General features: G+C 40.8%; 1 protein-coding gene and 1 long non-coding RNA gene across 7 annotated transcripts; both read right to left on the bottom strand.

Annotated features, from left to right (window-relative positions):
• Positions 1-43,372: 43,372 nt before the first annotated feature.
• TSC22D1 (TSC22 domain family member 1) lies at positions 43,373-137,265 on the bottom strand. Of its 6 annotated transcripts, XM_027888920.1 has the most exons (4): positions 136,751-137,265; positions 133,224-136,093; positions 45,891-45,942; positions 43,373-44,789 (listed from the first exon to the last, which is right to left on the bottom strand). In XM_027888920.1, the coding sequence occupies exons 2-4, from the start codon at positions 136,058-136,060 to the stop codon at positions 44,532-44,534; spliced, it is 3,147 nt and encodes a 1,048-aa protein (XP_027744721.1). In that variant the 5' UTR covers positions 136,061-136,093; positions 136,751-137,265; the 3' UTR covers positions 43,373-44,531. The 6 variants fall into 6 exon arrangements, with proteins under 6 accessions (XP_027744721.1, XP_027744720.1, XP_027744723.1 ...); XM_027888919.1 differs by lacking the exon at positions 136,751-137,265 and having other exon boundaries at positions 133,224-136,102; XM_027888922.1 differs by lacking the exons at positions 133,224-136,093; positions 136,751-137,265 and adding an exon at positions 58,185-58,699.
• LOC114059911 lies at positions 94,791-105,392 on the bottom strand. Its single transcript, XR_003571765.1, has 5 exons — positions 104,523-105,392; positions 103,263-103,333; positions 101,774-101,835; positions 97,779-97,970; positions 94,791-96,808 (listed from the first exon to the last, which is right to left on the bottom strand). It is a non-coding gene; the product is annotated as an uncharacterized LOC114059911 (long non-coding RNA).
• Positions 137,266-144,179: the final 6,914 nt, after the last annotated feature.

Raw genomic sequence — 144,179 nt, 5'->3', positions numbered from 1 at the left:
ATCCCTTCCCCTCTCATTTAAGAGATCTTTCACTATGTAAAACACTCCTTTGCAGCTCTGCCCCATAGGTAGAGGAGGTGATCCCAAATGCACAGCAACAGGCCTTACAGCCGACCTGCCAAGCTCCCTGGTTAAGGTCTGACACTAACCACCCCTGCAGCAGCCACTCCAGTGTCCTGTATATCAGGGAAGAAACAGCAAAACTGTGTTTGATTTGTAACTTTACAAGGACTTTCACGTTGAGGTTTATATGTCTTTTATTAGTAGACCTAAGAGAAGGGCCCCATTAGCGCATAACAAAGGAGGCAGCACTAAGCTACTACTACAAAAGCAGTGTTTTAAAAACCCCACTACTTAGAGGTTTACAAGGTTCCTTGGAAAGATTATTGCAGAAGCCACAAAATGGAAACAGAGGAGAGAGTTACTCGGCTGCATTGTGCCTTCGCACATGCTTTTGGCCCCATACAGAGAGACATGCCTGGTCAAAACGCAGCTGTAGCCTCCACTAAGTAACTTGCTCATCCTGGAGACACTCAGGTCCAGGTTCTCCTGTACCAGGAGGATGCCCCATCAACATTTAAGACCCCATTGTATTTAAGATCCCATTGCCCAGGAAAGCCTTAGCAGAAAACCTGAAATAACAGTTTAGCAGCTGAGACAGCCAGTTTTTCTCTCCCAACAGCCTTGAATAAAACAAGACCCTCCATTCAACCTGGGTTGTTTTTTTGTTGTTTTTTTTTCTGTTATATTTTTCATGTTTTACTTTCTAGGTATTTTGAATGAAGGGTAACTTGGCCCTGAAAATTCTCCAAAGAACACAGCACAGTGTTTCAACACAAGATGTCTAAATGAAGTGCTGTATCATTTCTAACACTTTCATATTTACTCAATACTCTCCATCACAAAAAATATTCCCAGCTCTGTTTATCCAATTCAACTCTTAGAATCCAATTCAAGTCCACACACTCTTAGACTGCCATAAAATGAAGACATCAACAACAGCCATAAGTATGTATTATTTCAAGACATTTCCTTATAAAGCAATGACACTGTGTATTAGCAGCCTTTATTCTCTGCAGATCCCTGTCTCAGCCACAGAGGAAGGAAAGGGCTGGCTGGTCTCGGAAAAGGGACCTGGCTGAGCCTCTGCTAATTCTTGCCAAAGCTCATCCCCATGCCTGCACAGCCAGCACAGTCCCATCCTCATTGGAGCTTTCCTCCCTCTGCTCTGCTAGTAAGCCAAATCTGACACTCCCCTTGGGGCAGCGAGGGTCCCTTCCCTGACTGGCCCATCTGTGCTGGAGACTGGGAGGAACTGGAGATTGGAGAGGATGAATAACTGTCCATCAGGCAGCGGCTGCTTTTCTTCTTCCCAAGGAGAGTCATTGCTCTGAGATGGCATCCCTGCAAGCAAGCCAGCTTCTTTCCAGTCTATTAAACTGACTTCTTCCTTCATCACCTGTATTTTCCCCTTTATGTTTTTTTAGGAGTTGCCTTAGCCTTAGTGCAGAGTGACTTAAATCACCACTTTTGATGATCTAATAGATTCCACTCCTCAGACCTCTCTCCATGACCTCACTGTTCTGCTGTCTCCTCTTTGCCTGATCTCCATCGACATGGAAACCATCCTTTTCTTGGACCTTTGTCACCCTTGCATTGTCTCTTTTTCGACCCATGTTCCCAAACCGATTCACCAGAAATCCCACCGCACGCTCCTTGCATATGTAGGGCGCTACCCCCCCGCCACCAGTCTCCCAGAACAGCGAAGGACCATAACCCACATCTTCTGGCTGGAGAGAAGGCTGTCTGGAACATGAGCTCATGTTTTCCTAAAATAAGCAGGAACTGTGCACTTAAACTCAACACCTGCGGCAAAGTGGGAGTGGCTGTTAACACTGTGCAGCATCCAAAGCAATCCTCGCACGTGGCATGGCATGGCACAGTGTGAGCCAGAAGTGCGGAATAGCTAGCAGCCTTCCAAGGGTGACTAATGCCTTGCTGCTAAAAACAGCTTCCAGGGGTTTTCCATGAGCAAATCTCACTACAGCTCGAGTATTGGCTTTTCACCTGCTAAATACAAGAACTTCACTGTAATGTCCACACTGATGGATTTTTTTTTTTTAACCAGTGCATGCTACAAATGTTAAAGGAAACATAGGTCTTTCAGAAGTGATGGCAGCATCTGATCCTTGTTAACAACGCTCTTAAAAGCCAAAAATGTCACCCTTATAACAGATTATGTGGGAGGGTGGAAACAAGGATGTGCAGTAGACATACAAGACTGGAACATAAAGCATATTGCCTGCACAGATAGAAATGTATAAGGACCAAAGTAAAGGTATAGAATATAACGCACTGATGTGGCTTCTCAGAGAAGTACAGTGTTACATCAAATAGGTTGTCCTGTCAAAAGCACATAACACTCAGCTATTTGACCAAAAGACCAAGCAAAATTCTTCAGAGCCTTGTTGCAGAAAGAAACTGATAAGAACTGCCACCAGTTATTTGGACTTAACAGGTTCTGTGTCCCTTTGGACCTGCAAGGTTTTGCTGCTCCTCTCTCAGGCCACAGGATTCTTTCAAGTACTTCTGTGTGAATCAAAGCCACATCTCCAAGAAAACTTAATGAACACACGGCTCTGCTCATTGTGAGGTTAAATATATACACAGTGTGAATTTCTGAACTTATTCAATTAATATCTTGCCTCAACAGACTCCAGCACTATGTTTTCCTGCATACTTGAGGTTTGCAGTCAAGCAGCTGAACCGTGTAATCCACCGTCTCAGACATGACATATTACTCGCCAGTCCTGACTGTCCCTGACAAGTTGATTCATCTTATAAAGCATTTGGGCTTCCAAATGAAATATAGATTGATGTTATTTTGCTTATTCTATTTTAGGAGCAAGGAACCCACAGGTGCGTCTGTCCAAGTGCCTTCACAATACTGCTCCTAGGAACAATATGGTCCTTGCACAAAATGGAAAGTGAAAAGAGAGTTGTGCAATTGCAATTGAAATGAGACTACATTGAGAACTTGCCAAAATATCTATGAATAAATTCCCCCACTAACAATGTTATAACAGCTACTGAATTTTGTGTAAAACACATATATGTATCTCCTTCTAGTTCAGGCTACCCACCTTTCCACCTTATAACTTCCTATCATAACTTTTTTTCTACGTCTAAACACCAACTGGGCCAATGTGAGCACTATGACAAGGACTATGGATCTTCTCCCAGGAGGCCTAATTTATTTCATGCTGTTGTTAAGACGATGAAGAAATTGTACAAGATGTGAGATTTGACAGTGCAAGGGGAATGGATTGTCATGGAACAGTTCAGCGTAGCCCAGATCCTGTAGAAGATGACCAAACCTTGAAAATGCTACCTTCATCCTAAGGACTCCACAACAGCCCAGTTTGAAAAAGGTGGATACCATGGAATGATCCTGTCCTGATCTAAGGAGAGGGATAACATAAATCTTATGACATGGTTTTGACTCCAGAGAAGGGTAAAACAGCCCAGTGTGGCAGAGACAAGGTTTCAACACCTTGAAACAATTCTAGCATTCCCAAGAGGAAAGAGACTGCCTTCAACTTACTTCTAATTAATTTAAAACTTAGCCTGTTGGAGCATAAAGAGCATCATGCACTAAGTCAGTCCAGCTGCTTTACGGGAAGAGCTACAATGAAATCTGTAGATTTCTGATATCAAAAGGAAATTCCCTATCTGCAATTTATTCAACTAGCATTCATTGCCCCTGGAGGTTGTTAAAGCTAAGAACATATTCAGTCACAAAGAATCAAGCATTTATATTAGATCCTGAGGATATCCAAAGTTATAATCAATAGGAGAAAGAGAGAGCACCAGCAGTGCCAGTGGCTACCTAGGATTTGTATCTCATGCTGGTGGAGAGCCATGGTTGAAGCTTTTCCCACAGTTGGACCACTTACAAGATGGTCTCCCACGTGGTTTCTCTGGTTTTTAATGAGGTGTAAACTCACCTTGAGCTTGCACAATTACCTGTCTTTCCTCACTGGGGAGCAGCACAGGTTTTTCATGAAACCTGTAAGAAATTAACTATTTGTTAGATCTCCTCTCCCCTGCTCCACATGGCAGAGATGGGATGTGTTCAGAGGTTGCTGGAGACAGGGGAGTAGACAGAGAGGGAGGGAATCAGAGATTTGCACATCCAGGCAGCACACTGGTTGCATAAGCCCTGTGTCTGTGGGAAATCAGTCTAAAACCTTTTCAGAAGCAATACAAACATGTAGTCTTTTAGGACTAAAGTCATTTATGCAGAAATTTCCCCTATGGTCAGACTATTTCATAATTATCCACACTGGGATGTCTTGCATTTTGCTTTGAAGCATCTGGTTCTCAGTATGTCACCATTAGTTTGATCTAGCAGTTCCTATCCTTATATAATAATAAACCACTTCATGGCTATTTCACAGAAAATGTCTCTCTTTTTCCCCACTAAATGACCTGGAACTAGAACACAAACATTCTTTTTGCACAGTTTTACATAATATTTGCCATAGTTTTCACACAACACTATTAAAGACTAATTTGTTTCTGTTCCCAGGCTGATGGAAAGCAGTTCTTTTGGTAGCTTGATTGCGTCAGTGTTCTTTGAACATGTAAATAAAGATACTGAGATAAGACCTGTCCAACTACAGAGCCCTTTTTCTCTTTATGTTTACCAGATACTTCAAGCTAAATAAAATTATTCTTTGCTCTCAGTCTGCCTAAGAACATGCTCAACAAATTGATAATCAAATTACCTCGAATAGCACAACCCCTCCCCAACCTATTTTGGTCACAAGCAGCATCTAAGAGGATCTACAATGACATGTTTCAAAAAGACATTTTGAAAAATGACTTATGGTCCCAAATACCATTTTGAAAAGCAACTTAACTCCCGAGGAATGGGATTTTCAGGGAGATTTAGATTCTTGAGCATTTAATGGCCAGCTTAGAAAAAGGAGCTTCTACTTAGCAGAATCTGAGAAGTGTTGCCTTGCCAACTCCTATTCTTGACAGAAATGCATTACCACTTGGCATCTGACAATGTCAATGAGCACCCGCCCTCATCTTTATTGGTACAAAACACCTTTGTAATGAGATTGAAAGATGCTTTTCTATACTGTCTTCAAATCTTTTTTTTGCTAGGCAAATGGTAGAAATGTTTTCTCTGCCCGGTTCCTTCTGGGGTAGTGACTTGGAGGTCCATTTCCTTGGCAAGATTTCCTGAATTGCCAGAATTTTCAATAAAGAGATGATTTTTGGAGAACATTTTGCAAAACTGGCCATATTCTTTTTAGAAAAGATGGTGATGTGTCCCACCCAACATGTGAACCACTCTCTAGAGATGCCCAATTATGAAAGACTAGGGAAATTAGTCATCTGCATGTTTGCTTCTGATGCTCCAGATACAGGATGAATCCAGCCCTAGACCTTGGACACATAACTCAAAATATGTAAATAAGCCTAAGAGTACAGATTCATCAAATCAACTCATCAAATGTTGCAGCCATGGAGCAGTTCTGGTGGTTGAAGGTGCCAACAGTTAAAAGGAAAAAGACACTGGCTCTTTCTGCCTTGTTTGGCAGCTTCTTTCCTTCTGGACTTTAATTCACCAGATGCTACATGCGGATCTTCTGGTTTCTGAAGCAGGGAAATCACCTCCTATTAGAGTAATATGATGATGTTACATTCATTTTGCTGCAGTTAATGTTTAAACAACAGCTACAGTTGTTAAAGTCTTTTATGTAACCTCCCAAAGAAAAAGCAATGCCAAGAATCTCTAAGGGCAAAAATAAGCAAGAAGAAAAGCAAGAAGTACAGGAGGCAGAAAATTATTCAGATCACACCTTTTTTTTATATAAAAGCTGAACACAAGGCATGTAACACAAATTAGCCTTCAGCAGGCCACATGAGCTATATGCTCTTTATGGTATGATATGAAACTGCAAACCCACATCACAAAGGGAACATTACATAGAGCAGTAGAACTTTACTTGCCCAGACAATTCTTCTTCTTCTGACATTTCTTGGGATTGTTTGTGTATTCTGTCTAAAGAGATGTGGTCTATTTGCAGTTGCCACCTTACATCAAATCCCAAGAATTATTGTTTTTTAAAAAGAGTAGTCAGAAAAGAAACCTGAATATTATTAGTCACTGATATTAGTCATTGATAGAGGAACAAGGTCACTTCAGAGGTCAGAATATTTCAATAGCCACAGAAATTCCACCTAAACTACTCAGCATTCCATCCAACAGTGCACCACAAGAGGTTCTGGAGGCAGAATGGCCCAGAGAACCATTTTGCTCCCACCAGGTTTACAACACTGCTTGAAGCAAGACACAGCCTGATGCCATTCCCTGGTGTCAGGTGCTGATGGAAATGTGCTTAGATGAGTTGCGAGGCCACCAAAGCTTTCCTGGAGTACTGTCACTTCAGTGTACAAGAAATCCCAAGCACTTAAACACATTTTGATGCAAAGCTGCCTCTAAAATCAGTGACTTTTATGAAGAGCTCAGCACTGCCCAAGGCTATCTGAGAGCTACTCTGCCCTCCTCTTGCACATGGATGCTGCACAGGAGAGGGAAAACCCACATGTCCCATAGAGGCATGGATGGCTCAAGGAGGCAACAAAGGCTGTTCCCCTTCCACCTCTTTCCCTCCTGGGACAACCTAGAAATCCCACCAGGGGTCCAGCAACAGAACTTATGCCTTGCCTTAGAAATCCCCACACCTTTTCTTCTTCTTTTCCTTGGAGGCAGCAGGAGGGAACAGACTCAGGACATTCTCACCACACTCCAGGTCTTAGGCACCCCTTCCTGGTTGCCTCTGCAGACACTGTGGCTCTTGTCAGGGAAGAAAGGAGGAAAGCACTTCGGCCAAGGTCTGAATCATCTCCTGATGGCACAGTGCCCCAGGCAGACTGTGACAGTCCTCACCACTCCAACTCAGCTTTATCTCCATATTCAACAAACAACAAAACAGCTGCTTTATGATACCAGCTGAAACAAAAGCATTGGACAGTTTGAGTGCAGTTTAACAATGTCTGTGACCTAAAACAGTTTGTTGATTCTTGAGTGCGTGCAGAGCCTGACCCCACTCACATCCTCTTAATCCTTTTGCTGTCTTCTTCTTTTCCTGCTCTAAGAAAGGGCACAGGATGAAAACAAAAGAAAAACAATCCAAGGGGAATTAGTATTAAATTGTAAGTAGCAACAACCAAGCATTTCATCAGCATGAACACAGTATCAATAAATCTTTATCACCAACGGGTTTTTTTGTATCTGGAATCCACTATACTGCAAATTAGTCCCATTTGTCCATTCAGTGCTAATGCCATTAAAATCGACCTCATTTGTCAAAGCACATGAGTCCAGAAATCCCTGAACTTGTTAATTTTTCAGTTTGAAAACATAATCTTGATTCCTAAACTAAATTTTATGGAAAGAAATCTCATTGTAGTTGGAAACTAGACCCTTGTCACTCCAAGGAAAATTTAGCACAGACCACCCTTTGTTTGGGTTGGCACTGAAGGGCACTTTAACACCTGTGTTATTTTCTTATACCCCAAGAGCAGCCACTCATTCCTTTCCATTCCAACCCAGTATTTTTCACCTCTGTCTCCTCCTGTGGTTACCACAGAAATTTCAGCATGATAGAAGTGACAGAATTTATGGTTTCTCATAGTTTCCCAGAGACTGCTCTGAAAAATGGTGATCCTTTTCTTTTTCACAGAACGATAACTTAGAGTGTGGGCAAAATATCCTGAAAACTTAACAATGCTTAAAAAAAAAAAAAAAAAAAAAAAAAAGAAAGTTTTCATGAATCTCATTATTTCTTTTCCATAATTTTTTACCAATCCCACCACCTCTAAATGCTGTGCCACTAGTACTTTCCCAATTAAATCAAACTTCTAATTTCACTTTTGATTTCTGAAGTAACTTCATAAAAATTTGTCTTAGCTGAGTCTAGCTGCTAAAAAGCTCAGCTCTTCACCAAGAGGTTGCTAGAGGAAGAGATTAATACAAGTCTTTCTTTGGCATGAAGAGATAATGTGAGCAGGTACTGACTGTAAAGGCTGTTTATTGCATAAGTGCGGGTGTATATATTTGAAACAGGGAAAGCAAAAATACAGAATCATAGAATTGTTAAGGCTGGAAAAGACCTCCAAGATCATCAAGTCCAACCACTAACCCAGCACTGCCAGGCCCACCCCTAAACCATGTCCCTAAGCACCACATCTACATGGATTTTGGATATCCAGTGCACCATTTCCCATCTACTCTGCATCCTGTTTGGTGAAGGAATCTCTGCAGTGTCACACAAGAAGCTTTAAAGTGTGTACTGAACACAGATGTGGTGCAGCCAAAAGACAGAGCTTTGATAACAGAGTATTTCACAGCCTGCTGTTGCATTTAAAGAGGGCATTCAGCCGTCATAGATCACTGAGGATGGAGTCAGGAGGGTGAGATGGATACAGTGCATGAGAACAGCCAGGCAAGAAAACAACTCTTGGAAAACAAGCTGTCTTTCCTAGGGGCTTTGGCAAGAACCAGACAAAAGGGTTAAGCCATCCCACTGCCCTTGGTGAGCCGGTACCTCGTTCCCTGCTTTCGGACATTTCTGGATCAGTGATTTAGGTTTATGCGGAAACCAGCACTGTCCTGATACAGGTCCATACTGTAAGCAGCCCTGTCCTCATGCAGCTGCAAGCCAAATGGCCTCTGTATGTCTGCAAAAGTATTTGGCATCCCACTGAAAAGCAATTCACCTTGGTCAGAAATAGATTTTGGCCTGCTACTCAGCAGCTACCAGGTGCTTGGAAAAAGGTAGGAAAACCGAAAGAGTTCTAGCTATGGCTTACAACACCCACTCCAAAAAGCTGGTCTCCAACACTACATCACCCGTCCCCACCGTGGGCAGCCCCCTATCCCACTGAATGCTGAGCCTCAGCATCCTTCCCATTCTGCCTCCTACCCCTGATGACTTTGCGGGCAGACACAGCAGGGAGAGCAGCTGGCAGGCAGATGGGGGGCAGGCAGCTTCAAAGGAGTTGCCAGCCACTTCCTGGGTACAGCAGCAGAGCCACAGCCCACCGCAGGCATCAAAAACTGATGGGTTTCCCAGGCCCCGTTGACATGTTGCTCTCCAGGTCTCGGCTGTCACTTTTCCTCCTGCTCCCTGCCAGGGCTGATGAGAAGAAGAGCCCTCACCAGGGCTGGCCCCTCCGGGCAGTGTCATGCAAAATACAGGACAGCAGGAGGACCAGCTGGTCCCAGACTGGGACTGGTGGTGAGATGCAGCAAATATGTACAATTGCCTTTTGATTCATGCAGACAGGAGCATGAAATGAGGCCAGTGCTGCAGGGATGTAAGAGTAGGGGACCAGGTCCCAGGTGAAAGCAGCCTGTTGGAGCTGGAGAGGTGTCCCCACTTAATGTCCAGGGGAGATGGAGGAGAGCTGACCATTTAGGGAGTCATGGTGGGGAGCAAAACATGGTGGATGAGTGGAGGCTCAGCATGGTCCCATCCCCTGAGGCATCAGCCGGGACAGCAGCCCTCTACCTCTAGGGAAGAGGTAGGTAGAAGAAGCAGTAGGTGGGCTGGGCTTCTTAGGTGAAAAAGCAGCAATGGTGCATGGTTCAAGCACCACTGCTGCTTTTTCACCTAAGAACCCCAGCCCGCCTACTGCTCAGCCCACCTACAAGCAGCTCCCCATGCTGCTGATCCCTGCCAGCCAGGCCAGCAGGGCTGGGTGTCTCTGGGACAGCCTGACCGGGCGGCTGCACTCAGCCCCTGTGCCTGCCACTCCGGAGCCGCCTGCTTCATGTCACGTTTCCCTACTGTGCTCCAAGGGCCATGTCTCTGGGAAGTATTTTTGCAGCAATAAAGCAGCATTTTCACTGGGCAAAGCTGCATTTTAATAGTAAGCAGAGAGGACTGTTAAAAGCTGCAGCAGGCCCCGTTTGGCGCCAGTCATTGCTTTTTTTTATTTCTCCTCCATATGTACCCCATATGCAAGTACAGCTGAGAAGCCAATATAGACATTTTTTAAAGAAGAGAAATATCTGAAAATGCCCTGAGAAGGAGGTTCTGGGGTTTTTTAATGCTGCTTTTGCAAGAGCTGTGGAGATCCCAGAGATCTTTCATCTCTGCACTTTTGAATTCTCTCCTTGCAGGTAATTAATAACATAGTTGACTGTGATGGGGGTTTAGGGGCAAAAATTTTCCACTCTTTGTGCCCTATCCATGGCACAGCTACTATTCAGTGTTTTGGTCCTGTGCTGTGAGAACACATCCACAGATGACATGACATAGGCAGGGGCTGTCTCAGTAATATCAGCTCACTACTTTGTACACATTTGGGTGTCTGTGATGGGTCTAAGACAGAAGAGAGAGCTCTGCACTGCCTTTCCAATCCCAGCCTCTCCTACTGGCCCTCCAGTGTCATGAGCCCAGGGCATCCAACACCACGTAATGCATCAACTTACTCTCACCTCAAGAATTCCTCCTAGTGCAGATCAAGGGGTCACTCAGAACCAAAACCCCCTCCAGACTGGGTTTTATGGCCCAAGTTTAGTCACAGAAGAGGCATGGCAGTTCCCTGCTATGTCAGCAAGGATGTCATGCTCACAAGCTTCTTCTTCAGTCTCAGCTTGAACATTAAAGAGCTTCCCTTCTTCATATATACATGTGAAATATGCCTTGAAATAAAAAAGACATGACATAATCTTTACACAAGAACAAACATTCCTTGGATTCCTTCCTTTCAGACACTGAAGAACCTTCAATGCTCCTAGGATTCATCTTGGTTTCTAAACAAAAACATGCTCTTTAATCAGGCAGCACAAGAAATACATAAATCTGGGGAGGGGGAACCCATCACTGCATTTCTTTGATTTATTTTTTCTTATCATCCTGGAGAATTCTTTGGGATTAGATAAGAGTATCTGCAGGTATCCAAAATTGTCCTTTTCAAATCCCTGGCTTGTTCATCAAGTCTCCAGATCTGTCTGCTCTGACTCAGTTAAAGACAGCATTATACTTGCTCTAAAAGGGGTTCCTCTCTTCCCATCTCCTCTATCATCGTTTCCTAAATGGCATTCTGAGTCCTGCGGCGAGCATTGCCTTGGTGGCACAGACACATCAGTGTCATGTGGTTGCTTGCTGTGGGCTCAGGGACCTTTTGCTCCCCAAAAGGTGCCCCATGTAGAGACTTCTGATCCAATGTCCTTCCATGAGAGCAAGTGGATAGATCAGTTCTTGCATGCATCTGAAGAAATGGAGGTTTTATTCCCAAAACTAAGTATGTTGGGCTTGTCAGTAGTGTTTTGCATATGGACAGACCCTATGATGCCATCCTGTATTTTTTTTTTGTATTTGTCAAATGTATTTAAGCATAGAGAACTCTGCAGCCAATACTCAGTCACAGTCTTTCCTTGCCCCAGTTCTAAACTCATATTTCCACTCTTGTTTGCTGTATCCTTGAGCTTCTACAACTCCTCTGGCATGGTATTGCAAGCAGTTTGGTTATTTCTTGTATTTCAGTGGTGTCCAGCACTATCACTGTGCCAGATACTGCAAGAGCAGATGTATTATTTACACCCCAATTTTGCAGTTATGCCAAGAGAAATTAAGGGGAGATCTTAGCATGCCACTTAAAAGGACCCAAACTGTAGAATGAAAAGTTCTTTATAAGCTGCTCAGGCTCCTGGGTGGCCACAGTGCCTGTGTTTCCCCCAGGAAACATCTGCTTTTTTGAAGTTCTGGTCCTTGTACCCCTGTGGACCGCAGGGTTTGTGACCCTTTCAACACCAGGCATGGAGGAATGCATGAGGAAGCAGGCTTCCCCCAACCTCTGCCACCACTCTCTGCTGGTCCCTAACCACAAATGATGCCTGCTTCCGCAGCCAAAACCCCAGTCTCCCATTTCCAAATGCTCCATAGTGGCAGTGTCCAGCACCTAGCATGCCCTCGATGGGACCACTTGAGAACAAGTCACTGCAGCCCTTTTTCTCCTCACAAAAACCATGAGAAGCTAAAACTACCTGCTGGCTGTTCTCTTCTGCAGCGGATTTTAAAAGATTACCTCCCTTTTCATGGTCCATCCAGTCCCCTAAGTCTGTCCTTGCTTTTAAAAAGTTACCTGGAAGAGGGAGATAAAGATGTGTAGCTTGCCCCTCAGCAAAGAGAAACTGGGGGCTGCATCCCTTCCCATGGGAAAAGGGGAAGGGCTGGCAGGCACAGACAGGACCTCCTCTGAGACCAGCTCATTAGGGACCAACTCTCTGGCAGCATTACCCTCTCAGCAGTAAGACAAGAAAAGAGTATGCATGGCAGGGAATAGAGATGAGGAGTGACGGATTTAGGAGGTAGACTGTGACAGGGAGAGGTATTTTTTATAGGTTTCTGTATTACACCCTACTGAAAAAGATAATTTTGGTCCTATTTTAACCATTTTTTATACTTTAATAGAGCAGACAATGATGCAGTTTACGATTCTCTCACAAAGAGCGAGTTTTCTGCACTGCAATAAACACTAGGTTAGTGGTACTTAGGTCACTTTTCCATGGGGAAAATTAGGTAAAATATTCAAAAACCTATGGCAATATCTTTTCTGTAGCTTTGAGGAGTCAGTCTTGAACAGAGACACAATTCACTGAAATATCCTATCGGGTAGAGGGTAAGAATTGTTTTTTTCCATTAAAACCCTTAGGACATTTTCTGCAAGAACTCTTTAAAGCTATTAGTCTTCGGGAGTTCTGGATGTTTCTGAGTTTTGTTCTACCACTTGAAGTGTTGTTTTAGAACTACTTCAGCCCTCTAAATGTGTGTCTGCCAGACAATACAGCTGATAAGAATTTGCCATTAATTGGAGAGTGGGGCATGTACCAGACTAAGTGATTTACTTTTGAAGTGCTGTTATTATGGTTGTAGACTGCATTCGGTTGCTTAGAAACCATCCTTGTTGATGATTCAGGTTTTTTCCTGACAGCACAGTGAACAGATAGCACCTTTTTTTTGACTCAGTGGTTTTCAGGAGGAACTATTTTATAAAAAAACACTTCAAAAAGCAGTATCCCTCCATCAATGGGCAGTAGTATAGCTGGCATGTTGATTAAGGCTGAAGAGGTACATTATTCCAAAGGAGCAAATAAGGTTTTAGAAAACAGCATTTGGCAGCAGGATGCTTGGAGATATATTGTTCAGTTGGGGGAAGAGGAAGAAAAAAACTTGCTTATCAAATGGGAAGACTTATCTGACAAACAGCATATCTAACAAGCAACAAATGCTGAGAAAAAGAGCTCTGTACTGTTTCATTAAAACCACAGACACATTACCAGTGTGGACATTCGGCTGCAACTCATTAGTAAATGAATTCTATCTGTGACAGCCTTGTCAAACCCAAGCTTTACTGATTACATTTGGCTTTTAGGCACTAATCCCCAGGGAAAGTGATTTATTTCAGCACTTGATGAGTTACTCCATTGATGGCAGTGATAATGACATTATCTTCAGTTAGGTTAGCATTCATAGGCCTCTTGGAAGGACTGAGGGTTCAAGGAGGATTTAAATGAAGGCAGAAGGTGTCATGGTTTAGGAATGGTATTCCCCAATTTAGTGTTCCCACTGAAGCACCACAAATATTGCACACTCACTCTGCCCTCCCCCTCCTCCTGCTGCAGGATGGAGAGAATTGGAGGCACAAAGGGTAAAGATCACAGGTTGAAATAAGAACAATTTGCTAGAAACTGCCCAGAAATAAGAAGAGGAACCGTAACAACACCAATATCGATAACAGAGGGAACCTGCTACCTGATTGCTCACTCTGCCAAGTTTACTCACCTAAAGGCACCTCTTGCCCTGTTCCCAGAAAATGAGGTGAGGCAGTACAGGAAAGCATCTGGGTCCTAGCCATGCCCCCTCCTGGCTACTGCAAACATTAACCCTGTCCTGGCTGGAACCAGGGCAGGGTGGAAGTCAAGCACGATGGTGCATGAACAACCAGAAATATTTGGAAAGCGTAGCCCGTCTGTAATAGTGGAGGGTTTCACAAAACTGAGCTGAAGCAGAGAATGCTGAGAGGGAATGACCTAGAGGTTAGACAGCAAGGCCCCAGTGAAGAGAGACTGCAGGCTGTCTGCCACCCTTCCTCATCTCCCAATCCAGTGCCCTGTTGTCATACATGGGCTGAGCAATGATGGCTTTGAATCCCCTCATCTCGCAGCTAAACCAGGAGCTGCAGCAGGGAATGAAACACCTCTCATGTCCTGCTTCTGACAGGGAAGGTTTTCCTGGTGTAATGAGGAAATTAAATTGACTGTGTGATTACCAGCAGGTAATGATGTGCAAAATCAGAGAGAGTTACAGACACAAGCAGAGAACTGAGTTAGGATGCTGTGAAGAGGAGAAACAGGATGTTAATAGCTCAGACTAATATCTGATGCTTCCTCAGCAGTCACAGAAAAGAAAGAGAAGGGGAGAGGTGCAGATCACAGCAGCCAGCAGCTCTGAGTCCCCTTTAGACAATCCTTATTCCTTCCACTGTCCTTGGATCAACAGAGAGATACAGGGATTCTTAAGACCAAGAGAATACCTCCTTGAACTCCAGGCAAAGGAACACATCTTCACACATCTGCCATGGTAACTCATACAATACAGACCCAGTGGCTCAAAATATCCATCTTAACTGGTAAGACATGGAACAGAAACTCCAGGAGAAATCAGAGGTGCCTTTGAGATACGCCTAATACAGGTACCACTGGTAAGATTGCTCCACAAGACCCCAACCTTTGCCAGTTTGAGCTATGAAGATGTTTTCTGCAATGCAGGGGATGAAACCTGAGCCCAGCCAAGGCCGGGAAGCAAGGCTGTTCCAGAAACATCTTAACCTTATCTAACTCCTCTTAGGGAGTTAGAGGAAACTCCCTAACTTGGGAAGTCTCTTCTGGTTTAGAGGAAATCAAACAGGGATCTGCAGATTCTTGACAACTCTTTAGCATATCCAAAGTGTGACTATTAAAGTTTTTGTTGTCATCCAGCTGGCGTAGCAAGGCTCCTTCTCTAGGAGGAAAGGCACAGTCAACCACCCTGGATGTGCCACGGACATGAATTTGAAGCGGTAACGCATTTGAGGACTGATGCATTAATAATCTCTAAGGCAACATCACAACTGCCATTCTCCTGATTTGTCTCTATGAAAAATACTGCAAAAACTTACTCTGTGGCAGGAGCATCTGCAGGCCTTGTGAAAATTCAGAAGGTTTTTTTGTCTGCTGAAATTATTCTGTCAATTTTCACTGGAGAATATGTCTTTTGAAGTGCAATGAACATGTACCATGTCTCACTGATCCAGTATAACCCCAGCTGGAACAATGAAAGAAAGAACAGCTTATCTTTTCCAGTAATTAACTCTAATCTGAGAAGACATAGGTGAGTAATTGCAGGAATAAAGGCTATTACACCTCCAAGAAATAAAATTTGACCTCCTTTTTTTTTCAGCTCCAGTCTTCAGATGGGCCACAAAGTTGCTTCTGTTGCAAATCGTGTGATAGGATTAAAAAGCACATCTACTATTACTGGGTTTAAGGCAAAAAATATCCTTTTATATCTTTTTAATATCCTAAGCAAGTAAGTTAGAGATAAAACCTACAAAACTCAATTACAGTTTCTGGGACAGAGTCTAAGCCATAGGCAGCAAATGGCTTGATTTTAGAAAATCTTATTTTCTTATTTAGGGGAAAAGGGGCAGGATGTTAGGCTGGTCATAGTCCTGAGATGCTGCTTCAAAACAAAAAATCTGCATATTAAGGCTTTCACTCCGTATCATACATACTGTAAAAGGAAAGGAGTTGACTTCAATTTGCCAAATGGCCACGGCCATTGTAAATTGCAATGAAACCTTGTCTTGGAGAGTTTGTCAGTAAAGAGGAATTCTGGAGAAACTGCAGCAGGAGATGAAGGACTGAAGAGATGCTTCCTTTGGCACATCTGGTTTCAGCTGGTATCACGGGCAGTCTATGGGCAAACCTCTGAGGGGCACCAGCCCCTAAATTCATAGGAATATCATCTAGAGAACAGCTAAGGTTTTAAAGCACTTGGAAGTGCCACGTGCAAATTAAAGTAAAAACTGTAAGGCTAAATGAAGTAAACTGTTTAGCCATAAGGCTAAACTAACAAATAATGCAGAGAATAATACTTTTCACCACGTAACCATATTAATTTCTATACACAACAGTCTGTTTTGAAAGCAACATGGGTCAAATCTCTAGCAATACGTGCCTGTCTGTGCTGAGGACAATACAAAATATGATTTTATTAATCTTTCATTCTAATTTCATGGCACTCAGCAGTGTTTGTGACTGTGCACAATGGCAGGCACCAATCCAGAGCCTGTACTGGCACTGGATGGGTTTATTCCATTGACCCCAGCAGAGCCACGCTGATTTACACCAGCTGAAATCTGGCCCATAATTTCTGCTTTGGAAGGATTACACTTAATTGCTTCTTTATGTTCGACGCACAATGCAGGGATATCCGAGGATCACAGACCCAAGGGTGTCCTTCTCTCCCCTCGGCTGTAGTAAACATTCCCATTCAAGCCAGTCTCATGACAGCTGCCTGGAAAGAAGCAGAAACTGTAGCGTGGCACCAGACCCATTGACTGTTTGGTTTGGCCATGAGGGGTCACACGACAGGGTTTTCAGAGCTGTGGGAGCTTCAGGGGGATCACAATGCCTGCCCTGGTAGAGGTAGGTTTCAAGACCAGCCCTACAGGACAGCAGCCCCAAAAACCAGCTCCTGAGACCTTCTCCAAAGGGAAGAGGGGTTTGACCCTTCTAAGGGATCTCCCCTGTGCTTGGTCTGGAGATGCCCTTGGGGTGCCCTCTGTCTGACAGTGCTGGAGAAGGGTAAGTGAGGGATCCTTGCCTGCCTCTCAACCCTGCACGTGTGTTTTGCTTCTCCGTCACATTATCCTCCTGCCAGCTGTCTCTGCCTCCTTATTTTCCTACAGCTAAATTGCCCTTCTTGGAAGCTAATATGAAGTGAGCAGACTCACACAAAACTGCAAGCTTTGCACTACACTCTGAAAGCTTCCAAATCTCCAACCAACAGGGAAGCAGAGAGCACTTTTCCAGGTACAATTAAACACCCAGGTCCTGCCACCCAGACAGTGCTCCTGCTCGTGATGGCCCTTGGACCCAGACACTTGATGCAGGCCCTCTGGGGATGTTAGAAGCCAAATAATTTGGGATTTTAGAAGTTCAAACGCAAGCACCTTAGGTTGCCTCCCTGTGCCAGCAATCAGCAGCAGTCTGCCCATTTCCCAGCATAATCCATTGCCCATGGAAAGCACTGCTGAATGAGGACATTACCACACTCTCTTGCACTCGCTGCAGTTTGACAAATGCTTATAAGCAGCAACTTACATAGAACCCATTGTAGTGATTGTGCCTTGGGGCTGTGTCCTTTCTTTCTGAGCAGAAGGGATAGAAAGCATGGATGGAAACTATTTCTCACTGGGCACACTGGTGCAGAGAAATCCAACAGCCTTTTTCCCGCCATGCTTCTCAGCCTGCATGCCCTCAGTCACACCTCTCAGCCTTCTGGTTTGTAGAGGCATAGAATCATTAAGGTTAGAGAAGATGTCTAAGATCATCAAGTTCAGTCATTAATGCAGCACCTCCATGCTCACTATGCAACTATTATGCATAGGACAGTTTAGGGCACCTGCTGCTGAGCAATTTGTGGCAGAGGGATTATTTTCTGGTCCTCAGTTAAACAGGTTCCCTGGTGATGGGGTTACAGATTGGGCAGGAAGAACATGCAACACAAAAGCCATGGGTTTCCCCCTGTGCAACCCAAGACAAGGCAGCGTGCTAGGGAATTCCTAGCTTTGATAAAGTCAATAGTCACCTGCTCCAATAGTGTGAGGATTTTGCCTCAATTTTCATTTTTTTCTGTATGGAACTGAGCAATCTCTTATGTCAGGAATGGTAGCTGGGTTTGTCTTGCAGAACACAGCTGGGAATGTCATGATGCCTGCCTTCCATTTAGGCACAAAACAGTGACTTCAGTATAATCATGTGAAAATCTCCTGTTGCTAAGCTGTACCTTTATGGAGTTGATTTCACTGTGTCCCTTCACTTGAAAACTTGCTGAAATGCAGCTGCTAACCCTAAGGTATATCTCCTTACAGCTCTGAAGAGTATACACTGGTTCATTAATTTTGTCATTTCATCTGGGAAAGATCAAGTCTGGAAACTTTTTTCTTTTTTTTTATTTTTTCTCTGTTCTCTTTAACTTGGTAATTACACTGTCTGTGAGAAAACAGAGCAGAAAGGAAATTGCTTCTAAAGGACATGGTAATAAATGTGTCACGTATATCACTGAGCTGGGTTGTGTTTATTATTAACTCAGAATGGAAGAAGACTCTGGTTGCAGTGCAGGAGCATGACAGACTGGCTCTCCCAGGAGTGCAATTCCAGACCACACTGATTATCCCACATTTGCACCGAGAGGACCCAGCCCATGCAGTGCACCTCATTAACTGAGTAAGGGACCTGGGAATCCCATTGCTGCATATATTTCTCCACAGTTCAGCAGCAAGGAATTCCCTAACATTTCCCTTTTCACTAATTTCCACTAACAGAGGATACGACTAATTTTAATTAAACCAGTGTGTACTGAGAATAACTCCTCTGACTTCACACTAATGCCAGCCAATAGAGACAAAAATCTGCCTTGTAGAGACCCCCCCTTGGGAATTGTCAACTTGATGAACCCCAGCTGTGAAGTTCATCTGTCAAGATAAACCTAAAGATATTGGTTTGATGGTGAATCTCAGACAAGACTCACAGGGTAGTGAACACAAACCTACGAAAAGACTCATGAATTTCACTGTAACCAAGATTTCCACTTTATCTTAAAAATGTATGTATTCAGGATAGATATGCTATCCTACTGCTTTAGATCAATCTCAAGCTGTAAAAAGAGATCTAAATCAAAGTAGCTTCTTTACCTGGGTTTTCTGCTGAAATAATTTTTGCTGTTGGAATAATTTCCTATAGAGACCATGGATGGGCAACCAAGTAGCTGGTTACAGGTTGTCTTTGGCTAATGCTGGAGCAGGAGAAATGGTTTGGGCACTCAGTTGTACTGTGGACCTCCTACATTTTTAGCAAAACCTGGAGTAGTTCTGCTTGAAGGTGTGAAAGTCAGACAGCTGCAGCAGGGCACCCAGGACAGGGACTCATAGGCTTTGAAAATGGAGGGAGCCATCCCAAGATACTGAAATAGATTTAGGGAGGACTTTCAGATTAGCTGAGTTTGAGTCACTTCATGGAGGTGGGTGCAGGAGTAATGCTTGGTGAGGAAACAGATGCTCTGATGAGGACTGGGTCACGGTGACAACCAGGTCAAATGGGGCCAGTTTAGTCCTCCATGGCCAATCTTGGGGCAAACACTAGACACCATCAAAAAAAGCCTCACACACATATCTGTAGCTCCTTCCTCGTCACATAAAGCACATTTCTCAGGGCACATATTTTGAAATATGTACATTGTCTTTTTTTTCCTCCCCCAGAAAATTACAAAGGTGGCATCCACCCCCAAAAAACATTTCTGCCTGATTTTAGTTAATAAGCTCCATCAAGACAGCAATTATTGTCCTGTTTGTCTGCTGCCTCTATTCATTATGTGCGTGTGTGTATATTACTGTTATTTATCAGTAATCTCCTTGGAGCTATACAGTGACACAGGATTATGACATTTGCTGCTCCCAGAGCTTGCAACACCAATTAACAAACAAGTGATCAGCAACTATCAGAACTACTGATGCAAGTGAGCCAAATTTTGAGCTGTGGCTGGGGATTCAAAGAACCAAACTGTCAGATTATCAGGACCTTGAGTTTTTATATGATCAGAAAAAACAAGTACTTTGGCTAGAGTGTATTCGATGCACATTGCTTTTGACTTTTTCCTTGGTTTGGGGCTTTTTTTCCCCCACACATGGCATTGGTTTTAAATCATTTAAGTGGTGATTATCCCTTATTTCCCTACTTTATTGGTAACAGTGAATCATGGAGATACACAGTATATGCAATGGTGAAAAAAAAAAAAAAAAGCACATTTCTGAGTTAAGAAAATGGGCTGTGGAGCAAAGACCACAGCACAATTACACGAGGTTTTTTGATAGAAATAAGTGCTATGGCAGGCAATTATTTCCAGATTCTACCATGCAAGAAAGGCAAACTGTTTGCTGGAGAGCATTCATGAAGGTCAGATGATAGAGGGAAAGGCCATGAAGACAAGAAGGAAAGCTTTCACATCCCTTTTTTCAAGCTGTCACATGAAAGAAATGCCTGCGGTAAGTCTGTGAACGGGGATGTTTACAAACTCCCTCAGTGGGGCAGAGAGAGGAGAGAGAAGAAAATTGTCATGAAATAAAACACTAAGAGAATTGTTACCATTTTGTATCATTTTTGTCATCCGGGGCTGTGGGAAGAGAAACAGATTATGCCCATCCAGTGTGTGCTACCATGATGCTACTACAGCTGCTGCATAGACTTCTCAAGTGCTGCTAGTGAGGGGCAATTCAATGCAATTCCTGGTGGTAAACCTTGAGTGTTTAATGGCAACGAGGAGAAACAAAGCAGAGTTAATAAATGTCTTAAACCTGACTCACTACCACATGAGAAAAACAGTGGTGTTAAAAACATGTGCTCTGAGCCCAGTCCCAGCTGCAAAATCACCTGGGCTTGTTCAGAAACCATACTGGTCCTGGTAGCACAAGTGCATACACTGAACGAGCCACACGTGCTTACAGAGTTCTGCTGAGCAGAGACTATCGCTGTTTGCTGTTCAGCCCTGAGTCAGCAGCTCGGTGGCTGCAGGACCCCCAGGTGACAGGAATCCCCTGGAGGGTCCAGAGTTCCCCCTCTACCCTCACCTTGACTGTAGGGGGGGCCCAAAGCACATATGCCTCCACCAAAGACACCGATGGAGTGGTGGGGTTGCTGTGGACACACATAGCACATGTACCACCATCCCAAGGCTCTGGCAAGCTGGGAGCAGTGCACCCATTCCTGCAGGCACAACGGCTCCTTTAGCCCAGGAAGCTGCTCAGGATGAAATGGCGCTGCAGAGAAAACTCCTCAGGAAACAGAGCTATTTAGGCATAATAAAGTGGGTCCTGCTATCTATAGATAGTGGGCTGAAAAACAGGAAACCGAGGTCAGGAGTACACAGCCAGTTCTCATATGGCAGTGTGATAGCAGTGACCTTCCATCGGGGTCTGCACAGTGACCTCAGCTGCTCAGCACCTTTGTAAACGGCCTGGAAAAGGGGTGAGGATTAAGGTGAGAGTAAGTCTGCCACTGATAAGAAGCTATCTGAGGACAAGGACACACCGTGAGAACTGCAGACAGGGTGAGTGGTCGAAGGGCAGATGAAATTTAACACGTGCAACTGCAAAACTTGATATTTTAAAGGGGGAAAGAGAGTCCTAGATTCACGCAGACTCTGGACAAATCACTGCTGGTCAAGAGCTGGGTCCCATGTTTAGCATCCACCAGACAACGAGCTCAGCCCTCAGCAGCAGTCAATAAAGCAAGTCAAGCACAGAGAATCTGCAGGAAGTGAAAAAAAATCTTAGAGACTAGCAAGGGAAGCATCTCAAACCCTATTCTACCTCCTCCCAAAGCCTCTGGTCCCATGTGGAGATGGATACTGGGCTGGATGTGAAACCAGTCTAACCCACACAACCAAGCCTTCTCCATAAGCCACAGGGTCACCTCTGTACACATCCAGGGTGGGACGTCTCTGCACCACACAGTGTCATGGACACAGCCTTCCTCTCTTGATGCCCAGTAAAATGAGAAGGTTATACAAATAATATGAAAATTAGGCCCCTATGCCTTTGTACAAAGATAGCTCTGTCCCAAACAATTTTTCCCAGACCTTAACAATGGGGTATGAAATGTCAATACCCAAAGCAAACATCAGAATACCAACCTTGGGAAGGTCCATCACATTCCTTGTTTGTCAGCCAAAAGTTAGCTTTAAAAGCATGTAGCAATAGGTTTATTGCTTTCTGGTTGTCAGTAACAACCTACATGGGTTACAGCAGAAGTCACCTGGCCATGCAACTATGCCACGGGGCACCCTCTCTCTTCTGCCATGTTTAGCCATACTTTCACAACATAGATCTTGTTGCAGGGCTGCTGCAAGCAGCTGGACAGTTTGCCATGTGTTCTCTTGCTACAGCTTGAAATAATTCCTGGGATGTGTTATATCCTGAAAGCTGAGACAGCTCTAGACCAAAGTAGCCAGAGAGCCGCCTGCACTCTCATTTCAGGAACAGATTGGTATGTTACAAATAGGCAGTTTACCCCAAAACACTCAAGACTATACTTGTATGGGCTTGAAATAAGCAGTGCCCATCACAAGAAGAAAGGGGGTTTTGCTTTTATCTTACATGGTAACCTTGCTGCTTTCTCCCAAAATCAGAAAGTGGCACCTCAGGGTTTGACAGCACATTGTACCAAGGTGACAGCAGCCTCCACTGCTCTGGGACAGTAAGGAATGGGGCAGCAGGGAGAGCTGATGGGGCACACACAAGGAGGGTGCAAGGGACAGGGGTGAAGGCATAGTGGGACAAGCATTGGGGACCACTGGGGACATGCAGGGAGGTTGGTGGGATGTGTTAAGGGTGTGGGGAGCATGCATGGAACACAGGGACACTCAAGAAAAGGGACATGTGCAGAGGGACACGTGGGACACTAGGGAGGTGCACAGGAGACAATGAGGGTAAAGAGGAGCACATGGGGGCATGATGGGACACGTGGACACATGGTAGTGTGGCAGGACATGTAGGAAAACATCGAAGAGGAGGTGTGGGAGGACAGCAGGACACATGTGGAGAGGTGAGACATGAGAACATACTGTCATACGTGGGCATATGGGAGAGCATGTGGTAGCACGGGGGAGATGTAGAGGTTTGGGGACCAAGTATGGTGTGACACAGCTGGCAGGATACATGGGGATCACACAGTGGGGACACACTGGGGATTGAGAGGGGACACATAAGGCCTCTCTAGGCAAGTGTCCTCACCTCCCATGAGGCTCTACAGTGCCACAACCTGTGGTGTGAAAGGTAGCTCAGCAGAATGCGTACAGTTTGAGGGCCAGAGGGACAAGCACCGGCAGCTCCTTCTGCACCACCCCTCCATAAAAAAAGGTATGATAGAATTATACTCAACAAAACATATATAATAAATATATACATAATTATTTGTGTATGTGTACTTACAATTAATTAACACATATATGAAATAAGAAAAGGTTAATGGCCAAACAGAGGCTCTGGATGGCAAGTGTAAAGCCCAGTGAAACCCCCCACCCACTGGAGGCGAATGGTAGCCCAGCCCTGATAAGGTGATGTCGGGGTGGCGCAGTGGGTGGTGGGTGCACTAATGGGGCTCTCTGAGAGACACTCAAGTATGCTGCCCCGGGGCCTGGAGGAGACAGAGTTCCTTTTTCCCTGGAATTCTCTTCAAAAGGGAGGGAAACCTCCTGCTTGTTCATTGCAAAGTGTACCTCTGACCCAGTGAAACCAGCAGAGGAAGCATCAAACCACACCCCTCAAATACAAACCCGTGTGAGTGTGTACATCTGTGTACAGATGGCTCAGGGTGGCTTTGTGGCTGAAGGGAGACAAAATCTCCCCTCTGTGGCTGCAGCAGCTGTGCCTGGACTCTGGCTCTGGCACTGCTCCACGGACAGAGGGTCCACCCAGCCACAAATACCCACCCACCAGCTCACGAGCACTTGGGCTGCTGAAGCAGGCAATAGCCAAAAGCTGGCTTATGAAGGAGAGCTTTTACTTCAAGCCTAGTGTGCCTTTGCTTAAAACTCCTTTCAGTTCTTCCTTGGACTAAATCCACCAATAAAAGAAGATAGGTGGAAACCAAGGCACAGATGTACTCCTTTCCCTTCCCTCCACCCCAGCAGTGAAACTTACCCTGGGAAGAGAGGGAAGGGGTTTTTCTAGTGTCTCAAGGGGGAGGAAGGAGACCCGTAGCTGGAATTTCTGGGTGGCCAGGCAGAGTGACCCACTACACCTTAGAAGTGGGACTCCTAATCTACTTTTGGCCACAATCCAATTTTAGTGTTGAATCATCCTCACATCTCTGAGTATTAACTTTAAAAGAAGCAGGTTACAGCTCTTGGTTTTTCCAGTCCTTAGGAAAAACTTGTTGATATGCTTTTCTTCTGAAAAAATGCAACTCAAAGTCAGCTATTACAAGCTAATTTAAAACACACCGTTCCTACAGCCCAGTGCCTTTTCTGATAACAAGAAGTGAGGGTTTGGGTGGATTTGTTTTTCTGATGTTTACTTTAAATCAAGTCAGTCTGTTTTTCTCTTTCACTCCTGCCACTTGCTGATTTGTGAGCACCCGTGACTAACAGCAGGAGCTACTACTTACAGCATAAACAGCCTGGGATTCGGGGTTGCTGCTCCTGCACCTGCTCTGCCCACAGCCCCACAAAGCTCCAGGTCTCATCCCTGGGGTAAGGGGATGTTCCTGCCAAGTTGTATTGTGCCAGCTAGTGGGATTTTGCACTCTGTGCCCCAAACTTGTGTTTGAAGCTCAGCTGTAATACTTGGCAGCAGGTAGGCACATTGCCCCAGTAGGCGCTAATGTGGATTACACCTCTCAGGTCCTCCGAACCTCCTTCCCTGCTCAATGGCTGCCTTGGGGATGGGGTGCTGTCAAAGCCTCCCCTGGTGCCAGCAGAGACCTGCCCCAGGACCTGTCTCCGTGGGGTGAGTACCCAGGGCCAGGGGAGAGGAAACAGAGGCTGTTGGAAGACACTGATGATGCTGAAATTTAAAAAGGCAAGGAAAAGGAAGAAGAAAGGGAAGCCAAAGTAGAAATTCAGATACACTCCAGAGCCAGGGGAAGGAGTCAGTCTGTTACTCAGCCTTTACTCCATCGCTGTTAAGCTCTACCCCTTAAACGAGTCCAATGAATAATTATCAGTATATGCCAGCTGTTATTTCAGCAACATCTGCATTTAGAGAACATCTGTTTTTTCTGTGAAGCTGTTAAGTTCTTTAGTTACCATATTGCTATTTAATATTTTGGGAGGGTTTTAAATCTTCAACCTGTTCTGTAGTACCATGGTAGCAGTACACATGAAAATGAAACTCAGCAGTCCAAAGTCACTATAATGAACTTCTCCTTTCTATGTTTGTCCCTAGCCTCAGAGCCTTGCCTCATGCTGCTTCATCGTACTAACTTAAAATAAACTGAATAGAATTTGCAACATTTTAGCACATTTCGCATAAGGATATTCCTGGCACATGCTGAAAAGCATCTCTTTTAATGGGATTTGGGGGGTAGGGGGAACAATTTAGCTGGTTGTTGGGAGGAGGTGCCTGTATCAATAGCAACTGAGGCATCTCAACAAGAGAAAAAGCAGAAACTTCCTGAGAGAGAGATGTTATTGAGTTGTTGAGACATTCAGATCTCAGGGCATCTTCTATTTTATTTACAGCTCCTCTGTGACAAAATATTATTTTTCAATTACTATATTGTGGGGTTTTTTTCAGTTGGGTTTCTTATCCTTTCTTCGAAGCAACATGACTATATGGTAAACCGTTTTTGAGAAGCATTTGCTGTTTGAGGTTAGCAGATGAAACCACAGAGTTCCTTATCTTGTCTTTCTGCATGTGTTTTTACACAAGCTAGCAGAGCAAAAGAGCAAAGCACTAACAACCACAAACTCCTTTTTCACCATTCCCCACCCATATTTTGGAGGACACAGGAGGAGAAGTCCCCTCTATAATCCAGTTGCTGTCTCTCTTTGGTTTTGTTGTCTGCAGACCAGGTATGAACATGCTTCCAAAGGGTGGGCAGTGAGGGGAAGCAGGGGGCTGAGCTGGAAGGTAGAAAGCAGTCACCAGCCTGGCAGTGTTCCTTCTGAAACTTGTGTTTGTGGCTTAGGAAAAAGGTCTGGAAAATGCAATAAAGTTTGTTTTTGCTGCCTTTCCTCCCCAAACTTTCAGCATTCAATATTTAATGGCTGCTAAGTCTTGCTAGAAAACATGTATGGACATGAAAGCTGGTGAGACACCTGGCAGCAGGGGGATGGTTGTTGAGGGTTGTTCTCATGAGTGTTGGCATCTGATGTGGGAGGGTAGTGACTGTCACCGCTATCTGCATGAGCTTTAATCATCCTCAAGGGAAGACTTTTGGGTGAGTCCAGGTGACAAAATTCGCTGTTGTGTTTCTTATTTTAGGTTACAAGCTTATTGGAGACTTCTAACTGGGGTTAACTGGGCCACCTTCTCAAACAGGGATGGGGAACCCTGGGAGCCTGTGAGCATCTGGTCCCTGAGCTGCGCTATGCTCTGTTGTTACCTACAGGCTTTTCAAAACCTCTCAAGCTTTCCTAAGCCTTGAAGTGCTTTTGAAGGCACTTGTTTTTCACATGTTCCAGTGATCACATGGAACAGATCCCAATATGACACTTCTGTACAAGTGTGCTGGTATAAAATCATTGTATAAGGTTATCTCCTTGCACAGGTTCAGCAAAGTCTGGCCATGCTGGGATTGGTACCTAGTCCTGAGCTTTAAGAACAGTCATACTAGGCTTGCTGTAGCTTTTTGACTCTGTGACCTTTAACTAAGAGAGAAAATATAAAAAAAAAAATTAACAACTTATTAGACATATCTGATAAGTTATCATTATCTCCAAACTGTTGTTCCTTGCCAGAACAAGGTGCCCAGCAGTTTCAAGCATCCTCGAGCAGACAGCACAAATGCTGCCTCCTCCCTCCCGGCATGTTTGTCCCACTAATCCAGTCCTGTAGGCAGAAATAGCACAAACTCTGCCCCAGAGCACCTGAAGCGCCAGGATGCCAAGAAGAAGGAGGAGGAGGAAGCAGTGAGCACAGGAGCTGAAGCATGTTGTGACTGAGACCAAGTCAACAGTGCACAGCTGAGTAGGTAGCCTCACCTCCTGAAGCTCATGGATGGATTTGGGAGACAATATGATTTTTTTCCAGCTGTAAATGATCACTTCAATCAACGGATTGATTTCTGAGCAAAAACATTTGTAGTATCAAACCCTGAGGGAGATTCATTGTTTGCACACAGCCATCAGCAAATCACACTAAGATTTCTGTTTTGCCTGAGAAACAGAATTAGCTTCATTATCTGGAGACCCATTTTTAAAACTCAGCACTAATAATGACATAGGTTTAGTGCTCGCTCTCAGAAACTCTTTTTTCTTTAATAAGATGGCCAGGTGGGATGTGTTTAGAAAACATTTCCTGCCAGCAGAATTCATTTCCAAATCATTGAGCTACATGCAAATCCAGGCAGCTTCACCCCCGTAGGTGAATTCTCCCCACTGCTCAGCTCTTATCTCTACCTTGATTTCTGCTCCTACTACAGCTTCAGGCCTTTGCTCCCAGCCTGTCACCTCCACAAGCAGACCAACAGCTTTCCTACATTTCTGTTGCCACCTGTCACTAAAGCTGCTCACATCCTCTCCCTGCTCACTTCTTCCTGGTGAGAACCCTAAGTGACCCCAGTAGCTACATGCACAGGCCTGTATCTTATATGTATTAGAACAAGTTCCTCAAAGCCTTTTCTAAATATCAAAGGTGAAAACCACAAACTGCATCTCAGGCTGGCTTCTACAGCTTCACTAACCTCATAGCTTTTACCCATAATTTGACTTTCATAAAATCATAAAATGGTTTGAGTTAAAAATGTCCTTTAAAAATCATCTAGTTTCAACTCCCCCTGGCATAGGCAAGGACACTTTCCACTAAAATACGTTGCTCAAAGCCCCGTCCAGCCTGGCCTTGAACACTTCTACCGGTGGGGCATCCACAACTTCTCTGGGCAACTTATTCCAATGTGTCACCACTCTCATGATAAAGAATTTCTTCCTAACAGCCAATCTAAAACTATTCTCTTTCAGTTTGAAGCCATCACCTCTTGTCCCGTCACTAAATGCCCATGTAAAAAGCCCTTCTTCAACTTCCTTGTAGCTCTCTTTTCCTATTGCACCACCCATCATTTCAATTTCCAGTGTTTCTTTTCTGCAACACCTTGGCATTTAACCTAACATTTACCTTGCTTGGTAAGAAGATGCTTGCAGAAGGTGCAGCACGTTTGGGTGCTGCAGGAGGCAGACCAAGCAGCGAGTGCTCACTCTTGTCCCTGCTTCACCCTTAGTGGTCGAGGGCAGAGCAAATGCAATTGCTTTTGCCAATCCTCAGGGGACATTTGCCCATCTAGCCCTGTCCACATTCCCATTTGGGTGCAGCTCTGAGAGCACCCAAAATCCAGTGTTGGTCACAGGCCCACATACAGAGGTGAACTCAAGCCTTCTGGCCTTGCTGGAGGCAGAAAGCATCCTTCCATGTGCCCTCCTTTCCTTGGCCCATCTCACTCTCTTTCTTTGCTTTATTTCCTGTGACAAATTTGCTGTGCAGGGTCTATGGAAAGCAGCTGAAAGGGTTTCATGCTGGCAGTGTTTTTCTCTTTTATATCCCTCAGCAGGCTTGGATCTATTCAAATCTCCCTTTCTCTTCCCTTTTTTTTTTTTTTTTTTTTTTTTTTTTTTTTTTTTTTTTTTTTTTTTTTTTTTTTTTTGTCTTTTCAGTGAAGCTTCCTACAATTTCAGCTTTTTTGGCATTGGAGACTTGAAATCTATCTTTCCTTTTCACTGTCCTTCCTCCTGCAGTAACCCTTCTTGTGCCATGGCCTTGTTTTTTATAAGTGTGCTGAGAGGAGCACAAAGGAAAGCTGCTACCTTCTCGGCGGGAAGGCTGCCACCAGTCCCAGGTTACCCCCTTAACCTTCTGGAGGTATCAGGAGCATCAGCTGCTTCACTCTGCAGATGCATGAGGGAAGAGCATCAGGCTGCCTTGAACCCAGCATCTATACAGCTCCTCAAGCTCTTACGGGTTTTCCCATTGCAATCCCAGTGTCAAAGCTGTCAGTACATATTACCTCTCCACCTCCCAGGTCTCCTTGTGGTTTTAGGATTTGTCATGAAGTTACCAACACCTGCTCTGTGTAACGGTACACCTTTGCAGCCACCCGTGAAGAAAACAGCCTGGTGCCCCAGGTGAGTATCCCTTTTAATAACCCATTGTACCCCCTTCTCTACTTGGCTTTTTCCTAATATTACGGTCAAGACTCAACAAAGCTACATATAAGGAATCTTATGGTGAACAGTTCTCTGGACACACTGCAAGCTATGCTGGCTCCATCCTGCAGACAGAGAAGGCAGGTAGATGCCCAGCACCTTGGAACACAAGAGGACTGCAGGCTCAGGCCCTCAGGAACAGTTGGGAAGCGCAGCCACTCCGTGTCACAGCTGCCTCTCCTGACAGAACAGCTGTGCCTCGGGCTTGGACACTCCCAGTTTTAATGGTATAAATGCAAACACGTTTCTGGACACCTCATGTCTTCTGAGGACTTGCCGCAGTCTGATCCAGGAAGGCCAGCAGTCAGCTGTTCTTCCATTTAGCAGATGCCAGTGCAGCTGGAAGCCCACGCTAGGACACCAGTGTGACGTCCCACCACTAGCCAGCGCTTTGCTGGCAGCTGCCCACATATGTCCAGCACTTTTGGACAGGGGTAGCCACAAGCTCAGCTGTTGCTATATGGTTGGACTAGATGATCTTAGAGGTCCTTTTCAACCTAAGTGATTCTATGGTTAGCAGTGATGGTTTCACATTATTGGACAACAGTTAAAACAGGGCAGGATCAGTCATCAGAGGGGAATGGGAACCCTTACTGGGCTTTTATCAACTTACCTAACAGTAATAACCTTCAACAGAAAAGGATGGTTTTGCTTTATACTGATTTTAAACATACTGGTAAGCCAGCCTAGAGCTGGTCTTACTTCCTTCCACTCTCACTGGGGTGCCTTTGTGGGATGACTATGTGTGTGTTTGCTTCTGGATGCTGTTCACTGTGTGTACGTTATCATATGGATCTGTTTGATGCTGGATTACTATTATTATTATTATTATTATTTATTATATGCTTACACATATGGTGTGACATTGGCACCCACTTCCCAAATAGCTAAAGTCAGGCTTGAGTCAGACCTGGAGTTCAACACACTGATTCCTTGAACAGATCCCTATGTACCACAGATAACTGTCTCAAGTTTATGCTACAGATCAGGATGCTCTTTTGTTTTGGTTTGGTTTCTTTTTGTTTAAGGAATGCATTTGCCAAAAATAGGCTCTTGCTGATCTGGAATTTTTTTTTGGACACTAAACAAGCCAATGGCAACAACACAAGGGTCATCCTTGTCACACTGGTCAACCTCATCTCTCTTTTTAAACAAGCCAGGCATTTCCAGTCTCACAGCCCTGCCAGCTCCATGCTCCCATACTGGCAGCAGAGTGTGGGACAGGCTCAGAGCCTGGCAAACCTGGCCTGCTCAAAAGTAAATGGCAAAGGAAAAAACCTCACCAAAAAAAAAGTCACTCTTAAGAAATGCTCTGTCCTGCTTTTTATCTGTGGTTTAGGGTTTTTTTTTAATACAATTTAATGGTATTTTGTTTGTGCTGCATATTATATAAGTATATCTTCTTATTTTTTTATTCTGTTTCATTTTAAAACTATTAAAACCATCTGCCATTTTGTAAACACTAACATATTTTCTTTTCTAGATCAAAGTGTCTCCTGTCTGTGTTGTAATGCAAGTTTGACATTATTTTTTTTACAAGACAGGCAGGAGACACTTTGATCAGGTGCCAAACTGTTTCACTACAACAAACAGGCAACACTCTGAGCTAGAAATGATAAGATGTTATTATGCACTGTGATGATTTTATGACATGTCAGCCATGATGTTAAAAAAATCCCTAGAGAACATATAACTTAAAAAATATAGCTGTGAATTTCCAGACTTTTTTAAAATGAACAATTTGTTAATTGAAAGCATTGCTTTTATATATTTCCTCTACAGATTTGTGACCATTTTGTAGCATTTGGGGCTATTTTTTTTTTAAATTCTTTTCATTTCAATGAATCAGTTTCTTCTGTCAAAAACAGTCCGTTGTAAAAAAATCTGATGGATTCCACTTATAAAGCTGTTTTTGAAAGTCTTTTTTATAGACAAGTATTCACTGTCCCCATCAGAGAACAAAATAATCACCTGCTGACTCTTTTATCATTCCTAAACAAATTAATTGCTTGAAGATTATTTCATCCATGTTTCTCAAATGCGCTGCTCCCCACTGCTTCCACCAGCCCCCCCATACATGTTTGCCTTTTATTCCAGGATGTAGGATGATTCCACAGAAAGCCAATGGCTTTCCAGTAATACAAATACTGCAGCTACACACTGGGGAAAAAACCACCACCAACAACAAAAGCTATGCACATTGTAATTTGTATCTTAATTTGCATCTTGAAGAGAAAAAGAGCTCTGCTATAGTCAACTATGCTAAGCACCTGGACACCCCAGAGGGACTGGGCATGAGTGTGCAGTCCCTAAACATGGGAGCTGCAGGTGGAGCAGGTAAAAACAACCAGCCCCTCTTCTTCTCCCTAAAAGAAATTGTCAACAAAAGCTATTCTAGCTTTCCATGTGGACAGCCACAGCTGAGGAAGGGTTAATTACCTCCAATGGACACAGCAGCTGGAGGAGGTGTCCACAACCCAGGATAACTAGTAGTAGAAGGAAAGCAGCATGCAAAAGGGGAGCCTGCCTCACCAGTGGGAAAAAAAGAGCACTCTTCATCTGAAACTTGTCATTTATTTACTGCTCAAAAGAGGTGAGAAACTTCATGGGCCCAGACAAAAGTCGCATCTAAGGAAAGATTGATTGAGTATTAGGGGGAAAAAAAATATCCCTAAACACTGCAAAAACTGGAAGAGGTTGCCTAGAAAGGCTGTGGCTTTTTTGTCTTTGGGGATTTCCAAAACTCAACTGGACACAGCCCTGAGTGACCTGCTCTCATGCCAAAATTAGCCCTGCTTAAAGTAAGAAGTTAGATCACATGACGTCCGCAGGTCCCTTAAAGGTTCAGTCATCCTACGTTTATGTTGTGATGCCCCTGCAATTATGTGGGATGAACCCCAGGTCAGGAGATAACAAGTCTCAGGTTTGCCCTAGCCTGGTCTTGTATCCTCACCCACAGCAGCAATGGCATTTGCTGTGGTGCTGGTGCAGATAATCATCTCCTATGCCAGGCACATGCCATCGGAGGCACAGCACTCATCCCTTCCAGGAGAAAGTCCTCACCTTCCCAGATAACCTCATTTCAAAGCATGCACTTGAATCAGTCTGGGGGTTGAAGGACTCCTGTCACACCACTCAAGGTCAGGAGGAGACCCAAGGCAGCACCAGTCTGCAGACATTTCGGCACAGGGAGCTGTTTGTAGCAACAGAACCACGTGCTGGGGCAGAGTCAACACACGGAGTGTGCCTGAGCACAGCCCAGGCTGCCACACACGAGGGTTCTGTGTCAGTATGCACAGCACCATCAGACAGCAAGCATGGGCCACCTCACACTTAGGTCTGCTTTCCTCTCCTGATGCTTCAGGTCAGCAGGTGTCACTGCCCTGAAAACGAATTTCCAACATGAGTGGAACAAAGGCTGCTCAAGAAACAGTTAAGCCTTAGATCAATTGAGCCTAGATCCTCCTCTCTCCTTTCAGATGCAGCTTGTTTGGAAACAAAAGCTGTAGGATTGTGTACATTTGTCATTTCAACCCAGCAGTAAGTATTTTAATGTGCAATTAATCATTATTCAGAGAAAAGGTCAGAAATCCAGAGCCTGGGAGACTAGAGGTTTGAGTTGGGCATTACAAATCAACCAAAAAGCAACGCTATGATTCTATCATTCCAGTTTTCCAAACAGCTCTTCTGCCATTTGCTACGCTCCTGATGTAGTCCTCCAAAGATGATAGGTAGGGGACTAGAGATGGGATCATTGCAGCAGGTGGTTATTTTTGCTGGAAATGGCTGTTGCTATTTTTCAGCCTAGTTGACCCAGTCAGCCATTTCTGGAAAAGAAAAAAAGTCAGTGCTTTCTCTTGACCCTCCAAAACACAAGCAGAGCTTTAGGAAACCTGTTGTCAGAGAGTTCTGGATTCACAGACCTGCTCTCACTGTTGCGGCCACTGTGAGAAACCACCAACGGCTGTAGGGTGGCTGTCCCACTGGGCACGGAAGGGCATTAGCCCCGGCTGCCTGGGCACGGTCTGTGAGAGCTCCAAAGAAGCAATCTTCTAAAGAGCAGTTGGTGCCACACACTGCCCAGCTTGTAAAAGCTGTAATAAAAGGACTCCCACAATGTACTTTTGTTTTGGGGTGAACAAATGAACATCGTTGTTTCTGAACACTAATTTTAAGAGGCTCAGTGGAGCCGTAGAATTGTGTAACTGCAACTTGAATGCTGCTTCTCGCCCATCTGCACAGCTGAAAGAGAGGCTCTTTGCCTTCCCCATTTTTGTAAACCCTTATTCCTGCCTTAAGGAACAGATTGAATTGCTTTTGATGATCCAGAACAATGTCATCCTTTATGCCCTCTTCAAAAGCAATTACTAGTTCATCTTGATTATTTGCAGATAATATGAGTCATCAGATAAAACACTTCAAATACAAAAATGCTCCTTTAGAGGGAAATAGATAAAAGGTTTTTAAGGTTAAAAATCCAGCATATGCCTAAATATCATGAAACTGTCACAGATCAAGAAAAAAATTCAGTCCCACTTCGTGAAACGAGAAGATTGACCCTGTGTTTGTTTAACCCCAAAACCTTAATTAATTTTTTTGCAGGATCAGGGCACCATAACAGCAAAGGCAGCTTGTGCCACTGTCAGGGCAGAACAACAGGTTTGCACTAATATGATTTCAGAGCTGTCAAACTATCCAGAATGTCAGGCCCCAATATGCCGTTTAATCTTAAACAATTTTTGGGTTTTTTCTCCTCTCATTTCTTTTCTGATTTCTAGCTTGGTGTGTTGCAGCTTATTGATATTTTCAGCTCTTTTAGCCAGAAACGGGAGGCTAGAAGCTGACTCATTCTTAATAGAAGGTACAAGTCTCATAGGAGCAGCATTATTTCAGGAGTTCATATTTTAATGGGAACATCAAAGCTATATGGCATTATGATAAGGTCATTAGAAATTAGCAATACTGAGGGTTTGCTTCTAACATAGACGATAGCTGATATTATACTACGTCTGTATTGATGATGCCAAGTAGCGTCACTGACGTACTTTGGAGTTAAGTATAGATAGAAATGGAGTTTTGGGAAAATTTAGATCAAAAATAAAGGTTGTTTTCTTTTCTCTCTTTTTGAAAAGAAAAAGGAAATTAAATGTCTGAGAGTTGTCATATACAACATTTCAAAAGGGTGTACATGTTTTCATTTAAACCTTCCCCTAGCTTGGTTGGTCTTCTGGGAGCTGGAACAGTGATGAACTGCCAGGCTGTGCTGGAAGGACTCTTTCTTTCCCGTAGGATGGACTAGGGTAAGATTTTCACGATCAAACCCACAAAAAATTACCATGTCCAGAATTGTCATTGCTTCCTGCAAGGTGGTTTTTGTTGACATTAGTTTGGTTTAAGGTTTTTTTAGCATTCCTCTTGATTAATTTAAATGCCCATCATAAATATATATTGAGAAAAGGCAAAGGATCTAACCTTCTCCTAAAAAACAGACAGTAGATATGAGAGCTTTTTCCTCTCTAAATTACTAACAACTCATACCCATATTTTCACATTCCCAAAAGAAAGCTTTTTAAAAGAAACAGGTGCTTGCCACTGAAGCAGTGTGGGGAAATGCAAACAGCGCTGTAGTATGGGTTGACGCCTATGAGCAGCCATGCTGAGATGAAATCAGAGTGCCATAAAAAATGGAAGTGTTTTCCCCTGGATTACAAGGTGCAGAGGTGCAGCCCTCTCCTTGCCCCGTGTGCCTCAGCACTAGCTGGGTCATCAACCCTCATGAGGAGCACCACAGCTCCTCAAGGGAAGGGTAGGTGGGCAACGACCAGCTGAAAGCTCTCGTGTCACCTGGTCTTACAGGCCTTCCACCTCCTGATCCAACACATCCAGTGGATGGCCTGGGGAGTCTAGGCACATTCTGCTCTGACAAAACCCAAAGTGTCCAGAAGCAAGTTATAACACTGTAAGTGTTGAGGATGCTCCAGTAGAATAGTAGCCCCAAACCTCCTCATTGTGAACTCTTAAACAGACAGGGGCCCATACTAGACCTTCCTTCCCCTGTTAGATTTCACTTCCCTTATTTATTAAAAATATATTACGAACAACAATATTGTGAGAGGAAGAAAAAAGAAAAGGGGTGCTCTCTTCAAACATTTTCAAGTTTCCCCTCCTCTGCATATGGTTCATCACGGCCACTTGGCCCTGATATCTGCTCCTAGACCTTTCTGGCTACCAATGCCACCAAAGCAGTCCAGGCCTGGAGTAAAATCAGTGCCTAGCTCTGACATATTCAGTGCAGGTACATCCAACAGGTCACATCAGAATATGGCCTTTCCCATCAACTTTCTCTACCTTACATCTACTTGAGCACACCCAGCTCTGACTTATTTGCATCCTATTGTCATGTGGAGCTGCTTCAGTTTTCCTCACATGCCCTGACAATACAACTGCTGCTGCTCCTTAGAAAGCCCCAAGTGTACTTACAGCACTTAAGTGGTACCGAGGAGTAAATGCCTTCTCAGCAAACAGGCTGACCTGGCTCAGATCCTCTACATGAACTCATTAAATGGAGAACTGGTGATTATTAAGAGCATGACTGAACTTCATCTACTACCACTGCTCAGTGGTTTTAAAGTTAAAGCTGATGGAGATGGGGAAATGGTCTGTGAGACTTTTTTTTGTGCCACATACATGTACTTACTCTTCCATCCCCTTCTTACCTTCCCTAACAGACTTGAAACACTTTTATTGTCACCACTGGGGCAGATTCCTTGTGAAAGGCACATGGAGAATGCCCATGGCTGCAGGATGCTCATCAAGGCTTTGCTAAACCCTGTACTTGGGGGTACAGCCAATTGTAGCACCCCAATCCATCAAGGCTACACTCGGCTGTATTGCTCTGATCCTCATTTCCTTTTCTCCCATCCAAGGTAAGTATTCAGTCCTCTGTCAACTGGGGGCCACTCCTCCCTGAAGGCAAGGAAGGTTGCAGTGAGCTGTAAGCCACATCCACTCCCCCTGATCACCGTCACTTTTCACTTCTCTTCAGATTTGGGGTTTTCATCAGCTGCATCTTTTCTACAAAGAAGCCCCCACCAACCTTCCTTCTGACTGCTTTCACCTGTGCTTTTGCAAGCCTTTAAAGTCAATTCATAGATATGCTTTAAGCAAGACCACTAAAGCACTTCAGAATATCCTTCTGGAACATTTATAAACAAGACTGTGGTTTCTGTCAGGGACCAGCCTGACATCACTTAGAGGCCGCATTTACCTCTAGGGTCATAGAAATATTTCCAAAGAGCTGTTCCTTGCAGGGATTCAGTGGTCTGGCCTGCCCAGAAGGTGTTTGGCCCTCACCTCAGTCACCTCATAGGGTCACTGCAAGAAAGAATGGCAGCCCTGGAGCAGCTGGCACCAGGGAACGTGCCCTTATGGCACCAGAGGCTGAAGTCAGCAAAAAAGTCCAACTTCTTTTGGTCATTCCTATCAATTCATCACGCTTTCAGGTCTATGCAAAAGATGCAATGAGTTACCTCAGAGCACCTTTGGAGTTCCTTTACATTCTATCTCCCAAGGCAGAAAGATGTTACTCCACAGCAACCTCTTTTAGGATATTATAAAGCAGGATCCACGGCTCCTCAGTGGTGCCAAGTTTCTAGCTTCTCTCCTGCTTTGCAAGGAAGAAGAAATGAACTCCTCCTACCAGCCTGCTGTGAGGAACGGGTCCTCATTTCAAGCATCTGTAAGCGGGGCCAGCAGGGCAGGAGGGAGGAGGAGCCGGCAGCAGGAGGCAGAGGTGCAGAGCGCTGCTGGCTGCAGCACCGGTGAGCCCACGGAGAGCACTCCGGCAGCGGCCGGTTTCACAGAGATCGGAGATCGTGAGTTTAAGCACATATCTAATTGAATTGCAGATGTCTTTTCTGATGGCTATCTGGTAGCAAAGCTTCAATTAAAGCAGCAGCAAAGAGGCAGAACAGGCTGGTTCTCAGTAATAAAACTAATGGAAGGAAGAGTGGCTATTTGCTGCAGTCTCCACAGGGAGCAGAATGCAGGCAGATACTTTCAACAAGATTTTTTTTTTTTTTTTTGGGGGGGGGGAGATCTGAGAGCTCGACACAGATTCCCAGCTTCCAACTCCTAGAGATCCTGACTGTATGTTGAACTGGAAAGCAGCTGACAGTAATTTAAATAATCCACAAATAAGCTCATCTCCATCCCTTTCCATACTCCCTGGTGAACAACAGATCTACTATCCATTCTGAAGGTCAAAGAGGTTTATTCTTCTTGACTTTGTTTTTTAAAGGCTGACAAGTTTTATTCACTATCCTTTTGTTACTTTAAAGATTAAGGTGGATTTGCCCTGAGCTTGCATTTGCCAGATCTCAGCCTCTTACCATTTTACAATGCCTTTAAAGCTCCACAGAGGGAGAACTTTAACAGAACTCTCACTCTCCCCAAACTAGAAGACTGTAAATTGGAGTGTTATGACTTCCCTTTCTTCCCCCCCCCTCTCCATAACTACTTTCTCATGATGACTTGAACCCCATCCAATACATATTACCACATACACATCACTGAAAAACCACCCCCACCCACTGCAGTTTAAGAATCAAAGTTAAGCTTTGAGATGACCTAAGAATCTGGCTTAGCTCAGGAACAAGGTTTTTGAGACCTGTTTTCCCTTTTCTCAGCCGATTGTTACACTGTACCCAAATTCCTGTTGAGCAGCAGTTTAGAGGCCTCTTGGCTATGTCTTACCGAAACTCTCTCGCTTCTTGGCACAGCACAACTCTCCTGGGGGCATCTCAATAGACAATCCCCCTGGGATTCAGTTTCAAGGAAAATAATCAGAGTTCTGCTCATTTTCCCTTTTGAACTGCTGCCCTTTTCCGATGTATTTACAATGTAAGGAAGTCAGTTTATTCATGGTTTGGCTTTTAACTTCGTTGTTGAGCTTGGCTTTGCTCCTGTTGGAAATTGGACCCCAATTCAGGAGGGCAGGTGCCAGTGTCTGCTGGAAACTCCTTGCCCTGGGATTTTTCAAACAGGCGATTTGTTTGCCTAGATCAGCACATAGTAAATAAATGCAGTCAGAAGAGTCTGCTTACTCATCGCAAGAAAAGAATCAGGCCAGTGGCAGGTGTTTTTCAGAATATCCCCAAACATTTCAAATGCCCAAGTTCATTCCAGACTTCCCAAGAGCTCCCTCCAGCAACCATACTCCACCTAATTTCATACACTGAAGTAACACTGAACAGCAAGGCTTAGAATTGGGCTAATTTCCTTGAATTTCTAACTTCTTTCAGGTTTAATTCAGCAGAAAATTCTCCAGGAAGTTAAAAAGCAAAGTCTTAAAGAGAGAGAAGAAAAATAAGAAATAATGCATCACCAGTAAGATGTAAACTGTTACTAATGTACTCAAGATGCTTGACAGGTTCTGCAAATGGCACATTTAAAGCTAAACAAGTATTCTGTCAGTCAGCAAGCTGAAGTGCTGCTACTTCACCCTACAAGGAATAAATAATAATTAAAATTCTTTGTATTGAGATAAATAAATTCACTGTAGCTTCAAAAATCAAGGCAAAAAGCTCTGCACACAAGCAAAGCAAAGCAGGGAATTCATTCATCACTTCCTGTGGGCAGGCATGTGTTCAGCCATCCCCGGGAAAACTGGGCTCCACCATGTGTAACAGTGACTTGGAAAGACAAATGCCTTCATTCCAAATATCCCTCCCTTCCTTCTTCTTCCATATGGTATGGAATGTCCCTGTGATCAGTTGGGGTCAGCTGTGTCCCTTCCCAGCCTCCTCACTGGTGGCATGGAGTGAGAGGCAGAAAAGGCCTTGGCTCTGTGTCAGCACTGTTCAGCAGTAAGGAAAACATCTCTGTGTTATCAACACTGTTCTGAGCACAAATCCAAACTCTAGCCCCATGCAAGCTACTATGAAGAACATTAGCTCTACAACCTACTGTGAAGAGTATGAGCTCTACAACAGCCAAACCCAGCATATTCTCCACTCCTGATTCCATTCCATTTACATCACATTCAGGTCCCACACTATCCAATACATCCTCATTACCCAGCACCACTCACCATCCTTTGATATAATAGATAGGCATTATTCCCTTAGTCTATGGACTACCTCTGTGAAATGTCTGTCAAGCATCCACAAATGTCCAAAAAGTGTCCACTGAGTTTATTTTTGCCATGACTTTGGTCTCCATCTGTTATGGTGGTCACTCAGGATGGGAGAGGTGGCGTGTTGTGTGGAGTTACTGGGCACCAAAGCCAGCTCAGGTCAGGTCATTGCAGCACTTGCACTGCTTCTTGTAAGACTTGTCTTCCACTGGTTCAGGTGATTCTTCCTGTAGTAATTCCTATAACACACAACTCAAATTCCAAGTTACAACAGTTTCAGGGTGTTTCCATTAAATGGACCAGACCATGGGGCTTAACATTGCAATTAACTCTTCCCCTTGCCCCTGCTCCAGCTTGGACTTTTCCACAGACTACAGCCCCTTAGGACTGTCCCTTCTCCAAGTGAAGCCTTATCTATGACCACGGTCTCTTCAGGGATCTACCTTCTTTGGCATGGACCTACCCACAGCCACAGTCGCATGGTCTTATCCATGGGCCACAATGCCTTCAGATACACCTGCTCCAGCATGGGCTTACCCACAGCCGGTCCCTCATGAAGTAAACCTTTTCCTGTCGGCCTTACCTGTCACTGCAGTCCCCCCAGGGGTGCACCTGCTCTGTCCTGGGCTTGTCCACAGTCACACACTTTGAGGTTCTCCAGTGTGACTTCAAGCACAGCCACTGATGCTTTGAGGTGGTACCTTCTTCAGCATGGACTTATCCTTGGGCTACAATCCTTTCAGAGGTACATTGCTGTGGCACAGACATAACCACAGACGCAGATGCTGTCTGTGAATTGTACCTGCTCTGGCATGGGCTTATCCAGGGCCACAGATGCCTCAGGATGTCCTGCTCCCACGTGGACTCATCCACAGGTCACAGTCCTTTCGACTCAAGTTTGCACTGGAGTTCCAGCCTGTCCAGAACAGCAGCAATGCCCTGGCCATCTGCCAGCCCCAGCACATGGCCATGGCTGTTATCAAAATGTTCCCAGGCACAGCAGAGTAAGGTGATAAGCAGCACAGCAGTACAGCAAGCAGTCACTAATGACCACTAGACTCTAATATACAGTCAGGCAAGCAAGCTCCATGGCAAACATGAGCCTGTCAATTAATAGTTAAACAGCAATTGACAGGGTTTGCGGGGCCTGGCACATTCCAAACAAATCTGATGTTATTTTGAGTCCCACAGTGGATCACAAAAAATGACTGCTGTGGTTTCACCCCAGCTGGCAGCTAAGCACCACAACAGCCACTTGCTCATTCTCCCCCAGTGGGATGGGAGACGAAATCAGAAAAGTGAGAAAACTTGTGAGTTGAGATAAAAACAGTTTAACAGGTAAAGCAAAACAAGGAGTTTATTCACCACTTCCCATGGGCAGGCAGGTGTTCAACCATTTCCAGAAAAGCAGGGCTCCATCATGTGTAGCAGCGACTTGAGAAGACAAACACCATCACTCTGAACATCCCCCCTTCCTTCTTCTTCTTCCCCCAACTGTATGCTGAGCAAAAGGCCACATGTTATGGGATATCCCTTTGCCCTGGCTGTGTCTCCTCCCAGTTCCTTGTGCATCCCCAGCCCACTCACTGGTGGGGTGGGGTGAGAAGCAGAAAAGGTCTTGACCCTGTATCAGCACTGCTCAGAAACAAGGAAAACGTCTCTGTTATCAACACTGTTTTGGTCACAAATCCAAACCATAGCCTCCATACTAGGTACTGTGAAGAAAATTAGCTCTATCCCAGTCAAAGTCAACACAAACAAGTATTTGTAGAGTCATCAGAATCTGAACAACCTGGACTTGCCTTAGAATTATTTGCCAAAAAATTACTGGGTTAAAAAAAAAAAAAAAAGAAGCCACAAGAGGAAAAAAACCCAGCAACCTGGTCTGGGTGATAATTTGCTTATATCAGTTTATCATACTGCTGTTAAAAATAAAGCCAGTGTGCAGCTAATTGACAAGAAGAAGTTAAATGACAGCTTGAATACAACCTAAAGAGTTACTGAATTGGAGATATGCAGAGAATAAAAAGCCTGACATATACAAGAGAGGTTAGAGTTAATGACTCATCGTGGATGAAAACACGAGCATCTCACAGTTACAAAAATTTTGGTGGAAAAAAAAGACACTCTTGATCACTGATAATATTTGACTTAAAAGTTCTCTGGAAAAATTATTTGTTCTAGAACAAAAGCAAAAATCAAAACAATTCATTCCAGAAGTATTACAACACAACTGACAAACATCTACTCTTTGTCTGGATTTCAAGTGCAATTTTAGTCAATTTGAATCTGTTTCATGGAGAGGCTTTGACAAAGCTATTGCTAAAATCATCTCAGCAACAAAACATTGTCCAGACTCACTTTAGCAATTAATAAACAGGTCCAAGAACCAGTTCCATGGTTTTAAAACTATCCAATACCTAAATTATCAGATTTGCCAACACTGATTTGCCACTGTTTAATATAGTGTACTAAAATTATTAATGTATTACCTAACAAAAAAACTGAAGACTTCCAGATCCTTCATTAAAGAACAGTTAAAAAAAAAAAAAAATCTTGAATTTAGAATATGTTGAGGCTGCTCTTCAAGCAAAGTAGAAGAAATAAACCCAGAGGTCAATTTCATTTTTAAACAAAAATAAATTTTGGTAAGTTAGGCAGGTAAGAAAGCCAATCTGCGTGAGTATATAAAAAAGCCAATCTTCACAATGTTATGTCCAGGAAATGCTAAAGAAACAGTCAGAATATAAAGGCAACTGGAGACAATTAAGCCCTTTAAAATGCACCAAAATTAGCATTCCTTTTGTCAGATCCAAATAATTCGAGTGCTGTTCTGCCGCAAAGGCCATCATCAATTTCTAATTTTAGCTTAATCCACGAAAAAGAAAAATCTCGCATTTCTCTCTGGTGTTTCCTCATTAAGAACACCTAAATTGTACACTGAAATCTCGAGAACACAAACTACGAATTCAAGTTCACACTCCCACAGAGACACACTCACGCATTCACTTGGATATGGCAATCCCAATAAGGGCAATTCAACTACTTTTGCTGTGGTCCAGCTAAGCAGTGCCTGCCTGAACTGCTACATGATGAGGATCCACCAACCAGTGATCTGTCCTGCCTTTGAACCTTCAGCCTTCTTATTTCCTCTGCTACACTCAATTACTCTCAATAACATGAAGCTCTACAAGAACAGCATCTCCTGATTTTCATTACATGGAATGAGCAGTCATATGACCCTATAAAAAACCCTTTGTAATTAACCCTTACATTTTGAGTCAAACACATTTTTTGTATTCCCATTTTAGGCAACCATGTAAAACTGCAAATTCCTTTGGTCCCCTGGCTGCACCTTATTGATCCGATCGCATCCTATCTAGTCATTCACTAGGACATTTGTAGGCTTAGATTCTGTTTATTTTAATCATTATTACTAGTGAGGAAAGTATTTTTTTCCAAACTCAAGGAAAAGCTTTATCTACACACAGAACTGGAAATTCTTCTCAACATTTTTCAGAAGGCAGAATTAATACTGTACTACGGGCTGACCCACTGGGAAGCTGCAGTGCTCGGTGCATTCATCACCCTGAATTAACAGTGTGGGAGCTTCTGCCAGCATGGGATGACCAGTGCCCAGGCAAGGGCAGTTTGCCAGTAAGGAACGACATATATATGTTCATGGCTGATCATATACTAGGTGTCTGTGCTCCTACAGTCCTGACTACACAGGACTGAACCAAAACCAGCAGCTTTGCTCCCCCCTCCTTCATTTGACTTCACGATCTCTCTGTTTTTAAGAACTGTGGAAAGCAGGAGCTACATTTTCAGCTGAAACTAGAGCTCTGAAGCCAACAAGCAGAATCTTGCATCCAGGCTTTGGCTTCCTGACCTCACTGCTTATGTAAAACCGCATTGCAACATGTTGAAAGTGACTGCAGTTAACACTAGTACAATATACAAACAGTGATTTATCAACATTGTATGCTTTATTGAAAGTTGACAAGTGCAACAGTTAAATACATTGACGTGTTACAACTGTAGAGAACATGCACAAAAACATATGCATACTACTATACAGATCATATGCAAAAAATCCATACTGGGAAATTCAATTTTTTTTTTTTTTTTTTAGTTCATTGCTAGCAGGGCTTGATAATTTTTGGAGTGGTTTTTCCCATCTTCAACCAAACTACAATGAACAATGATTTACTTCAAGATAATCAGCAGCCAGGGAACTTCAGAAGTTACACAAACAGCATAAATCTGTCAAATTCTGAACAGTTGCGTAGGTGCATTCTTATTTATGTAGCATTAAAAAAAACTTCCCAAACTTCTTCAGATCAGCCAATGAAACAACTAAACTTCAATCTGTACAACCTAAATAGTTACAGTTTTCTATTTTACAAAGTAATTACACTAAATACACAAATATACAGTAGGCAATTAACCTTCATTGTAGTTATCCTATGACCCAACAACTGTATGTCACCTACCTGTTTTCTATATATAATACAGTTTTATGCACCTGTCCACTGCTTCAGAAAACGGTGCAAATATTTGCACTTAAGGTTTCAGGTGACAATTAAGTGTTAAACACTGAAATTACCTTTCTCCCTCTTCCTCTTAGATCCTATGCACCAGTCCACACTTTGGAACCCCAATGCACTACAGGGGATTGAGCCATCACTTTTTACTCCAGTCTATTTCTTCACATATCCAAGCTTGAAAAGCACTTTGTATCAGCTGTATCACTGGATGAGTAGAAGATTTAAAAACAAACCAAAAAAATTCAGGCATGCAGCTTCATTTCTCAGCCATTTGCAGAAGCTGCTCAAGTCCCCAGTGCACTTGTGCTAATTCTCTGGAAGAAGTTTATTTTATTCAACCAACCTAAGAACAAAGACTCCTTCAAGCCAAAGGGGTAAGGGACGGAAGAGGGAGACAGATAAGTGCATAATACAGGGGAAAGAAGTCTCTCCTGACGTGTGCAGGGCATGGAGTCCCCAGTCTGGGTTGCAATGTGCACTGAAATGGATGAAGGGTGGCTGTAGCAGATTCCCGCTAGTCCTTCTTGCTCTGGGCAGTCCAGAGGCCAGCAATCATGATGGAAATGACATCTTGAGCTACGCTGAAGGCCCTGACCCCTGTGATGCCGGCTGAGCAGGCTGTTGTGCTGTCCCTTGTGACTGGGAAGAGGAAGGCGGAGAACCAGTCTGCAGCTGTGCTTGGAACTGGGCAAGCTGCTCTGGGCTGGCAAGTGTTTTTAGCAGAGTGTTTTCTTGCTCCAGCTGCGAGTTCTTCTCGATCAGCTCTTTGATCTGCTCTTTCAGGACCTCCACTTCCTCCCTTACTGCGTACATCAAGTGGCTCTTCACCAGATCCTGAAACGCAGGAGAGAGCAGATGCATTAGGAAAGCAGTCCAGCGCCAGGCCCGAGCTCCCACCCTGCCCAGCCGGAGATGCAACAGATCCCCCTCTGCAGGGAGCCGGTGTGCCCCCAGCTCTGCATCCCAGCCAAGGCCCTGGACCGGGCCGGACGGGTCCCTGGCAGGGCCCGGGCTGTCACACACGTGGGGACCGCGCCGGGCACCAGGCCCCGCCCCCCCGCTCCAGGCCCCGCCCCCTGGGCAGGCCCCGCCCCCCGCGCGCCGGCTGCAGCCAGTTCTGGGCACAGGTTGCCGCATTTCCCTCCCTCCCGCCGTCCGCGCGAGGCCGCGGGTGACGTCAGGGCGCGGCGCGGCCAATGGGCGGCCGAGTTATTTATAGCCGGGAGTTAAAGGCTCGCAGTTTGCCTAGCAACAGCCGGAGAGGCTCCCGGGAGAGCGGCTCCAGGCACCGCTCCAGTAACAAAGGGCGGCCGGGCCCCCGGCACCGCGCCGGCCGCTGGGCGGGGGCCGGGGTAGCAGCCGCGGCGGCCCCCGAGGGAAATCCACCGGCTCCGGGCACCGCGATGCCCGTGCCGCCCGCCGGGAGAAGGGTACGGCGGCTGAGAATGCCCTGGAGACAGCCCCGGGGGGGATGCCCTCGTTTGGCTTGCGCTCTCCTGCGCTTAGGGGCAGCTGAAAAATAAAATGAAAAAGTGCCCCGAAATGCCCCCTCTTTATGGGTGTAAGACCCCGCAAACACACGCCGCTTTCTGCCCCAGCAGCGTCTCTCCGCCGCCGCATGAAGCCGCGATCAATCGCTTGGGGAGGCAGGAGCCAAGCGCAATGCCGTCATTCCCTCCGCGGCATCGATACAGGAACGTGCGCGTTCCTTCCCGCAAGAAGCATTTGATCAATTAAAAATATATTAAAAAAAAAAACAACCCACGCAGCCAAAAAAAACCCAACAAAACAACCCGAAACCCCCGTGTCTCCCCCTCCCTCCCCGGTCCCACCACCAAACCGCGTCCCCGCACGGGTTAACCATCGCCCGCCGCATCCCCATATTGTTTACTGCTTCAAACACGAACAAGGTTTTATGCCCCCATCGGTACATACCATCGCTTGCTCGATTTTGTTGTCGATAGCTACTACGCTTGCACCAGAGGAGCTGCAAGAGAGAAAGAAAGAGAGAGAGAAAAAACATACAACATTAGCAGCGTCTGAATTATTTAAGAGACAAGAGACGCGGGCATTGGTAGCCAGTTGGCTGAGAAAGTCATCCTCACGCTGGCTTGCCGCCGCCTCACCGGGATGCTCCAATGCAGCAAAGCAACCTGTGAAGCCCCCGAGCCCCCCGCCCGCAGTCAGATCAAATACCCCTACATTTTGTCCCCCAACAGACCACAAAGATGGAGCTCGACTGCAGGCTGCGGCAGAAGCGCTGGGCGCCGGGGAGGGCAGCACCTTCGGGGGGGAGAGGCGGGCGCCCGGTGCCGCCGCTGCGGCTCCCCCGGACAAAGGAGCCAAACGAGCGCTCACCTGCCCCGCCACCGCCGCTCGGACACAACACTTATTTACCTACTGTCGAGCCTCAGAGACGAGTTGTCGGTGCCCAGCAAGGACGATAAGAACGAAATCGAGAAGTGTCTTAGTTGATAAACTCCTAGATCCATTGCCACCGGTCTACAACATTGGGCATTCATGCGACCGCGGCCAAAAACGCTCCACGGGGAAAAAATTTTTTAAAAAATCAGGTCTCGCTCCTCCCGGAGGCGTCTGTGCGTGCGGGGCCGCTCCGCCGGGCGAGGCGGGGCCGGGACCCTGCGGGGCCGTGCGGGGCTGCGCTCGGCCGGCTCGGCGCGGGGTCAGCGCTCGCCGCGCAGCACAAAACCCGGGCATCCCGGCCCCCCCCATCATTTATGCGCCGGCGCCGCCTCCCATTGGCTGCATCGCCCGGGCCCCGCCCCGCGCCGCCGCATCTCATTATCGCCCCCCCCCGCCGGGCCGGCGGCGCCCCCGCGGAACGGGCCCGCACGCGTGGAGGGGCTGCGAGATGGGGAGGGGGGGAGGAGGCTCCGTCCCCCCGCACCCGGGGATCCCGGCGCCCCGCCCGCCGTGCCGACCCGCACACCCGCAGAAACGGGAGGGATTAAAAATAAATAAATAAATGGTAATAATAATAATAAAATAATACTAATAATTATTATTAGTATTATTGTTATTATCGGGCCGGTGAGCGGCGGGGAAGACCCGCACCGCCCGGCGGGAGTGCAGGACGCGCCGAGGGGCCGCCCGTGGCCGCGCCGACACCGCCACCTGTCGGCGCGCGGCAGCGCCGCACCCGGGGACAGACCCTGAGCGGGACATTCCCGGTGCCGGCTCCCACGGCTTATCCAGCCACCCGAACCGCCGCCTCGGCCCGAGGTCCGCAAACTTCAGTCTCGGAAAGCAAAGCCCACACACCCGGCAGCTCTGCCCGCTTCGTCCGTGCAAGGCAGTAAAGACAGGATATCCACACACTGCAGGTGCAACTGTTTCAGACTCCAACGATCCCCCTTCATCCCTTGCACACACCTTACGAGCCCAAAAAAGTATTTATGGAAAAAATATTCAGCCAGTGATCGTCTACAAAAAGTGGCACGAACCTGTGGATTTCTAGCAGGCCAGCTAAGACTATTCTACAATGTAACAGGGAAAATTCCTCTTCACTTATTTTTAAATTGCACCATACAGCACTTATAGTCTTAAAAGTTGCAGCACCACACGCATTAATAATTAAGTAAAATATTCTTCCCCCACCTAACTGGTGTTTTTCTTAACAAACGTTATGCTCTCGTGTCATGGAACACAGCAACTACAGCCACTGCCCACTCAAGTGATCCTCTCTACCAGTAACAGCTTATAGAGAACCAGCGCTGAACTAGACCACCGCAAAATACTGTGACAAGAAACAGCCAATCTCTAAAACCACTATTTTCTAGACCTGCACTTGACAGTCATTACATTACTTAAAGGCACCAAAAAAAAAAATAAAAGTCAGAAACCTCTTCCATTCTCTATAGCAAACTTGTAGCTCCAAGAGCTACAAGTCACATACGTCACAGGTGTTGCTCCCAGAGAAGCAGGAAAGCCAGGAGGCACGGAATAATCATCTTAAAGCTAAATTTAGCATTTGCGTATCTGCATCATCCTTCTTAGTTTATTTATGTTGTCCTAGACTACTATTCTTTCATTCAATAATGCCAGCAGAGTAGTACAAACTAATCCTATTCACAGGGAGGTCACATTTAAGAATAAGAGCTCCTCATAGCCACTTTCCCGCTGCCACATAGCATTGGCATCCCCCAAGGGCAGAGCTCTCATCTCACCCTTCGGAAGTTGCACAAGACAGCACCTAACAGGCTGAAAATTAAAGGAAGTTTTTTTAGAAAAATACCTTGCCTGTACTGACTCACAAATGTGTTACAAGGGAGTAAACTGGAAGCAACACATTAGAACATGTGCATCAGGCTCCGGCTTCCCTCCTCCTGACGGACAAACACCAGAAACCATGTGTTGGACATACACTTCACCCAACCACTTCCTCTGCAGAGCTTGCTTACTACACACGATAACACTCGTATTCAGTGATCAAGTGAGCAATTTGATAAACAGATCCAGAACCACATAATCCATACTGGCGTCTGTATCAACTTCAGTCCTAGACGTGATCTAAAATAATGTTTTATGACGGGTTGGGCTTTAAAAAAAATCAGTAATGTTTTGAATAACTCCTCCCCATGGCAGTTACTCAGGACAGTTATCCGTATTGCAGCTGCATACAGCCTCTGGGGCAATTTCTGTTCCTGGAACTTCTTAATCAGGGGCAGAGTAGGTATAAATAAGTTCTATCACTGCTAATCAGGTTCTTTCAAAGGAACTTGAAGACAACAAACTCACAGGGCCTGAAGAGACATACCCTCCAAACACCTGTTCCCTGTTGGAGGTGTTGCAGGACAGACAGCAGACATTTGTATGTCGTTTCATTTCTACATGTAAAAATAACATCACGGATGCATTCTAAGATGATTTTCGCTGCTGCCATAATGACTAAGAATTATCAAAATGCCGTTATTCCATTTAATACAGAAAAATTATACAATTCTCAGACTAAATTAACAATAAATAACACTGCCCTCTTTGATCTATATTAATCTTCACAAAGAAGAGATAACAGATGTGATCCTAAATCAAATTCCCACTAAACTCAGTAACCATCTTCCATCAACTTCAGTGGGCTTTTAGCAAAATCTGTCATTTATTTTTAGATGCCTACAAGCAGAGTTGTGATTCAACAGAAAGCCATCAGCTGCGTAAGTAGGACTGCATATTAATATGCGTGTTCTGCTTTGCCCACTCCATAAAAAAGCAAACCATAAATGTCCCTTTCGGGCTGAGAAAGGCCTGAGTGCTCGATCATCTAGGAAGTAAAAAACCCCACGACATTAATTACTTTCATCTCCTAAACTGGGGTGACATTTTTGGGAGGAGGGGAGAGCACTCATCTCAACACCGAGTTATCTGCCTGTCAAGGACAGAGACTGAACTGCATATTTAAAGGTTAGGGGTTTGCTGTTGCTTTTTAAAAATATCTCATTTATGAAATAAAACAGTATATGGAAGATTTAAGGAAAATAGTCCTCCAAACTCCATTTCACACTAGAAGGGCGTCAAGATGCCTACTGTGTCATTCAAAACCTTCTAACCACCTCATTATCAGATAATAGAAGATATTAGACTCCTGCAAAAGCTTACATTCCTGGGAGCAGAGGTGAGAAAGGCTGCAGAATTCCTCATTTCTGTAAAGCTGCTCTGGGTTTGCACTGGGCTACACAAATTCATGCTCGTTAGCCCTGGATATGCGACGAAAGCCGTTTTTTGAGTCCCCTCAAACAGGATCACAGGCTTGGGAAGCCCGCATGTCTACGGAGCACCACAGGTGTTCACAAACTGCATAAAGTTATAAAGAAGATCGAGATGGGTTACTGAGAAACCAGCAGGGGAGGGTACAATATAGCAAACAAGTAGCTCACCAGCATCTTTGATCCTCCATATAAGGTAATCAAGGACTTTTTAGTAGGTGTCACCTTTTGTAGTCTTTCAGTTCCTAAAAACTGTTTCTCCCACTAAATAATTTGCTCTTGTCTCAGTTTATTCATGCTTAGCACTTGAGAAAAGTGCTTTTCATCTCAAGCACATAATGAGGTAAGGTGCAGCACAGAATCATTCTGTCTTTGTGCAAGTCTGGTTTGGCATATTTCTGTGTGTGTTAAAATACTTTTCACTCCTAGACAAGCAACTCCTGAACTTAAAATAAATCTTGTCTTTTGACTCTGTTACAAAGACACCACACCAGAAACCATATTAGAAAACAGCAATTTCTGTCACAGCACACTTTCATCTTATGTTATAGACAGGCTCAGATCCCATGGACTTCCAACTACAGAATAACAAGTACTAAACAGGTTAAAGTTAAAATCTGCTTTTTACTCAAGAAAAGGCTACAGTAATTAGATTCCACCTGACATCTGACTGCGCATTTCACCTGGCATCTAAAAATGGTGAATAAATGGCAGAGTATTATTCTCTCTCAAAATTCATAAATTCAAAAGTCTGTGTATTGACTGACACCCTCCTCTCCCCACCTCCTCCCCCCCAATATCCAACTTACACAAAATTGCTCCAAGCTAATAACCAACTGAGGAAACTGGCTGCAGTTGACATCAAGGACTAAATGTTTATTTCCTTCAATAGCCCATAATTCTTTTTCTTCATCTCAGTAAAGGTACATAACCAGAGAAGCTGTCCAGGAAACTTTTTTCGCACAGTCAGTCATATATATATATATACTTTAGCAGACTAAGGGGAAAAAAAATTTAAAAAAAGGAAAACCACCATCAAAAAAACCCACACATAAGCCCACCATGTCAGATAGTCTAAATAAAGATTACAGAATCTCGGCCAACTTCCTTTTCAAGTCCCAAATCTTTAGCTAAGATCTTGACTTAAAGAAACCAAACAATTGGGAACTTACTGCTCAGCTCCAAAGGCAAACATATTTTTTATTTCTAGGTTGAATTCTGGAAATTTCAATTTACATATTTCTAAATTCAAGAAGCTCTTGCTATGAGATATTACTCTATCAGTTTTCCTAAATGTGTGCTCTTCCTCCCCCATAGCAAAGTTATTTGCATCTGTAATTTAGTTTATTAGTTTGCTAGAAATTTGGGTTTAGTTCAATTTTTAAAAAAAAAAAAAAAAGATAAAAGGGACAACTACGCAAGATGCTAGTGAAATGAAGTGTTATACTATCTTCCTTTTTTTTTTTTCCCCAGATGTGCAAGCATAACTAAATAAATATTTAGTGGAAAGAATACATACACCCTACTGGGGCTCTGGAAATAACCTGACAGCATCTCTAATCACAGTACATACACGGAAGTATCATGCTGTGAGCTCTGCACAAGAGACAGAAGGCTGCATTTAAAGCAAGAAGATAACCACGTAAGATCAAAAGACAAACAAGGAGCAGTTCTTACTGGTTCCTCTGAGGATATCCTCTTTCTTTTTGACAGGCAACTAATTGCTAAGTCAACCTCAGTTGTTTTTAATGAGAATCATAGTGATTCTACCAATTTTAATGCTGACAAAAGAAAACATGAGGTCCATATCAAGTACCTGGATACAACCAAACAAAGAGGATCCACTCTTTACTGGTCAGAGAGAACTCTGTAAGAAAATATGAGCCATCTTAAAGCAAGCTGGATGCTTGGAGAAGGATATACAGCATCCCCTTTCCTGAGATCATCCATAGATAACCATCTAGCGATGCAGTTGAGATGAAGGACCTTGTTCTGTGTGTATCCACTGAGTTTCAAAGTCTCCCCACAGAGTCAACTGAGGTCTCTCATAACTCAAAACCTGAAATTACATCCAGATGCTACTCCACTTTAATTTAACAGAGCTATACATTTTTCAGTAACATGTAGCTTGGCAATCACAGGCTTCCCTAATTTCAGATCCAACCTTAAAATGAGTAAGGGGAAAATATTTAGCTTCATTAAAAGTGAAAGCCCTCCTCAGTATCCTCTCAACTGCCCTTGACCAAGGACTGCAAAGGAAGAAATCAACCAACCATGTTAGCATCCTGAAAGTTTTAAGTGAGACATCTGATCCAAGAATTGATTTTCTTTTCTCCAGAGAGCTGCATACAGTATCATTCTGCACACTGACACTGTCCCCAGGATGGAAGGGGAAAATATGCCTAGTGTCATAAATCAGCATATATAGAAAAGTGATACAATGTTACAACCTCTAAGTTTCACTACCCAAAGCATGGAGTTGAAATTAATTTTTCCTTTATGTGAAATTACGCTTAAATAATTTTAGATTTAACTCATAAAGAGTGTTCAATTTCCTAGTCTCATGTGTAACTTTTTCAATTGTGATGCTTTTCTCAAAGGCAAGGAGAACACCTCAAAGTAAAAACCACTTACAGTAGCATTTAATCCCATTTGTTTTAACTACAACAGCTTTTTCAAGCACATACTACAAAATTAAATGAAGAGGGAAGGAGAGTCACTGGAGCATTTCAAGTTACACCTAACATAAATAAAGAACATGGCAAGTATAGGAAGGAGTTTGGCACACAGGCTTGATGAGTGTTTGGAAAAATGAAATTCTCTATATTAAAAGGCACTTCTGACCAAAAGGACAAACAGCCCAGGAGGAACTTCAGGACAGTGGCTGACACCCCAGGCTACCTCGACAGCACATAGTGAGATTTAGTAATCAAATTAAAAAACAGTCAAATTAACCTGTAACTGAGAAGGGTCATCTTCTACTATTTTTAAAATTCTTAGTATCTTCTGTCTTCTTAAGGTTGAAGAAAAGTCACACCAAGTCACACAAAATGGGAATACTGTGTCTTACTGAGTGTTGCTAACTGTGGAAATGGGGGATGAAGGACCTTAAGTCCCTCCATTTCCTCCATCCACAGACCCTTGTAAAGCTTACACCCCGGTGCGCTTTTTTTTGTTTGTTTTAACCACTGAATCCACTCCTTCCTCTTTTCCCACCTCTTCCCCTTTAACTAATTGTTCCCCTTGAAACTATATTGAAAATCTTGGATCGGCTAATAATTTAGTCATGCTTATTTAGAAAGTATTTATATGGCATTAACAGCTGGCCTCCACTTCTCACTGAATATCATTTGCCCTTTGATGGCCATTTTTGAGTGCAAGACTTTAAATTATGCCCATATTTGCCACAATAGAAACCTATCACACTGGAAGCCAAGTCAAAGTTGCTAGGAACAAAACCAAAACCTCTGCAATTAACCTGCGTTGTCCTATGGTCTTTGGGAAGCTTGGAACAAAGTACCCTACCCCAGCTGTTACTGAAATAAGTAAAATGATGAAGAGAAAAGTAAGGAAAGGAAACAAAGTAAGACCTCCATGTGGGAAGTGAGCACCTGGGGATCAGATGGAGGTCGACCCCTTCTCAGCTTGTTGAGGTGGCAGATCACTCATTATCACCCTGCTGTGCAAAACGATTTCTAAGGCCACTTCTGTTAAATAGTAATAAACTCCCAACACTGCAATTTGTTAACACATGTAGGAAAACGAAGAGATAAGCTGCGAGTTCAATGCCTCTTTTCTTCTTTAGCAAATACATTAAGACAACAGACCTCTATGCAGTTGACATTTTACATTCCCACAATTTCAGTCTCTCTGCAATCACTGGCACATGGCTTGACAGATATCAGCAGTATCAATGAACAATTAAGTGAATGACTTTCAGATTAACTCCTCTGGCACTAATGCATGCATATTACACAAATTTGTAATGCCGTATTTCTTAATCTCTCAGTGGTCAAAATACTCTAGTTATGCCTCAACTCACAGTTTATCATTTGGTGAACTCCTAAAAGAAAGAAAGGGAAAATTCAAGACCTGCTGTTCCACCCAAGCAGAACTGCACTTTACCAGGCTGGATTCACTGTAGCGTATTTAAAGGTATTTTTATACCTGAATGGAGGCTTTAATTTATAGAAATCAAACCCCATGTACCCCCAACCAACCAGGAAGCGTGGGGAGAATTTACAGAAACATGTAAGAAGGTGACCTGATTTATTGCACAGTGCAGTGTATCCCAAAGTCTTGTTCCCCTTTCTCAGTCACCAAATCGAGCATTTGCTGGATGATTTCCTGCCTAACCTGTACCTTCCCCCACCTCACTTCCTGTGAAAACAAGGATATGAGAGGAATTTGATGAATGCCTATGCTTCAACTCTATACTGCACTGAAAAACAGGTAAAGCTCAGCTCTGGAGGGGGAAAGCACTCACAGGTTTCTTAATCCAGGCATAGCTTCAGTAAATTAAGAGACACAAATCCTGCTGACTCACAGTCACAGAAATCCCAGTACAGTATCTCTACATAAATACCATTTATGCCCTCCTTGCTGAAGGAATAAATTGTAAAGCAATATTGATTTGAAATAGAATGCAAGTTGGAAAGTATGTAAGATTCTGAAATGAGGTGTGCTTAAAAACTTAAAAATAACTTAAAGACAGGTAGATCAAAATTTTAATTTGACCTGACTGTGCCTTAGGGCTTTGGAGATGTATTACCTATTTTAGCACAACACTTTGTTCTTGTAACTCTGCCACACTGCTAGCCAAAAAGAGCAGAACAGATGTGCTGGCTCAGCATATTTTGAACATGTCCCTGGAGCACCTTCTAGGCCAGAGACTCCAAATAGCTGGCACCGGTCCAGGTCATTTACAGAAAGCCCGAATATCCCGAAGGCCTGTTTCTCCTTCAAGTGGGATTCAGCCTTCTTCAGTAACCATACTGATCCTCTAAAGGAACCTCAGGCAGTAAGAAGCTCTCATTTTCCACAGGACAGCATCCTCTAGCTTATAAGCAGCAAGCACCTTGAGACTGTTGGATCCATGGTGGCCACGCGAGGCAGACACCACTCACATTTAGCCACCCTTGAGCCAGACATTCTGCAAACGGCAGAATTCCTAATCTTTTAATACACATTGCAGAGAAAAGATTACAGTATATTATTTCATACCTAATCACTATCTGGGTAATCGTCTTTATGCAGAGACAACTAAATTTATGAGTGGCAACCTGTTTATGAAGCAGTCCTGTTTGCTCCCTAAAACTGCTGACGCCTATTTTCTGGTGGATATCAACCTAAAATGTTTCATTAGGTGTTTCAAGGGCCTTCTATACAAAACAAGGTCCGAGGCTCACATATATATTATGCCAGGCATGATCACTTCTGAAAAACAATTACTTCATCCTCCAGAAACCTCTGTCATTATAATGACATCTTAAACCTCTGGGGCTTAAAAAAATATAAAACACAACCAAATCCCCACAAAAACAAAACCCAAACAACTCCAGTATCAGAAGTCTGAAATGAGTAACCCACTTAGTAATGCATGGGAGTCCAAAACAGCTCCCAGATACGTTTCCTCATTCTCACACAGGGTGTTAGCCCAATGGCCATTCTTCTACAGCGTCAACACCATAAGCTACGACACCCTGTCAAGACATGGGAAGGAGAGAAAATCCCTGCTGTGATACAAGATTTAAAGCCCCTCTTCCAGCTCTGTCAACGCAGCCAGGGAACCACCGCTGGAGTGTCCCATCAAGCAGAGAGGACAAATCACCTCTTAAAACCCACTTTAGGCAACCTCCCATCCAGGTACAGAACAGGGGAATTCCTCTCTGACTCCTTCCAGCTACTGCTAATTGCTAGAAATCCTGGCCAGGTGAGCAGTAATATCAATCAGCAGCTCAAGTACAAGCAATCATGACACCTATAAACAAAAATATTTACAAGTGAACGTTTGAGTCACAGGGTAGTCCTGCTGCAACTCAGATAGGCTCCTGCCTCAAATTAGTTTGCCCAAACCTGTTTTTCAGCCCCATTTCTGAAGAACTCAGCATTTAAAACGAGTTGTTGATAAACCGAAGGGGGTAGAAAAGAAGCACTGAGCTGATACTGAGATTGGGGTTGAGGACATTTACTTATAGACTAAAAGATGTCAAGGTACTTGAAAGGATCCTTTAAGTCCTTGGAGGGAATGAGATGTGACTTGAGTGAAAAATTACCTTTAAATAGAGAAAATACTAGGCTTGAGGGGTTGTCAGACTTCTGTTTTATTTTTTCATATTAGAGTACAACTATTTAATATTTGCCTTATGATGAATTAAAGTTTGTCTTTTAAAACCAGTAAGAACGATTAGTTCATAAATATAGTGGGTTTTCTATCCCCTGATATCCCCATTTCCAGCTGCCTAGTGCTAGACAGCTCTCCAATAGCACATAGACATTAGGGATCACTTTTCCAAGGCAACTTAGTGGAGCTCCAGAGCCTAAACTCTGGATCTGGGACCTCGTTCTGGCAGCCAAACTTAAAATGGAAAATATGTATAAAGTATTAATTTTATTAATAGTACGAGTCCTCAGTAGGTTATTAACTGCCCTTGACCAAGGCCTGCAAGTGGGAAAAGATTCATCGAGTCAGTATCCTTTAAGTTTCAAAGGAAATGCCTGACCATGGAATTGCTCCCCTTTCTTCCAGAAAACAAGACACAACTGCACGCTCTCTCTCAAATTCTGCATCTAACCAGAAAAAGGTAAATGCTTCTTTGTATTTGACCCATGCGTTCAGCAGGGTCAGTTTTAGGAGAAAACATATAACCATATTCAATATTAGCAAAGAACAGCTGCCAGAGAGGTTAAACCTTCTTCATTTGCAATGGTGACAGTGACAGCCAGCCAACCCTAACTCACAGAAAAACAACAAAAGGAAAAGCAGCATCTCTGCAAGAGAAACCAGAGGAAACAAAAGCAAATGAGAATTGAACAGAAACTAGCTTGCTAAATAAGACTACAGGAGAAATTGCCCACATTTTCTGCATAATGTTAACAGATGCAGACTTTGGTTTATGACTAGAGGTCATGCTACAATATGCTCCTACATGTTTCAGTAAAAAAGTCAATTACAGCAAAACGTTTTAATAAAATGCAGAAAGGTTAATGAACATCACACATCTACTCCACCACATTTTTTTCATTACACGTTTTATGAAATAGCTTGGTTCATAGTAAGAAACAATCTTCTCAGTACTACCTTTCTTGTTCAGTAATATATGATGACACCAGTCACTGCTGTATACACATGCTGCTCATTCATAACATACCTGCTACCATCATATATCAATTGCTACTACGGAATATTTCTATCAGACTGGTTCCTTAGGCATTCAGATTAATTCAGTATAATATTTAATGTCCATCTGAAAGTTCAAGCATGTTTTCAGAAACTGCTGATTACTGGAAAAATTAAAATTAAGCTTTTAAAAAAAGGTTTTCAATGTATAATTTTGTATTCTTTGAGGAGGCAGCATTCAGAGAGGAAAGCTATTCTCCACAGGCAATACCACAAACATAACATGACAAAAATGTTAAGTTAAATATATGTACTAGTTGATATTTTTCAAAATTTATATAGAATCAAGAGGGTTGGATTTCAAGAGTGTGTCATAATAGAAGCTCCAGTTTAGAGATCAGAATTTTAGAGTTCAGAAATTCCATGCTCCCTCCCACAGATGGGTATTTGCCTTCTATACAAAGAAAAACAACTCTGGAACATGACGAGTCAGGGCAATTTTTCCCCCCACTGTCATGTATTTTTAACTCAGTAAAATAATTCTTCTGATTCACCAAGTTACTTGGTATTTACTTTAAACACTACAAAGGAACCACATCAAACTCATGCATTTCATATTTCATTATTTATATGGAAAAGGAGGTTAATAAATGAAACTTGCAGAAGATTAAGCTGTATTTCAATGCCTCTACAAACATTGAACAAGACTGATTAACTAAACTTCTCTTTAATCATGTGACAGTACAGAAGACTGTATATTATATATGAAAAAGTATTTGAATGAATATAAACTTATTATCAAATAAGTTTCAAACCCTACTAAAATTCTCATTTTTGGTTTACTGTTACATCACTTAAGATTTGGAATAATTGGAATTACATTTTTTTGAAAAGAGAAAAGTACTGTAATGGCAAATGTTTTATAATATGGATTATTTTAAATACTGCAGTAAATATTCCAAGACATGTAGATTTTCAGTGAATAAGTAAAGAACTCTGCACGACAGTACTCTCAACCAGTATGATATTCCTAGCTTGAAACAGGTCTAACGAGTGCCAAGCACCTTAATTTAGAAGCATTTTTAAGTACTTGTGCAGCAAAATAGTTAAAGGAACCATTAAAAAAAAAAAAGGGAAAACAAATCAATATTAAAAACTTTATATAAATACCTCTTCAGATGCTGTTCCAGTTCCAAGAATAACACTTTCATGGTTATTTGGTCAGGACCTTGTTTCTGGAGAAATGTCACTTTCATTGATGCATCTATTTAGCACCTGCTGATTAGTTTCCCCCAGACAGAGGGTCAGAGGAAATACCTCAGTCCTTGGTGGCCGTAAGATCAGCATTAGCATTCCACCAGTAACCACAGGTCCTGAACTCTGCAGCACTTTCAAGAATCACAAAGCCTCGCCTGTTAAAGATTATCCACTTGCTTCAATTCAAAGTTTGCTGAGTTTAATAGTGGTTGGTCATGATCAAGAAAAACAAGAAGGGCGAACAGTGACGACACCACAGATCCCGAGATCACGTGGTGTTCTGTTACATAAGGCATCAAAAGAGATTACAATCTTCATGATTATGTTTTCAAATCTCAAACAAATGCATCTTCTTTCAGCAGTGCCAAATTTGCCAACTCCAAAGCTGATTCAGCCTGCTCCTACTTTTTGTGAAGTACATGTTAATCACTACAGGTAGCTAATTCTGCTTAGAGAAAGGCAGCTTAAATTGTACTGCTTCTCAAATTAAAGTTCTAGGACTTAATGGCAGTTCCAATCAGACACAAAATTGACAGTACCCTGTTTGCCAGAAAATATTTTACAAAGGCAAATCCTAACCCTGACTGCTATTTTAAAAAAGAACGCGTTATGACAGTTTGAGACATGCATCTAGTTTGTCTTCAGCAGATCAGAAAAAGACAGCAACTCATCACTCATCAAGCCAAAAATCAACTCACAGAAATAGATCACCATAAGGAGGTTTTGGTGCATTGTAGTAACTCCATACCATGCAACTATCAGCCTATATGTGTAGGTACCGTAATCCAACATTGCTTCAACCTAAGCATGTTCCTTCCTCTACCATGTTTAATGATTTTCAGTGCGAAGAAAAACTGCATGTTGTAGAGAAGTGAACAAGATTCACTCTCCTACTCTACAGGTGAGCTGGAGACCAGGAGATAAACCCTCACAATGGAAGTAGCCAGCTATTTGCAGCACGTGCACAGGAACCCTGACCACACAAAAGAGCATAGGCATTGATGTTTCATCAGACCACAACCACAAAAATGCAAAGACAAAACCAAAAATCAAACCTAGCAAATGTTACTTGAACTTACTTGGACTGGACTGCTAGAATCATGCCAGATGTGTCTCCTCAAGTAGATTTGCCCTCTAAGACCATATTGGTAAGAAACCAAATGGAAGGGTCAAAAAAGTTCATAGAATGCTTTGGGTTGGAAGGGACCTTACAGATCATCTAATCCAACCCCCTGCCATGGGCAGAGGACACCTCACATTAGAGCAGATTGCTCAGGGCCCCTCCCAGTCTGCCCCTAAACACTCCCAGTGATCTACAGCTTTTCTAGACCTCCTGTGCCAGTGTCTCACCATTCTCATAGTAAAGAATTTCTTAGTAATATCTAATCTAAACCTGCCCTCTGTCAGCTGGTTCACAGCACAGCCATATACTACTTACCTGCATTTCTGTTCCACCTTGCCAAGGCAGTGAAGCTGTGACTGATGGCAAGAGAAGCAGGTATTACACAATAAAAAAGAAAGGAGTCTGGCTTGGGGAAGAACTCTACTTATTAGAACCAACAAGTCTACCGTCACAAACAGGGAATATTTTGTTTAGGCAGTAGTGAGGAAGCAAACAAAAGAAAAACATGCAATTTTTTTCTTTTCCTTGGGAATGAGGGATGCAGTGAGACTAGTTCCCTGTTCCCAAAGCCTAGAGGCAATTCAGATAATTTGAACAGGGCATCAGATGTACTAACTGTGAAGCAGGGCAGAATATTTCTAAACTGTCTTCACAGAGCCTTGTACACTCAGAACGTTCCTTTTAAGGCACAGTAAGGAGACTGAAGTAGACAAGTTACATTTTGCCATAAATGTTTCTCCCATTACATCAAGATCACCTTTCAGCACAGCATGGGAATGGGTGACAGTCATGGCTCATTTTAGTATTCTCTCTCCCCCACTGAAAAGCCACAGGGGTGGGGCCACTCAGATGGTAGAGCAGTTGTATTCTTGGATCTCGGTGTCTGGAGACAAGGCAGGCAGATATAGTGGCCCTAAAAGAGGGAAGCTTACTCTGAAAGCAGAGCAAATCTCAAAAACTTGGAGACTTACATGGTACAATCACATCTAAAAGAGGGAGGTAAATCAGGCTTCAAGGAAAAATAAATAAGGAACAGAGATCAACAATAATAGCCATCAACAACTACTAAGACTGTCACAGAACAGTCTGAGTTGGAAGGGATCCAGAAAGATCAAGTCCAACTCTGAAGAGAATGGCCCATAAGGTGATCAAACCCAAGCCCCTGGTGTTATAAGCACCATGCTCTAACCAACTGAGCCCAGTAGTATTGAATAACTTCAATATTCAAGATGAAATATTACTTATAGCAAGGAGTCTTCTTATTTTAAAGAGCTGAAGCATCGAGCTGTCTAGAAGAACGCTCAAAACCAATCACAGAAAGCTGAACCAAGACAAATTTTAAGTTCAGTAGCATTCTTACATATCCTTTCTAGAGTCAGAGATTCAGCACAATAAAGACTCCTAATGAATCCTACTGGTTACACTGTCTTACATATCACATATGCTACAGCTTCCCTTGGACATTCTGTAAAGTACACAGCTGACCTGTGGCAGTCGCGCTCAGCTAAGTCTGCATCCCACACAACTGCGCCAACAGAGCTGACTGGCTTCAGATTTTAAGCTGCCGCTCTCCTAATACTCTTTAACATCCTTCTTGCCCTCTCTATTGCCTGTATTCCCCTCCTGCACAGTTGACACCAGCTAGAAGGACAATCTTTCTCCATAACTACTGCACATACAGTACATGCACTGGTCACAGGTGTTTCCCAGGATGCCTGAAACAATCAGTACACATTAAAATATGCTTGAGTGGGAAAGGGGTGAAAGCAGTGATGTTAACCTTTCCTGTAGACAGTCTTTATTTACTTTCCCCTTTCCTATTCCAAGATGTCCTCTGAACAGGAGCTCCATCACACTAGCAGCTGTGTTGTGAGAGTTAAATACAAGATCCAGGAAGTTCTGCACATCTGACTAATACATCGCTCAGCTCCGATGCTGCTCTGATTCAAATCTGGGTTTCTTGTATAGCCAGAAAGATCATTAAGTGATAGATTACGGGGGGGGGGGGGGGGGGGGGGGAGAAAAGCAATTTCTTAAGGAACACAAATCTAAGCACTGAATAAACTTTATGAAATATTAATAGCTCAATAATAACTGATATTAATAATATCAGCTCACATCCACAAACAAATAGTTCTATTCGCATGACATGAGTTTATGCTTGTATCTTGCTCTGTTTATTAAAAGAAGCCATATCAGAGTCAGTTTGAAAGTGAAAAGCAAATATATGTATCTATATATGTACACAGCCATGCACATACGATGCAGGGCTGCAGAATGAAGCAGCTGAATATATTCAGTAAAGAAGAAAGTTCACTGCTAGACCCTCAAAGAGAAAGCTCCAACTCTGGTAACACTAATCACCTTTCCTCATGCATCAGCCCCAATTCAGGTGACAACTTTACAGTAAGGCTTCATTTGATGCCACTTGTCTAGATATGTCATATAAAATAGTTCCTATACCACTGATCTAAAAGCACCTGATTCAAATTCATCACCCTTTTACTTGGGGAGGTTTGTACCCCAAGAGTCTTATCAATTCCACTCACCACCTTAACAAAAAACAGCAAAGGATTTGCTTTTGTCAGCTACCAAACTGAAAACAAATCAATCTTTAGACACAACTGCTTCAGAGGTAGCTATTCCGATAACTACATGATTTTTCTCATAAGCACTTCCCATAAATTTGACAAAGCTCATTACTGTGCATTCAAGAAATTAAAAGGATTACTCAGTTACGTGTAAGTCAACAACTTACAGGCAATAGAAACCACAAGGATATTGTAAGCCTACTGGATTAACTAAGCCATTGAACATTATTACTGCTTTGAAAAATAGCCTCTAGCTGTAACTGAAAAATGCCTGAAGTACAAGGATCTTCATTCTTCTCCTGCCACACTCAAGAATTCAGCATCAAGCTATGCTTTCCTTCCTTTGTCCTGAACCTCCCTGGCTCTTATATAAAGTGACAGATTGCACACAGATGAATTATCATTCCGGGTACATTAGAATGTCAGATACGGGTAAATTTTAACATTTAACGAAACAAAAAACAAGATTTCATGCATGATAACATCATGGTGCCTAGGTTCTCTCCCACCCATAGCTCTTATGGCCAAATGGGAAGGAGGAGTATATTTCAAGATTCTTAATTTGTGGTACTTCTTGACAGTTTTGCCTTATTAAAAAAAAAAAAAAATTAAAAAAAATTACAAAACAACCCAGCAGCCCAAGTTAAGATCTAAACTGTGAATGAATTTGGCATTCAGCCAGCAGAATTTACTGTTTATGTCAGTCTGAATGAAGTGTAGCACTTCAGCCCAAATTCCTCAGTGTGTCACACATCACTGAGTGAGCTGGCGTACCTTTATGGAGTAAACATTTAGTAGGCTCATTTTCCATAGTTTACAGAGGAATTCAGAGACAGTTTGAATAATGCAGACTTCACCACAAGAAAAAGCAGCAAATAAAGCACAAGCCAACCTTTAGACTACAGACATAAAACATCCTATGGTAACAATGTCAATTTTGATGTGATGCAATAAACTAAGAATTTAAAATTCTGATGTGCATAAAAGTGCTTGATAAAGCAGAAAATATACCAATCAGTCAACTCTTCTAGAAACTCTAAAGTTCCAAACATGCAATCCTTAAGATATTTAAGGGTTAAAGAATTCCTAAAATAGTTATCCAAAATTCATGTTAAGTCAGCAGGATTCAAGCTTTCCAAAGTTTGTTTCATGATTACAGCACAGCCTCCAAGACTACTATTTTACAAATACAACAAGCAAACCTTTATATGAAGTTATAGCGCTTATTGTTACCAGCAATGTCCCATATACCATTTGCATCCTAACCTAAAGGGGTTTTTTTAATGCTTTGTTACACTTCACCCTCCTATCTTAAATCAATCTTTATGCAGTCCTTTGGCACAGTGTTTTCCAAGGCTGCTAGTCAGCAACAGCATGCAAAAAGTAAGTCTGACTTCAGAAAATATTTACTAGAGCCACTCAATGAAGTGATGCATGCTGGCTTATCAAAGGAAATAGTTTTGACAACAAGAAAAGCTGAAAAGCACAGAAAGCTGTAGAAAGACATCTGCACTACAATGAAAACCAAAGCAGGGAAGTGAAAGGCAAGAAGGTGGACAACAAACTGGAAAGTGTTTCCAAATGCTAGCAGCAAAAATCACTGCTGTACTTTTGTTATCTTCATATTTTGAACAGATATAATGAAATGCAGTTAGAGAAGGTAGTTTTCAGTCTGCCATTAAACACTTTCAAAAAATTTTAGTTAACATCCTAATTGAACATTTGAGGAGTACTGTTATACATCCCTCAATCGTCACCACGTGATACAAAAGGTATGGCTTTCAGTTACACAGTGATAAGCATTACAATTGCACACATTTAGTCTGTTAATTTACACTCAATTTTTATTTTCATCTTGGCACCCCTATATACACTGCCAAAAAGCAAATCCTCCCTGGGTGAAAGATCAAGAAACACATACAGGGAAGATCTTACTGGATCTGAAACACCCGTTTAGCCTGGGAGCCACCTCTAGGCATGGCCAGAGGCAGATGTTTAGGTGAGAACCCAGCAAGGCAGGCAGATAAATACAACATTCCTAGGTTATCCTCCTATCTGTCAGTCACCAGAAGCTTGAGGAGTTCTTGCACAGAAAGGAATAACTTAGTGTTTAATGACCCAATATAATTTTCTTCCAGGAACTGGTCTATTTATTTTCCTTCAAAGAAATTACTCAGGTCACATAGTTCTGAGGACTTTTTAAAACTCCATTTGTTAAATTCTGAGTTAATTACCCAGGGAAGAGACAGTTTTCAAATTATCAAAGATGAAGTATCAACCACCCTGGCTTCTAAGGAGACATGAATTTGAATCTCAAAAGCACACCTGATTTAGGAACACACATTAGGAACACCTGGAAACCAGTACGAGCATGGGTAGGAGTCAGACTTCTCCATGAACCACAAAGTCATCTGCAAGTGAGTTCTTTACATTCCACTAACTGGAAGTCACTGAACTTGTATCATTTATTGATACAGAAGAAGAGACGTTGTCAAAGCCCATTCAGTCTGTGAAACTATGTTAGTACTGGGACAATGAAAGATACTATAAAAATTAAGTAAAATATATTGAGGGGGAGGAAGAAGTAATAAAGGGCATTGGTACTGAATACATATTTCCAATCAGAATAATTACTGGTTACTGCTTTTTGTACTGTGGCAATGAGTAAAATCAGATTAAGTCTACAGGAGACAAGCCTAGTATCACTTCTACAGGTAAGGCACCTCTTTACCATGGCTAGGCTATGTTATCCTAGTTTAAAGCAAGTACTCCTTTCCTTCCCTTCATGTAGCACCTATGAAACCCAAACCAGCAGAATCTCTGATTAAGAGGAGCCTGATGAACATGAACTAGCATAGCACAGTAACAGCAGCTCACCATTTTTTGCTGCAAGGGACTGTCAATTTACTCTGCATGTTACATCAGTAGAATACAAAACTAATAACGAAGGATTTGTAGGCATTCAGCCAGACTGGAGGGGAAGGAACCCTGCCCCCTGAAACACGTCTTTGGTGCTGTTGGCGTTTTTTTTAACTTAAGCATACAAGAGAAAACTCAAAAATGCTATGAAGTTGCCAGTCACATGATCCATGAAATGGAGATCCTCAGTTTAGGGTAAATTAGTTTCAACAGACAAATGCAGCATGAAGTGAGACTCAAAGCTTCCTATTGAGAAGGGCCATCCAAAACCTTCACAGGAAAATTGCAGAATAAATCTCTGGTCTGCTTAAACCTCCAAATTTAGACCCATCAGTAGGTGTGGGCTAACAGAAACCAGTTACAGCCATTCTTGGATATTCTTCCTCAGTAAGAGCGGAACTTTATAAGACTAAATTACAGCAGACGTTCCTTGGGCATTTGGTGACATCCATATTAAAGGAGTAAATTAAAGATTTAGAACAATGTAGTTCTAACCATTATCAAGATAGGAAGAATTTTCAACTCTACAGCTCTCTTCCCCCAGATTTTCCTTTCTTTCAGGTTCCAGAGAGCAGCCTGTACTCAAGCAGCAGCTCACGCCCAAAATGCTTCAGGAAACTTAAGGCTACTGTCTTATTTTTAACAAGGCAGTCTGTTTCAAAAAGGAGGCAAGTAGAACATCACCTCTGAGACACTACACAAGCACGAATTCATACAAGAGTAACCAACCCCTTTTGGTATTGCAAGCACAGCAGTTATAACATGACCTTCAATGCTCTAAAGCAAACTGCAGAGACCACAGACACTGGGCTTTTCTCTACCATACCAAATATTTTCCCATGGAAGGAGGAGCAACGTTTTGTCATTCTGCTTCTCTTCTTCAATAAGACCAGACACCCTGCAAGGCACGATCTAGCTAAAAAGTGATTCTATGATGTGTAAACCAGAATAAAGTCCTCCAGGAACACATTGCTTCCAAAGAGAAGGCCATTCCACCAGTCCCAAGCATTCGGCTCCTGGACCACCCCAGGACCTCTCAAGAGCAGCACAAGGCAAGGGCCAAACATCCCAAAGAAAGAAAGGTGTAACTTGCTGCTGAAAGTGAAACTTCAGGGTCTGACAAGTGTTCCCTGTTATCTGTTCACATACAAATAACTTCCTTGGTGCTGTGAAATCTACTTAAGTGCTTAAAGAGGTTTGACAGGAAAACAGCATCAACTAAGTAACACCACAGGTGGTAAACTAAATACCTTGCTATTGAAACACTGATACACACACTTTTTTCCCCTGTAATGAATCCCATCAGTGGCAGACCAGGAATGATTAGGCTACATTAGTTTAAGTGTCAACAATACCCTAACATTAAGCATTAGCTCCTTTATCAGGCATTGGAAGACAGCATTAGTCCTATACTTTGTGACTTACTGTGAATATTTAACTCTTATCTATTTTGGTATTCTTCTAAATTGATGTGTGTTTGCCAGTGTTTATTTCAGAAGAGATTGAAAGTCACCATCTTCAATTTTCTTATCTGGCTATGTAACAATGGCCAGCAATTCTGAAATTGGCAGCCTCTGACACAGCATTTTCTTCAGAGACCTTCTGACTATTTTCATTTCTTCTCTTATCAGTCAGGAGCACAGAATGTGACAACATCGCAGATGTGCTGAAATGTCCCTCTTAAGCCAGAAATTGGGACTTCAGTTCCACAGCCAGTAATTATCAGTGATTTTCTTGAATTTAATTGCTCTAATCAGGTGAGTGAGAAGATGTGAAGGTTATTTGAGAGACCAAAGTAAGGGTTTGGAAGAGCATCACTGTATCTCAAAGGAAGAGAGATTATTTTTATATACGCTATTATTAATGAGACTGAGAAACATATTTATAATGAAATTAAATATTAAATAACAGAACCATAGGAAAACCACTGAACTACAGATTTGGAAACTAGAAAAGCACATCAGTGGAGTAAAGAAAGACAGTAAGAAGCAAAGAATAGAAATAAAAACGCAAGTAGAAGCAGGGAAGGAACAGGGAGAAAAAGTAGTCAGGAAAAGCCAAACAGCAAGGAGAGCAAAGCATAAAAAAGAGAAGGGTCAGGAACTGCATGAGGGAGTGAAGAGGATAAAGGAATTACAGGCTAAAAATACTCAAAAGAAAGGTACCAGCAGATGTTATTTTTTGTTACATTTAATACAACATCTAAAAAGCCAGAAAGAGCACTTCTGAAAATGCCATATTTTTTCTGGAAAAGAAAGAGAAACATAGGAAGGGAAGAATTAAAAAACTAAATCTACAGCAAGCAGCTGCCAAAGCCCTGCAGTTTCCCTTGGCAGACATACACTTGCATTGATAACCCAACGCTATCACATTACTGTCCTATGATGACAGCGTTTGGAAAAGAAGAAAAAAAAAGGAAAAAAATTATTAAGAGTTTCAGACACTCAATCTCCCTTCTCTGTGTGCGTGAGCAAAACCATCCAGCCTATGACGACTCTCTCCTTCATTCACGCTCCAAATACAGTGTGCTAAAGAAATGCTTTAACGTAAAGTACCACAAGTAAATCGGTTACATTAGCCAAGATGTTTATGTGGCTCACCTTACTCCCCTGAAAGGCGTTAAGGTGACAGTGCTAGAGTAACTAATTCGAAAATAATGCATAAAGCCCTGAACTGTGCTGTCCTGCCTCTTGCAGCCATGCAGAAAAGCGTCACCACCGACCGGGTTCCCCTGCCAGGAGCATTGCAGAAGCAGCAGCCCTTGGTTTAACCAGCAGGGCAGCTGCCCTTCAGTGCAGTCGGTTAAATGCCATCCAAAGCAAAAATCCCAGCCTGCACCCATCTTTCCGCAATCACAACTGATTTGGTCACCACAAGCCTGAGGATTTTTTTAAGAGCGCAGCACTCCCGTGTGAACCACAAACAACACACTGCTATTTTTGCTCCTATTCGAAGCACAGGCACTTCGAGTGGGAAGGACAGATGGACAGACACAAAGCCAGTTTATTGACCTACGTGCATTTCAGCTGTAGTTAGTAATGGCTAACACTTGATACTGTTTACTGAAAAATGCACCAGAAGTGGTAAGGATGATGGGTTCTAAATGGATTCCAAAAACTGAATTTCTGGCCTCTGAATATCAGTTTATCAAGTTAAAAGAACCAAGAGTTCTTGTTTCCAAGGAACTTGGAAACAAAAATAAAAATCAAAGTTTATTACTTTTTCCTTCAGTGAACAGCTCAATATCCCATTAAACATTTGCAGTGATTCTTATTGGTACATACATTCCGATCTAAGTCCAAAGATATAAGCAATCTGCTCAGGCTTTCATGGCAACAGGCTTTCCATTGACAAAGGCTGGACTTCCCATTTTTTAATAAGAGGCATAAACACAATTAACAAGTTGAATAACATTCTTTTCCTCTCACTCCATGACGCATATTCCACTACTGTATTTCACAAGGGGCTCCAACTAACTGCCATGAAAGGTTCTCCTGCTTCATCCTGCCCACATATTCTTGCCTTCTCCTTTGCACTGGATACGATGGAAAACCAAGAAATACCACCTGCTATACCATGTGAACCATATAAAAGCAAAGGCAGAAAAGAGTGACTGGCAAAGCGGGAAGAGTGAGATGGTATAAACATTTTCTATTCTAGGCTGTTTTGCCATTCCTTACACATATGTGCCAATTCCACTACCAGAATAAAGTCTTCCAGGAAACACCAGGTAGGACATGCTACCACCAAAAAGCAAATATGAAATTTTGTCGTTATTTTCTGTCGGGATATTATTGTTAAAGGAAAGGGAAGAATACGAAAAGCAGATAAGGAAATAAATATTCATGGGTAATTATCTTTTCTAAAGAAATGCATCATGGCGGTAGGATTTCCCTTTCCCAGTCTACAGCTGTGTGGCATGTCTGACTCAAAATTCCTTGCAAACTGCCAAGCAGAGGGCATGCTCAGTAGATACAGATACAAATAGACTGATACTTACCTGTGTCAGAAGTTTATCAGAACAGAAGTTGAACAACAACATTCCAAAGAAGATAAGCAGGCAGGCAGAAAGGACAGCAGAAAAGAGGGGGGGGGGAAAAATCAAAATTATAATCAAAGTTATCATACATATTAAGAGATACACTACAGCAAATACAATTAACATTAAACCTATTACTTCAGAGTTACTCAAGAAGTGACTGAATCACTTATGCCTAGGACCAAAGAGGTATAGACACAGATAACAGCATTATCCAATTGTTTTATTCAAAAAGTATTAGTAGAGTCATGGATTTGTCAGATGTAACTGTGTCTAGTCTATTCAAAGGAACCCTTCAAGGTAAGTGCACAGTTTAAAAAGAAGCCTGCTTGCAAGTTTACTGAAAATAATTCACATATTGGATATTAAACACTATTTCTCAAAGCTCACTTTAGCACAGGCAAGGTTAGATACCTAGAGGATAGTACACCCAAGGGCCTCTGCCTTTTGTCTCCCAATCACAGAAGCAGCCCAGCAGAATGAGCATCCTGAACTGAGGCTGGCCTTTATAAATATCCTCCCCTCGTATAAAGCAGATTTTTCAGTGGCTAACACAAACCAAACTCTAAAAAGGAAGCTCATAAAACCAAGCACATACACACAGAAAGCCAAAATTAATTCAGCAGACTAAGAGAATTCTGGTAGCTAAAGTCCATTAGGCACAGCACCTACTGGTATTCTCACTTAATAAGGTCACTCAAAGTAAGACCCTTATAGGGAAGTGTAGTAGCACCTTTTCTGTTCCTGTGCTTCATTCTGGCTTCTGAGCCCATCCATTTCTCCTTTTCCACCTCTCCTATATTCTTTTCTCTGTCCTTTCTGGTACTTTTCCCTTTCATTCGGTAAACTGGTACAGAGTAAACCTTCCAGGTATTCTCCTTTCCCCTGTTCCCAGAAGACACAGTTGGCAATGACATTCCAAGCATGGGGGAAGCACAAGAACATGGGTAGAGGTGGGTAGAGGATGAAGGCAATGGATATCAAGCATGCATAATTCATCTGAGCTACAGTTGTCTCTGTAGAGAATGCAGAAAAAGTGTCTTCTAGCACACTATACTGCAAGGAAAGCTGAGATCCACAGCACACACAGAAGGATCAATCTGGCACCTTTAGGAAACCAGAAATAACAAGGTAAAGAAAAAAAAAAAGGAGGAAAAATTATTATATATTATCCTAAAATGCACAGACTAACCTTAAAACTACTTTAGCTTCAGATATTTTTACATTTATTTTGACTCAAAAAGAGTGCTCAATATGTAGCTCAATACGTAGCAGCTCCCATTGCTCTAAAGAAGAATACTTGCATTACGATTTTTAAGGATCTGAACCTTTGTTCAATTGCACAGCAAAAAGTACCAAAAGAAACTGAAACATTATCATCTTAATACTGTTTTAGCATTTGTCACACTTATTTTCTCAGCAACATGAATTAAGAGAAAACTAGATAGCTTCCAGTCTCAAATTGCATAAAAGGAAGTTTTTATCAGAATTAAAAGGTATTTCATATTTTGGGTTTTAAAGCGAGTGATTACTCATGCTGACTTGAGACTCCCTTCAACAGTTGGGTGGCTGCTTTTTCCTTCAAGGCCTCTATTATATAATAGTTCATCCACCTATAAAACACTAATTTCCATACAAGTATAAACATAAATTATCCATTATTGCAATAAACATTCCACTAAATGCATAAAACAATTTTTTTCTGGTTTTATTTTACTTTGCACCAACTTCGAGAAAAAGGAAGCTGCCACTGACATCAGCACTACAAATAGGCACCTAAAATAGCAATGCAGCTTTAAAAAAACACAAAACACGACAAACCAAACCAAACAAAATCCCCAAAAAAACAACAAGAAGCCCTCCTTTGACCAGGTACACAATGCTTGAGGAAAACCAAAGAGGTCACAAAGACTTTTAAACTTCCCATACAGCACACTGTGTGCAAAAATAGGAATTAAAAGTACACAATGCTTGCATAACCAGAAAGTCCCCAGTGTCACTGCAGAAGGGTTAATATTATCACCACCAACCCTGCCTCTGGAGGGCTCCTTATATATGGAATTATTTGTTACAGTCATGCTAAGATAGAAAAGCCTCCCTTTTTTAATTAGCTGAGGACTCAAACAGGAAAAATAAAATGCAAATACAAGTATAGACCATTCACTATTCTTCTCCCAAGTTTCATACAATTTGGGAGTTATTCGACCACAACAATAATTACAGATGCCTTGAGAGTACCATACCTGAACAAACACTATTCCAATACACCACATTGCTGACACTGTAGGCTCAGCTGAACATCAGCTGAGCTGCCCTGGCAGCTTTGAAGCTTTTTCTGCCTTTTCTTCTTTTTGATGCTTCCCTCCTTTTGGGGTCTGTGAGCTCCTCTAGCCCTTCCAGAGGTCAGGCAAAGTCCTGATGACAACTTCTCCCCAAAAAAAGTCTAGCTCAAAACAACTTTTAAGTTGAAAGCTGACTAGAGGTGAAATTTAAATAAGAAACACCAGACCAGGACTCTGCAGAATCAACCTATAAGAAGATGAAATAGTCACCACGATACATAATGCAAAAGCAACCTCAATGCAATTAGTTACTTCCATCAGCCCCATCCTCCGAGGAAATCCATATATACAGTCACTGAAAAGCTCTGCCTAACTTCCTGAGTACCATTTCATGCCTGTCATATGCCATCAGAATCTGCATCCTTGTGGGGCATCATTGTCCCTTCCCTTAACCCACTCCCCACTAACCTTAACTACCGTTAGCGCGGTCAGATGTGTTTTCAAAGCTGCGTTCCCGACGTGCAGGCACGAGTTATTTACCCAGTTTACATTAACTCGGCACAATCCAGAGCAGCGGAGGCTGATCCCCGGAGGTCCGCGCGCCGCGGGACCCGGTTATTTCAGGACACGGCGGCCGCTCCCTGCGGCGGGCACGGACGGAGGGAGAGGCGCCGCTGGCTCCGCCGCGCCACCTGCCGGCCGCTCCCGCCGCCGCCCGGCCCCTCCGAGGGCACACCGCCCACACCCGCGGCTCCCACCGCCTCGCCGCGCCGTGCCCCTGCGGGAATGCTGGCCCCGGCCCGCTCGCCGCACGGGCAGGGGTTTGGGAAGAGCAGGGGAAGATCCCTGCCCCCCTCCCGGAGGCACCGAGCCGCGGGGACAGCCCGCCCAGCCGCGGGAAGGCGGCACTGCCCCGGCGCGGCCGCCAGGGAGCGCTGCGGGCCCGGCCGCCGCAGGGCCCCGCCGAGGGTCCCTCCCCGAGCGACACCGCAACCCGTCCGCACATAAACACTGCGGGAGGCACCGAAATAACGCGGCCTGCAGCGGCACACGGACCCCCTCCTTCCTTCCTACAGAGAACGGGTTTATCTCCCTGAAAACGGAGGCACGACAGGGCGATTTAGCCTGCATTCACACAGATAGTGGCTACGAGCACAGACATAGCAAGTATCTCGTTTGTACACAGAGGCTGGGTATATAAATAATAAGAGCATCGAAGCATTGCATGAAGAATGTGCCACGGGGAAGCTCTCAGGGACAGAGTCCTACCAAAACCTGAGAAAGGCAACCTTTGCCCCGGGACATTTTTCCACCAGCATCTCCTCTCACTCATTGCCCCAAAAGACGAAGTACGTCTCAACCCTGCCACCAGACTTTTCCCCAGGGCATCCATCAGTCACTCACTACTTTCAGGTCTAAAATGAGCTTGGGGCCAAAAGCTATGTTGTTTTTTCCCTCTGCGTAAATATTTCAGGCTGTGTGTGTGCAGGAGAAGCCCAGATAAATATCCCTGGTGCTCCACATACAGGAAGCCAGTGCAGCTTTGATTGCTGGAGCCTGCTTGTGAATAGAGGCAGAAAGAGACAGTGATCTGAATCCGACTCTGTGCACACCGTGTTTTTGTTGGGAGAGGTAGCCTGCGGAACACAGCAGAGAGGCTGCAGTACACCACGCTTGCCAACTCAAGTCAAGCTAAAACAATGCACTCTTCCCTCTCTCATCAGCAAAAAAGCCAAAGATAGCAAGATACTGGTGTTACACCAGAAAATCTACACTTGAGGAGAAAGGAAAAAAAAAAAAGAAAAAAAAGATAATTTCAATTCACGGAGGCATAGTAAGAGAATTATTTCTTATTCATTTCAAAACACTGTATTGACAGTATACTTAAAAAACCTCTTTTTCCCACTGTAAAACAAATATAACTTCTCAAACTAAAGTAATCCTTATATTCATTTTATTAATTGGATTACTAGATTTCCTCTAGTTTTCCTGAGAACTCCCCTAAATTTACTCCTTCCTTTTGGTAGAAGGTCACCAACCAATCCTCAACATAACACATGCCCAAAAGCATTGCAGTTTTATTGAGAAAAGACTGTGATCCTCTGGGCCAGCCTCGCAGCATATGACAGGAAATAAAAACAGCCCAAACAGTTGTTTTAGCTGAAGCTGCCAAAGGGTCATCGGCACTCATCTCCAACCCCGTCCATCTTTGCTTGCTGGCAGTTACCTTTGAGCAAATACTAAATCAGTGAGATGCTGTGCACTCAAATCCTGCCCCTGTTCCCAGGAATACCATTAGAAACAACCACTTGCTGAACCTAGCTTAGGAAAATACACACAAGTGTGTGCACCCAAGGCACACAAGTGAGGTGGTATATTACAATACAAAGATTTTAGAGTCTTAATTTTCAAGACTTCTGACTGCTAGAATACACTCTTAAAAATCAGACTTTATGTTTGGGTTTTATAAGTGTTTCTGTATAAAAATGTGAAGTTTAAAGAGAGCCTACTCCCCTGTGCAACCATTTGCAATGCTGGTGAATATGCAACTGAATGTTTTTCCTTTTTGTGAACACAAACACTTGAAGGTATTGTTTTTTGTTTTTTCCCTTCCTTGGTTTTTTTTGTTTGTTTGTTTTAACAGAGCATCAGCCAACATGGCAAAGACTTGTTCTTCAACTGCCAAAAGCATCACTAGTATAAAAGTGATGTCAGCACTGTTTTGTTAGTAACGCTGGCCTTCCCTCTGAAGAGGCAGAACATACACATTGCCAGGTCAAGCATTAATGGAAACTATTGTTAATTTTCTTAGCCCTGCGGTATGAAAGCTTGTAAGACGAGCATCATTAAAAAAGATCTGGGTTCACTTCAAACAATCACTCCAACTCACTTCTGAAAATCCATATGCTCAAAAACTCAAGTGATTGAAGAAGTGGCAAAGGTAATCACAAAAAAAAAAAAAAAGGGATTAAGCCTTGACTTTTTTTGCACTCCTCCTCCTCCACCTCACCTTCCCCCTCACTGGCTTACCTACATGTGCACTGGAACACAATATTTTGCAAAAGAAGATGTGCCTGCAAGATTGTGAACTCAATGAAAAACAGGTACTTTATGCAACCTACTCTTCCAAATTTAGTATTTAATCAACTGTCATAACAGGATTTGACACAAAGAGTCTGAATCTTTTGTTACTGTGCCAATCTGGAGTTATGTCTACTATGGAAGTTTCAATACTGCACGTAGACTCCATGAGTTATCTGATCAAACCTGTATTTACACTCCTAATTATCAAAGCAATGTTTTATTCAATTATTTCACTGAATCATCTTAGTTTTCCTCAAGTAGAAAATGCTTCACACAAAAGTGAAGCAGGCAGTGAGTTTTCTGCATGAGAAAAATCTCTGCAAATGGACCCTGGGCAGGTTGCACAGGAAAATATTTAAGGGCAAGTATTCTTAATTGACCAAATGTCTTTTGCTATAGGTTCTACAAGTTAGAGAACTGAAAGCTTCTACCTTCAACGTATGGGAACAAATAATAACACAGCAGGTCCAATAAAAAGAAAAAAGCAATCAAAAAAGTAGCTAAAATGTAAGAGTTCTAAACCACTTAGTTAAGTATGATACAGGTGTTAAAAAACTATAGAGAAAATTAGACTGTAAGGGTCCTTTGGCTTTCATCTAGTCCAACCTCCTCATTAAATGAGGGTGAGCTTCAAAATTACATCAGGTTGCCTTCTGAAGTAATTAAACAAGAACATACAGAGCTCAAAGCTCATAAACACTACCCTGACAGACCACCTCAAGTTGGAAGGTGCCATTTAAAAGACTCGACCTTAGGAATACTGAAGAGCAGTAATCAAAGATGGCGCAGCCTTCATATAGACGTTGCAAATCAGATCAGCAAAGGCCACACGTTTGTGATCCCCCACCCTCAACTAAAACAGCACAAGCTATTTCTTGAAACAGCAGAAAGGGAAAGAACAGAGTACTGGAAGAAACAGCAATCATTTTCAAAATTATTACATCTCTAGGATATGAGAAACAGGAAAATAGTATGGTTCATCAAAACTACAGTTAGAAAAGTACAGCAGGCAACACCTCAGAACATACCTTATATTAAGCTATATTTTAAAAATTACTTCAGCTATTGATTTCTGTACTCCTGGATAGAGATCAAACCAGAATCTCAGCTCTCTAAAATCAGTAACCTTTATTATGCCATCTTCATTTTCTTATGACAGCTTAAGGTAAGAGATCATACTAGCCCAAAAAATTAAAGTATAACTCTCCTTCCCTCCTGGATGTTTTTAAGGAGGAAAGTCCCATTCCCTCAGACTTCTGCTGGCAAAGGTAATAAAGGCAGCAGCTGCAGACACCAAGAAACTCAGTACATAGAGCCTTTTCATAAATGCTCAAGTTACATTTGAACTGGGGCAGGGGGAGAAGAGAGAGTATCGAAGCGAAAAACAATAGTGAAAAGACAACCAAATACATCAGACACGCAGAAGGCAACAGGTTTTATGTCCCAGATGAAACCCCACTCTCCTGCCTTGCAAATGTAATACAACTAGGTTCTAGCTCTGTAGCACCCCAAAACCTCAAGAACTCACAATAACTGTATTACCAGATCACATGAATTAGATCCAATTACGTATTTAGAAACAACGGTCACAAATAATTATGTTGTAATTATGATTATGTAATCATGATCCAGGGTGCAGACAGCATTGAATGAAGGCCATATCCAAACTGACAAGAGAGAGATGCTATCTAAATGAGAACCCCAAGAGACTGATCTAAAACATTAATGCCAAGTAGAATCCATTTTAAAAATGCCACATCTGTAATACATATATGTGAATACATATATATACATAATATTAAAAAAGAAATTGAAAAAGCAAGCAAAAGTTAGAATACTTTGGTCTTAACTTCAAGTTATAAAACTCATGCAGATTTAAAGTCATGTTTTTATGCTTTGGTGTTGTTCTGTAATACTTAAATGACCACTTACAGAACGTTTATCACCTGCTTATCTTGGGATTGCTCCCTTCATAATTTTTCACTGTTTCAGTCCAAGTGTTTAGATTAATGTTGCCTGAATTAAGCCACCATTAGCAGTTTGTTAAAGTACAAAGATATGTATTTAATTAGTAGCTCAGTAGATACAGTTCTTTATAGTCACTTCTGAAATTCAAAAGCAAAATACAAGCAGGAAAAGGAGAACAGAAACATTACAGCTGTAGAAATCAATGTGGCCTCTGTCTACATGTGAGGGAAAAGCAAAGCAAGCAGGTTACATGAAATGTTAAGACTGTGTAAGTGGACTGCAGACATATCTTAACCTTACATCATCCCATTTAACATTATTGTCTGTGTTACGTAACTACAATTTTAAGCGTTTTTGAAATCTATTAAGAGCCGGTTACTTTTTGAACCTCAAGCGCTCTTGTCTGCAATGACTGCCAAGTGTAAACACACCAAATGTCTTTCTATAGTTTCTAACAGTTCAGGACTGACATTTCTACTGTTCCAATAATTCGATGGTCACAAAGTTGTGATAAAAAAAAAAAAAAAAGGGAGGAAAATTCTAAGTTGTACTCTAGACTGAACTCTAACAACAAGGTTAGAGACATGCTGGAAATGTTCGCAATACATGTTTGCTGAGGTTAAGAATAGCCCCAAGATAAGCAGTTGCCTAAACTTGGCAGTTATGAACTGGGACTCTACACAGGCACAAAACATTCTTCTGATGCTCAGACTCATTTGTTCTCAAACACTGCCTGTCCTGGCTCCGAAGCCATACACGAGTTTAATGAGGTGACAATCCCCTGCTGTCACAAAATTTTGAGAGATTCAGGTCACACACACACACAAAAAAAACCAAAAACAAAACAACAAACAAAACCAAAGCAAAACAACAAACCATGGGTAATTTGACACAACAGGAACTCACTGAAGAGAATTAGATAATAGGTGCTGAGACTTGAGTTTTTCCCATCATCAAGATAAAAATCCTCTTTTCTTCTCAGCACTAAATGAGAAGGCTCACACTTGGTATCAGAAAATGGGTGTATATTTGATGCTTGAGTCTTGGAGAGGATTTAAAGAAAACCTCTGATAAAACACATTCTTTTCAGGGGAGTCACAACCATTTCTTTCCCAAAGCTTTCAGAAACTTGAAACACCTTAAGGTAGTCTTACCTTTTATGTCTTCCTATAAAACTTAATTGGGAAGAGTAGGTTAGTGCAGAAAGAAGAGGTTTAGCAATGCATATAATGTAATCCATGGCAACTGAGTAAGTCTGCCTTTCATCAGCAATAGTGACATATTGAATCTAACCTCATTAACAGCACAGAATTCCCCACAGCATTTGTAAGAAATATCAATTTTGCATATTTAACATTATTTGATCTCATATGCCATCTATACCGTTTCTCCTGATGCCACTGTAATCTTATACTGAAAAAAATAAAATCATAGCAGCAGTAATTCTCCCAGCCCCTAAAACACAACCATCCTGTCTACAGTGAAACATGTAATTTTTTTTGCATTACACTTTGAAAAATAAAGAGTCCCTAATGTCTTGTTTTGTGCCAGTAGAGTCCATCAAACTCATTATTTCTATTTAAAATCTGATGAGACAACATTCATAAACACCCTGAATACACACTAACAGTAACTTAAGTACAAGTAATTGTACTTGCTTACTCTGCATAAATTTTATTATCACCACTTAGCATAACATGTAAGGGTCCAGTAAGTTCAAACGATACCGTATCAGGAAGCTGCACTAAATCGTTTTTCAACTGATTGTAACTAAACAGGACTTTTCTCTGGAACTGGTGATCAGTTTCTGAAAGCAGATAATGTACAATTATGGGCAGATTCTTCACCCAAATTAGTCACATATTAAAATTATCTCATCTTTCGTTTTGTCATAAATTCTTACTAAGAAGTACCCAGGTTTCCATCCATTTTAAAAGCAAAACCAGAAACAATAGTATTTTGGTCTCTGAAAATATAAGAGGCTTCTATTTTCAGTAAAATAGCGCTGCTTCACATCTGCATGCAGGACCATTACAATGTTGTTACATTTCACAATCATTAAGAAAACTGAATTTCCAGATTAAAAAAAGGGGCAGGCACAAAAATCTGGATATTTCCTCATCAGATGTAATGGACAAAAATTAAATGATGACAATTTAGACTCAAGCTCATTAACTGTCTCCCTGTCTACACACAGAAGACAACTTTTCATTCTTCTCTAAAGTAGCTGCATCACAGAATTAACTTTCAATGGAAAGCCCCTCCATCTATTGATGGATTGCACTATAAATACTTACTGGAAATAAATTGTTGAATAAATTGTAAAGCTGTAATGGAAGATCTGTTTTCTTTCTCAGACTGACTCTCAAACACATGTGCTAGCCATAATCAACCACATGATCCTCAAATATTAGCTAGTAAAAATGCCAACAGAAGACATGAGAATGAAGAAAAAAAATTACCACTCAGGCAGAATAATATTCAAAATATACCGAAACACAGGAAAGCATCAATACAAAATAGTCAAAATTATATATACTGCTTAAAAGAATCTCAAAATATTTTATTCTTTTCTTACCCTAAAGAGGATGGAAAAACAGAACCTCATTCGTCTTCTCTCTTCTCTATTTCATGGGAAACAAGTTTCATGTTTTCATCCTGATAATTACTACCTTTATCTTTTGTGAATTATAGTCACCCAATTCCAACTGAAACCAATCCATTTATTAACTTTAGCAAGAAGGATCTGGGCTTCTAGTCATTAAGAACTTCAGAAATATAGGTTAGACTATCTATAATTAGCATTCCTGATGATTTAAACATGGTTTGATGATTACTAAATTCATCATCTTTAAATAAACACTTCTGACTCAGCATCAGGAGAATAGAGACATTTTCATCAACTAATTTAGTTTAAGACTTTTTGGCAAGCAAGAAGAGGAAAGAACCAATAGCTTTATAAGATCAGTGAAGGCAGGAACAGGCATGCAACTATGTTAACAAATAGAAGGGAAAATATTATCGTGAAACAGAATCCAGAGTTATTGCAGACAATTGTTCCCATACCCCAGAGTTTTGCATTTTAAAGTGACTAATCAGTAAGCAGACACTACATAGACAAAAAAACCCAAAAAAAAACCAAAAAAACCCACCAAAAACCCCAAAATCAAACAACAAACAACCCACACACACACAAAAACAGAACAAACAAACAAACAACAACAAAAAACAAACAAACAAAAAAAAACCAAACAAACAAAACACCCAAACACCAAATTCCTTATCTAAGTATTCAGGTAAGGGAACTACCCCTTTTTATTATTATTAAATACTAACATGCTTTACAAGTCACGATGTCTATTGTAGAAGCTTATAGAACATTAAACGGAAAACATTTATTTCAGTACTTAGTAGTCAAAGAGGATGACACTAATGACTTCTGAATCAAAGATGTAATGCTATAATGGAGCCACAATATTCAGTTGCCAATGATGAGCAGGAGACATCTCAGGAAGTCACCTGCTAAGTGAGCTAGGAAACAAAACACAAATAAAAAGCTCAGTGTGTTCATAGTGGAAGAATGTACAAAGACTGAAAGGACACGTGCCCATTATGATCCTCAGCAAACAAACAAAACCCAAAATCAGACACCAGAGTTATTTTATCAGTCCACTGTAGTTGAAAACTCAGACCTTCCCACAGCTCTCAACAATCTGACCCATATTCAGTGTCCGGATCCAGAACACTACAGGTCATCTGAACTGGAAAATCTTATTTCCAATACACTGGTGCTACGTAAGGCTGACTGTCAATCTTCCTAAACCCTCACAAAAAGATTTTTTCAAAGATGAATATACTCCTTTACACTAGTTTATTGATAATATTCCCTCCCTCCCCGCCATAAATGCACTAGAACATGAATCATTTTGCATATCAGGTCTTAAAAGCTTGTTTTGTCTAGACTCCTTGGAAACTTGGTTTGCATAACATGTTCTTTCCAAAAGACTCCTCTGCTGAAATGATTATCTGTTGGAGTTGTTTTTCTTTACTTATACTAAAGATGAGGTATTTCTAGTTTCAAAAACTCAGTCTAAATTCCTTTATCTTAAGTTCAGCAAAGGACCCTTCCTTCCATCTTCATGAGGCAGGCATTCCAACCTACATATTTTAAATTAAATCATTCTTTCCAGATTCAGTAACCCCTTCAGCTTTTATATATTGCGTTAACTTACTCCACATTAAGATATCAGAGACCTTTAACTCTCTTTTCTACTGTGTTACATCAGTCTTCTGCTACTAGGCTGCATACCGTTCCCCAAATAGCACAAGCCATTCTGATTTTTTAGCAGTATGCACACATGAAGCAAATCATTCCTCATTTTTCCCCTACATCAGTTGCTTTAAAATACAGGAGACCTTAGAATGATGCCAAATGCCTAATAGGAGCTTCTTCAGAGGTCTGACCTCATATTGAAAACAAAATAAATAAAAAAGGTGACAAGTTTATCTGTACTGCATACATGAATATGGCTGAATATACTAGAAACCTATTTACACAGTTCCTGTGACATTCTGAAACAGCCTTGCAGTGAAGTATCTGAAGCTCCATAGAGCACAAGAGCATCAAACATTTATTCACAGAATAGCTTTAAGTATCTTTCCACTTTCCCTGGGTTTTTTTTGCATTACGGTTGTTTTGATTTTTTAGACTGGTAGCTATTTCCTCCAGCCAAATATGTGGCTGAGAGAATTCAAAGTATTTTTTTAAAACTGACAACTTACATAAGTTTAGACAGTATTACTAAATACAGTTCAAATATTTAGAAGGTTTTCTGAATTATGGCTTCTATTCAGATGAAGTTTTTTACGTCATTATAGAGAAACTTATTACAGGCTTAATATGATTTGCAAGCTCCATTAAATCAAAATAGAGAACTATCCCAAGAACTTAATTACATGCTGCTTGTATGCATTTTGCTTTAGGGTAAACACGTGCGAAAAAGGCTTCAAGGTCAGATCTAGGACCTTGAACTTGCCTAAATTTTCTCAAAACAAAGTGCAACAATAATAAATAAATTACAATATGCTACCAAAAAGATTTAACTAACAATCTGAAAATCCACTTAGTAAATGTCTAGAGGGGGAACAATGCTGTCCTACACCATAAGCCTACTTTGAAGTTGTATTTTAATTCAGATTTTATCTTCTAAGTTATATATGTTCAAAGTTAGTTATAAATGGTGTAATCTCAGACCTCTGACTTTCTGTAAGCCCCAGTACCTGTAAGTCTTTATACTGAAATTATTTTCCATTATACTGCAATTTCTCTTGTGCGTTTCATCAGCACAGGACATTTGAAAACTGGAATCAGTATCTCCTGAAGTAGATGATCTCAGATGTTCAGTTTGAGTTTTAGTAAGGAGAAATTTTGCAAAGAGCCTTGGCATCCCTTCTCAGATCTATATCCCTTTATTAGTAGCTGCCAAATCTAGCAGTCCAAAAGAGGCGACGCAGCTCCAACTCCCTGGCCCAAGGTCCAGCCCAGTAGCAAGGCTAAGCACACATTCCCCCATAGGCACACACAAAAACACGTGCACAGCACAAAAACACATCTGGCAACACAGGTCAGTGCAAACTCAGCACTTCGGTAAACACAGGCAACACCAACATCCCCCTTCTGTTACTTTCTGGTCAGGGTGAAAGTCCATTAGGAGAACATGTACACACATGCACACACACAGAGACTACAATAGGCCCCTTTAACTGGCCTTGGGCTTGCTATCAGTTCCCCCAGCAGCTATCCCCTCACCCTCAGTCTGCCCAGCTGCCAACACATGGCATACAAGTTCCTGAGGCCCCACACAAGGTTCTGGTGCTCAAACCTCCTCACAAGCATGCAGACACTCACTACAGATCCTAGAATCTGGCCCTGGACCATCTACCAAGCTGGTCCCCAGAGCTGTAGGCCTCTGGTTACTTCATGCACAAATACACACACAAGTGGGGGGCTTGTCCAGACCCGAGAGCCTCCATAGAACTTGGCCTGGACTCCCCCTGCTTGCCAGCTCCACCAGTTGTCTCATGTAGATGCATGCATCTTCTTCCTGGACTTCACAGCCATTCCCGAGTCTCTTCTCCTACTCCCTGGCTAGTCCTGCTGCACAGTCTCCAGCAATCTTACAACCCAGTGTGCACACCCTCACCTGACCAAGCACACGGGCCCCTGTGACCCATAGTCAGACTCGAGCTGCTGGCACTGAGACCCCCACAGACACACACAGTATGTAGCCCCTTACCCAGTAAAACAGTTAGACTTTATTGAAACTGTGCTGATGACAACAGGGCATGGCCAGACAAACATACTGACCAGTCACCTGCTTACACACAGCCAGCTCACTTTATCCTTTTGCTCCTCTATATTCCCCATGGTTATTCATTCCCCACAAAATCACTGTCATCCTTTCTTTCCCCAACCTTGCTCCCTCCCCTAAGCTTCCCATTCTGAGCCATGTACAATCACAAAACATTCTTACCTGTGTCTACCCCCTTCCCAACCTGCAAGCTGACCTCCGTTTACTTAAGAGTCACCCAGATTCCTGAGGGCTGATGATCTCCAGCGACAGCCCTGGCAGGAGACAGGCCAGGGGGCTTATTTCTCTGACGAGGCTACCAGGGTTCCCCCGCCTGCTGCTGTGCCTCAGGGCTTTGCTGTGCACATGGAGACAAGCCTTTTAATCACATAACCTATCACCCTTAATATATCCAGGCTGAACATCCAAAGCTATTCCTAGGGTATTTATCAAAGCCATGAAAATAACATTTCAAAGTTCAAAGCTAGTGTGTTTGGAAAATCATCATGCTCACCACTTGTTTTAAGTTGTGGGGTTTAATATTAAAAAAGGCATATCGTTTATCAGATTTACTGACTCAAGTTGTTGCTCTTAAGTGTCAGGTGCTTGCTCATGTGTAAGCAAGCTCTAATAAACGTTTTCCAACAGTTATCAGGACACTTAACTAATACAAAAAGCACCACGTACCTTGTTGATCATATCATATTATATTTGCTTTATAAACACTCATGACTGTTAATGTTATTGCTAAGCAACTGGATGATCTATGATACAGTATTTGCATAGCACTATCTATCAGCAAACAAATGACTTTGAAACCTTTTAGTTCACAATTCACAGAATTACATACCTAACACTTGACAGATTTTTTTTGAACTTTTAATAAATCATCAAATCACTGGATGACAAAAAAACTCTAGTATTTAAAAGATTTGCACTGTAAAGAGATTTAAAAATATGGGAGGTTTGGATTGCATGGGAGATGACAGGGAAGTTAAAGTTTTAATTAGACAGCAGCTCTGCAAGGCAAAAGAAGTAAAACTGAAGACACTATTCAGAATTTGTGAAGTACCATTTTATGCCTAGGAGGTGAGGGAACTCTTCCCTCCTTACCTAGCAGTTACAGCAGCTGCAACAACACAAATCTGTTCACATACAGAAAAAAGAACATGTCAAAAGAAAAAGCATTAGTTCAAAAATGGAAGAGGAACAAAGAGGAACAAGGGCTGTTTTTTTTACGTTACAAATGAAAATCTGCCCTCTTCCACTGCTTCCCCACATGATGCCTTCCCCAGTAAGCCTAATTGTGTCCTCCTCTACCAGTACATGGGGTGCTCTTACAGATCCCTTTCCATTTCCATTTTCACTGAAAATCAAGGTTTGCTTTGATTGAATCAAAATCTTGGTGTTTCCAAACTATTTGAACCCAGTGACACAATTTACAATTTGGCAAGACAGCTACTGTTACTGTATTCTTGATACAAAATTACTCTTAATGCTGCCCTCCTCGAGTCTCACTGTTAAATGGTTCATTGCTTTGTGCGAAACACTTTACAAAAATTCATATTCTAAGGGAGCAATGAGCTTGGCCAGACAAGCTAAGTGAGGGAACATGGCCAGGCAAGCCCTCTAAGGGCAAGCAAAGCAGAGTCTTGTATGGGAGCTAGATTTTAAAGGCCAGATTTCAGTCAGTGGCTCTGAAAATCTGACTTAGTAAGACATGTTCTCAACACTGCAATGATGAACTAACCTATCTGTCGCTGCTATGGAAAGGTCAAACATACACTAAGAGTCAGGCCATCACTTTAAATGTCCCATTGCTCCATGCAGACAGCACCACCTCACTTGAATGGTGCAAGCAGCAATACACCAGCTGAACAGCAGCAGGAGAAGCTCACATATTCCCATTCGTCAGGTCAAAACAGTGGGTAATTTTAGAACTACTCCACAAGAAACACATTTAAAATAGATAGATGAATGACAAGAATTTGGAGTGGTGGGTGAGACTATAAAAATTCTCATTACCAAGTGTCTGGAACTGAATGGTCTACTAGTTAGAGAATCATCTGAGTATTAGGTAGGTTTTCTAAGCATGGAGCTTCAGAAAGTCTATGGCCACCCACACTGCCATATGCTTAGGTTATACCAGACATTCCTAACAAATTGCTGTATTTTTTGGTTTGATTCCTTCCCTCATCATTATTGATTTCTCACCTGTGCAATTACTGAAGAAGCTGTGGCATCACTGTTTGCAACCTAAAGCTCAACATGGTCATAAGCACAAAAAATCACGCACAGGAATATAGACAACAGATTTAAGCTGCTTTTACATAAACACTGACCTCTTAGCATCGTTTGTGAAGGTTCTAGGACAGAGAGAGGAAGTTTCAGTTTGTTTGCAATGTCAACATGACAACAGTTGGGGCAAAGGGAGGAAGAAGTAGCAAGAAGCATGTCCTACCCACAAAGTGGAAGTGGGTTTCCAAAGAATATTCCTACTCTTTTAAAAAGGAGAAAAAACTTCTAAGGCAATACTCTTAAAAAATTTTGGGTAACAGCGAGAATTAGAAGTAGAAAGAATAAGGCTGAAGAGAAAGAACTCAAGTCCCAACTTCTCCAGCCTTACAATGTCTATTTAACATACACTGCATTAGGAAAAATACATTCCCAGCAGAATAATTAATTTAAATAATAGCTTCTTCAGGTTAAATAGTTTTATAAAACAATACACATTTAATATTTATACAATGACAGGAACTGGCATCATACAAGTCTAAAGTCTCTGTGGATAATGGAATACACATCAGCTCCATCTCTGGGTTAAAATGAGTGTTCTAGAGGTTACAACTCTGAATTTTTCCAGAGAGAGCAAAGAATACAGAAGGAAGTGGTACAAGACAGACCCTTTTAAGTATATTATATATGCTTACTCGCATCAGTCATGGATTTTTAAACTGTACCATAAAACCACATTATTTTTCAATATATTAAAAATAAAGTGAATGGAAACAAAGCACTCACCATTGGTGTCAATGTATTCCTGTACTGACAGACTAGGATAATTTTAATATTAGAATGTCATAGTGTCAAATCTGTACTATTTCAATGCCATTACCAAAATAACAAAATGAACTAAATTTAACACCAAGTCCTGACACATCCAATTATGCTAGAACTTGGGATATCACCATGATAACATGAAGGCATGAAAAGAACCCTTTCAAGAAGTTATCATTAGATACATATAATAGTTACACATGGCCTAAAATTCTCAGAATATTACAGAAATAAGATAATTTTATCAATTTCTATGCTGATGATCAGAGAAAACCAAATTTTAAAATCCTCGAACTGTTAAAGTTTCAGCACTCAGATTACAGAGGAAATGACTAACATCACCAAGTGTCTGTTATACCGACATTATTTTAACTATTCTTTGTGCACTCTCCTGTAAAATCATGAGTGTGATGCTTAGTTCAAAGTATACATATGATGAAAGGAAAACAAAGTCTTTATAGCTCAAATATTATTTCCTAACACTTTCAGTCCTATTTTAAAAGGCAGTCAACAAGATTGCAGTGAATTACTTCAGCAAATTGTGATTCCTTTACTGTAAAAGCTAACCTGCTGAGAACTTTTAATTGGCCTATGTAACATCAAAGTAAGCTCTAGGAAAAGGACTGGTAGAAAACAAGAACCCCAGCCTGAGATCTGCATTAGCACAATTCAAAAGTTACAGTCAGGCTGCATAAGATGTTATGTCATGTAACCATACGAGCAGAAAGTACTTATTTCTGCATGTGAAGCAACATCTGCAAACAATAAACTTCTCTCTCTTATTCTGGCCTCCAGAAATGTGACTAATGGCCTTTCACACAAAGTGGAATGGCCTTTCATACACAGTTGAAGAGGGTGCCAAGATAAACCTGGAGTACTTGTATTTATTGTACTAAGTCCTACACAATCATTAAGAGTTCCCAGGAACTCTTAGCCTCTCCTGAAAGTCCATATCTCACTTCTCCCTACACATGCCCCTAACTACAACATCTATTCTAACATGCTGTAACAAATAGGTTTAGTATAATCCAGAAGCTGTTAATATGCCCCAGATCTTTAGGTGAGATATTACAACATACCCTCTTAACAGCACTAGCACGACTGCTTAACACAGCATTTGGGTAGAAAGCAGTGCCCTGTGCACTGTCATCATTCCAAGCAAGAGAGATATCAAGTAAGTACATTTAGAGTTGGAAGGTATCCTGTAATTTGCAAGACAAATACAACAGATGACTACGTCCACCAGAAACACCAGCACGCCCTTCAAGGGCACATCAGCTCACAGACCATAAAACCAAAACAAAGATTCCTGAAAGGTTAAGATACCACAAGTTGGTAACAAAGTTAGATAGTACCTGTCCATCCATAAGGACCACAATATCTCCATGAAAATTCAGTAGCTACCTCTCAAGGAGGCTGCATTCCAGTGACAGGTCCTCTGTAAATGCCACAGAGAATTCTTACGCCTTCTCCACAGAGGACTTTGTCCTTGTGGGTCTCTTTTAAATCAGGATATTCTACAATTCTATGAAATTGCAAATGGTATTGACTCCTCTCAAATTCTTTGAAGAGTGAAAGGTCTTTTTTATGAAAAAAATGGCCTCAAAACTAACTTCTCAAAATACAATCTTCAGTTGATACTCAGTTGATGTCACAAAGAGACACTTCAGCATTTGAATCTACTTCTAAAGCAAAGGGGATTTCCAATTTATTTTCCCCTCCAGTGGGACCTTTGGTCTTGACCTTACCTACTGTTATGGTTGTGACTAAGAAATACTCTAAGTCCACCACTTTGAAGTTTCAAAAGTAATGAAAAATTAAGTTGCAGGTCATGCTAGTTCAGCACCATTTCCAGACGGTGCAATTCCCACCTTCCTCCAGCCCCAGACCACTTTATTCCAGATTTCACTGAGCTAGCATTCAAGCACTAAGCCATAGGAGTGGCAAAGTCACCTCTTGCAAGTAAATGTAGTATTGTGTAAAATGCCTTCTTACAAGTACTTGTTCTGAACTAGGCTTACACACCCTAAATTCATTTAGAACCTTCATCTTCTAACAAGCTAGCAAGATACCTGTTCATTACTGCAACAGCTACCATGAATAAGCAGATTCAGCAACTTATTTCTTCAAATTCCACCATTTAAGATTGAGAACTACAACCACCAAACACCACAAATGGTTTAGAAATCCACACTACTTACATAAGCCATCTCTTTAACTTATACTGCACATCAGTGACCACCAAAACCATGCTAATACTTTATTTAAAAATGAACGAATTAACTGACTTAATGCCTCGTTAATCAGTCTCTGCTCAGCATTTAAATCTCACTGCCCTTACAGAGCAACAGCATTCAGGTCAAGTCAAAAAAGCAGCACACAGGAGTAACAGATGGGAAAAAAAAAAAAAAAAAAAAAAAAAAAAAAAAAAAAAAAAAAAAAAAAAAAAAAAAAAAAAAAAAAAAAAAAAAAAAAAAAAAAAAAAAAAAAAAAAAAAAAAAAAAAAAAAAAAAAAAAAAAAAAAAACAAAAAAAGCACCACCAACCAAAAACGCCCTACCTAGTGACAGAGGGGCACCATTGCTGCAGGAACTGATCACTGCTCCTTGTAAGGACAAAACATTAATAACACATTAGTGCAGAATCATCAAAAATTAGATGCGATATAGTAATATTGTTTTAAAAGGGGAAATGTTACTTTAAAGCCCTTATCCAGTTAATGAGTAGATGCTGGGTTTGACAGTCTTTAAAGTCAGAAGGAAGAAATGAAAGTTCTGACTCCCCAAAGCTGTTTACAAAAGTCATATTCCACACCAACATGCTCTATTTGTAAAAATATACAGACATAGATATGAATCTGTTAATATACAGGCAAAGACATATAATCTCATTTGCACAGAAAGCTAGACCCCATGTTCTTGCAGGCTGCAGAAGTTTGGAGTTGACACAAGTCCATGCTTTTAACTTCATGAGTATTTAAAAAGATACCAAGAGTCATGGTTTTGAAGCTACAAAAAACAGTATCCTCTCTCACTGAATGACCTCACTTTAAAAGAGGTCATCTGCATCCTCAACCCGACCTCCTTATAACCAATGGAACAGCTTTCCCTGAAATCCTTGCATCGCTTGTTACTTTAGTCTGTTATCTGCAGGCAGTCATATTAGTTGCTTTAGTCTGAGCTTTTTTTTTCATTTTAGTTTTCATTTTAAAGGCCAGTTTGAGTGTCTAGTGCTATGAAGCACTTATTTAAGACATCTGTATTTAATTCACCACTTCTATATACAAAAGCATAACTTTCTATATAAAATATTAAAGATTTATATCTATTCCCTTACATGTAAGAAGAGTTTCATTTAGCAAAAGGCTAACACAAACTCACAGCTGAAGCTGTTACTAACAGCATAGTAAAAAACCACCATATAAGCAATTAAATATTTAACACACACAAATCTTCTACTGCCTTTAGAGAAAGAAGACACTACTACAAACCCAGTCAAAAAAATAAGCTCAGTGCACTAAATAAGACAGGAACTAGGCAACAGGGGCAGAGGGCTTATTAAAACTAGGTGGTCTTCACATGTACAAATTATTCCTTTCTAAATCACCTCAAGCTGTGAGGGAAAAAAAAGCCAACAGGGTACAATCCCCAGTCTCTGAAGACGATTACTTTTGTGCCATGTTAGAAAGATGCTGTATCACATATTATAATTGTATTTTAGTCTGAAAACTCTATATTAGTGGAACTTTTGTCATAACAAAATCTTTATATGACAGCCTATGCTTAAGTCAGATTTTTGTGGGAAAAATTTCTAACTTTAGGTGCAAATGAGGAAATTCAGGTTCATTTGGGGTGAAGATAAAAACCCTTGCCTTATAAACCAAATTAATTATGTTTGTACTGAAACATCATCCATGGGTCTCATTTAATAAGCAAAGTCTCCTTCTTGGCATAGAGAGAAAAAGGAGAAAATAATTACATCCTGAATTTTATACAGACTAAGCTGATGTTTATAGATTTGAGGGGGGAGGTTGAACCAGCATTCATAGCACATTTCAGTTGCTGTAGTTTTAGGTTAAAAGGCAAATTCCTATATTTGATACAGGTCAAGGCTTTATTAAGTATTGAGATTAGTGTACTTTGTAAATTAGGTTATGGATCATACTGAAAGCAATGAATTTCCAGGTTTTATCTAACCCACAAGGATTCTCTGAATGGTGGAGGGAATTTGCAAAGTAAATAAAATCTCTTAATTGTACCTGAAATTAATGAGTAAACACAGGAGTGAAGAAGGGGAAAACAAATATGGAACTCTGACAGTTTTACTGTATTTTCTTTTAGTTGGTATAGAAAAAAAAAAAAAAGCTCCTGCAGGCAACAAGAACATCTGCCTTGCAGAAAGCCCATCACTACATGATTTACTTCCAGTGAAATCCACATAAAAACAAAGCTCCAAGAAGGAATGACCTGAGAATAACTGACTATCACATGCCCATGTCCAATGGGGCTATTCACTGAACCAAGGGCTTACACAATGTAGTTCTCAAATATCTCCAATCTGTAAGTCTACACTCTGTGCCAAGAGCCAAATGTGAACAGCTAGTCAAGTCATAACATCTTGCATATCATTTCGTATCTACATAAAGGCAGAAAGGAGAGTTTCTTTAGAAAGTGCACTGACTTATAAAGCAAACCAGATTTTGAAACAGTAGGCACTTGAAGAGGGACACGAATCAGATGATAATTCAGGGTGTCAAAACGTGGTAACACAAACCATTCACTGCTTAAGTGTAACAGCAAATGAAGATCTGAGATTTATCTCAGATAAATCCATTCATACATAGTGTTAAAGCCTGTAGAAAAATGTTTAACTTGCAAACTTGTAAGGAATGGGCAAGGAGCACAGCCAGCCTTTTGCATCATTATTGCATTGTTACCAAGACTACAGTTTTTAAGAAGTCTTTTGAAGGAGGCAAAAGGTTAATCTGAAACAATAACTTGAGTTCAACTATAAGAAGGAATTTACGTGTTAATATTACCTGGATAGGTAAGCAAAATGCCCTGTAGCTGAAGAACTGCCACAATGGAAGCACTGGTTTGACTCCAAGCCATGGAGATATAGTCAAGTCTTCCAAGTAACATATATTTTTGGAGAACAATGACAAGACTTACATGGGGACAAACGTTCCCTTGATTTTTCTTAAACATTTATTCTCAGAACCAATGTAGCATTACTGTTCTCCATTCACATTTGCAAAGCTGCTTTATTAAAAACACCAGTTCCAAGCTAGTTAAAAAGGAAGTATCAGAGAGACCTGACCAGTGTACTTGTTCAAAAGGGATAGATGGGAGAAGTCTCCAAAGCAGATTCAAGTATAGGGAAGAATAGCTAAAAAGTTTGATAATATTTAACATTAAAATTCTTAGAAGATATCACCTGTTCAAGTATAAAGGGAACAAAAATACCAATACAGAAAACACTTCTTGGAACATCCTCAGCATAATACCACACAGAGCAAAGCACTATTGTTCCAAAAAAAAAAAAAAAAAAAAAAAAAAAAAAAAAAAAAAAAAAAAAAAAAAAAAAAAAAAAAAAAAAAAAAAAAAAAAAAAACCAAAAAAACCAAGAAAAACCCCAAAGAAAAAAAAAAACCAAAAAAAAAACCACCAACTTTGTGTGCTTTACAAAGTTCAGAGACTGATTAAGTAATTTATGAAAAATATTAATTGTATCAGAAGATACTATAAAGGTAAAACTGAGCAGTGATTAACACATGAAAAGTAAAAAGTTCAGTGTAGCGCATTCTCATTTTTATAACTACTTTTTATTAGGAAAGAAACTAATGTAAGTTCTTTCTTTCAATGTCCCTACTCCTATCAATTTTTTTAACCTGTTTCTAATTTCAACCAGTTGCAACACAGGTGTTGCAGTTGCCAAAGATACACAAGCTCTTAAAAAGTTCCATACAAATAAATGGACAAGTCCAGGAGCCCTTCTAACTTGTCCCTACTTTTCCCTTAAGAAAACCTGTAGCACTATGACGAACGTTGAAGGTGGAAGGGGAGGGGAACTCCAGGAAAGAGGCTTTTCCTTTTACCTCTAGTCCTGGAGAGGGAAGGTGCTCCCTCCTCCCTTCCCCCCTAACCACGTGGCCTCTCACGGCTCTCGAAGAGACCACAGGACGCCCGCAGCTGGCAGGGTGAGCAGGCAGAGAGTGAGTTTATTGCTGTGGGTAACTGCTTAAATACCTTTTAGGGGGATTACAGTGTAACCAGTGGGAGTCCAGGAGGTCTTACAAACCAACCAATTACAAGAAAGGGTTAACAGCCAATAGGGAGACTTTTAGTTATCTCTCAGGACATACCACAGGTACAGTGAGGACTAAAGGGATCTTGGGAAGAAGAATGGTTTACACAAAGAGTTACAAGGCCATTTTGGAAGCATGTTCACTTTAAACAACATTACAACTTCTACATCCTTTTATATATTGCAAAGTTACTCCAACAGCACTAACGCAAGTTTTAGACACCATTAGGTGATAAACACAACCAGTGCCCAAGGCATAATAAAGCTTCAAATCAGCACTTTATTATACACCAGAGAACCTAACAACAAGCTATAAATTTGTGAGTCCAGATTTTACTACCATCATTGCTTAGACCGGGGAAAAAAGGCTTAGCTGCTTCTGGTTGTTTTCCATCAAGTCTACTGCCTGTTAAGGGACAGTACCTACATTAGCTGGTTGCTTGTTAGTCCAATTCCTGCACTGTACCAGTATCCATCTAAACCTCCATTTCACTGCAATCCTGAAGTCACCCAGGAACATTCCATCTGTACACAGGAACTGTGCTGATATCAGCTGTTCTTTAGTCTTACATACTTCAGTCTGATTTCATCTCTCCATCGCTTATAAACACACACAAAGATTTTGCAAATTAATTTTTCATGCTTTCTCATCTAACAGAAAGTACTACCAGAGACCAGGAACACATTTTTTAAAAAAATATACTGAATTTTACGATTCTGAAAAGTTCTAAACACATGCCAGCAGCAGGTATGTGAAAATTCCCCTGAAACACTCAAACAAATAAGGGTGCTTTAATATGGGATCTAAAGTAATTCCATTTGGTGAATAAACCTCAGTTCAAGTCAGAACAAAGCTAAATTTTGGGGAAATCTGTATAAATCACATTACTATTTTTGAAAGTCAATTATGATCACTTTAAATCCAATTATAACCATAAAAGTTTTGTTATTTATTCAAAAGCCATTTACTTCAGAATTACAGGTGACACCTTTACCTGAATCTGGTAAGAGAAGGTCAGATACTGTTAAGGTTGAAATTGTTGAAGCAGTGACCAGTAAGAAAACCACCCCAAGCCACATGCCCCTGTTTGTGCAATCTGCTACAACCCTCCATCAGGATAAAAAAAAAAAAAATATTATTTTGCCCCTGTAAAAGTGATACCCATTTGGGCAAGGTCTGATTTCTTCGCTTACTGTTCTGTAACAGCAGCCTAAAACCCACGCATATTCCTCATCTCCATTTCATCAGTACCCAGAAAAAGCAAGAATCGTCAGTTTCTACCAGGGAGAGAGCAAAGGAAAGCCTCTCCTCTGAGTGCAAATCAAGGAAACAATATGATACAGCACAGTTCGGGAGAACAGTACATTTATATTCTTTTGAAAAAACTGCAAATGATCAGGTAGCGTCACTCCCATCAGCAAAAGAATCACAAGCTTAATATGTTCTTCAAAACTTATTTTTTGAATAGTTAACTCATCACGCCTTCCATGCCCTTTAGACAACCCAACTTAATTGGCAAAACCCATCAACTCACCTCATGTTGCTGACATCAACTTACAGACCTGTCTTAGGAGCCGTGCAGCCGCCAATTCTTCATAAAGTCCATGCAACAAACAAAACTGGAAGGGTTCAACCATTTCTTACCACTGCTTTCAGAAAATGCCCTTTTCCAGCTTTCTATTAAAAACACTTTCTCTAAACTTACCCCTAAATCACATTCATTCTTTCAAGGATCAGGGATTCTGTCAGGTCTGGTAAACCAAGGTATGAATCTCCTTTCCTCAATTAAGAAAAGATCAGAAAAAAATAATTTGTCACTGCTACCTGCTCAAATCCCAGTGTCCTGCAAACAGGACTGAGAGAATAAAATCCAACTTAGAGCACACCACTATTAATGGAACCAGCCTGGCTTTCAGAAATTCACAGAAAACTGTTGATATTTTGTTACCACCTCCCTCCCTATAAAGCAAGAAGACTGAAACACTTATAACCTACACTCCTTAGTCTCTTTTTTTGTTTGTTTTTTTGTTTATAAAAATCAACAATCTTCTGGCTGACAAAAGGAACACTTTTTGATATATGTCCCTTCCTGAAACTAAACTTACAAAGCATCTCTCACACAAATGACAAGTTCAGCTCTGGTTGAAGTAGTAATATCAGTGAGATTTCCCCCCAAATTTCCTCATCTTTACAGAAAACTTCCTCACTCTCACAGCATCTTGTAACAGAGAGCTGCAGCATAAGCCACAGAGGGTGGACAGAAGGTGAAAGAAGGAAAGCAAAACTTTCAGGTTAAACAAGATAGCTCTTCTGGGATAGGAAAAAAAGAGCTGTCAAAAGCCAGCATTTTATTGACTGGCTCTGAGTAGGAGCTGGCATCTGGTCAAGAAAATATTAAGGATTTCATGAAGTGAGTTAGGTAGCTCAAATGCTGAAGGAAATATTAAAGAGAATAGAAAGACAAAAAACAGGAACACCTACAAGATTGTTTTGTGAAATTCTGTTAGTACTGGGGATTAAAAACCTCTAAAATTGTAGTGTTTTTCCATGTTTGCTAGCATTCTGGAGTTTCTCTGAAGAGTCACTTAATACTCATACAATTATGTTAAGTACAATATAAACAAGAAGAAAATTGGTTTAGACATCTTTATTATTTAATAACACAAAGGCAGGAGTTATTGCTCTAAAGATGTATCAAGAACCCAGGATTCCAGCTGTAAAACTCAGAGTATGACAGTAACATGCTAACACAATGGTGATAAACAAGAAATACCAAAATACTAACTGTAGAGTAGCAAGAGGCTTTTTGGTTTGGTTTTTGCTTTTGTTTTGGCGGGTTTGTTGGGGTTTTTTCCCCCTAATTGTAATAAGAAAGAGTAAAGTCACTTTAGCAACTGAGACAGTAACATAAGAAACAGTTCTCAGTGTCCCTGTTTTGCTTCACTGTAGGTATTCAGGATTCGTAAGTATTTGATGGTCCTCAATTTACCTTCCACTACAGAACAAAATAGCCAAAAACTGTGGCTGAGGCAAGTATACCTTGCAGAAAACGTTTCAGACCTTATATGGACTAGAAGTTAGAAAAACAGGTATTTTCAACTAGAAGCACCGCTGGCACACATCTCTAGCCACAGATGTTAGTATTCATTTCTGAGACTCCCAGATGTTCAGTTTTTAACTTCTAGATTACTGCTGTTCAGCATACAATTCATGTCTATACTGTAACAACTACTCAATTTTAATTTCATCACATACATATTTCCACATATTATTATAAGAAAATAAAATTGAATTTGATACATTAAACTGATTTCTTTTTAAACTTCAAAGTTCACAAGTGTTACTGTGGTTGCATAGTTTAACACATGCATCAGACCATCAGTTTCTAAAAATACCACGTTATAAATTCAGCACTTTACTTGATAACCACAGAAGCAGCAAGACAAAAAAGTTTGATATTCACAACAAAAAAAGATATTAAAACACCATCCAACAGAAAACTAAATTTCAGAAAGTTCAGTGAAAATGGCTCACTACATAAGTATGTACTTAAACAGCACCATCTGAACAATTATTTTTAGAATGTACTAGGACTACGATGCATTCCAGCATAGTAAGAAGTCACAACTGCCATGAAGCAGTAGCCTCAAGGCTATATTAAGACTATTCAACAATTTAAATAAGCTGGTGAATATAACAAAAGATCTAGGCATTAGTTAGAAAACAATGTTTTGTGGTAACTGATTTAAGAAATTAATTGGATTCAAGTACAAACATCTGACTAGTTTACTCCAATTGCCAGAAGCAGAAAACAGAAAAATAAAAGTGCTCTTTACCTACTGCCAGAGGGTCTAGTTCACCCTCCTGCCACCCATTCTCACACTCAGTTCAAGAACAAAACTTTCCCCTATCCTAATCTGAACATTAAAAGTCAGTCCTATTCTTCAAAACTAATCTCCTATAGTGAGAAAGTACAAAAGTACAGGGGCATGTGCATGTGTTGTTCACTACTGCCAAACGTAAGGTTTTTATTTGAAATCTCCCAAGATATTTAATTAAGTTTGGCTACAGAATACCTTAGGGAGAAAACAACTGAAAGCTTTCTGCTTTCTAACAAGTAACTTCTCACTCTTACAGCAAAATTTAAGTTTTTTCCACTTTCATAGCTCTCAACACTTCCAAAATACCTTTTTGCAACATCAAACCACAGGAAACCTCAAAAGATGCACTACTTCCCATTTTGCCCATCGTGACATTTTGGCTCAAATTTATTTTTAAGTAGACCTGGAGAGGTAGAAGCCTAATTAAACAGCATTTTCAAGAGAAGCTTTATTAAAATTATTCTAATCATTTTAATGTAAGTAGAAAAAGCTTTACAAATGTAACAGTCTGAACCACAGCAGAACCCTGTTTCACAGATTCACGTGGCATCTCCTATGGAAGGAACAGCAAGATCCGATCACATTATTAGACCTGTAAACTCTTAATCTTGGATTTATTGACTTATCTTCAGATAGGAAGATGCCAGGTTTAGGTTTTATAAAAGTCATCTATATGACACTGTAACAAAAGGACTGTGGGAGGTCAAACGTTTCCTAAAGAATGATCCATTAGAAGTAACTTTCTGCCTAGGCCTCCATTTCTAGGGTGGCTCTGTGTGATGGAAAAAGGAGTCATTTCTTTCCCAATCCCACTTTTGTCAGGAGATCCTGCTTAAGGAAGGCCAAGATCCAAACCCAGTCATCTTCCAGCAACATAAATGGCTGTCAAGATCTTCTGCTGAAGGCTTGTGATGCAGTATAAAGGTTAGAAGGTGTCCTGAAGCAATTTGGAGGGAATGAAGAGGGAGAGAAGAGTCACAAGATGTATCAAAGTAATAATGCACGTAACATAGTTCCAAATGACTTCAACTCAGCACCAAACAGGAACTGGTAAAATCTCCTTAGAATTTCATTGCCAGTTTTCAAGTGATTCCTTTTGCTAAAAATCAAAAGGCAATTTAGAATAAACTTCCCGTGTCAGCAACGACATAGCTGGAAAAAAAAAAGGTCTGACTGTGGGCTACTGATGTTTGCAAGGAAGAGGCTGTCACTCTGCACAGCGTGAAGTGAGAAAGGCAGAATTTACCTGAGCTGATTCCCTTTCTTTGGGCCAGAGGGATTGCTGATATGTGGGTTAGCAGCACATCCCCTTACTCAGAGTATTCCAGTCTATTTGCTTCCCATGGACAAAGGAACAGGATTTTACAAACCCAGCAGCCACAGGCTCCTCTAAAGGAAGAATTTCTGTACATTTAGAACTGGGAAACTTTTTCAGTGCTGGTAATTAAGTCAGATTTCAAACTGATTGGGCAGCTTCCACCTCACAGCACATTCAAACCTAGCACTAGTGTAAAGAGACAGGGAGGAGATGAAAATTGCATGGCTAAGGGGCCATACACAATCACTGGCCTTATCTTGGCCCCAGCCACCAGTTTCTACTTGATGTAGTTTCCTGTCTAAAGAAGGGTCACACCAAGAATGTCATTAGTGCTTCACAGAACTGAAGTACAAATATGACCCATGGACAGGAAGCTTACACAGAGGCATAAAGAACATTCTTTCCAAGTGCTCAGAGCATTTTTTCTCCTCTCTCTCTCCCCCACAGTTTTTCTTTAAACTGCTCACACTCTTTCCCTCTCTTAGCCTAGAGAAGTAGAAGGCAACATAACAAAAAAATGCATAGAGAAACACCATAAAGTCCATCCTTCACACTTGAGCAGATGGCAGTTCAAAGGGGCCCTACCTACCTGCAACCCTGTTGTTTGCTTCAAGAACTCTGTTTGCCCAAGGAAAAAGAGACGAGCAAATCCTGGAAGCAGATCCTTCCCCAAAGGAAGTTTCTTTCTGAGTCTGCAACCTGGAGCTTTTGCTTGAGACTCAGTCCTCTGAGCGGATTCTTTCTTCAAACTCTCACACTGGTTCTTTACTTTTGTGGGCAGCTGGAAAAAGAATGAAGCCGTAGGCTGAGGCAGGGACTCCATACTTCCAGGATAGGGAGGCAGAAAGACTGGAGGGGAAGGAAAAGTGCTAGTTGGTAACTTCTTGGATAATGACCTGCATTTCCTCATTTTCTGCCACACAGAGACATACACAGTCACTGCAATAGGGGAGGATGACAAGAGATGGGTACTAGACATGCAGTGTTTTCATGCTCTGATGCCAAAAAAACCCCAAACCCATAGTGTTGAGCTGTGAACTTTCAAGACTTTTAAGACATCTACCAATAGATGAGATCAATCATAAGATGTTTTGTCCAGAAAGTTCTCCCAGTTTGTTGCAAGTAGATGTAGGTGGGGGTGAAAAAAATTTAAGCGCTCAGTTCTTGGGAAAAAATTCAAATCTCTCCTCTGTTCACTTGCTCTCAAGTGAATTAAAAATGGCATCTATTGCAATGCAGTGAACGTCTCCCCATAATCTCTTCAAGAAAAAATCATCATACTTACCTGAAATGTTTCCCTCACCAATGACTTCCTAATACCACTCTCAACTCCTCTGCAAAGGCCTTACTCCAATCTCAAGTCTTCTACTTTATTTGCAAAATCAGATTGATCAAGCACTGGCAGCAGTTTAATGCTGTTGTGACAAACCCAAATTTAACCCAGGCACATAATGATTGTTGTGGAAGTTAAGAACCTACCCAAGTTCCCACATCAGGTTTCTGGATTTCTAAAATATTCCTCTTTTTCCCTGAAAACCTAGATGTCGTCCTAGGACTTTAATGTCATTACTTGAACAACAAAAATATAATGCATAAGAGAGCTGAAATTTTCTTCACAAATACTGAAAGCTGCTAAGACTCCTGCGAAATGTTATCAGTATCGTGGAGCCAATATGCAACAAAACAGAACCAGAAGTCACTGGACTTAAAACAGTTATATGCACAGCTGCTCACGTGTGCATTTACGGGTTGTTATCCATTACAGTACCTTCTGCACAACAGCACAGCGTATGGCATTTGCATGTAGGGCAGCCACTGAGCTGTGTGCCTCAAATGAGGCACCATCATTTTACCTAGAGTGCTCTTCTTTGCTCCTAAGACACCAGGTTGAGTACGATCCAACAGTTAACCAAGAAGGTACATTACTCATTATGTTTGATGCAATTTCACTTAATTCATTTTAGGGCAATTGGTGGTGTTTCTTCATCCTCTCTTTTAGATACACACCTGAACAAAATAGCTTAATTTGGTTAGGTATCTCACATGTTCTTCAATTACAAGCTTTCCCCTGTTCAAAGAAGCTTTCTTTCATTGTGCTAAAAATAATAGAAGACGGGGAAAGACATGCTAGGTTTTCTCATTAAAACCACAGCAATTTTTGCAGTCCGAGTACCATACAGTATTTTCTCTTTTAAAGTGACACGTAAAGCTATCATGGACAGACCCTGATATGCAACAGTAATTAAAACAGAATCATCAGCAAACTGGTTCTAGAGAAACTGCTTGTGCATGCAGAAGGATACTCTGCTTCTTGGTTCCTCTGAGGACAATGAATATGGTGATGGCATCTCAATCTAAGGTACGAGCTTTTAGTCTAAACAGAGTGTTTCACATAAATAATTAGTTGTTTTTTAGTGGAATTTCATGACTTCTCAACAACATGAGACCAAGATGTGTTCCTATAACTTTCAATTTGACAAGTCATTGCCTTTTTGATTATTTCAGACCAGCTTTCTAAGATTAGAGAGTCAGGTTCAGTCTTTTAATCCCATATGCATGTTTTTGTGAAAGGAGGTCTTCCTGTTTGGGAAGAATAACTGATGAACACACACACACATGTACTTGGTCAAGAGATGTCTCCAGGATGATGTTTGTACTCCCTTCTTCCAGCAAAGGAGAGGACAAAAGATAAAAACGAAAGAGAAAATACAATAAACAGAACATGTTGAATCCAAGTTTCTACTGCTCTGTACTTGCTGGCTAAGAAAAACGTCACGGAAGGACAATAGCAGTAAAAGCACATTTCTTCTAAAAGACTCTCTTTTGCAAATAGAATATTCTTTTTAACCAGATAACTTGAAAAGTCTCTGAGATTCAAGGTATTGCAAGTTGCTAATACTAATTACTTATAATTCATAATTACAATGCCATACACAGCACTAACAGCTCAATTTCTGGTGATGCACTGAAGCCTACTAACACTTCTGAAGTCAATACTCCTTTCCAGTTCAAAGCAACAGAAGGTATCAGAGCAAATCAGTTCAGCTGAAGCAGCATGGTTTCTTTCAAACAGGAAATCTGCCTAGGGCCTCTGTGAGGAAACCTCCTTCACAGTGGAAGATGCTATTCACTGGAAAAAGACCCCAGATGGCCTTCAATATACTAAACCATATGAGATCAGAAGTGTAGAAGAGATGAGTACTTGGTCTTGAGTCATGTCTCCTCATAAGCAGAAGAGATAAAGATCCAGTGTGAAATTTAAGGAAAAAAAAAAAAAAAAGCATTATGAGGACTTCATCCATTGGTGGTTTCCTTGCAGAAACAGATTAACAGTTTATGGAAGATCAATCTGAAACATGCTGTTAGGAATGACTTGCTTTTGAATTCCTCTTCTTACATCAAGGTCATGGTATCTCTCCAAGAAAAGGAGTACACTTTAATTTTTATGCTTTTGTATGTAACTCTTCCCTTGAACAGACTTGTCTGGAACTGTAAAGAATAAATGAGACTGGTAACCTTTGTGTTCTAGCTATCAAAACTAGTAGCCTAATTGATTCTTACATACATGTATGTATTTCAGGCTGAACAAAATCTTCCTGTGTTTTGAGACAAGAAATGTTAATAAATACTCCTTTGCTCTTCTGAAGATTTAGAAGAGAGCATAGAGAGTACCTGAATCCCTTCTACAGGAATTTTGGGGAAAGTTTTTTTGTTGCCTCACATCAATCAACTGAAGCCGTTCATGCTATCGAGTTGAGATGTTAAACGAGCTTAAGCAGCTGAATATCCAACAGCTCTTCTCAGTCACAGTATTGTTGAGTTTGCTGATTTACGTCAAGAGCAGGCTCTGATGGGATCCTTTTAACTGGAGCAGGAAGAATTATGGCTGTGATGACACAAGAACAACATGATGATGACACAAGAACAACATGTCGATGATCTTCAGACACAGATGAAGTCAGGAAAGACACTGGTAGTTCTGTTTTTTAACGTGTGGAAGACAGCAAGGAATCCTATCATGAATATAATCATATCCTTTGAGTAAAGAAAGGAATCTCTGCAATATCTTTCCATAGCGACCTGACTGTTGATAAATACTCCTGGGAGGAAAACTCCCTTCAGTGATTTCTTCCACCTTCCTTCTCTACAGGACATGTTTCACAGCCAATTCATGACTGTAGTCTCCATTTTTCTGCATCAGTCAGCAGAAGCTCAATAGCCAAGAAAGGAAAAGTTTAAACAATTGTGAGTAAATTCTACAGAATACCATCTGCAAAACAAGCAAAAAAATGAATCTCCATATTTGGTAAATGGTATAGAAAATAAGCAACAATACTTCTTTATTTCTAATACTGCAGCTTCAACAACTGCAGTATCCAAGTGAAATAACACAGAAACAAAACACAAATTGCCATACCTGATTCAAGTTACTTGCCATCAGATCAAATACTTCTCAACCTTCAAACCGAAACTTTAAAGCAAGATGCAATTATTTTAGATTTAAGGTGCAACCAGCCACATGGATTTTTTGCAATTCCTAAAATGAAACTTAAGTAGTTGTTGTCCTGCTACCATTAATCATACCTCTAGAAATATGTGCAGGCTGCAAACCCACCGCAGGATCTATGCGCCACCATCCAGTTGAACTGTTATTCAAAATAAATATTAGAAGAATAGCAAATTTTAGTAAAACATTTTTCACCTGGAAACTAGCACCAACATGGCATATGTATTAAAGTATCAACAGGAGTGACAAAAGGCTGTTTAAATTGCAAGCTACTGACACTGAAAAAACGCTAGTTTTCCAAAACTTCCGGGTCGCTGTATTTTTTGGGGGTTGGGTTTTTGGGGGGGGGGTTTGTGCAGGGGGGAGGAGGAGATTTGATTGGAGAGAAGGGTAGAAGTCATTGAATATAATAATAACTATACTGGATAATGTTATCCAGTCCCAAGATGGAGAAAAGGCAGCAAAACCACTGGTCAAAGTGTTGATTTCGAAAGATCTTCATGCAACCCTTCATTCAAAGCCAATCGTGCCAACAAATAGAATGGCAGAAATCTTGACTTTCTAAATTTCAGACTGTGTTTTAAAGCATCAGGCCTCTCTCCATAAATGTTTTGTGATCAAATTCGTCAAAGGCCTACTAAAAGCCAGAGGGCCATAGCGCTGTCTACATTATCAGACAAGGCATCAGATAATACCTACTTGATACTGGCACAGGTACCAATTCCTCAAAGACCCTTCCTACTGCTAGTTTAGGAGAGGCAAAAAGCTATGGCTTTTCTGAACTCAGCATGACAGAATTCTGAAATTATATATAGCTATCACACCAACACATATTTGAGAAACACAGCCAGTATTTCTTGGCACATATACAACAGCAGGAAAACACTAGAGGTATAAAATTGAATGATTAGTTGATTACAGAAAATACTACCTTGTAAAAATAATTCCCATTAATAGATGCATCAATTTTACACAATTAAAAAAAATGGGTATTTGCTAAACAATGTTATAATTATTCTGCCCTTTTAAAAGCTGTTTACATTGCAAGAATATTTTTAAATATCTTCATTAACATGCTTTTTATTTCTTGTCAGCTTTTGTGCCAAGTACAGTTGAGAGCAAACCTTTTTTGGCCTAACTAAGCCATATTTTAAATCTGATTAACAGACTTCACTGGCACTAACATACATTTCGGTCATAAAAACAGACCTTCTTTCAGTCTTAGGGAAATTCTGTGCTTCTGGGCAGAGTGCTTGAGCCAATATTAAAAAAAAAAAAAAAACACACAACTTTTTTTCAAGACATCACATGATGCCTATTTGTTCACTTTTTCTGCTTCAGAAATCTAACTATAGCAGTAAAGGTTACAGTATTTATGTATACCTTGAACTTACTGGAAAAAAATTCCATAAAACCTGTAGTTTCTTACATTTAACAGTGCCTTTGTACTTTACTTTGTAGTTCTTAATACATGGCTAGTTTAATTTAATTTGATTCTATTTACATGCAATTAGGTTACACAAATTTCTTACGCAATTTTTTTTTTTAAAGCACCACTTTTCTTACTGAGCTCTCAATCTTCACATAATTCCTACACTTCTCTGGTCAGAGTCTTTCAGATCGTCTATCTGCAGAACCTGGAAGTGGAAATACCACACATAAGAAAAGTTAAGAGGAGTGATTCCAGTACTGTTCGACAGCCACACTACACTGGAGACCCTAACTTTATGGGGTTTTGGGAGGGAGGTAGGGTGAGGTCTAATCTGAATTTTAGGTTTTGACCCTTGATCATCTCCTCCATAACTTTGTTCTGGTGTCTGGGATCTCTGGAGAACTGAAATACAGCAGAGAAGCCCCTCTCATACAATATTTACTCCAATATATATATTTAATAGATTAATGTTAATAAAGGGCAATATGGACACACTGGTAAATAAAAGCTAAACAAATGTCCTGCTTTTTTTAAAGTTACCAGTTTCAGTGACTTTTTTTAAAGTCATCAGTTTTATTTTTGAAAGTACTCAGAACTTGCATTTCAGATTTGAGCACTTACTAGGTTACTTTCCATTCCAAATCCTAATTTCTACAGAGGGTCTAGATTTAGCATGCACTCTGATCAACAGGCTTGATCCTTCACTCGTTATTAGTAGCAATAAGAACTCTACAGCCAAAACTGGAATGAATTTTCTTGTAACTGTTAACTGTTAAGACAGAGTGATGTCAAATGCTATTGTAAGCTGTATTAGTTCTTCAGGATTAAGAAGTTTGTGATGCAATTGAGGCTTATTTTTTGTCTAGCAACACTTGATAGTGGAGACAAACCGATTTAGTTACGACTTGCAAATGATGTGCAAGCACACCATGACAGTTCTGCAATATATAGTCTGATTCTTAGGTTCAAGATACAAGTTTAAAAAGTCTCAGTGCAGTCAGTGATGTTGAGATCAGAAATACATTTTTTATTTTTACCTAGTATGTGTTAAAAGTACATTAAAAAAGAATCTTAGATTATCTTGTACTGCTACCATCATATAAGACATGCTGTCTTTAATTAGCTAATTAAATGTTTTCTGAGGAATTGCAGACTTAACTTTCCTTATTGGACTAGTGCTTCAAATTCACCCACATTTCAATATTAAATTAAAATTGTGTCATTCTTTCCAATACCACTTGGAATAAGACCACCACAAGTTTTATTATAAAAATGTTGATTTATCAGCTGAAATAAAGGCCATTTGAAATGTATCGTTTTGCTCTGCTTAAGTAAAACTGTTTGCACTTAGTTGTCCCTTTATCGTCTCTCCACGCAAGCACCTTCACACCTACATGCTTTGATCAGCCAGAACTCCCAGATTTTGCACTAGACACAATTAACTTTGGCAGTGCCTCTTCACAGGCATATCAGTATGCAGTGTTTGACTGTCATTCTGTACCTGTTAAAATATTAGTATTTGGTTTAGGTTGTGTTCAAGAACAAAAAAACAGTATCAAGTCACACATAAAAGAATACATACAGAAACACAAAAATGTCTTTTTCTAGCCTAGGCTTACTATTTTCACAAAATTATTCAGAACAGGGAAAAAGACAAGACATCAAACATCTGTACCAAAATAGAAACTTACCCCACTGACTGATCTGGGTTGGAGAGTGTTTAACCACACACTGAATCTCACAGGACCCTCCTTCCTTCACTTGAGTCAAGATTTCATTGGCAAAAATAACCACAATCCAGGGCAGATAAAAAAGAGCTTCCCACGCACTCAGGCACTGAGACACTACCACAGAATCATTACAGCTGGAAAAGACTTATGAATCCTCTTGAAAAACACCACCATTTGGATCATTACTAAACATTTCTGTATATGATTGGTGTCTACAACATGCATAGTTTATTTTGAAGTAAGACAACATACAACAGAGATATTTTTGACACGATTTTTTTACCATGACATTAGTTGCCTGATCTGATTTCTGTACCAAATAAATGTAAAGGTCAGTGTTTCCTCAGAAGAGTTGTTACATTTTAATAAAACCTTTCCTAAGATCAATTCTCCTATAAAAGTCCAACATGTCTCCTTTCCTTCCATTTTCTTTTTAAGGCGAGATACTAAAATAAGTTTGCAGCACGGCTGAAAACAGATCTGTATTCAAAGTTATCAGGTTTTAGCTGTATATTATATGCAAAGTATTGTATTTTCTACTAAATAGTTTTTTAGCCACCAAAAAAAAAAACTAAAAAACCCCTCACAAACATTCCATGCTGCTGTTACTTCCACATACTCTTAATTTAAAAGTCAAACTCCATTCTGTAGTTTACCTAAATGTACAAAAAGGAAACCATAGTGCATGTGACAAAGGCTGACATAGCTAACAAAGAAAACTGCAGAGATGCCTGGTAAAGTAGAAGTCCTTAATTATCGGCATGTGTTCAAAATCTGTTCTCTAGAGGCTGTAGTTCAGCATTATATTCTATAAAATGCAACAGAGAACAAGTCTGTATTTTTTAAGAGTCTGTATTTTTTAAGTGTAGTTACTCTTCCAAACAGCTATTTCCCCAAGTTTAAAATGATTCCTAATTCATAGTTTAATATTGCCTAGCTGCTTTTTTGCTTCTCCTTTTTCTGATGGCCAAGCATATTATTACTTCACACATATAATTTTACACATGCATATCAAGTAGTTTTCTACTCCTATTTCTTAACTGTTTTTATTGTAGACTTCAGTCCAACAGAAACACAAACTGCCATCAAGACGTGACTTACTGCAACAGTCTGCTACTCCTAGCTGGGTGATGTTTGAACATCCTTCTTCCAAGTCATCACAGAATTTCCATTTACCAGTCAAGTTCTTTCATTCTATTTTATAAAATAAAGCATGCATATTTATCTAAGCAGCCTGCATGACAAAAAATCATATACGGTACCCAAAAATATGCATTCTAATGGTACTTGGAATAGGCAACTGCACAACTTTGCTGAAGAGAAGCTACAGGAAGCACTTGGGTGAGCACACAATGTCACACTTCAGTACAGCATTAACTCCCCCCCCCGCCCAGATGAATTAAATGTAGATTTGAGAAATATAGCATATTCAACCTATGCTTTTCAGGCAATGTATCTTGACTTGATATTATGAGTCAATCTTTTAATTTTTTTCTCTCCCTTGTACATGTAAAATAGACAGAAAAAGAGGTGCCATAGAATAAAACAAAAGCACTAACAAACTACTAACTCACTAAGTACCACAATCAAGTAATAATTTGGTTTCACACTTAATATGGTTCACTACAATGAAGTGCAATGAAACATATAATCTGCGTTAGAGAAAATTACTTGGGACGATGCCTCCCAACTCCAAAGTGGGGGCAGAGAGCAGTTGGGGAGGGTGAGGAGGAAGACATGAGAAAGGGTATAACTCCACAGCTCCAAGGGAATCACTTGAACACCTGTCAGAAGCATGTACATTGGCAGACTGTTCTAAAAGAGCCAATAATTTAACCATGATAACCTTGGCCTTTAAGAAAATGAATCATTAACTGCACGGTACAGATTTTTGAACTCCACTATATCTGGAGTTTTCAACTGTAGCAAAACAATACTGAGTGCAGAGCAAATATATGACAGGCATTGGAACTGATGGTCCCTTGCAATCCAAACCATTCTACAGTTCTATGAATCTAGCAGCAACTTAATAAACAGTGGTAAGAGACATTATTGAGAAGGCTTAAGTATTTTAAAGGGAAAGAGACAAAATGTAAACCTTAACATTCTTCTCACTACACACTACCAATCAATCTTCTCTTTCCCCACCCATTCCCCAGCATGCATTAACACATATTCCTTCCCTCTTCATCACTTGTATCAGAGCAAATGGTTATTCTGAGCAGTGTCCTAGATAATAATGTAAAAAAAAATTATGTCTGTGTAGCAGCTTGCAGTCAGAGAAGTCACTATCATCTGACTAGCCTGGTTTCCAATTATCATAAAGGTGGATTTAAACTACCTCTACCCATTCATCTGCACCATGAATACATAGTGTATACAAAGTTATCTGAAATAAAAACATGATACTATGGACAAGGACGTCAGTAACCCATCTCCACACGGCCTAGTCATAAAGTACACAATCCAATGGGAGGAACCAGAGTTACTATGAGGAAGTTGAATTTACACAGACTTAACAATCTGTTTCAGAACTGGAGTTAGCATCAAGCACAAAACCTACAAGTTACAGGAAATGAGGGCTCATAGCTATCATAGCAATTAACTTGTCTCTATGTTTTATTAGAATTACTAATTTTGTTCAGAAAATGACTAAAAGTTAATAGAAATCTGTTTAGTTTACATACAGAGTTCGGAACTCCATAAACTTACAAATTTCTAGTTACTACATTTAAACAGTTTGCAGTGATAAACCTCTCACACTCAACAAGATTACTGCCCACTACTCATAGTTTAATCTCAGTTTTGACTGGGTCTTCAAGAAGAAAACAAAAAACAAAATAACAAAAAAAAACCCCAAAGTATCTCTGCTGCATATTCCCTACAAAACAACTTCTGAAGCCCCTATTCAACTTAAATCGAGTTTGACACCTCGAAAAACAGGAGAATGGACCAATAGAGTAGATAAGCATGGCCCTATCTTTGCATCCACAAGCACAAGGCAAAGGACAGCAAAAGGCATCCCCAACATTACTCATTCTGATGGACAATCATCAGCTATTTAAGTAGCACACCCCAAGAGAGCAGTAGCCCAGTCAGGGTTTTTTTTTCAGCCAGTCAGCAGGTCAAAATACACAAAGGAAAACTTCAGTGGGGAACACAGAAGAAAGAGATACAAGAAGAAATTAAATTACTGGAGGCAAAGGGAAGAGCAGCATGGCACAGTCATAGAGTCTTCTGATAAAAAACTCTGCAAGTCCTACATACACAGTCTTTTTTTTTTTTTTCCCTAAACTCCAGTACTCAGGGAACTTTTTGTTTGTCTCTCAAATATTAAACAAAAACACTCAGGGGAGGAAACAGACTTGAAAGTAAAATGTTTTAAGGTTAGTTCCTACATACTACACTCTCCTTGTTGCAGAACCGCTGACTGGACTGAACTTCACTGACTTCAATGCTCTTGAAGCATTAACTTTATTCATTTATGAAGTCACTGGCAGAACAGGAGCCAATTTTATGGGTATAACACTTAGGCTTCGACATTAGTCTGACTATTGCATCAGCCATGCTATTTTTAAGTACATTTCAGCTTCTTTTTCACAATCTGATGCAAGCCTATATAGTTTTTATTTTGTTTTTAAACACTGTTCCAATGTAATTTTGCTCAATGCCATCTTATCTGCCAAGTATTTAAGAGCCTTTCCAATATCATATGTCTATGAGTGGGAACATTCATTAATAGCAGGGATTGCTATGCTTGACAAGAGGGTTGCTAATATTAAAATCTGTCCTTCTAAATAATATGTAAAGCTGGCCAAAACATTTTTTGCTATTACTTCCATTTTACTACTTTTAGACCACATGAAGAACAGTATAAATATGTTTGGCATCACTGTGCAAAATACTGGAAAGGCATCAGAGGTACTAAACCTTGAAAACAAAACTTTTCTAACAAAGACACACAATAGAACAAGAAAAGGCACAAGAATTTATAATGAAAATTTTGAAAAATCACATTATATCAAGGTTTAAAACAATCGAAGCAGGGGGATTCTCTGAGAGTTTTCAGTCTTAAAAACTTACAACCAATACATGTTTATATATGCTGTATTTCAAAAAGCCTGATCAGTTGAATTTACAGCTCATAATTTTAATGTAATTTTAACTCTGAATTTGCACATGCACTTTTTTTAGATGATCAATGAACACATCAGCACTTGCCAGAGCTGGCGATCAAGCATTTAGAAGAAATTATTCCCTGTCAAGAGTATTTTGCAATAGATATAATTGTTCTTCCCCACACTTGTTTTAATTGCTCGTACTGGGGGAAAAGAACATTAAGTTCCCAGTTTTGAAGTACCCAACATTTTAGAAATCCCTTCTTGTTTAACCAACCAAAGCACAAAGGTTTTGAATGTGTCCTCCAACTGCAAATGGTTTTGAGTGCCCAGTTTGAAGTATCCTTGTCCCATTTTCAGGAGCATTCTTCCTCTGAGACCACCAGTATGAGTGTGTTTTAGAAAAATATGAAGCAAGACCTAGTCTGTGCTAGAATAAGGATCACTCAAGAAACAGCATGAAATAAATAATCAGCTAAAATCGAAGTGGCTTTATTAGAACACAAACCTTTAAAAAAAAAGAAAAAAATGGAATGCAACAGCTAAGTCAAAAGTACAACAGAACTTCACTACTGTAAAAAGTAAAAAAAAAGTTTGATCCCAATCGTCTGGGGTTGGGGAACAGCAAATGCCCTTCCCTGCATATTACCTTGGTTTTGGTTCACCTGACACAAACCAAAGTTTGAAATATTTCCAAAGAAGCAAAACCACATTTATGAAACATTTATGAAAGGTAGTGCAATACACTCTCAGAACCCAACATTAAAAAAGCTCAGCTAAAAGGCTAGTTAAAAAAGAATTTTGGAATTCTCAATCTAAGACTGCAGAAGAAATGCAACAGAATCTCTTAGGCCATTTTGCTGAGCTTTCCCCAGTTCCTATAACTATACTGTGTATCTAAAGAAATGCCTTCCTACAGTTTTCAGGTAGTTTACAACCTCAGAAAACATTCTAGAGTCTGATTTATCAGGTAACTTAACTCAATTAGGAAGTTAAAATCTTTGGTGTATTTCTCAGGTTGACTTGATCCTTCGACTTGCTTTCATTTCCATCAAGGCACACTCAGGATGACATTTGAAATATTGGCAATTTCTCAGCCATAACACTAATATATCTTAAAACACATGATAGGAAAACAGGTTTATCATATGTGAAACTTCTGTTGTCATGATGAAACTATTGGTCCACAAAATAGAAAACCTGGCAAAGAGGAGACAGACAGACTTAGATACCCACCTCTCCTGTTTCTTTTAATTCTTAACATCCAAGTTTCACAGAACTTCATGAAAATGTAATCATCAGGCACACAACAGGGTGTTTGAAGAGGGACATGTAGTTGCAATTCCTCCACCCTTGTTTTGCGTCAAGTTATCTACCAAAGCCACTTAGCAATTCAACAAACAGGAAAAAGAATAGTTTGAATAAATCTGAAGAATGATTCAAAAGCGTATTCCATTTCCTTGGCTCCAAATACATCCACTCCAGTCTGCTTACTGGCCAAAGTAAAACCACATAAAAACCCAACAAGTTCTGAATTACTACAATAACGTACTCTGAGCATATTATTTGCAGTCCATCATGTGCTTATGCCACATTCTCTACTAGATCAGAAGACGCAAAATGAGGAAAAGGAAGTGATGAACAGAAACTTCCCCATCCTAGAACATTCAGAAACAGTAAGTCTGAAGTACCTCATTAGGCCAAGTGAACCCCTGAGAGTTAGACATGAATGCAGCAAGTCCAATGGATGTCCCTCCCCTTGTGAGACCATCTCGCCTATCCTGCTCCTGCTGCTTCTGGGAGGAGTATCAGAGCCTGCACAAGGTTGACAGTTGTCCAGAAGCTTGTAGGCTGCTGCCCAAAGCAAAGGGTTCACAGCATACTACAAAAAGTAGAAGAGCTGAGAGACAACAGCAGGTTGTCCTGCAACACTCTGTCAAACTTTACAGTTCTTTACTTCAAGCTTATGCTTCCCTGTACAAGTACCAACAAAAAGGAATTTAAACACAGGAACAAAACCAAGACTTTTTCGTTCCTTAGGTGTCTCCCGCAAAATATGCATAACAAAATTAAAAATCCCTCAGTCCTAAAGGGTTGAACTTACGGCAGCTTTGCTGATAGTACAGCAGATTTCAAGACTGGAGGAGCAGAAAAACTGACACGATACAGCTATCACACAACAAAGGGTAAAACAGGCAAGCATCAGTTATAGATTGCAGAAGGAACAGTAAGTTCTCATGGTCCTTCTGAAAACTTTACAGAAAGCTAAATGTTCTCTCAAATTACAGTATAGTAAATTAAATTCATGAAAAATAAATTCACCATAGCAACACTTGGAATATAAAATTGTACACAAATTCTACAACTGCCTAAAAGTTGCTATGTTTAAGTCAAAGTTACAATCGTATAACATATTAGAATAAACTAAACATGGATAACAAACTGTGCCAAAACTGTGGGCTTAGCAGAGATAAAATACTACTGTGAATTCCCCACACTGCCTTTCCTTTCACATTTCCAAAACATGCCATCTGAAGCCTTCAAATAAAGCAAACCAACAAGTCAGGGAGAAAGGCAAAGATACAGACAGCAAACAGAGGGAAGGGACATTAGGAAGGAAATGTTTGAAATAAGACGACACTGGAATTTACAGCAGCATCTACATCAAGTTTCTTGAAAAATGTTCCTGGGGAAAAAAATTAAATAAAATGCAGGTGTGTGTCATGAATAAGTTAAAAGCGCTCTAGAGAACCAAGACTTAACTGCAAGCTTAAGAGGACTAATAAAATTCAGTCTTGCAGTCTGTACATCAACCTAAGATATTTAAGATCTTTGGTTTCAGTTTTGTGATGGAGGAAGAACACTATCTGTTTTAATGAAGCAGCACCTTCAGTTCTTGGTTTACAATCACTGGTCCCAATTTTTACGTTTATTTCTTTAAAATGAAATAGAATCACCAAACAAGTAATCGTATCTCCTTGCTTTATAAGTAATATAGTTTAAAAGAAAAATTTCTGGAAGTATATAGATTTTTGCACAGGATCACCAACTAGTTGAGGGTGGAAGGGATCTCTGGAGACCCCTTGCTCCAAACCCCACTGCTCACGGCAGGGTCAGCTAGCAGAAAGGAAAAATAAGCTACAAAAGAAGAGCAAGTTGCAAGATGTTCCAGTGTACCAACTTCTGAGACTAGGAAACAGGCTTAGCAGCTAACAGACCAGCCTCTTCTCCGCCTGGCTATTTTTTTAAAAGTGGGTAGCAATGGTACTTGTACTTCATTATGGGAAATAGAAGCTGCATTTTAGAGACCACTCTATTAATTTAAAAAAAAAAAAAAAACACAGACTTTTTCTTTACAGGAACCACCACACATTTGGTGAAGCACAACGTGCCACAAGGCATTAGGTAGTTATATTTAACATATTCTGACACCTGATTATCAAATCAGTAAACTTTTCTGTTTCCACAAGTGTCACAATTTGATATTTCCCAATTTAGGGGAAGCCTTTCCTTTATCAAGAGCTTCTTCCAGGCCATGCATTGTTCCTTCACTGGCAGGAAATATCTATTATTGATTTTTAACTAAAAACCTACATATAGGAAAATTAGGGCATCACATCAAAAGCTTGACATCTTAAAGTTTTAATTTCAAGACTAAAACATTTTGTGAAGATGTTAAATTCTTTTCCAACTGATACAGTCCAATAGCTGTATTATTTATTTCTAACTCCTTGTTTTGAAACTGAAGAGCCAAGCTACAGGAAATGTGTGAATTTTCTTCTATCTATCTGCATGACAAACCAGAAAACACCAACAGACAGGAAAAAAAGTGTGAACAGACACAGAAGCTTCAAAGAGCAAGTTCTAAAAAGAGCAAAGACAGTAAATAATATTCAGGGACACTATTCTGATTGATTAAAGAGATTTTCATCAGGATGCTTTGGGACACATGGGACTGAAGACAGTACATGCCAAGACTACCAAATAAACCAAAAGATCAAGAAAGTAAATAATGTAACCAATCCTGAAGCATGAATATTAGCATGAGGGTTTTTTTTGGTTGGTTGAGTTTGTTTGTTATTGTGACATTTAAGTGTTGAGTTATACTAACTCAAATCCATAAGAACAACTAAGGAGACAAAACTGCTCCTCCCTAGTTGTCAAGTAAAAAATGGCAGTCACATGGGATCAGTTAAAGACCGTGATTTATTTAAAACAGATCAAAGACTGAAATTGTCATGAGTGTTTCATATTACATTTCTATATAATGTATTATAAAATAAGGTTTTAAACAAAGAATTTAAGACATCTCTTCTAGTTTTCATAAACTAATGGCCACATTAATGATAAAGAAAACACCATACTGCAAATACACTAGAAGAGACGTAACACAACTCATTAATAATACCAGTGGCTTCAGTAAAAACTCCTCCATGACGTACATTTTCAACTAACATTACACTAACAAAAGCCTTAAGTATATAAATAATTTTAAAAGCTACTCAAAAGTCAAAGTTGTGAGAAATCAAAATCCTCAAAGAAGACATCCAGATTCCTATTTTTGAGTTTCACTGTTACAAGAGATAGATGAAAAGGTCAAAGAACTAATATAATCAACTCTGTGTCAAAACCACAACAATTCACACTTCCCTCTCTTGCTAATGCTCCCCTTAGAGAGCCATTCAGACAAAAAAAAAAAAAAAACACACAACAAAAAAACCCCAACCTTTAATAATCAGTTGCAGTACAAAATCTCAATGGATTTTTAGACAACTATGAGTAACTTCTAATAGAAAATTCTTCCCTGGTTACATCACTATTCTTTTTCCTCCAAGGAAAAATAAGCACCAAATATCTAGAAATAATACGCATTTGTCAACGGCTTTGAAATTAATGCTGCCTAGATACAGCACAGAAATAACAATCACATCCAAATATCTTAAGAATCCTTTTCCTAGATCTCTGCAGGATTGCAAGAATTATCAAGTATCAATTAAGAAGTTAAGGAAAATATTTGTTCATCTCCCTTAATTTAATGCTGGACTTCCACGCATTAAACCTCAGGTTTAATGGGAGTTTATTAAGTCTGCTTTCTATTACGCTAATTATTTCAACTGATTAACCTTTAGAGGACAAAAACTATTAGGACAAATAAAAGAATGTAACAGTTTGTTTTGATGTGGAAATGACCTGTAAGGTTCCTTAGTGCAACAACTGAAAACCTTAAATTACAGGGGGGATCAGATCACCCAAAACAGAAGAGAAAATCAGCATTACACGAGTATCTGAAACAGATCGCAAAGCCCTCAGACCAGTTCTTATTTTCCATATGAATTTAAAATAATGCAAAAAAACTTGCTTTTCAGACTCATATTCCAATGAGTAATATATTTATTCACAAATACAATCACTGAAGTTCTACATCTCTTCTTTTCCATCTGATATCTCCTAAAGCTTCTGGATTATAGCACTTCTTATTATTTTAAAATAAGAAATGTACTAATAAGAGTGACAAGCTTTTCAGAATATATGTGCTTAACATGCAAGCCTTTCTATTTCCTTTCGCCGCTTTTAAGACCACTGACATCAGGAGTCACCAATTTCAAACCAATTTGCATAGTACAAATTATGCACCTAGCTGTTCTGGCTTCCTTATTTTTTTCCTCTGAGCTTTGTTTTCATCCTCACTCTCCTTACATGATTTTTTTGGTTTTGTTCTTTGGGGTTTTTTACTTAAAAGAACTTCAGTACCATCTTCGTTTGCAGTTTTTAAAACTATTTAAGGCACATCAATTAATCAAACCAAAGCATCTAAATACCTGGAATTCAACAATCCTTTTCATCATTTTTTTTCCACTAGTCTCAAACCCCTGATTTCAAGAGCATGATTGTTTCTCAAGCACAAACAGCAGAGACAATTCTTTCCAAAGGCAAAACAGAGTCAACACACTTCTTGGTTCTCAGTAATTAAAAAGAAGAATGTCAGGAGCACCTTACCATTAAGTTCTCATCCAGCCAAAATAAAATTCCATCCATCCCTACAGCCTATTAACCAATACTGCATACTTCAAAGACTTACACTGAAATCCTATCTGATTGCATAATAGAACCTTTTGCAAAAGGCACCTATTAAAATTTCTGGAAGTAAGTTATTGGACTAATTAGATTTATGAACTTATCCAGCCCAGTAGCCAGAGTCCTACAGAATTACATGACTACTTCAGAAAAGTTTAGCCCCTTATACTGTTGAACTGTTCATCACAGGCATATCCAGTTGCATCCAGGAAATAGCACATACACTGACGTTTCTTACCTAAAAAAAAACCCCCAATATTTCCACAATACAATAAATAGGGAAGATAAAAAGATAAAATTATGACTTGTATGACAGCATGATGCTACAGTCAATGACAATGGAAAATGTTCCTGAAATATGCTAGCCAGTCTAATTAGATATACCTAAACATAATAGTACAGCAGTTTAAAATAAAGAGCTAAAACAACACATACTATTACAGAGTAATATCTGGAGGAAGAAGATGTATTTACAGCCTTGGTTTTATCTTTCTACCTGCCTCTTCTCACCCAATGTTAATAAACATTCCCCACAAGAAGATTTCTTTCATACCAACATACTCCTTTTAGTTCCGATTACAAGCACCTCTTCTTTATCCTGTATTGGCTACTTAATCACCTTCATGAGCATGGTCTTTCCCTGCAGTCAAGCTTCTATTCTTGATCTTCAAAGGCCATGCATCACTCAGCCATATACAAATTGCTGTCTCTTTCACAATACAGAACAAGTCCAAAAATCACAGATCAATAAAGTCACAACTTCTTCAGACTTCTTTCTCCTAGGATGCTTTACAGAGATATCAACACAAGCTATATTAGAGAGGGTCAGGTACATTTTCTTAAGAGTAAAGCTGCACATAAGTAGGTTACACATGTAGTTTTGCCCCCCTCCTCAACCCTTAGCAGTTTGTCTTCCAAGAACATAAAATGCTCATGTTTGTCCCTCTTCCAGTACACATGAGTAAGATGTGGCACGTGGTAAAGACCTGAATAATGATAATTTCAGTCATTATTTCTTATAGGTATTTTATTTCATTTCCAACAATTCTGCACCCATTTTCTGAGAAGTTTAAGATATTCAAAACTAACTGAACAATTAACTCATCACCTTAGTGTTCCCATAAACACAGCATACTACAGTATCACCCAGACAATGACAATGCATAGTTCAAAAACAGACTATCCAGCATGAGGAAGAAAAATGTCCTGAACAGCAAAGCTCAGGACTTGCCTAATCCTATTTTACACAGTATTATTTAGCATATTCTAATTTCATATTCAAGATGCTTCATTAAGACTAGGGAAAGATAGTATAGAAGAAATTACTACATAAATCCATTTTTTTTCATTCTATAACATGTTTAAGAAATTCAAGCCAAGACACTAACACAAAGCAAATCCACATTTTCTAAAGGATCTCATATGTTAGATATATGTCATGTGAAGACTTGGAATGTATTACACATCTAGATTTTTGAATTTTGTATTTTCAGAGTAAATCTCTCCAATAACACCTGGTGTGGCAGCAAACTGGGAACATTTGAGGCAACATTTTCTATTATAGCAAATACAAACCAGAGTAATTTATTGACTTAGGTAATTGCGATTATTTTTACAAGGAAGCATTCGTTTTGCCAAACATTTTTATATTTAAAACAAGATCAACAGGTTTCCTGCATTTCTAAATTTGTTACTCATTTTACTGTTAACTTGCAAGACAACTGCATTATTTCTATATAATCCGCAGCACATTCACTGTAAAACATAATCAAATATCCTCTACAAACACCAATTACAACCTGTAAAAAGTCTGCAGACTCCTCCAGCTTCTGAAGCAAGATTCCTGGAAGAGGTGCTGTAGATCAAACACAATATTTAGCCGATAGCCACATGGTAAGGAGAGAAACAGGCAGACCCGGTACCTGGGGCTTGTCTTAACTTAGGTTTTGACCTAAGTCCTTCTCACAATGTTACTCTTTTGGAGATCACATTCAGGTCTTGTCTAAGCACAAACTCATTAACCAAAACACTAATTACTGCATACTGGACAAGATAAAAACATGTTCCTCTGCTGTTGGATGGATTAAACCAGAAGAACGACACAATGAAAAAGAAAGCTATTTTCAATATCTTACAACCTAGAAGTTCTAAATAAAGTCAGAAAAAAAATCCCTAAGTAGATTACTTGTCTCCTTTAGGGTTTAGTGACCTCTGACGCTCTTGCTGATCTGCAGAGCATCTGATATGCCAGCAACTCTAGAAGTTCTGGAAAATGGCTCCAGAATTTATTAGTAGCATAAAGTCAAATTCCTCCTTAGTGTTACTTATTTAAAACATCTGAAAAAGGAGCACTGTGATGAGGGTGTGTTTTGAAAAAGTCATGCCAGATCTCATGAGTCCTGGTAACACTCCTTTTGAAAAACAACTCTCAGTGCCCTGGTTGCAAACATGACCACGCAGGCATGAATCAAGATGAACTGTCGCACTCTTTTTTTATTTTGAGGACAGTTCAGAGCAACTCTGGTAATAGCATTTACCCAACAGAGTTACAAGTGGAAGCACAGGAAACATTTAACATCTTTTATTCACGGTCCTTTCCAGGCAGCACTAAAAGTGAGAACCTGGTAATATTAAATGCTTACTATTTGACTATTTATTTATTAGCAACAGCTAACAGAGTTATCCAGTCACTCTGAGAGGGGTTTTTATGACAGAAGCCATCTTTCTTTCCCTGATGCAGGCTGTAACTACCATTGGGAATGACTAGGAGACAGGGAAGGAGGTTGCTAAAGGCCATCCCCTTCTCTGGTACTGGCAGTGTCCTACAAAAGAACAAACAACACACAATTCCATCATGTAACCACTAAACATACTGATATGTTTAGAAACATATAACACTAAACATACTTACATGTTTAGAAAGAAGAACTAGCTTACAAAGAAAGCCCTGCAGTGCAATCTGACATACAACTAATTTGAACGGTACACAAGCAGGGAGAACAGAAAAAATCCAATTGCTGGAATTATTTCTTCACACCTCAGTGGTGCAGCTACCACTTTAGTCTGTACAGTTTGAGTAACTCTTTGCAGCTACCCACCCTACACACGTTCCTATTATCAATTTAATTATTTTGTCTTGCCAATAAGAATTGTTACTATCTAGTGTGTTTAAGAATTTTAAGCTTAATCTCAAATATTTTGTTAAATAGGTAAGTAATTTTAAAATTTAAGAAAATTTAAACTTAAACAGAAATTAAAATTTAAACAGAAGATTTTGAAGCTTTAGCATGTAAGGTATCTTCTTTTACAGGCCTCCTGGATGTTCGCCAATGAGGCTCTAATGCCAGTGCTATGGCATCCAAAATGCTATTTTAAGCCATTGCTGTGCTGAGCATTACATTTTTCAAGCACAAGAACAGCTTCCTGAAAGATAAGGATTGTGAATAAGTGGTTTTGTTCTTAATGAAACAATATCTTACTTCTGCTTACATGACATCCTAATTTCTGACCTACGCTTTGATGGAGTAGGGCTGTTGTTACACCTTTCCCTTCTTTAAATGTGCAACAACCTCTGAACTTTTGCTACTCTGTAAATTCAAGAACACACCATTGTATCCCAGCTCACTTTCAGCAGCCATCATGTGTGATCATTCACATTTCTGTAAACAGTCATAAGGCTGCCTTCCACACATTGCATCTCTGTTTTTTCATCTGACTCTAAGTTTTCTCTCCTGCCTTCATACTTCAATGATACTTTCAATAAAGCTTAAATAAAAAGAATTTCAAGTTTTAGTTTATTTCTAGTATGGAGTAAGAAGCTATGGAGCAGTATCCTGTTTTCAATAGTTGCCAGCACCAGGTATTCCAAAAGTCACTGAAAAGGTGAAAGTAGAAGCTACAGCAGATCTATCTCAAAGATGCACTTGATTCCCCTGAATTATCTAGAATTAGTCCTAAAAACTGAAGACAAAAGTATCATCATTTTCCATGTCCTATTACAATTCTGTGTCATTTCCTACATAACAATACATACACGTTCTTTTTTCTCTAGGCTTCACAGGCTCATGTGGCAATGAGCTCCACCGACAAAATCTTTCTTAATATTAGCCAAGACAATTTTACCCATGGCCTCTTGTTCCCAAATTGATTGAGGGCACATAGGGTCTAAATTATAAATCTGGCTTAGATCAGGATCTAAAGTATGAAAAAGTGAATATGTTATCATAGCTTTAAGGCTCCTTATGAGTCACTATCTCAATCAGAAGTCTGATGGAGGTTTATCATTCAGCTTTAGAGATTTATTTCTTGGTTTAGGTATTACTTGGTCGTTTCATTTTGAATTCCTTTTAATCCCTGAAGATTATCTTTTGTCATTTAAAAAAAATACACTACACAATTGAATTTTGAGATGTTGTAGGACAGGCTCCAGCAATACAGCAGGTCTTAACTCATTAGCTTTTTGTTTTCTAAGACTCAAGTTAAAGTACCTTCTTAATTTACAGGACGGTCTGGGCTTTCATCTGTCTACACCAAAAACATTTTAGCCTTTTGGCACATTTGGCAAGAGATTTGGAACCCTTAAACACATTAATTCACCACAGTAATAGGGGATAAGTATGAAAAATCCTTAGGTAGGCAAATATGACCAGGGTAAGACACTCCGTTGTACTTAAGAGAATGTATCTGTGATGTAAGAGAAAAGGAAAGCCATTGCCCCTGACACCGGTTCCACTTCCTACTAACACCAAATGTTAGGAGCAACCAAAACTAGTCTACAAGGACAAAACAAAGGGCTTATGGTTCAGAAAGAAATTACTCTCTAGGAAAACAAAGAAGGGAAAATAATACAAATGGAGGTCTTCCCACAGTGACAAGAGGAATCAGCAGTGCAACAACTTGAGTTAATCGCTGATACCATTCTTTTTCTTACCCCCTTTTATTGCTTCTGCTCTTAAGACTCACCAACAGAGAGCCTCATTTTCCTGAGTATTTGTCATTCACCAGGAACAGTTCTCAAGCAAAGAGCAGCAAATGCCGAGAGACGCTGAGCCAAACTGGACAACTGAAAAACTACAGGATGCAATGCTGAAGCAGAACAACTGTAAGACACCATTCCAGACTTAGAAACAGGATGCATTAGTTCACAGTGTAATATTAATTTCGCCAACATTATCAGGAAAGGAACAGAACAAAGTTCTGTTATGTATGTAAGCAGAGCAATATAGTGAGGATACAACACAAACAGTTCACACCAAGAAAAGAACATACACAAGGAAATCTTAAAATGCAATTTGCACACATGTAAAACACGCTAACCTGGTAATCTACAATCACCATCCAACAATTGGTTCTATTCCTTATAAATCTGGATGGTCCTGGCCTCAACAATTAAGCATCAATTAAAACTTCCAAGGTCACTTCCAAGGATATATGGCATCCCTACAGCACTTGGTCATACTAGTCAGACTCCACAAAACCCATTTTAACAGGCCAAATGCTTCTCTATTAGTGACTTCTTCCTATGGAAGTGGGCCTCTGGTCATGAATGATTAAGAAAGTAAATTCTTCCACCACTTTCCAAGAAACTGAAGGACAGAGACACACATACATTTCTAGACACCTTTCTTGTAGGTAAAGTTTCAGGTGGCTCTTGTAGGTAAAGGTTTGGAATATCTATTGCAAAGTGTTCCAAATGTAAACCTCTATTCAGGATTTTCAAGTTCTCCACTTCATAGGGCTCTTATCGAGCTTCCTCTTCAGCAGCTCTTTCTATTACTCTATCAATTACCTGATTAGATGAATTAACTCAACCTTCCTTCAGGCAAAGTTGCCAAGTTGACAGCAGCCATGCTGGCATTTTAAGTATTAATTGCCATATTTCAAACACAACTGGTATTCAGCTTTAATTTTCAGAAAAGTCAGAACTGAACAATCTTAATTTTAATGTAACCTATCTGTGCAATCTTAATTCAACCCAGCACATCAATACTCAGAGAGGAAAAATTGCTTATTTCACCAGAAAAAATGGCAAGTCTCTTTAGACACAGCAATTCAAACCATTTCTTACTAGTTTGAGATTAAAAACAACCTTTGTCACTTAAGAACAATCTCACAGAAACTAGTCACATTCACTGACAAGCACTATAATTAAATAGTATTTAGACATGGTTGGATCTTTTTGCACGAAGAAAAAAGCCTATTTTACTGGTAATCATTCTTGGTACGTTTCTCTTGTGGTCACTTTAGGCAGAGGAGACTACCAATAGTAGTTTCAACTCTTATTTCTGAAACAAAATGCAGATCTTTCCAGTAACCTCATGATTTCTGAAGGGGCTTTGTTTCTAAATCTTGTCTCTTCATTAGAAGTAGACAACATAAATCAATGGTGGAAAACATGTAACTGATGAGCAAAAATAAAAAAAAAAACAACCAGTGTTGACCCATCATCCTTGAAGGATTCTGCACTGGAACAGAATCTGTACCGGAACAAACCATTTTAATAACTTACACCTTAGGTTAGAGTATATAATTTAGGATATAACAGTTATATTTTTTATGAATGGTGTCCAAGAAAGTTTTTAGTAGAAAAGGCATTAAGAAATTCTAGCATATAATTTATAGAAGCTCTACATATACATATTCCAATTTACTACTGACAACCAAAACTTACCCTTGACCATTTCTGAACACAGATTTCACACTGCCAAGTTGCTTATGCCAATTTGTGCACAGCTACATGGCAATGCCATTTTATGAATGCAATCTGTGTGACTCCAGTGATCATAGTAACAAAAGCATGGGAAGATTTTTGTCTGCGTACACAAAGTCTAGAGACCTAATCCAGTAGGCATCAACTTTCCTCTTAAGTCACAGACTGCAGGTCTATTGCTATCAAAGTACTTCTGTTCCAGAGCTATCTGACAGCAACTTTCAGAAAGTATTTTCAAAGAGTACCTGTAAATTCACTAAATCATAGGATTTTTAAAGCCAAACTAGCAGGATGGGTGTTTGGCATTTAAGGTAACTGCATGGACCTTATATTGATCTGGCCTGATCTTCCCTCTAACACATCATGACAACTCCATCATTTAACAAAAAGATATCCCAATATTTTGAGTTTTGGGGTTTTTCCTTGTTGTTCTTGCAACATAAAAATAAATAGAATATTTTAGATATTTATAAATTGTACATGTTCCTGAAACATTCAGAATGGTTTAGTCTATCATGTTCAGAGGCTGGAACAGAAAAGAACTTTTTTTATAGTGAAATTTTTAAAAATGTTTCCTTAAATTTCTCCCCAATTAAAAAGTATTAAGAGGGAGGATCAGATGCTTAAACACTTAAATATCAGTAAATATCAATACAGTACTCTATTTGAAAATATCTATGAACACTTTGAACAATTTCAATGTCTTTTACAAAATTCTCTGGAGAGCTGTTTGTGATGCCTTCAGAGAAAACACTTATCTCATAAATCCAAAGGAACTAAAAAAACATGTTCTAAATATTTTAAGTATTTGGACAGTAAGCATACATGTTAAAGATTACCAGAGATTGGATTCTGATGGTCAGACAAACGCAAAAAGTGAAGATAATAACACAACTAATTCAGTTATGGTTATGTTAGTATTTCTTTTTCCCCTCCCACAGATCACACTACTCTCTAGAAGTTGGAGATGCTTTCATGCAAATCATTATCTTCCATTTACATGTTAATTTCCAACAAAACAACAGGACTCCTCAATTACTCCACTATGCTCCAACACCAAGCAGCACTAAGAATTCAGATGCCCCAAGGGCAGTCAGTGAGACCCCACAAAGAGGCTGACCCAAGCTCTCATGATGAAATGGTGACTTAATTTTCCATGCAATGGTATTCCAGAGATGTTGAACTTCACTATTAGCAGGGTATATTTCTAGAGGAACACACAGATCACTGCACAACATTAATGCTCTGTTTTTCCATAAAGCACTAAAAAAATTTACAATTCTGCCTACATTTAAGTATCACTGTCTTTAAATTAGCTCAGAAGTTACATCAAACACCAAGTCCTTCAGGACCATCTCTTCTGCTCCTTGTTATAAAGCAGTCAGCAAAGCAGAGCATCAATACACAACTACGCCTTTTAGCTACTATCCCAAAAATAAGAGGCTGTATTGCCAACAACTGCATATGCTTGACTGACACATGGATGCCTGACAGTATTACAAAAATTAAAATCCCTTTTCTCACTGAAAAAAAGAGAAAGAAAACCAAAACAAGAATCATGAACATTTCAGAGCTTCCCTCCCTCCTCCCTGTCCAATCAAATACAGGCTCAGAAACTCCTCTTTTTCACAAGCAATTACAGAACTGGAAATAGTCTCATACACTTGGAAAGAAAGAAAATAACATGGAGGCACATGCACATCCTACACCAATCCCTGAGCATTTATGAGTAATTTGACATTTCACCCAATTTGGGACATTAGGCCTACTAAAGAAACACTTGGCAGTGCAATATGCTGATCCATTCTTAACATAATAACCTCATTCAACAGATTAAAGAGGTACATTTATACCTTGAATTCATTTGAGTGCTACAGTAAATTACTTAACAAGTACTTAAAGTACATAGTCATTAACTCATGGTTCCTTCTATTTTATTTTCACTTGGTCTTATTTTGTTAGACTGCAAAAAATGAAACTGTAAGAGCAGCAATTGCTCATTTTCTCACCAGAAGGTTTGTTTAGGGTTGTTTTATAAAAAAAATTTTATATGTTCTTATCTGCATATATACAGATAAACACCATTAAGGATTTTAGACCAAAGAATTAAAAAAAAAAATTAATCAAGATGTTTAGTAGACATTTCAAGTTAAGGCCAGGCCAAGATTTTTCACTGAACAGTTTATAACAAACTGTAACTCTAAATATAAACTATTACTACAAAATCCATCCTTGTCAGATTCTGGAGACACTTGAAGTCTGAGAATCCTCTACTGCAAGTGACATCAAGGGACAATGTCAATTAATACCATGCACAAGTTGACACACACAACAATCATGAAACATCCTAAGTCACTCTGCTTCCCCTATACAGCAGGCATTGCAGCATGAACCCTCATGAAATCCTAAAGGGAAAAAAATACCGTTCCACGTCTGTCAGACTCAATCTGGAAGTATGAATTAAAATGCTGTTTATAGTCCACAGACAGACATCCTCGGAAAAATATGGAATCTTTCATATGGTACAAAAACACATGATGATACTTCAACGCACATACATCCAGTAAAATTACCAAGCTGAAAATAATATTCCAGGAAATCTACAGAAGTCTTTTATGTTTTTTTTTTTCCCTTGCTTATCCCAGCACAGTGGCAATATATGCCAAACAAGTCACTCATTATTCAGACCCTGCCTGAGTTTTTGCTTATCCTTCTTTAAAGAGAAAAGTATTTCAACTGCGGTCACGATAGACAGCAAAGCAATCATACATGAGTTACTGGGTTAATTTTTAGTCACAATCTTCTTTAAAAGCTACAAAAGCACTAAATATATAGAAACAAAAATTTAGTATGGTTACGTTCTGAATTTTTTGATTTCCACTGTTTCTTATAAGAGAGTTATGACTGCCAGTCATCACCTCTGTCATCTATACACAACTGTGACGGAATTGGTTGAAATGAAGGCCAGAGGAAGCTCAAAAGGCATTTAAGTTTTCTTTTATCTTGACAGGAATTTCATCCCTCTACATTGCACAGAGTCAAAGTTACTGGAAAAACATTTAGAGTTATTTCTATAACTTATATTTGTCTAGAACAATTTAAAGGAAAATACCACTTCTAAACCAACTCTCAACAGATACTAAATTCTGAAACTTAACACTTACGCTATTAAAAGGACTGCTGACTAGATATGTAAGCACCAAAGAAGATTAACATTCAGTTACCAATAACTAGGCCTGTTATTGACCCACAAGACAGCAGACTACCAATAAAAGACCACCAATGTCTGCAAAAAGATGGTGTAACTTACACTTGATTTGCACCTTCTGATGCTACAGGAAGAAATGAAACAAGTGTAACACTGGGGATACAGAAATAAGCACACAGTAACAGCAGTGCCTGTTGAAATTACATTACTTGTGTAACTCATCATTGAGAACCACACTGCAGTACAGTGCTAAAAAAACCAACATCCTATTATTAAATGCTATTTTTGACTATTGTTGAATGTGGATCCACATTTTCAGCAGTTTTCAGCACTGTCCCTAATACTTAGCACAGTATTTAGACACTGTTGCTTAAACAGTTGCTGAAGAAGTTCAAATCTCAATGACATACCAAAAAATTGGAGCCCCGAAAACTTCCTGCTGATATCCATGCTAATTAAAACAACCAAACACACACAAGCATAACAAAAACAAACAAACAAAAACAAAGCAAACAAAAAAAAACACACAAAAAGAAAAGGCAAGACATACAAACAGAAAGGCTGGAAAAATATTTAAGTCACACAGGAGCTCAGCCAATTTGCTTGGTCAATTCGTTTAACACACATGAGTAGAAAGTTATAAAACACTCTACAACCAACTTCAGTTGCTATCTAATCTATACCTTACTAAAAAATACTGCCTACGTTTTTAAGACTGTGGTCCCATTCATCGAGTAGTAAGTTCATCAAACAATACGTTCAGCTCTAAGTTTAAACTTAGAGAAGATCCTCTGCTGCCTGTTTTAGCAATTTGTAAAATTGTACTTCTCCACTATACTCAGAAGAATCAGTTATTCAAAAGTATGTAAACAGATGATCAAGATACCCCTTAAGTTTAATTAAAACAAATACAAAGCTGTCTTCAGAAAGTTTCCCTGAGGAAAAAAACAGTGGTATCTGCATTTGTTGATCTTCAAGGACTGCAGTAAGCTTCAAAACTGTGTTAAATTTCTAAACCATAATAATAACCAAAACCTCCAAATACTTTATTTCCTAGTCCGTTCTTCTAACGTACTTTCAAAATTCTGTACCCATTTCAGCTTGTACAACACCTACAACCCCCCAGCAAGGAAGGCTAATTTTAAAAAGTAGTTTGTTTAAGCGTCCATTCTCTGTTTAAAAAAAAGAAAGTTACTGTTCTGGATCATCCCTAACACTGTACTGCAAAAAGAAATAGAAACTGGGACAAGAACTTCAAGCCTGAATGCCTAAAATTCTTAAATATATGTCATTATTGTCAAAGGTACCGAATATATGAAGCCTCACCAACACCTCGAAATAGTATAATGTAACATTAAATGCAAAGGACAAACAATTAACAAAATCCACAACACAGAGTGAAGTAGGGAAAAAAAAAATCAGGAGTCATTTCTGGCACACAATAGTGCCCAAATAATTTAAAAGAAGCAAAATCACAAATTAATTGCTTGCTCAAAGAAAAATGGTGAACAACTTTATTGGGACTTTTTTACTCTACCAAAACACGAGTTAAGGACCTTACTTTGCAAGTGTAAAACATTTCATAAAACGGAACAAGTTTCCATTATTAAAGCATAATGTTGTGTTTGAACCATGACAAGTATCATTCTTCATCTCTGCACAGCATCCAAGTCAGAAGTCTTCATTTAGTACTGGCAAGTCTTTTAGTCCATAAGGTAACCAACAGTGATAAAATACCTAAACTATCCCATGCTCTACCATTTGCATGTACGGGGTCATTACAATCCCTGACTGCCAAGCATTTATAACCTCTAAATCTCCCCCTCGGGAAAGCTGATCCAGCTTCAGCGGAAGATTGAGAATTTGCATATAACTGCAACCACAAACCAAATCCTGCTTCCAACACTGACAATGCACAACAGGTGTTTGGAGGCTTGCACAGAATGAGCTGATAAGGATTTCTACACCACCGACTGTAGCACAATTACTATCTTTGTTAGCAAATTCCAAAGGCAGAACAAGAGTTAAAGTGTTCCCAGGTATTAAAGCCAGAAGGATGATCAGGTGCTCCAATTTGATACCATAATTATGCCGCACTTCAATCATGCAATTCCTAATTCTGAATGCTTTAAAACAGGCCTAAATAAATAAAGTGGTATCTCCAGTCACTCAGGAGCTCTTTCCATCTTAGCTTTAGGCTATGGTTTCCTGTACAACCATGCTGAGAACAAACTAGTTCGTTATTTACGGTGATCATTACCATGAAATAATTTACTGATTAATCTTACCCTTAGTCCCTTTTAAAGGGTTGCTGAAGAATGCTTTTGCTTAACAGCACTGTCTTTGGTGCCCTAAGTGCAGTAAATGAAAGGTATAGGCCCACTTTTAGAAGTTTTCAATCATCTGTTAAAGCGTAATATCTATTACACACAGTACATTTTAGCCTCATAAATTAATCAAGAGAACAGCAAAAGAACCATTGCATTTAATCAATGAGAACAAAGACACGCTATTCTTTTCTAGTCATTTTTATGTTTCACCTACATCAAACTGCAAACCCATATCACAAATTATTCCCCAAAAGGTCATAAAGAATACACTTGCTATTATCAGTGATATTCAGGTGTAGTTTCTTGTTTAAAAGCCTATACTAGCAATACTACTGTTTACAATTTGATCTACTTCCTAAGCTGTTAGAGACAGGTCTGAAAAGGCTTATTTACTTTATTACCCCCTGTAAACTGAACATGTTAGAGGGGTTCTTTTTGTAGCATACGTGTGCTAACCATACACATTTTTACTTATGCTTAAGCAAGATAAGTTAACATACTGGGGTTTGCTAGGTTGGGTTGGGGGTTTTTTTTGTCTGGGTTTTTTGGATGGGTTGGTGGTGTTTGGTTTTTAGTTATTTTTAATTATTTTCCCCTCCCATTCCCCTAACTTTGCCAGTTTACCACTAACAGTTATAGTCATTACTCTATTGTGCATTATTTAGAGCACAGTAACTTGTAAAGACTGAAACTTTTCACTACCAATCCACTTAACAGTATTTTTAATTCTAATTTTACAGATTAGCCTGTGAAGAATGCAAATCCTGACACAGTAACAAAGATTGCTTTTCAACATTAAATATTTTAAAGCCTTGTTTGTTTGACATATACATATATAGATGAGTTATTACTTATGCATTGCTCCAAAGAGCAGCCAAAACTGTAATGTTAAGGAATGTTTTCTGGAAATTATGTTATCAGTTGGAGATAATTTCTCAGCATCTGCCTTATCTTAAGTGCCAAATTACTGCTTTTACGACCCTCTGGTATCTTTTTCTTCTTCCTGTCTTGAAAGACAACTCAATACCAAGCACTGTAGCAATCCTTAGTTCAAAGGATATCATGGCATGCAAAATGCATCTATAAAAGACATCAGGAAAAGGTCCATCAAAACAGGTATTGCCACATACAGCTGGTCAGCAGACATACAAGGTGCAGACCCTAAATTCCTCATTTTTAGCTCTCTGCACTGAGTAAAGAACAAAGTCAATTCCACCAAAAATAGGTATTTTATCAGATGAAATGAGAAACTGGACTTGTCAGCATGACAACAGCAAGCACATTTTCTTCACCAAAGTGCTCTTTTTTTACTCATTTGGCTTACCATTGAGGTTAACAATTTTCTCAAGTTCCATAAAAGCTAAATTGAAGATATGAACAGACTTTTTTAACAGTTACTCTCCTGGAATTCAAATCATGCAGCTTTTAAAATGGAGACAAGACTATGAAGCAAGTTTAAAATCTGCAAAACAGAAAATAACACTGCCCCTAGGATGCAATTAAAAAAAACATACCATAAATCTATGCTAATCCACCATAAATCCTTTGTCGTAAAGTATCTTTTCCCTTTCTCAAATACACAGCAGCAAAACTTTCAGTAAACAAAAAAGGCCATATAAACTAAAACTGCTTACAAAATCAACATGAATACACAAAATAGTTACTACATCAAAAACATAATTGAAATTTCCAGTTCTACTTTAATATGTTCATTCACTGCTACTTATTAAAATCTTCAAAAAGTATTTGATTATATCTGTAAAAATCTCATTTGTACCTGATCAGCCTTCCCATTACATAGTTGCATACATGATGAAAATTAATCCAGTTTCCTGACTTGATTCTTGCTTTACAATCTAGGACTCGTTACTATTACTCAAGATTCTCAAAGGCTGCTCACAGGTCATTCAGTTCTCACATTCAACTTTAATCTTCCAGCCTCTCCACAGACTTGGTAACAAGCCAAAACATTTGTCCTACACAGAAAACATTTCTAAAGGGATCTTTTAATAAAAATTTCTCTTGAAAAATTACAAGATTGTCACATAATAAAGAATATTTTTAATGTGTTTAGCATGGCCTTTTCCTCGTTTCTCTTTTGCTTCGCTGTTGGATGAAATGAAAAAACAGGTGAACACAACTTGCACCAGCCTAAAGAATGCAAACAACTCTACAGCAAATGCCATCAAGGACAGGGAAGCAGTTATTAGTTCTCTTATCCTTCATTCACAAAATCTGCTTTTTAGTAATGGTAAACAACAATTCAGATTAAGTTATTTTTAAATTCACTTACAGCAGCCTTTATAAATGCTGTAAAATAAGCTGACTTTTTTCACTTTATAGATAATTTAAGAATAATGTAAGACTGTACAAAATCTTACTGCAAGCATCTATAGCATAGTAAAGCATAGAGCATTGTCTACAAATATGTAAAACTTATTCTGAAACATTAAGTATAAATACACAAAAAAAATCACTGTGATATAAACATGCATTTTTCCATGCTTAGGTCTCAAAAGCATAAAAATAAAAGAAATCCTCTTCTACAGTTCTAGAGATGAAACACTAACCCCAAAAGACCATGTCTAAATTTGACAGGATTTAATAACTGAACTGAACAAATCAAGGTAACTGCTGCAAATCCAAGAAATTATGAGAATCACGCACTGAATCCATACCATGCTTCAAGATAAGGAAAAAAAAAACAATTTAACAACCAAAAACCTGGTCTGCATTTTTGTAGACTGAAAAAGTAAAAGAGATGACCAATCTATCAACATACAAACACCTATGGCATACCCAACAGGCCGAAGAAAGACTAATCAGAAGAACTACTAGTGCTTGGTGGGTTTGTTGGGGTTTTGGGTTTTTTGCTTGGTGGTTTGTTTTGGTTTTCTTTAAATACAGAAACTACAGAGTATTATCTGTATCCTCTCTTTAATAAATAAAGTTTCCAAATTAATTTTCCACACAGATTCTGCCAAGCAGTTCATTTTCAGTATCTCTTTTTTCTGATCTTCACTATGACTTGAAATAAAAGTCATTCACACTGGGGAAATAAAAGGTTACTGTTCTCAAAGCAGATACACTCCACACTGTCTATATTTAAAAGGCCATGCCCTGATAACAGGCATAGAAAGAGCTGCAAATGGTGTTCTAAAAACTGAACAGACTAAAGACTTAAAGATACTGGTGCGTCCTTAAACGCAATTATATACAGGTTTAAGAAAAGCTGGGAGTTAATCTATACAAGGTATTACAGGGGTCAGATGTTTTTTCAAAGGCACACTAAATGGAATTTTACAGCTTCTTTGCTGGCCCAATTATGTCATCACTCACTTCTTTCTGCTACCTTTGCCCTTGCCAGGTTTAGAATCACTTGGGATGTATTGATAGAAATCTTTAGTGATAGATGTGTGTGTGCAGACGAGACAGAGAAACACAGATTTTAAAGACACGTATTTACAGTATGTCTGTTTCTTGAATGTTTATGTACTTTTAATACACACTACCCTTTACCTCCTGTAAAGAGAGTATAATCCAACGAACTGGAAAAAAAACCTCTCAATTAGAGATATCTAATGGCCAAAGAAGCAAAATAATCTATCTTGCACTACCTTTAGTAAGTAACGAAACCTAAGCTGCAGATCAAAATTCCAATTGAGATGACAATATAAGTACCTTGTCCTGAGATTCCCCTGGAAGCGGAAACAGAGGTGATCTCACTAGGTTTTTAATGTTACATACAGATATGCAGGGAGAAGTGCTGCTGTGAAGTGTCTGACAGTACACAAAAATGACCTGGCCACTACTGTAATGCAAAAAAACACAATTATTTTTGGTCTCCATTTAATAGAGTCATATCCTGCTCTGTGTAAAGAATCTAAATGATTTTCCAACTGCAGCTAAACAAAAGTGTAGTGTACCTGGAGATGACAGATTGAACAAAGACGCAATGTGCATGGGAGAAGAAAGGATATGATCTTTGGCTAGCCAAGTAACAGAGGAAGAAGGTATTTCTGGCTATTGTTACCCTGAGGGATTTAAACATTCTGGAAAAACTACCAATCATGACGAATTGCTAGCATATGCTCTTAAAATCAGGGTACAGACACATGCTAGATGTCATTTTCCAAAATGCTAAGTATCAATGAGCTTATGATTCCCTTACTCAGCTGGGATCCGCTGAAAGCTAAGGGGGCTTTTTTACTTGGTAAAAAACCAATGAAACAAAAAACAAATACCACACAACAACAAAAACAAACCACGCCATCAAAGACAAGTGGGACCCATAAACAAATGTATTAGAGTCTTAGTTTAGAAAGTTCAAATGAAAGAAAACTAAAAAACATTTCTGAGAAAACTGACTGCTAGCAGCACAATGGTTACACTGTCGGCTTTAACACCTCGATCTGTCTTCTACCACCTTCATGTACTTATTGACTAAAAAAACATAATCAGAATGCAACTGTTGGAACTTGTCTTCTAGCACTCCTGGAAGACAAGCTGCTACTCATTGTAGTTCTCTGGTATCTTAGACAGACGTGATGAAAGTCACTAAGGCAGTTAACACCTCGTGATCAACGTAATCAGAGACTGCTGATAGAGTTAGAGTCTTTAATATTAGGAAAATAATCCAGCCTTTCTCAGCAACCTGTTGTGGTTTCTTTTATTATTTTTTTTAAATAAAGTCTGGCCAATGATAATATACCTAAGTTATGGCACCAAGAAGACATTTAAGAAGTATTTCACCTCCCATTGCTAATGCATTTTTCCCACCTTGAGTTTAGTATCTTATTTTGTCTCCTCACTGGAGGCTTGGTTTTTCTAATATTTTTTTCTGTTCTCCCACACGTTCCCAAGGCTGCTTATTTATCTTAAAATTAGTTCTCCTCTTATTGTGGTTTCTTGGACAAGAAGTTCTCTGGGAGAAGCACCAGTCTTCCTGTCCGCTTGCAAACCCGAATCATAAGAGGTCCTCAATACACTGAGTAACTTCCACACATAGTATCAAAAAAATCACACTTCAGAATTGATGTCTGGACCCCTTCAGCCTACACACAAAATAGCCTTTCACAACTGATACAACTTCTCTGCACACACTATCGAAGAAATGAGAATATTCACATGTATGTACAATTAAGACCAGTCAGTGGTCATTTACTTGAAAAGGTGAAGGTGGGAGAACACCCATAGTTTGAACAGGTGAAAGTGGGAGAAAGTGAGCAGTTTTCTTACTCTGCACAGAATTGGTGCACCAGATTCAAAGGCTCACCACCCCTCCACAGGCCTGAGCAGCTCACACCATGGATTAATGCTCTGAAGCAAAACCATCAAGACCAAAAGTGGCCTAAGTTCAATTTGAAGAGCCACAACAGTGTTGCTGAACTTCCCTTTCCCCACCATACTCGTTTGCCTAAAGCATCTCCTGGCTGCCAAAGAGAAGACTTTACTTACACCACAGACTCGCAACTGGTTCAAACTTAGTAAAGTCAATACTTAAAACAGAGAAGCTGAGGCAGGGTGGACTCTAGGCTTGTGGGAAAAAAAAAATCTACCTAAAAATAAATATTAATTATTTCAGTATAATAAATAAACTGTAATTACCACTCGCATACCCACATTCCACATTATTCTTCTGTCTTGCCCTGTACAATGGGAATATATACACTGTCACAGATTGTTAAACACAATTTACCCACGCAGTAGTTTCAAAGGATAATCAATACAACCCACCCCCTCAAGAGAAAAACAAGTTCTTTAATATAATACCTACACGTGCTGGGACCTGAGAAACCATATTTCTAATTAGACAGAAACATCACTCAGCTTCATTTCACCGAATGGCTGTAACAAAACCTCCAAGTTACTGCAAATGAAACTATCAGACAGTTCATATTTTAATAAAGTTACAGGCAGTCTTACCTCTCATCCTCACCATCTACGAGAGGCGTCGTCAACGGCAGCACCTTCAGTGGAAAGAGGGATGCAGAGGATGGCATGTTGCTGCTACCGCCATCTGAAACAGCTGATGCTCCAACACCACTCTCGACACTGGCAGCTTGAGGTAAACCCACCAGTGAAGGTTCTGTAGGGCGTCTGCCGTCTTCAATTTGGCTTACAATGGACTGAGCTAGTGATTGTGCGGGAAACTGGGTAGAGCTTAATGGCATCTGCTGTGGCACACTTTGTGCCACTGGCATACCTATACTTGTTGATATCAAGGGAGGCTGACTAACACTTTGAGCCAAATTGCCATTCTGCACAGCCGAAGCCTGTGCTATATTCTGTGGCTGTCCCAAACCTACAGAAGCAGAAGGTATGCCAGGAGGCACAGCTGAACCAGCTTGACTTGCTGCAGGAACAGTACTAGCTGAGGGTATAGGGCTAACCGCAGACAGCTGCTGGCCAGCCATCCCTTGGACTACAGATTCCACCCCTTGTGCCTGCGGCTGTACAGGTAACAAGGTGTTTTGCTGAGCAATGACCATTTGCTGAGGAAGGCCTGAAGCGCTAGCCTGTAATCCCTGCTGCATTATTCCTGTCTGCACAGGCTGCACTACTTGGGAAGATGGAGGAGCAGCCGTTGACGGCATAACTGGAGGTGGAATTTGGTTTGCAGCAGAGGGTGGTTGCACCACAGCAGCTACGCTTCCCTGCTGCCCAACATTCAGCATTTGACCACTGGCAGCTACACCTGGTATTGCTGCTGGAGCATGAGCAACAGACTGAGCTGGGGCAGCGGCTGGATGTGCTTGCACTGAAGGCTGCATGCCCTGTGCCTGGGCAACAGGAACTGGCTGCCCAGCTCCTACTCCTGTAGAACTTGGCTGCATGGCAGGGGCTGGAGTCTGAAGGATCTGTTGATGTTGAATGTAGTCCGGCATAGCCCCTGTGACAGAGTTTTGGTTCACCGGCTTAACATGACCTGCGGCCATCTGCGTAGGAACTGGCTGTTGCTGCTGCTGTTGTTGCTGCTGTCCGTACTGCAACTGCTGCTGCTGCTGCACCACTGGCAAAGTCTGCACAGGCTGCGCCGGCTGTGAGTACGGCAGCTGCTGTTGAGCCATACTCTGAATGGCAGGTTGCTGGTGGCCCAGGGATGGGGATACACCTAGTATATTAACCGGGGCTGGCTGAACCCCAGTAACAGTGGTTAGACTGGCCTGTGCAGGGGGTTGGACCCCTGGCTTCTGCTGCGGATAGTTTACTTCTTGAGAATGCAGCTGGACTTGTGCAAGCTGTGATTGAGAAACACTCTGTGGTATACTAGATGCTGGAATTGCTGGAGGAGCAGCACTGCTAAAATCCATCTGCTGTGGACCCACACCTTGAAACGCTTGCTGCTGTACCACAGTAGGTGCTCCCATTTCTCCACTTCCCACACTTTCTGTATAGTGACTCAGTGTGCTTACATTGCTGCTAACAGAACTCCCACTGGTGCTCTCCCTTTCAGAAGTCACCTCAAGCGGGTTTTGTTTTATCGTCTCTACTGCTTTGTTTACTGCTACTCCTTCTGAAACTGCAACAGTGTTTTCTTTATCATAGAATTCAGTGCATGTCCATCTACCTTTTTTGAAAGGTTCAGAACTAGAATCTAATTTTACAACCCTAAACCTTGACGTGCCAGATGCAGCCGGCTGCGGGCTTGATCCCACTGCCATTCCTGCAGTTGGATTAGTAACATTGTTAATGACACTAGAGGAAGCACTCGTACCATTGCCAACACCACTCAAGATATTCACATTAGCACTGCTGCTAGTTCCAGACAAAGCATTTACATTACCAGTACTCGTGATGTTGCTTAAATTTATAGTACCAAGCACATTGCTTGCCACACTAGAACTACCACCACCCATATTATTTAAGGTACTAGTTCCGGTAGCAGGACTTACACCTAAATTGCCAGGAGTACTTGTAGTGCGTATATTAGACACAGCAGATGCCGGGGAACCAGTGGATGATGCAGCAGAAACTGGTGCAGTTGATATAACGTTGTCAGAGCTTCCAGTTGTTGATAGTTTTCTAAAAGACGGACTGGGCGGTGGTCCTCCAGAAACAGGGGCACTACCTACGCCAGGATGCGATGGATGATGGTGTCCATGATGGTGGTGGTGAAGATGGTGGTGATGATGAACGTGATGGGGATGAACACTTCCATTGATCACAACACTCTGCTGTGGGTGATGAGGAAGAGGAGCATGCTGCTGAGGAAGATGAGGCTGATTTGGAGAAACAGCCCCAGGAGTCTCTGCCTCTTGGAAGTTATTCAGAGTCTCTTCAGAGGAGCTCCTCTCAGGCTCTCCCAAGTCAGTGGCCCTGGATAAAGACACATCCAAGATCTCTGAAGATGACAGGTCTTCAGTGTGAGACTCATCCAGGTCATCGTAGCTTTCTGTATCCTCAGCTATGCTGTTATTAGAGCTCATACTAGCTGATATTTGAGCAGGGGTCACACTGGTAATTTGGAAGCCACTTTTCTTTTTCATCTGAGCTCCAGTCTGTGCAAGAGGTTGTGGTTGGAGCTGAGACTGCGAGAGGAGGTTCAGGCTTTGTGGAGGAGGGGGTATCGGCTGTGGACCCGCTGATGAAGCTGCTGCAGGAGATGGAGGCGGTGGCTGGACCAGCAAAGGCGGCTGATAATCCTCGGCAGAGAGGGCAGCGCTCCCAACGCCGGTACCTGGTGCAGTGGGAGCAGTAACGCAGCTGCTGCCGCTGCTACTGCTGCTGCCCCTTCTAGGAAACATCGCCGGGTGCGCCATCTTCTTAGCACTAATGTCTGCGGCTGAGTCAGGCTGGTGCATTGTATCGGGTGTATTTTAAGAGTGCAGTCCCCCGGTATGGAGAGAGACAGACACACACACACATACACACGCACACAGTTAGCTTTCCGCTTAGGGCAGGGCAGAGAGACACCACCACGCACAAACCCCCCCGGCTCCCGCAGCGCACGGGCTGAGGCGGCTCGGCACCGCCAACCCCCACCACCTCCCTCCCCTCCTCCTCCTCCTCCTTTCCGAGACAGGGAGGGGGCGAGCACCGGTCCTCCGCCGCCTCTGAATGTGACACTTTCAATCCTCCGCCATTCACTTTCTTTCTCCCTACCCGCCCCCCCCCACCCCTTTGATTTCCACCACCACCTCCCTCCTCGGCTGCCTCCTATTCCCCTCCCGCCCCACTTCCCCAGCCCCCAGTAGCCTCTCCCGGGGGGCAGCCAGCCGGCCGCCCCGAGGGCGAGCCCCTTCCTCCTCGCCGCGGAGGCTCCGCCGGGCGCCGCGGCTCGCCGGCAGCACCGCCCTCCCTGCCTGCCTGCCTGCCTGCCTCCCTCCCTCCCCGGCTCGGCGGGGCGAGGGCAGCCGGCGGGCCCTCAGGGCAGCCCGGCGAGGCGGCCGGCGCCCCTCGCCATCACCGCTTCTAAGTAGGAGGAGGAGGAGGAAGGCGCGGATACGTACAGGACTGGCGCACAGCAGGGCGGCAGCGGCACGCTGAGCCGGGCAGGGACATCCCCGTCAGTGGCAGCCATGGAGCTGAATCATTTTGGGTATGAGACAGATGGAAGAAGGACGGAAGAAAAGCAGCAGCAGCCCGACAAGAGAGTCCATGAAAAGGAAGGAGGGAGGGAGGAAGGGGGAGCCAGCCAGGCAGCCTCTCTCTCCTCCCTCTGTGTCTGGCTGTCTCTGGAGGAGGCTCCGCTCTGCACGCTCTTCCTTCCCCCTCCGCCGCCTCCTCCCCCTTTATAACAGGCGGCACCCGCTGGTCCTCCGCAGAACCGCGCCTGGAATCTGTCCTCCTCCTGCCGCGTGCGCGTCCGCCCCGTCCTTTCTTCCCTCGGGGTCTACTCCCAGCTTCCCCGCCGCCGCGGGTCTCTCCCTCCCCGTGCCGGCCCCGTCTCCTCACGGAGCGCCGGAGGAGGCGCCGCGGGGGGGAGGAGGGGAAAGCTCGCCAAAGGGGAGGGCGGGCGAGAGACAACGTAAGATGGCGGCGGCCGCCGCGCACGCGCGCCCTGCCGGCAGACATAAAGCCCGTCTGGCCGAGGCCGGCGGAAATGGGGTTCGGCTCGCGTGGCGGAAATGGGCGAGCGGCGCCGAACCCGGGCAGGGCGGGGGTGCCCCGGCTGGGGAGGGGGCGAGGCTGTGGCCACGGCCATGGCGGGCAGCCGCCCCTAAGGCAGCCTCGTGTCGTCTCCCCCCCCCCCCCGCCCCCAGGTGCCCCCTCTCTGCCTGCAGCATGACTGTGCCTCACATGACCTGCCGCCGCCTCCCTCCCCCTCTCCTCAGCTCCGCTGCAGATTTATTCAAGTTATTCATCCCCTTCTCCTTCCTCCCCTCCCTTGGTCCAGAATATTCCTGCCCGCTCCTTCCCCCCGCGCACGGGAAGGGAAACGGGAGTGCGTGTGCACCTCCCTTGCTCAGGGCCGCCCTCCCCTTTGTGCCTCGGGCGGCTCGCTCCGTGCCCCGTCTCCATCCAGCCCGGCGGGGGTCGCCGCCGGTGACTCCCCTCACGCTCCGAAATGGCCGCCGCCCACCCCGCAGGCGTGCTCGGCACCGCTGGTGGTGGAGGGAGCGATGCCCGGAGGCGGCCGGGTCAGGTGGAATCATTCATCTGCATCCACAAGCGGCGTGTCTATGTGTGTGCGCGTCTGCGTGTGTGGAGGAGCTTCTCAGATGAAAGCTAGGGAGGAACCCGAAGCACTGATCCAAAAGAAAGAGGTGCTGTTCAAAAGTATTTTTAAGTAGCTAAGTGGGATTGAGGTGAAATCAGCCGACCTTCCCTCTCTGTTTCAGTGCTGGCATCCTCAGAGCCAGGCGGCGAAGCTTGGCACGCCTGCTATTGTGGGGCTGCTCTCATCCCATCCTAAATGGAGTTTCTCCGCTTTGTGGAGCAACAACCACCTGATCTCTGGAGACACTCAATGCACACATGTCTGCCAGGAGATTTTCCTTCACATCCTTATACCTGTAGGCTTGCAGAGAGCTGCCTAGCAGGTATCTCATGGCCGCACAAGCCTGATGGATCTGCACCATCAACATCGCACTACCTCTCCCATCAGCAAAACCCTCTCCAGGTGTGCTTTCAGAGCACGATACCTGAGTTATTATGGAGAGGGAGAGAGATTTGCACCCTATCCCCTGTTTCTCCAGAAGCCTGGTAATAGGGTATGCATTGTACCTGGAGAGCTGCTCGTTTTCCCACCTCCTGGCAACACAGCCTTGTCTCCAAACAGAGGCAGCCATGAGCTGGTGGAAGTGTCCTAAATCACTGCTTTGAAATTGCCCTAGGTTGCATGGAGTGATCAAGTGTTTGCAAGACTTGATGGGCTCAGGCTAATATTGTAACCTGACTATGAAGCCTGCTAGTTAGGACAGTCAACAGGGCGCAGGGCTTGGCTTCTGCTGCAGTGAATATTTAAGCAGATAAGGAAGAGTAATAGAGCTTTAATAAGAAAAAGTTGTGAGAGTCCAAGGTATTATATCACATAGCTGAGTCATTAGAGAGTTCTTGTGGGAGATGTAAATGTTAGTTCCTTCAGGCAGAGAGGAGATTTGAGTCTCCCATGTTTAGTGTGTGGCGTTTAATCACCAAGGAACTAAAAAGCTGCTTTTCTTGCTCTGTTTTGTGAAAAGGGTGAGGATTCAAGGTCACACACACAGTGGGAGCTTTTGCTGCCTGCTACTGAATTTCACCCTTCCATCTTGCCTCTCCGTCCTGACCTGGCTTATCTAGCTCTCAGTTGGTGTGGGGATAGAGGTGGCTTTTGAGAAAACCCTGTCTTTTGCAGCCTAATTCCTTTTATCTGGAATGCAGACTTTCAGCTCAAGTCTCCAGGTACACGAAAAGTAGACTTGCAACTCTGGCTCCTTCCATGGCTGTACAGCCTTTTACAGACACTACAGAGCAATTGACACAAAATTAAATAAGATTCTACCTTTTCTGATACTCAGATAATATTATTTTTTTAAAAGTGATAATCAGATAGAAGACCATATTTTAAGATCATACTACCTGAACTGAGCTCCCTCCAGAAAAGAACCTTCATGTAAACTCTCACACATTTCAGGACAGCATCACAAAGGTGACCACAATCTGTCTGTATCTTGATCATTGGTTCAATCCTGAAGTCTTAGATTGTCTTTAATGAGATACATATGTAAACATTTTTGAGATGAGAGTTTGACATGGCAAGCCAACTTCCATTATAAATTTTAGTTCTTTCTGCTTATAAGTTTCCCAGAACAATTTCCTTGAGGAATTAAGTCTTCCGTGATGAGTCGCAGCTCAAAGATGATTTTTTGAATGTTTGAACGGAGTCCAACTACTTTTAAAACACATAGGCTATGAATACAGATGAGTCGCTTTCTAGCCTTAAAAATCTGTGCAAAAGCAACTCCAAAAGGATCAAGCAGCAAAGTTTGAATACACCTAATCAACATCAGCAAGCCTGAAAAAGAATTAACGTAGTGTTATTGTTATTGGTGAATTAGTTGTTTTGCCCGCACTAACTAACTTATGTTCATTTTAAATAGTTGGTAGTCTTTGGGGCTGCTTCTTAGTACAGCATATGAAACAGCTTCTTTCAACTAAGTCCATATAGTTTTCTTCTTATACAAGAGAAACTGAAGAAAAAATGAAATTTAGATAACAGTGTTATTTTCTTGGCATAAAGTGGTCACTGAGCAGTTAACAATCCAAATGATGGTCTAGACTAGACATAGCACATCTGAAGGGGTATGTTTGAAATAAATTTTTAATGCTGTAAATATGAACATTTTCCTGTTACACCCTTTGTCTTTGCTTATCTGTTTTCTTCAGGTATACACTTACGTCTCATTCTTTCATTTTCGTAAGCCTCAGTCTAAGCATGAAAATGGGATTCTCAGATTAATTATTTTAATTTCTTTTCAAACTCATTAAGGTTTATGAAATTAAAATTAAACCACTGAAATTTATAATTGTCATGGATTGTGTTCTTTAGTTGTTCAAATTTGGAAAAGAAATTTAATCACCTGATTTACAAAATACCAAGTATTTAGAAATTCAGCCACCACACAACTGACCACAGGTGGACACTAAGTGAAATTACCAAATAGTTATTCCAAAGAGGTCCACCTGCTATTTTATTATTAACTGTATTGATCAGCTAGCTGGAATTGGAGGTTCTTGTGTCATCACTGGATGGATTCAGAACCTTGTTGACCGTGGTCACTGCTCATGACTACAGCGCAGACAGTCCTGCAATCCCATCATTGCCTCGGTTGGAGACCGGAGGCTGCTGCAGTGTTGCCAGGATAGAGGAATCCCTTTGCGTTGCATCCCCTGAATACGTGCTTCCCAAATGAGCAAGCACAGATGAGATTGATGGAGTCCTTGCTGCCAGGCAGGGAGAGTGACTATCTGAAATAACACTTATTTCAACTTCAAAATCTTATGATTTGGGCTAGTGCAAGAGAACAAGATCTTCACAGTGTAAATATTTAGAGATCTGTCTCCCATATATGTAATATTTCTTCAGACAGGAAACAACAAGCCTTGTTACTACCACAGATTCTCCAAGGATACCAAAAAAGCAGTATTTTAATATTTTCTTTGTTTGGCTCCTTTACTATTTGACACAATTCTATGCATTCATATATGCAGTAGTTTATGTCTTTGTACAGAGTTATTAAAGCCAACAAACAGGAATACTATGGGGTTTTTAAGACAGTATAATGACAAATCAGTGTGATGTGGGCTTAAAAACCTGTGTGACTACTTCATAAATAATTTTTTTAAAACTTTAATGAAAAGAATTTTTTTCCTATGAAGCTGCCATTGTTGGTTTAGATAGAAGGCTTTTCTGTGTTCATTAATATTGCTGACTGTAGTCCCTGAGCTGATTTGCAAAGATGTATGCAGTTTTTTCTTCCTTCTTAGAGAAGTACCCATAGGAAAATTCTCACTTTTAAGCTCTGAAAATGTGGTAATTCTGCCTCTGCATTTTCTTAGAAAGTTCAAGTCAAGTCTTGATCTTCCTTTCTTGTTTTGTTTTTAGTTGGCTGGTTGGTTGAGTTGATTGAGTTTACTGATTCCAAAACGCCTACTGGGACATTTTTCATCCCATATTTTAATTCTTATTAAATAATGTTTAACATTTGGGAAAGGGAAATTTTCTCACAAGTTTTTATTAAATAAATGCTTGTAGAAATCAGCAAATCTAGTAATCTTTTTAAAAATATCATCTCTCTTTAGACTAGTCATGTCTACTTCAATGCCAGGATACTCAAAATCCTATCTTTCTAGATCATCTGGAAAAGTTGCTTTAAAATACTCGTTTTACCTGCACTTGGGGAATGTGGCCGAATAGGTAGTCTTTTTTTTAATGGAGGTTGCATTCAAATTCCATTTTTATGAAAGACTTCTAGAAGCTTTATCATCATAATAAATTTTATAGATTATAAGTGCAGGACTATATAGATTGTGTTGCAGAGTGAGGGTTAAAAGTAAACCCTTCACCAGCCCGTGACTAATGAGTTACCAGTGAAAAGACCACCGTGATTTTATCACAGTTATCATCTTACTCTCCTTTACTTCTCCATTTTCACTTGCGTTTGCAATCAACTGATGAACTTTCATCTTATGGAAGCACCAAGTTCTGGAAAGTATTTCTCAGACACTTCTATCTACAACTGCAATGAATACAGCACCATTGTAGTGTGATATCATTTATTTAATTAAGTGTTTGTAGAGTACAGGTCTTAGATTGTTAACTATTTGATCTTTGATTAGTCAGCCAAATGGTATATATAATTATCCTGAAGATTAAATAAAATAGGTGATCAAATCAATGGAAAATGGCCCAGCAGTTAAATAGGCCCTCCCTTTTTTTTTTTTTCCCTCCTCTGGAAAATCAATGAGCAAAGTAGCAAGTCAACCATTTTTTAGATTAGTTTTAGTTTTTATGATTTAATCGTAAACATTCGCATAGGACTGTTTAATAAAGTTGGAAATGTGAGCTCTCAGTTTGTAGTTCTCAGTCACAAAGATTGTGTGGAATTGTTTTCTTTTGACTGATCCTGACCGTGATAGAGGAAAGCATTTAGGAAAATGCTTTGTTTAAGAATGTACTTTGTGTTCCCTGACTACACTGGGAATTCTGTGATGTCTAAAAATTCTGCAATTTATGTGTGATTTTCTTGAATGAGCAGGGGTGAATGTGTCTGTTGTGATAAGGCACAAATCTTTAAAATCTCAAGCTAGGAATAAATAATTTTAAATTTTTTTTCCCCTGAAGAGACAGGCTTCTTTGATGCTGAGTTCTTTGGAAAAGTAGGATATGTACCTAGTTTGCATTTAGCACAGCCACACAATTCTTGTCATATTATCACACAGTAACTGGAGGCAAATAGGATGTCCTAATTGTGAAGGGTGCAGAGAAATTCTTCTTGAACTTATTTGTCTAAATCTTGTGAATCTAATTTTCATCTCCCTTTTAGCTGTGTCCATGCTACTTCTGACCATCTAAAACATATTCTGTGGAAGCACGTACTTGCAGAAATCCAGAATTTTCTATTGGACAGTACTTGAGCAAACTTCAACTTTGTTTTTTATATACATTAGTCACAGTGGTACTGAACTGCTGACTGAAAACAAGCACATACTGGTCATGAGCACAGCAGAAGTAAACACAATTTTTAAGAATAGTCACTTAGCATGTTTTTCCATAACTCCAGTAACAAAAAATCATCTATACTGTATTATTTCTCTGCTAAAGAACATACAAACTCATTCACAGTAACAGTAAATTTAATTCTTCCATTTCTATGAGGTCTTTGTTTTGTTTCCCTCCTTTATGATTTTTCAGGCACCTTCTCTTCGATTATATCTGAATTTTAAATACTGTATTTGACACTTTTGGTTCTGCACATATACACTGACAAGCCCTGGAAAGTCACATTAAAAATATCCTTGTGACAAAATTCAGTGGGAAACAGGTTTAGGATTTTCCAGCTCAAGCATGAGAAAAAAATTTGCCTTTATCACTTTCAGGAGAACAAAAGATGTGCAAAGTCCTGACAGTTCAAACACATAGTCAGAGGCTTAACCTCAGTCATGTGAATAGTCCCTTTGACTATTAACTTTTGGCCACTAAACCCCTAAAAACTTAACATTAAATGTGTAAATATTTGTAGGCTCAGCAGACAAAAAGATGAGGTATGTGCTAAGGTGTGGCTTAAGATTGTGTTGACCTTTAGTTGGTAACACTGTTGAGTCCTTATCAAGAAGAAAGTTGCTCCACATGCTGCCAGTATTTTTTTGAAAGATGCCAACATTTTGTCTAATGGGAGCTTTGTGTCTTAGCTTAAAAGCCAGCCCTGGAATATTTCACTGCTTGAAGACCAAGCTACGTTTCCTCATTTCCAGTTTTACCTGTTATTAAGGCATTTTAACTGCTGTTAGTAAGAAACTAGAAAATTCCCTATTTTAAATAGGGCATCAAACAAAAATGCATGCTTCTATTGTTTAGAAAGTGCTTTATTTCTGCTCAGTCTTAATACCTATATTAGTACTTTCATCATGGAAGTGCTGATGTGAGTTTAAAACCCACTGGGGTTACTTGACACATCTCACTTCTAAATGAATTCCTAGATAATACATGAGGAAAGGCAGAAATAGTGTCAAAACACACCTTAAACTGTGCTGATGAAGAAGTCTGGCCTACTTGAATAAGGGGCAGTATGTCAGTGTGTCTGTCCTGTGACACAAAATATGGTGACAGGATAAGGGAAGGAATTGCTTTCTGCAGCAAACAGCCCCTGCCCAGTGTCTCCCAGTTGCCTTTTTTAAACCATCTGTGGGAAGCAAAAGACAAATCATGGTCAACACACATCCTAAATTGAGCTTAGA

The sequence above is a fragment of the Empidonax traillii genome, unplaced genomic scaffold, assembly GCF_003031625.1.
Source record: "Empidonax traillii isolate 1590-97213 ecotype Southwest subspecies unplaced genomic scaffold, ASM303162v1 scaffold247:size2371522, whole genome shotgun sequence".
NCBI classification, from domain to species: domain Eukaryota; kingdom Metazoa; phylum Chordata; class Aves; order Passeriformes; family Tyrannidae; genus Empidonax; species Empidonax traillii.
Note: the sequence above shows the minus strand (reverse complement) of the source record. Positions and strands in the feature narration are given on the sequence as shown.

Excerpts from the sequence above, each read along its gene's own strand:
- TSC22D1 (XM_027888919.1), bottom strand. The coding sequence starts at position 136,102 with ATGCACCAGCCTGACTCAGCCGCAGACATTAGTGCTAAGAAGATGGCG. Across the intron at positions 45,943-133,223 it reads GTAGATGGTGAGGATGAGAG|CTCCTCTGGTGCAAGCGTAG; the intron begins GTAAGACTGCCT and ends TCTCTCTTGCAG. Across the intron at positions 44,790-45,890 it reads ACAAAATCGAGCAAGCGATG|GATCTGGTGAAGAGCCACTT; the intron begins GTATGTACCGAT and ends CCTGCGTTTCAG.